Genomic DNA, 115,917 nt, shown 5'->3' on the forward strand with positions numbered 1-115,917 from the left:
GAGCCCCAGAATGCCCAGAGAGCTCATGCTGGCAGGACGGGCTGTGTGCTGGCTGTGAAGCCTCTCTGCTGCCTCCGAGCTCCGTGCCCGAGCCATGCCCGCGGCCGCTCCGGCTCCGGGCACCGCAGCCCGGGCACGGCAGATGGCATCCGGCAGAGATGCCTTTGCCAGGAGACTTCACGTTCCCCTAAATAACAAATTCCTTCGCTCCGGGGGTGGCAGGGATGGCGGTGGGCGAGAGCATGGGGTTTGTGCTTTCTTCGTGCTGCTGGTGCTTATAGGGGGAAAAAGCTTCTGTTTTTTCTTTCTGTCCTTGTGAGGATGACGGGAGGGATGTGGAAATGGAGCTGCTGCTGAGTTTGGATTGAGACGTCCAAGCGCTGGCTGGCAGTGGGTGTCTGAAAGGACACTTCCAGCACAGGGCACTTCCAGACGGGAGCCTGTCACTGTGCAAGCAGCTCACCAGGAGAGGCACTAACTAAGAATTACGGTCCTATTTCAGCGTAAATCAAATTATATCTCTCACCACCCTGACGAAGGGGGTTTTTCCTCCTCCGCAGCCCCCCCGGGGGATAAATGCCACTTTGATCCCGTGCATGACAGGAGCCAGTCAGTCCCAGGGTCAGAGCCCGAATGCGGATGCCCAGCAGCTCTCAGCCTTAAAGCCACGAGGGGTTGTTGCTATGGGAATGGAGAGGGGGCTTGCAGGCAGCATCTGGAGCCTGTGTCTTTCCCTGTCCGAGGCAGCTGGATTCGGAGGGAAGCAAAATTAAAAGGAGGTGGCAGAGACAGAGGCACAGCAAAATGCATGCATGTTAGAGGAGGGACCTTCCCAGAATGAGAGTACAGTGGGATCCAGAAGAGCGGGGACACCAAACTGTCAGGCAGCGGTGGGTAGGATAAGACCTGATTTTCTGCTCTGATTGACACTGGAAACAAGTCCGGTGAGAGCCCAGCTGTAGCAAGATGGGATCTGCCTCCTCCACTTACCGGCCCAAATGTATTTATTTGGACATTGATGGAAGAATTCAAAAGGTACTTTTGCTGTTTTTCACCAAGTGGCGTCTCCGGACGCGGCGGCGGCTGCGGGCGGCGTTTGCTGCACGGCCGATCCCAGACGGGCTCCGCATCCCTTTTCCAGGGGAAGGGGGGGGGGGATCCTGCGTGCCTTCTGCTCGGTACACGGATGTTTATTTAAAGGGGAAGGGGAGGCTGGCAGGGGGGAGGGCTGGGCGCTGCCAACGCTAAGCGGCTGCCAGCTCTCCCTGCCGGCGTGGGGATGCTCGGTTTCGCAGCCGCCTTGGCTCCCGCTCCCGGAGCAGCGTCGCGCCGTGTTTACAAAGTTTAGCCCGGGGCGAGCTTTCCCCTCCCAGGGCAGTGGGAGCAGGGATATACAGCGTGCCGAGCTCCTGGGACACTGCCTGCCCGAGGGTTCTGGCCGAGCTGGAGGTCAGGCAGGTGCCCCGCTCTTTGTGCGATGCCGGGGGGCTGCGGGGCCGCCTCTGCCGAAGTTGCCGGTAAATGCCGATAATTAAAACTTTCGCTGCCGCCCGCCTGCCTTGTTTGGTTAAGCACGGTTCACAGCGCAGGGAGGACTGCGGGAGAAACGTGTCCCGGCTAAAAGGGAGAGCTCGCACGCTGTCGAGCTGACAGCCCACTGCTTTTGAACAGAAACAATGCCGACGCCTTGCTGCAAGCCTTTTTTTTTTACCCCTTCTCTTTGTCAGCGGTTCTTTGGCCGCAAACCAAGCGCCTTTTCTGTTACACAGAACTGCTGCAAGGCTCCAGAGCAAGTAAAGTCTGATTTGCAGAATTCCCATCACTCTCGTCTTCCTGCTGTAAATTTTCGGCTCGCCCAATCTCGCCTTTTGTTTTTAATTTTTTGTGAAGAAACAGCAACGATGCCCTGTCCCTTGCCTCCCCTGTGCCGTGCGAGTGAATGGAGAGCTGGTACTCACAGTCCCATCCCACCACACACGCCTCCAGCCCCCTCCACCACCGCCCTGGAGACCCACGGCCACCGCTCAAAGTCGTGTCCTCAGGAACGAGACCTTGGAGAATCCAGATCTGGGCCGGATTCCCCAGAGAAAGCTGCTCCTCTTGATCCATCTTAGGCGTAGCTTAGTCGTGATGGTGGTCCCTGTGCTGCTGTGAGATGGTCCCTGCCGGCTCTGCTGAGCTGAGGGCTCCGATTCTCTTTTTTCCAGGGTTTAATAAATTGGTTGCCTGGTGGCCCCCCGAAGCACGGATTGAATGGAGCCTCCTGGTACCTGTACAGTTCAGTACAAAAAAATGTTTTGGCATTTCGAAAGGGTGGTGAGTGTTTCCATAGATGTCGGTAAAGCAGTGTTTATTATCTATGCTGGATTTGGAAAAAAAAAAAACACAAAAACAACAGCATTTCTCCAACCAGCCTCTGGAGAGTACTTTTAACACTAAAGGCACGGGAGAGGCACAGTCACATGAGCAAGCGAATGCAAACTCAGGCGGCACTAAGGGGGTTTTATCTCAGGGAAATGTTAACTGTTTCTTTTGTCAGATGTAAAATCCCGCCCGTGTAATGTTTGGAAGGATTCCTGAAGTAAAAATGCCGTGTAAATGGGGTTCACCCAGCGGTAAGCAGGGCATAGCTCAGCTTCTCCTGCCTTCTCAGGAACATCATTAGAAAGAAGCAGAAAGGGAGGGGGGGAAGCAGCAGCAGCCCTTAATCTTCCAAGGAATGCAGCAGCCGAGGCTTCTGAAGGGAACTCATTAAATCAATGCCAAGCTTCTTGTCAACCAATAACGAGGAACCAGCTTCATTGTAGCAGCACTTGTTGAGTTTGAAAGGGCTCAGCTCCAACGCCGATGGCCCTGCTGGGCACCGTGAGCATCCTACCCCAGCACCGCTTGTGGTTGCAGCTGTTCAGAGGCGATTTTTGTGTTTCCACGGCCTCATCCTGAATTTCCAGCGGTGCTGCCGCAGAGTGTGCTGTTGGCTTTGGGAGGAGCTGTTTCACCTCGGTGCCGGGGTAAAGGAAGGGACAAACCCGGCCCAGGGAGCCTTCCCCGGGACCCTGCGCCCCGCAGATGAGTGCTGCAAAGCGCTCTGCAGCAGGAGAGTGGAGGGAAACTAAGTGGGTTTGTGCGCTGCCAGGTCCAGAGGGGCACAGCAGGGAGGGCAGAGGGACCTGGTGGTTACGAAAGAAGAGCTGGCTGGCTTTGAAATCCTTCCCAGGAGTTATTAAAATAAAGGAGGCATCATCAGCCGGCTTGAAAACAGGAGCACGCCGGTGCCAGCGCGTCCCAGAGGAAGGGCTGAAGTCCATATCTGTCTCTCACAATATCCTTCTGGAGAAAATGTCCAGCCCAAAATGTCCAGCCCACAGCTGGATAACTGTGTGGAGTGGTGGGTGAGCGGCTGGCTCACTGGTCAGGCACAAAGGGTTGTAGTGAAGGGGGTGACATCAGGCTGGTGTCCGGTCACTGGTGGGGCTCTGGAGGGCTCCTGTGCTTTTAAACACCCTCATCAACAACCTGGACACATAACGCTAATGAATACTAAATCAGTTTGCTGATCACATTAAATTGGGAGGAGCTGTTGGCTCCCTCAAGGCCAGGGAGGCCCTGCAGAGAGACCTTGACAAGTTTGAGGGCTGGGCAATCACCAGCTGGATGAAGTTCAACAAGGGAAAGTGAAGGATTCTGCACCTGGGATGGGGTAACCCTGGCTGTGTGCATCGACTGGAGAGTGAGCTGCTGAAGACCAGCACCCAGGAAAGGGACCTGGGATAGGTTGATAGGTCCTGGTTGATAGAAATTTGAATATGAATCAGCAGTGCCTGGGCAGCCAGGAGGGACATTGCAGGCCCAGGGCCATTGCAGTCCCAGGGCCATCAGGCCCAGCATCTCCCGCCAGGCAAGGGAAGGGATTGTCCTGCTCTGCTCCGGGCAGGGGCAGCCTCACCTCGAGTGCTGGGGACAGTTTTGGGCACCACAATATAGAAAAAGTCATTGAACTATTAGAGAGTGTCCCAAGGAGGGCCATGAGGAGGGCCAAGGCCTTGAGGGGAAGCTGTGGGAGGAGCAGCTGAGGTCACTTGGTCTGATCAGGCTGGAGCAGAGGGGACTGAGCTAAAGTGACCTTCCAGAGGCACAGAATTGTCTTCACCTAAGCTGACCACAGTGTTGGGCTCTCCTCCAGCGGGCAGAGTTGGCTGAACACCTCTCCAAGCTGGGGCAGCTTTAGGAGGGACCTGAGGTGGCCCAGCCCAGAGGACTCCACCCGTGGGACCCCAAGCTGGCAGGGGTATGGTCATGCAGGGCTGTGGGAAGGGGAAGCTCAAATGCTGTGGGATGACAGCCACACTCCAGATCCAGGACTCTGCACAAAACAGCTTCAAAGAGGTCACTTGTTCTTGGAGCTGAGGGAAAAATGAAATTCCAGTGTAACCCTTTTCCTATCCAGCACCCACTGGGGTCAAGGGATGCACACCTGGGGGAAACAAGGGATGCACACCTGGGGGAAACAAGGGATGCACACCTGGGGGCAACAAGTGCTGCTTGGTTTATTTATTTGTAAAAGATCTCCTCAGCCATCAGTCCATCACCCACTTGCTTGGACACACACCTCCCTCTGCAATTCTCAGGAGCACCTGGGGCTGAGCACACAGGGAATCACCTCCGTGTGCCAGCCCTGCCACAGCTTGCTCTGCTGCCAGGCACGGGAGAGGACATCAGGGCAAGGGGAAGCCATGGCTGTGTTCCATGTAGGATAAGGTGATCACAATAAACCACCGTGGACTGGGATTTCTCTTAGTTCCTGGAGTGCCACTAGATGGGGTCAAGCACCCAAACCCCCAATATCGATGGAGAAGTGCCAGATTTAAGCCAGATCTGGAGTCTTATTTTCCTTCATACTGTTATTAACCCTTTGGCTGCGTTTTGAAGAAAAATTCCTATTGAGTCTGTTTTGAATTAAAAATCCACCAGAAAAAAAAAAAAACAACAAACCCAACCCAAAATTTTCCCCAGCTCATGCCCAATCTTTTTTTTTTTTCCATGGAGAAACTACTGGGAACATTTTCTTTTGACCTTTGAGATTTAAATGGTAGCAGAGCAGAACCAGCCAGTGGCCTTATTCCCAGCAGAATGGCTTCCTGGCTCTCCTTTTTAAATGTCACAGGCTAGTGGCTTTGCTTGCAGAGTTTTAAGGAGTTCCTCTGAGAAAAATGCTTGTTTCAAGAGGATTTCTGTTTCCAGTGTCTTAATCAACATCATATTTGTAACAAGTACGGAAAATCAGAGAGTTACAGAGCCTGAAGTAACTGGAAGAAAAGAAGAGGACTGTTGCCTTTGTCAAGGATTCTATGAAATCACTCAATGGTATTTTCCTCAGAACGCAAGTAAAGAATTTTGGAGTCATTTGCTGGTTTATTGAGTCATTCTGGATGTTAAGCAGAAACTTTGCCTTTTTTTTTTTCTTTCTTTTTTTTCCCCCTCAAAGAAATGCACTGAGTTCAAGCTTTCTGGGTGTCTACCGACCTGACCTGTGTTGCAGGACACTGAGCCATCCACAGCCATTGTTCCTCTTGGCCTGAGGTCCCCAAAGAAGAGGACAAGGCTCAGACTGAGCTTTGGTGCCGTGGTTGTTGCATTGGAACATCAGCGCGCAGGAATCGCTTCTGTCACGTGAGCTTTCCCTTTCAATTACAGCAGCAGCATCTGTGGTATGAATGCCTAGATTCTAGCAAAGCCAACAGATTTTTCCAAGGCTCACCAGGCTATTTTTAACCTGCGAAACTGGATTCAGATGAGAAACAAAACACGGCAGAAAAAATAATGGCGTGATGATCCCTTCGAGGCGATGAAGCATTTTTTGCATCCCCATGACTCTTTCAACACAGCAAGGCAAGCCCGTGGACCTCATGCTGTGTCTGTTTGGACTCGGGATTTAGGGGAACACCCTGCCAGCTGCCAAACACCAAAGGGGTGCACAGGACGGGTGCTCATGGCAGTCAGGGCATGGGCACCTCTGGGGGCTGCTCTGTGCCACATCCTGCTTTAGCACGGTGAGCCATAGGAATGTTTTTGTGGGATCAAGGCCATTTTCTTAATGCTGGCAGAGCTCTGTGGGTGTGGGAGGGAAAAGGTGGAACAGCCTGAGTCTGGCCAGGTCTTGCCTAACCTTGGCTTTCTCGCTGTAGCTGGCCCTGGTGGACTCGAACTTTACTTGCTGTAAAGCAGCATGAAATGAGCAGCAGGTTCCTTGAACTCTGTCACATTGCAGCACATAAACATTTTAAGGAGTAAAAATGGCTTCAACCCATGCTTTTAAAAACATGATAGATAATGTCACACATGGGCCTCTCTCTCCCCTACTCCACCTTCTCCTTCTTCCCCAGTGGGGGCTCCTCATAGCATTTAGGGGAACAAACCATACTCCCAGCACAGCCCTGTAATTCCAGCACAGCTCCAAAATTCTTCCACAGCCATCACCCAGCAAGGCTTGTTTACTGCTGTTTATCTTTGTGAAGTCACACTCAATATATTGTATTTATTGCAGTTTATGTTCACACTAGTCCAGACAAAGTGTAAGTTTGACACTCTCAGTCTAACACTTTTCTCATAGGTAACTCTGGTGTTACCTGCGGGTTCAGACTAGCCAAATATAGCTTATTCTCCTCATAAACCACTCTTCTGGCTCCTCACAAACAAGACAAAATCATTCTGTTTCTAGAATTGATGCTTTAAGTTTAAACTTTCATGTTTTCCAGATTCTGTACTGCATTAGTATAGAACTCTGAATTTCATATGAAGTGTCAGCAAGTTCTTCTCACAGCTCAGTCAGACAAAACAATCCTTTTCCAGCCCCAGAACCAAGGACACCGTTGCAGCTTCAGCCCCAGAAAGTGCAAACAGCAGAGAATTGAGGGGAGCAATCTGGGAGGGTGGGACTGCATAACCTGCAGCTGTAATTGGACAATTAACCCCAACATGGAAATGGACCAAAACTTACAAAAGTGTGAAAATGTGTGACCCATCATCCATCTTGGGTGTAGCCCTGGCCAGGCTCCTGTACTGCCCAAGGTGTATCCTTTGAAGGCCTTTTAATAAATCCCTGCTTTATTCCTTTAACACTGTCCAGCCTCTGTTCCAGGCAGCCTCTCAAGGCATCAGAACCTTCCTCATGAACTTGCTTATATAGATTCAAGTCAGCCTTTTGCTGGTCTCTCCTCAAACCTGCTTTTCCTCATTCCATTAATTAACATTTTCCTTCTAACAGACCTCTATTACCAAGCCAGTTCCAATGTCAGACTTTAATTGCGTGAGCAGCTTGGAAACAAGCACTTTCACTCGCAACTACTGAGAACATTTGGTGCTGAAGCATCCCTATTATCCAGTTTACAAAACATTTCAAGCCTCATGCATTCGTGTGCTGCAGGGTTAATTGCACTTAGTACTCCATTAGCAGCAAATCTGTGCCCTTCTTGTGTTAAGAAAAGCCAGAATATAGATATTGGTGTTGTTTGTTAAAGGTTGAAATACTGTTATGAAATGTTTTTATTTCTGCTGCAGAAGGTAGGAAACTTTCAGCCTGGCCCCTCACGATCAGCCTTGCTGGTTCCTGGTTGTGCTCTGCCATTAATAATTAGTACTGACAGGTGCAATATTTGCAATATGTCCCTTAGTACAGTCAGTAGGTTGCACAAGTCTCTCTTGAATGTAATTTCCCTTTTTCTATGAGCCCTGATGACTCTAAAAACGACTGAGATCCTTCTTTGCTCATAGTGGAAGAGCCAGCCTCTGTCAAGCTGCCCCTCTTGGTGACAATCTGCAAGACTGTCCTGGGCTCGCACACCTATGAGTGCATCACAGACATTTTTCTTTCCTAAAAAGAGGAAAATCTCTTTTCCCACAGCTCTCTTTTCAGGGGTGTTACAGGGATGAGAATTGTGACTTACCACATGCCACATGCCTCGGGGTCCTGGTATGTCAGCTCTGTCTGGCAGCTCCTGTTCCTTAATTTAGGGCAACGTATAGGGAAAGAATGGGATTGACCCCAGTTAACCACAGGCATCCCAACTTGAGGGATGGCTGCTCCAGGAGAGTCCTGCAGCTTCCCCTGGAGTCACTGGGGGGCGGGTGGCATCTCCAGGGGATGATTCATCCCATCCTAGAGGGGGTTTTGGAGACGTGTGGGCTGATTTGGAGATTGTCCTCCTTTTCTGCTGGCAGCAGAGGGCACCTGGCAGAGAGGCACTCGAGAGATGCTGAGCCTGTGCTTGGTTAAAATTACATCAGATAAACCCCACACGGACATTTCGTGTTGAAATGAACATTCTCAAGCCACGTCCCTGCCCAAAACTGTGTGAATCAGCAGGATTACAGAGCTGTGGCTTTTGGGATAAAGTATCTGCCACACTTCTCATCCTCTGTCAGAGTCAGTGTTTGAAGAGCTCGGGGGAGTTTCCATTTTTGCTCAGGCCCTCAGCTGAGGGCTCTCGTGTTCTCTCCCCCACACATGGACATGCACACATGCTCTGGCTTTCTGTTCTTCTCTTAGAGAAGCTCCCACCGTACCAAACAGATGGCAAATCTGGCAGCCTATTTTTAATGCTCCTAACATTCAAAGCTCAGATAAATGAATGGTTTTCTGAATATCAGCTGTTAATTAGTGCCAGAAATAAAAAAGGAGACGGGGAGTTTGGGTATAGTTGGGCTGATGCTATGTTTGTATCTGAGTTTAAAGAATGAGAAAGATGGAATGTTTTTAAATGTGGGATTTTAGGTAAAGCTTCTTTTGGATACTGGGGACTATGACAGAGAGGACATTTGTGTATATTTTTTGAGGAAGACCAATTTGCTTATGGGTCGAGAAATATGAATTCCTTCCAGTGATTTCTACAGAGTCCTACAATTACCTAAAACTTCTGGATGATTCTTCATTTTGTTATGGACAACAAACACCTCTGGAAAGACAGGGAAAATCCCAGTGAAAAATTTCATATGAATCTTCTGCCTTAATAGTTCAGAAATCCTCCATGAAAACTGCTCTTGCAGAAACAGCAGCAGTTTTCACAGTCCATGCAAGATACATAACTGAGTTTTACTAGACTCTTTTCTGACACAGTATCCCCCATTCTCATTAGTGAAAGGCTGTAATTCAGATTGTTTAAAGCCTGCAATTTCAGCCCTGACTCTGAACATTGCTCACTGAGCTGAATGAAAGACATGACCAAGTGCGAAAATATTGAAGACAGCAGGTTGAAACCAGAAGAAATGAAGTAGAACTAGAAAATGAGGGTACATTGGCTTCAAAAATATTTTTACATTATTTATTTAGGAATTTTGTCCGGGTAAAATAAAACTAATCAAACAGAAATTAAATTCTTGGAAGAACACCCAATTACGGACAGCAGATCAGAACATGATAATGTTCTGGACAGAGTTTGCTGTTTACAGAGAGGATTAGCTGTTCTGAGGATCAAATATAGAACAGAAATTGGATTTGTAAGCTGTGTTTTTACCTATCCTATCTGAAAGCAAAATATAATGTGATTAGTTGTAAACTGGTAGGCTGCAGAGTCTGTGCACAATGGTCCTTTAGTAAAATCTCCATCACAGCCCTTAATCTGAGCTCCTCTCCAAGTGGGGAAGCCAGCCCAGAGCACCAGGGCTCTTAATCCCTGCTCTTCCCAAGAGGGGTTTTAAAATCCTTGTCCTACACCAGAGGTGGATACTGTGGATTAAGAGACAATAGCTCCTTTTTTTTTTCAGAAGAAAATGTTAAAAAAAAAGCAGAACTGTTTCCAGGAAAGAAACCAGTCTCACAGAATTGAGGGCTGGGCCAGGACCCAGGCATCCCCATTGAACTGTGCTGTCCTACTTTGCAGTCCCTGCATGCCTCATCAAAATGTTATTTCCACTCCAAAAAGCCTCAGTCATTATTCATTCTGCTTTTCCCCCAGTTGCATCACGTTGCTTTCCAAGGCACACAGAGCATTGCCTACTTAAATGGAATGGCTGCTGCTTGATCTTGATGGAAACTCCTTGGCACAAACAACTTAAACATTCAGGGAAGGCTGCTTTTCCTGTCATTTTATTTTCTACACGTGGTAGAATCACAGAATTGGGTTGGAAGGGACCCTTAAGGGTCTAGTTCAATGTCCTGCAATGAGCAGGGACATTTTCAAATTGATCAGGTTCCTCAGAGACCCATCCAATCTGGCTTTGAATGTTCCCAGGGATGGGATATCCACCATCTCAGAGGTTTTGATAACAACAGTAAGGACACAAATATGAAATCATGTTAACTCTCAGAAGGGGGAAAAAAACCTGTTTGCAGATGCTGCATGACTTTCCAGGAATACAGCCTTTTCCTCCTGGCACAAATCCAAGGGAAATGCAGTTAGCAGGGTTTATATATGGCTGATTTTCTTCTTGGCAATTAGCCATCAATCTGCACGCTGAAGCAGAGGCCTCTGTTTCCCTTCCCCACGTGGTTTGTCACTGCTGTGACTCTGCTCAGACCTGATTTCAGTTTTGCCTTTGCTTTCAGCAGCTGAGTGTCTTGTGTGTTGACTTGCAGGAGACTTTCATGCTACCAGGCAATATCAGAGTGCCTGTATCCTCTTTTTCTTCATCCCTGAAGGTTAATCCCTAGATTTTTTGGGCTGACTTGCATGATTATGCACTTTTAAAATGTGTACTATGAGGAAACCTGGAATTTCATTACAGGGAACCCTATACATGCATGATCTTAGCCCTCTACCAGAGCTGGAGGAGCTGCTGTGGTCTCCCAACTCTGGCCTCTGTTAAGCAAGGTCTCCATCTTCTCCTAAGCAAGGATATCTTCCAGCAGCAGGCATTAATGCAGGGAATGAGGTCCTGTGACACATCTCAGCAGTGGCTTGTCACCCACAGGGACCTAAGCAAGATGTGGGTCAGAGACAGCTGAGACAGGTCTGAAGGGAGGTGAAATTTGTGGATCAGACCCCCAGACAGTGCCAGAAATGTATCATCATGGAGACTCAGGCTGAGCAGCAAAGGTTTGGGGACACCTGCCCGAGCAGGGACATCTCCACAGGGCTGGGTGAGGTGTTCTGTCCCCCAGTGCCAGGACTGCCTGTCCTCAAAGCTGCAGGTCACGGGAGAACCCACGTGCCCCACATGCGTGCCACCAAAGTGTGGCCACCAGCCAAGTGTCCCCAATTGCCTTCCTGCTGCTGATGTCCCCCCAGGGATAATGGACTCCAGGCACACAGGATTCCTGTTCTGTGCTGGAGCCATCAATAGCACCCAGGGCTGTCCTCCCATCCTCTAAAGCACATTCCAGTTGTGTTCCATCAGCTGGCATCGACTCTGCTGGGAGCACGAACCTGGGGACAAGAACAGGAGCAATTGCACATGGCTGCAGAACATCTGAGGCTGGCTGCTGTGCTTTAGAGCAGAAGGGAGATGCTCAGAACAGCTCAGAAGGCTGCAAAAAAAAAGGAAATTTTAATAGCATGTGCTTTTTGATGAAAAAAAACCCAACCAGCTGAGGACAAGCATCCTGAGATGAGTACGAAACTGCAGTGGGTGATTCACAAATCCAGTTTTAGCAAACTTAAGTAAAAATGCCAAGTATGGAAAACTGAAAAGCATGTATGGAGATGGCTCATGATCTAGTATCACAGCCTTTGTTTCGCTTCCCACTCTTTCACTATTGCATGGAGTAAAAGGAAACATTAAAATTCATCCTCAGTGTGCTGAAAGCTCCTACTGCTTTCTGTGAGTCAGGCCAACTTTCTTACCTTTAATATTCCCTAATAATTTTTTTTATCTTTTCCTCTCTTGTCTGTCCTGGTCAATAATAATTGATTTCCAGAATAAGAAACCTCAATACCTGAAATAGCACTCCTGGCACATCACAAGCCTTTGGCCTCTGTTCAGCCACAATTAACATCATCTGCCCAGTTACTGCATGTACCAGTTGTACTCCAATATTCTGCCAGTCAATTTCAGCAGCTATCACTCTGTCAGGATGCTGGGTTCTGCTAGGAGCAGGATTTCAGCCCTATCTGAACTCCACTGGCTCTGTTTTATTGCTTTGATTGCTTCTGTGCTTTAATGACCAAGGGTCAATCTTGACTTTCAAAACACACCCATTTCCCCAGCAGCAGTTACTCCCTGCCTCAGCAATCAAGAGCCTGCAGGTTTTGTGAAGATACTGCCTGGAGTAATTTCATCTGGGGCAGAACACAGGGAAGGTGGGTGTGAGTGCAGGTGTGGGTCACACCCATCTCTAGAAGTGACCACAATTGTCCTCTTTTGTGCCACAAAACCCCTGATGCTTTGCTCAGGAGTAAGAAGGCTCCTCACCACCAGTGAAAACTGGAGGCTGGAGCTTTGCTGAAGTGTCTGTGCACCACCAGGGCAAGCCAGGCCTTGCTGTGCAGTCCAGACTGTCCTGGTACTTCAGGCTGGCATGCCCTGAGCTCTGAGCAGGCTTTAGCAGCAGAGCACACCCTGGGGTCTCCCAAAACTTCCCCATTTCCAGTGGCAGAGCTCTGGTTGGCACCATGTGACACCTCCAGGTGAGGGACTTCCCCTGCAGTCTGAAAGGCACCTTGGAGGCGCAGGGGAACCGTGTCACACCAGTGCTGTGACAATTTAGGAATTAAAACACCTGAAAGTCAAGGCTGACAAAGTGAAGCTGCAGGCTTAATTACATTCTGGCACCTACACCTTTCAGAGGAGGCTTTAATTAGATGATGACTTGTTATTTTTCCATCATGGTCCTCACCTCACTGAACACACAGGGCCTGCTCAATCCGGGAGGGTGGCTGCAGCCCCCCGTATCCTCCCGGCTGTCATCCCAGGTGGCACATTCCTTATTTCCTGGGTCACCAGCCACCAGGCTGACCTGTGGACATGCACACCCCTCATGCCTGTGGTGGGTGGCAATAGAAAATGTGCCTGAGATTGTGGGGTGGTTGTGAGGGGTGGAAAATCACATTTCGAACACTCACAAGGAGAGGAGAACTTTGACCTTCATGTCCCTGTTCATCTGCAAAATGCAGGTTTCTTGTTCCTCCTGAGTTTTGCCATTAGATCAATCTCCACGAGCGCCTTTGAGCTGCTGCATCCTGAGCCCAGAGGCTCTGTGGCTCTTTCCTGTGGGATGTGAGAGGAGAGGGCTGCAGTGCTGGGCAGGGAAGCTGCCCCTCTCCACACACCTGCTCCCCCCTGCCAGCCCCTGCAGCCATCCCATCAACACCAGCAGCCTCTGGACAAACCATCCCCACTGGACAAACCATCCCCGCTGGACAAACCATCCCCACTGGACAAGCCATCCCCACTGGATAGACCATCCTCACTGGACAAATCATCCCCACTGGATAAACCATCCCCACTGGACAAACCATCCTCACGGGATAAACCATCCCCACTGGATAAACCATCCCCACTGGACAAACCATCCTCACTGGATAAACCATCCCCACTGGACAAACCATCCTCACTGGATAAACCATCCCCACTGGACAAACCATCCTCACTGGATAAACCATCCCCGCTGCATAAACCATCCCCACTGCTTGTTGCTGTTCCTGGCTTTAAGAAGGAGGGTCTGGCTGCAATGAGGCACTCCATTTCTGTGGCAGTTCTAAAGCCTCCACCACAGTCACTCAAAGGAACTCAGAGTTGCTCTGAGGAAAAGTGCACAACACTGGCAGAAGCATTCAAGCCCCGTCCTTCATTTCAAGTCTACACTTTCTTTTTATTCCACCCACACTTGTTTTGGTTTTTTTTTCACTGACAGCAGAGATCCTTTTCAATGGCTGTTTTCCCCAATAAGTGCACTAGGAACAAGACTTTGATTTAGAGCACTGGAAGATTCAATAGTGCAACATGCACCCAACAGAGGAGATACGGGTTTGGATTGGAAACAACCTCAGGGACCTCAGTCAACAGGACAGACATCTTATAAATACATATTTATTGAAATGGGACACTCCTCATGCAGACTGCTGCTGTTGAACTCTTGAGTGTGTTTCTTTCAGAGGCAGTGTGCTGTCTCTTCATTCAACAAGACATCAAATTTGGACTCCTGGGTTCTGTTTCTGGCCTGCCACTCACCCATGATAAGACACAGGGCAAGTAATTTAACGTAAACAAGCTTCAGATTGCAGAGTTTAAGTATTGCACAGGGGCGTAGTGAGCCTGATGGGAAGTGCTATAATGGTATCATTAAAGTGTTTTCTGACTGCAGAAGAAGCTGGGAGGACCATGACCTACAAGTCCTGATGGACACAGGAGTCTTGGGGAAAATTGTGGCTGGGATTGTGTCACTGAAGGCACAGGAGTAGCAGGAATGGAAAAATGGGATCGAGGGGTGTGCTGCTCAGTCTTCTCTGCACTGGGGCTGCCTGGGGTGTGTGGAAGGATGGGTGGGGGGGTGAAGAGGTGTTTGCGGAGATGGGAACGTAACAGTGGCAAATTTTCGTAAAAAATGTTTTGTAATTCCAGGTCTGGCTTCTCACCTAACAACAAGAACATCTGACAGTCAGTAGGAGTTCTGGCACAAGCTCTGCTCACTTTCAACCTAGTATAAGCTGATATAGTCCAAAAAGCAGTGCCCTTTTATACCATCCCATAACCTGCTCAAATCTGGGCAGTTTCCTTCCTAAATCCAGGCCTCGTACACTCTTTAATTTACAGTTGTTATCATCCCACAGCAGCACTGCATTTTGAGGAACCCCCCGCTCTCAGCTCACACACGTTATTGCTCCACTTCTGAACAGCACTTTGGTCTCCCGAGCTTGCTTGCTTTGTCAACAAAGACACAGGTATTGCACAGGAGTGGAGAAATATTCCAGCTCACAAATCAAATCAGATAATTGAAATCACAGACTGTGCCGTAAAATTAGCCCAGTGCATGCCTGAACAGGATTCATATCTCTGTGGGAACTAACCATCCTTTCTCTTTTTCTTCATTTTTTCCCCTCTGCTGCTGTTTCCTTTGGAAGGTGATCTTCAGTAAATACTGCAATTCCAAAGATATTATGGACCTTTTCTGCATTGCAACAGGGCTACCGAGGTAGGTCTGTCATTTGTGACATTCATTTCACTTTTGTTTCTTTCCTTTGGGAGCAATTTAAAGACAGGGCCCAAATGATTTATTTAGCTGCTATTCAGGCTTGTCTCTGGTTGCAGTCTGCTGGAAGAAGAAACTGGGGCAATCAAGAGCTGGAAAATGTGGAGGCAGGGAACTGAGCCACCTCGGTGTTGGCTGCACATGAGGAACAGAGTGGAACAGAGTAGAACAGAGGAGAAATAATCTAAAATAAAAGCAAGTGAAGAAGCCCAGCCCTGAGTGCACACAGGTTGGGCACACCTGCCACTTGTATCTCAGTGCTACATTTTTGCCCATATTGAGTGAAATGCAGACACATGTTTAGAACCTGTTTTTTAAGGAAAAGATTTGGGCTAACAAGAAGTACTGCCACCAGGTAATAAGCTTTCTCTTTAGGTGTTTTAAAATCTAAACCCAGGTATGGGATAGTCAAACACAAAGCACCCCAGCTGAACCATTTTATAGAGCATAAATATCTCCAAATCCATTGCCCAGGCCATGCATTTCCTAATTTATGTTGTCTTGCAAAGTCCTTGCATCCCTCCTGCTCTAATTTTCCATTTGGGGAAAATCCAGACAGGATTTGTTCCCTTCAACCTCAAGAGCAGTGTCCAGCTGAAACCTCAGTGCTAAAAGGGGTCCAGGGTCACGGGAGGGTGTGTGGGAAAGGCTGGGATGTGGTGTACGGTGTAACATCCATCCATCCATCCATCATCCATCCATCCATCCATCATCCATCCATCATCCATCCATCCATCCATCCATCCATCCATCCATCCATCATCCATCCATCCATTCATCCATCATCCATCCATCCACCCATCCATCCATCCATCCATCATCCATCCATCCATCCATCCATCATCCATCCATCCATCCATCCATCCATCCATCATCCATCCATCCATTCATCCATCATCCATCCATCCACCCATCCATCCATCCATCCATCATTCATCCATCCATCCATCCATTCATCCATCCATCCATCCATCCATCCATCCATCCATCCATCCTCCATCCATCATCCATCCGTCCATCATCCATCCATCATCCATCCATCATCCATCATCCATCATCCATCCATCATCCATCTATCCATCCATCATCCATCATCCATCCATCATCCATCATCCATCCATCCATCCATCCATCCATCCATCTGTCCGTCCATCATCCATCCATCCATCCATCCATCCATCCATCCATCCATCCATCATCCATCCATCCATCCATCCGTCCATCATCCATCCATCATCCATCCATCCACCCATCCATCCATCATACATCTATCCATCCATCATCCATCATCCATCCATCCATCCATCATCCATCATCCACCCATCCATCCATCCATCCATCCATCCATCCATCCATCCATCATCCATCCATCCATCCATCCATCCATCATCCATCCATCCATCCATCCATCCATCCATCCATCCATCCATCCATCATCCATCCATCATCCATCCATCCATCACCTCTGCAGCACCTCCAGGCAGTGGAGCAGGGGAGGGAAGCCCCTCAATCATCTCCAGATCCCTCAATCCCCTCTGGAAGGGGGATATCTGCTGTCTGCATAAGGCCCTGGAGCAGCACGGGCTGCTCCAACAAGGCAAAGTTGTTATCTCAGGGCACACAACTTTACAGTACAGGAAAAGTGCAGGAGGAAAATAAGGCAGCCTTTTAATCGTGGTTTTACTGCATGACTCCAGCTCTGGGGATGGAAAGATAAAGTTGAATTTGCATAAGCTGCTGGACAGAATTAAAGCCCTTTGCTGTTTGTTCTATTTCCTCCCATTTGACATTAGAGAGGTTAACTACTCTCATTTTCCTGTGAGGTCAAAGACTTCCACTCCATCACCCAGGAAACTTTGTTCAGCAGTTTTAATCATTCACAGCCAGGGTGTTCACTGCATATTTGGCATTTTATTTTCGTCAGAAGATTTTCAAAGGAAAATTGCATTTCAACCAGGATCCTGGAGCCAAAGTAAACCTCCAAGGTTTACATCTGAGCCTATGAGATCACCCTTAGCATGGTAATTAAAAAAGAAAAAGACCCCATATTCAGCAAGACACTTGGTTTGTTTTGTTGTTTTTTTTTTTTTTGTTTTGGTAAATGAGTAACTAAATAATTTCAAGACATTCATAGCACCAAAAGTCATTTGTATGGTATGAGTCAATAGGTAGCTGCTGAGTCAATGTGTCACAAAATACAGCTTTTTACCAGAAATTATTATTCAATGAGTCAAAAGAATAAATGAATTAGCAGGGAGCAAGGTCTGCTCTGAGATCAAAAATTATCACACTTCACATTTTACATGGGTGAAGCATCGAGTCTACCCTGCTCTGGGCTTTGACTCTTTCTGCTCTGAGGTAACAGAGGTGCCAGGCCAGGAGCAAGGAGAAAAGATGCATCTGCAGGAGGGAAGATGGCTCTGCATCACATGCAGCAGCACAGAATCCCAGCTGGCATTTCTAGGTCAAATAACCCTCTTTGGAACTTGCTTTTCAGGAACACGACCATCTCCCTCCTGACAGCAGACAACTGCATGGTGTCCATTGATCCCACGATGCCTGCAAACACAGAGAGGTGAGCCCTGCTGCCACCTGCTCCTCCAGAACAGGCTCAGCCCCAAGGCGAGGGAGGGGGTTGCCTGCAGAAGGTTTTTGTGTGCACTGGGAGGTGAGCAGAGGGAGAGGGATGGCAGGAAGAAATCTGTCCTGGCCTGTAGCACATGTGCTGGTAGGGAAAATTTTTACTTGTTAAAGCAGGAGTAATTGTCTTAGGGAAAAAAAATACTGCTTTTAGGTGTTTAGTGTAGAACATCTGTTCCCATCCCTCCCTGCTTGCTGTTCAAGCTCTGTTGTTCCCCCACTCCTGATTGCTCTGCTAGGGCACAACCAGCAGATTACTGGAAAATCAAACCCAAAAGCCTGTGATGGGTGATGAGTTTAGGTCTCTTCATTGCTGGCTTTGGCCCATATTTCATGATGACTTTTCAATGCTATTGCCTTTATTGATACTGTGTGGTGCAGCCCCAGCAGCTGGGAGGGAGCTCCTGCACAGGACAGTGCACAAACACAGAGCAAAAAGAGGTTGTGGCTGCCCCGTGCCTGGAAGTGTCCAAGGCCAGGCTGGACAGGGCTCTGAGCAGCCTGGCATGCTGGAAGGTGTCCCTGCCCATGGCAAAGGGCTGAACTGGATGATTTTTAAAGTCCCTTCCAACCCAAACCATGCTAGTGTTCTGTTTCTAAATCAGAGAATCCAATAATTCTGTTTCTAAATTCTCTGTAAATCCGAGGGTTGTGTGTTCAGAAAAAGTGCCCATTGCTTACTCAAACTCACAGGTTTTAAGAGAGCTTGGAATATCTTCAGATACTTCTTTGTACTTCTCAGGGAGCACAGATGTGCAATACAAACTGCATTTTGAGTGTTGCTAACATCAACCCTCTGTGGCTCTTCCAGGTCTCCATACAAAGTGATACCAGTTATGACTGAGCAGCTCTCAGGTAAAATGACCCTTTTGAGCTGAATCTACTAAAGCTGAATGAAGTAAAGCTGAATTTGCAAACATTTGGATGTGGAAATTATGCGGCCATGAGGCAAAAACCTTAAGATGTGGGTGTCATGGTTGTAGCTGCAGCAGAATAAGAAGTGTTTGATCACAGTGTTCTGCAGGAAAGCTTAAAAAATGTGCCTGAATTTCAATGAATTTGAGGATCAGGTGAATGGCTGAGCCCAGGGAACTCTCCCAGTGCCTTGCTCTGGTCTGACTCAGCACTCCTGATGCCCTGGGGAAAGCCTTGCATGGAGCAGTGGGGGTTTTTCAGGCAAGAAAAATGAAAGCGTGTCCTGCAGTGTTTTGTTAAACCTGCCCATTTCTCTGCTGGAAAGCTGAGCACAACATTTGAGCCTCGTGTTATTTCCACATGGCTGAGGATAGAACTTAATTTCTGTTGTGGGCATGGTAGCTCTAAGTGTGATAAATATTTAAATTCACCTGACAAGATTAAAGAGGGCCTGGGTGAAAGAACACATCTGGAGCACGTCCCCCAGCCACAGGCAGGGCTGGAGTGCCACTCCTCCCACTTCTCCTTGCTGTCAGTATCATGCTCTCAGACACTGGAGCAGAACTTTGGCTTGGGGCAATTCCTGTGAGCATCTGGCTGGTGGTTTCTGTCATCTGTGCAGCTGCAGAGTCTCCTGCCGCTTACATCAGGGCAGCCTGGACGCTCTGGAGCCACAAGGAGAGGCTGGCAGGGCTGCAGCAGGAGAGGAGACATCAGCTGGGGACACTCCTTGGAGCAGTCAAGTGGGAAGATAGGAGAGATGAACGGCAAGAGGTTGTGATTGTCCTGGAAACACAGAACAGGAGTGAGACAGAAAGCCTGGGGCTGGAAAAAGTGGTGTGCAGGAGTGGGTGAGATTGCTGGGATAGGAGAGATGGTGTTTTGGTGGTCCCACCTCATCTTCTGGCTCAGGGTCCTGAATTCTGGATGGAGACAGAGTGTCTGACAGCACTGTGTCTTCTAAAGGGGAGGCACAGGGAACTGAGGCTGTTCTCTGAGGCATCTGTCTTGGCAGAAACATCTGGAAAGGAGGATGAGCGAGGCCAGAGAGGCAACAGCAGGGAGATTGTGCAGGGAGCAAAGGTGAGCAGAGAGCAAAGAGAGCACAGAGGGTAGGGAACAGGGAAGAAGCTACTCACAGAGAGATTTGTGACAAGCCATAAACAAATCCCATGTCAGTGATTGCCAGAAGGAGGTAGTCACAGCCAGGGGACACGTGTGACTGCAAAGGGGAAGAAGCTGTCTGCCAGACTGTTTCCTTGTTGTGACAAACCCTGCTGCAGCAGCAGCATCACTCTCCTGGTCTGGGAGTACACAGTTTGCATTATCACAGGAGAAAAGGTGGGGTGGAGCACGTGGCTCTGTGTCCCTGCTGCTGTGAGTAACCTGTCTCCAACTGCCATGGGGCCAGCATGGCTCCAGCAGGGAACACCACAGAGTTATACCAGCTGGGAAACTGACTGAGGGGCTTTCTAGAAAATATACTCATTTTTGAATGTGGTTTTCTTTTTACTTCCCTAACATGAAGCTAGCAGTATATTTTTATAGGACCGTGGATGACTTTTCACACTCTCCCAAGGCCCTCATTTTTCATCCCCAGCTGACAGTACATGGCTCTGCTTTGTGCTGAGCACAGCTCACTGTGTCAGCAAGATCTCTCTTCACTCCATGCATTTCATAAAACAAGGATTTCCAAAGATCTGAGCTGAAAAGGGCAAGAAAAATTCTGGCCATAGACTGTCAAAACATAAGACAGAGTCTGCTATGGAAAGAGGAAGAAAGTTGAGCTGAGTGTGATGGAACTAATGTTCCTTGGTATCTTTTTCTCTTTCACAAGGCTTGTCATTAATCTTAAGCATTCCTGACATTTTGCTGACAGTAGGAAGAATAAACAGAGTGGGAAATTGTTCCTTTTCATTAAAAGAAAAAAAAAATCCCAGCTCTGTTCTGTTCTTCACTTCTCACACAACTCTGCCTGCATCATTCTGCTTCCCAGAGCAGCTCATCCAAACAGGTGCCAAAAAGGGGGTCACCCCAATTTTCACAGTGGTGGGAGGTAATGCACCTCTTTCAGCAGTCTCCCAGGCAGCTGCAGGAGAATGACACAGGGAACAGAGGTGGGACTGGGAAGTATAATCCTTAGGGAGGAAAAACATCAGCAGTGGCTTCTATCCAGCAGAGGAGATATCCACTGGAGTCCTGCGAAGAAACAGTTCTTCATTTCCTGGCCATAGTCATGGGAGAGGGTTGGAAATAAAAACATTATTATTCCAGAGAGTGTTGGATGCAGCAGCCATGGATGTGTCAAGGGTCAGCTGTCTGCAAGTGTTAGGATTAGGGTGAGGGTGAGGGTTGGAGTCAGAATCAGGATCAGGATTAGGGTCAGGGTCAGGGTTAGGGTCAGGGTCAGAGTTAGGGTTAGGGTTAGAGGAGGCCCAAGCTGGCTGGCTCAGAGCCTGTGAAGCTGCTGGATCACACTCTGTCCCTCCTCCTATGGCCCTGGAGCAGAAGATACATGGCTATCCATGCAGAGCATCAAAACCCCTGTGGCAAACCCTTTTCTCTGTGGTATTTTAATTTCCAAACCCATTGAATGAGCATCCTCTCCCTCCCACCAGCAGAAGAGCTCTGGTCTGTGTCCTCCTGGTGAAACAGGCTCACAACTCACAAATTGATGGCTGTGTTGTTGCTCTAATTAGCAGGGTTCAGGCACTTATAGATTTGACAGGGGTGACAATTAAATGAACAAGCCCTATTAGCAGCACCCTCTTGAGAGATAAAATTGAAGTCTGTTGCGTTTCTGATAGTGCAGAGAAAGGACCTGTTGTGGAGTCAAAAGTGAGCCTGACCCTCTGTGATCCTGACAGGGCAGGAAAACATTCACAGGGGCTTTCCTACTGCTCCAAAGTTCGGGCAGCAAAGGCCAGCAGTGGCTGCACTGGGATGGTTTTCCCCCTGGATGATTCAATACCTGAGATCTTGTGTGGTTTGGTATTGGTGAAACAACAGAAGCTTGTCACTGGGTCTAAATCTTCTTATTCTGGCATCTCTCCCGTCTCCTGTTCATGCTCTCAGCTCTGGCAAGACTGAGGAGGCAGAGACTGGGAGAGAAAAATCCTCCTCCCACTGCTGCTCCTTACGTGCATCCCACATGGATGCGTGCATTGGGATGTGGCCAGCTCCTTCGGGAGTGCTCACCTGATGGGGAATTTGCATGCAACAGCCCAAATTAACCTGAGCTGTGAATTACATGGATCTGGGGCTCCATATGACAGATTCATGGATGTGGGCTTGGGCTTGAAATCCACCCCTTCCCGAGGCTTTTGTCCACCTGGCCGCTTGTGGGGTTTTTTTAATTACTCTTTTAATTATTCTGACTGCCCTGATCCAAGCAAACCACAGAAAGTGAAATGCAGACAGAAGCCTGAGCCAGAGGCAGAAACATTTGTGAGAAACAGGACGGCCTGATGCTGGCAGGGAAAGGGAGATGCCCGTGCCCTCCCAGCCTTGCTTGGCCAAAGCAGAAAAGCCAGGGGGAAGCCAAGCCACCCCCCCAACCCCAGGGACTCCGTGCCCACAGCCTGTTGAGGCTGGCAGGGTGGCAAAGGGAGCCACGAGAGTGGGAGGATGGAGGTGGCTCCCTGGCCGTGATCCCAGAGGGTGAGAGGGTAGAGGAAGAGGTACTGCTGGGCAGGGTGGCGCGAGGCACGGGGTGCCTGCCAGTGGGTAATAAACCATCTGTGCCAGGGCAGCTCGCTTGAGCTGCTCAGCGTGCCCCTGGTGCCAGGCTGGCAGGGAAGGTGTGCTCTCCCTGCCAGCCTCCCACCCGGCCGCGGCGGGAGCCGCAGGAAAAAAACCCTGCTGCCGTTTCCCCCCACACCTGCTTTCTTCCCAAAACCTGCTGGAGACGAGGCAGAACAGCTCCTTTCTCCACGGTGTCCTGGCCAAGCTCCCTGCCGAGCTTGGCACAGGCCATAGGGCAAAGAGCAGGAGTGCCTGTGCCCGCAGCCAGCAGGGCACTGAGCCCTGGGGAGCCTGGGGAAGCCTGAGCTGGCCTGGCCCAGGCCAGCATTAACCATTGCAGCATCTTCTGGGGGGTTCTAGTTGTCACTTGGCAGCTGCAAAACACCCAGAGGGTCGTGCAAAAAAAGCTGACTCGCCGAACACCTGCATTTGTAAATATTGCTCTTCTGCAGTGAGGGTGGGAGGTGAGGGGTTTTTGGGGGATGCTGCAACAGGACCCTCAGCGCAGCACCCAGGGCTGCTGCCAGTGCTGCTTGCAGCAGGATTTCCTTTTCAGAGAGGGAATCGCAGCAAAACAAAGGAAGCAATCCAAGGTAAAAGGTATCTGTGTGAACCTGGAGCTTCAGCCCTGCCCAGAGGTATTAAAAAAAAGAAGGCAGAGGGTAATGAAGGGAGCAAAAGCACACTTAGCCCTCCTGTTTTACAAAGGATGGCACAAACAAGACTGAATTATGCCAGAGCAGTGTCTCATTTTCTTCAGAACACGGGGTTACCAGAGGTCTTCCCCTCGGGAAGGAACAGGGCAGAGAAATGGATCTTTGTCTCTTTAAGATGAGGCGAGCTGCCACTCTTAGTCATATATCTTTACTGCACCCTAGGGTTATAAAAACATACATCTTCATTTTGAAAGTCTTTTATTACATCCATAAACATCAGATTGCAGCTGACTGTTCCCTGGATGGGAATTTCTTAGTGCTCCGAGTGAGTTTTGACAGGGGGAGGGAGTGAAAGTAAGATTGTTGGGTTTTTTTTGTTGTTTTTTTTTTTTTTTTTTTTTACTGGAACAGTGTTTATAGGGAACTTGTCAGTCTCTGGCATGCTCCAGCCACTGTCAGAGGGCTGAGCAGCATCGAAGGGAGAGGACATAGGTTTCTCTGCTTTCTCTGCTTGTTTTCCCCCTATTTTTGGACTCTGTGCCATCCCAGGTGCTGCCCACGGTAAGTTTTCCTCCTCTCTCTTAAATAGGACGCGGCGTTTGCTTTGTTTCAGCGCTTGGGTTTTGTGAGAAAACTGGAAAATGGGTCTCCGTGAGAAGAACCAATCTCTGTTTTCTCTGCTAGCCACTCCGCTGGGAGCTGGGGGGTTGAAAAAGGGAAATAAAAGAGGGAATTAGATCTGAGACTTTCAGAGCACAGAGTGCTTGCTCCAGTTTTGAGGCACAGGGGGTAACAGGCAAATTGTTTTGACCGGTGATGGGAATGCTCTTGACGAGTATTGCTGACATCTCTTACACCCGAATCGCAAATCCTTTCAACAGGTACAAGAGCTATTATTTAGAAATAAATGGCAAATGCTGGGCTGTATTTCTGTCTGATGTGTTTTGCCTGGGTGATTGCGCTTGCGAGGTGTTGTGTTCCCTCGGGGAAGGACAAGAAGTGGCTGCAGAAATGCCGTCGGGTGTTTCTGTGTGGGGTATAAATAGGTGCTCTGTAATCTGCGGCGTGTTTATGAGTGCTTCCTTTCCTTGGGCATGCCCCCAGTGCAGGAATCCCTGCAGCACTTTGGGGCAGTTTGCATTAGCTGCTGGGGGAAAGAGGGAACAATCCCAAAACAGCATCTCGGGGCTCAGCAAAGGTGATTTGTGCTTCCCCTTTCTGTGTGGACATGTTAAATGAAGGGAAAACATTGCTGTCATTCTTCTTCCTTCCTAAAGTGTGCTGTCCCTTGAAATCTAGGATCCTGCTTTGAGGGATTGTTTGCTTTTCCTTGTGCTGGGAATTGCAGTCCTGTGATTATCTTGGGAAGGGGCTGGGGCTTCATCAGCCTGACTTTCCTGAGCCAGCAGAAGATTCTGAGAGCCCACGAGGGCTCCCAGTGTGGCCACTGCTGCAGGAACTCAGGGAACAATGGGATCCTGACAGGATCCCTGTGGCAGCTCCGTCCAAGCTGCGTTCTCAGGGAAAAAGGGGCTGGGAAACTTGTACCCTGCTGTGTCCATCCCACAAACCAGGAAGGGCAGACCTCATTCTGCAGGGACAGCACTTTGACATCTCGTGTTTGCCTAGAGTTTATGCAAGGCAGCACAATCCTTAGGCATTTGCACCAGAAAAAAAAAAAAAAAATCAGTCTCCAGGATAAAACTGAAAGGCAGGCTGGGTTTTATTCTGTGTTCATGAGCTGTGGTGGTGTTCGTGGGCACTCTGCCGCAGAGTGCTGGTGGTGTAGAGACACTGAGTGTGATCAGGAACTTTCAAAAGCCAGGTGGGATTCTGGGTGTCTCACCCAGGGTCTGTGAAAGGGTCTCCTCTCCAGAAAGTGCTGCCTTAAAACAAGGCACCTCTCACAGACCCAGCCTCCCAAAAATAAAACTTCTGAGAAACCCTGGCTGTAATCTGCATGGAGAGGAAGGCAGGTGAGACAAGGAGTCATTCCCAAACCCTGTCACTCTTCAAAGGACCAAAACAATTTTTTGGCCTCACCATCAGAACTGGAAGCCTGGGGACACCACTTTGCAGAAGGGCTGAGGGCAGCTTCTTTCCTTTCTTTTTTTTCTATCATGTCTTCCTTCTGTTTTTTTCTCAGAGAAAGAAGAATTGTTCCAGAATTTATTGGGACAGATTGCTGAGCAGTTCTCGAGGTAAGAAACTGAACATCATTATTAATTTAAAATGCTATTTCTTTTATCAGCCTGAAGTGAAATTTTCACAGGAGGCAGAGGGGCATTTAAGACATCTTTCAAATCCCACTCTGCCTGCCAAATTTAGGTCTGGGACACATTATTTCCTGCTGACAGCAATACAGTAGCTCAAACCAAAAGCAATTTCAGTGATTATCTTTGATCTAAAAAGGAGATCAAGTAGTAAGTGCTCCTTCCCTCTTAGGAAGCAAAAGAAATGCTTCTTCTTTGAGCAGTCAAATCATCAGATTTGTTTCATTTTCCCCTTTATCACCCAAAAATGTCTCTCCTCAGAGAGGATTTCTCAACATCTGTGTAGCTGCTTATTTAATCCCAGCTGGTTTCAATAAGACAGATCAGTCCCAGCACAGCCCAGCGAGTCAGCAGCGTAACTGGGCAGGAGGGGAGGAGGTTTCGGAGTGTGCAGACACCAAGACGCTGCTCTTGGACAATTATGAATTACCAATTGAACAATTAGCAATTTAACTTTGCTTCCCTGGGGGGGGGGGGGGGGGGGGGGGGGGTACAGTAGCAAGTCACTGCTGAGAGAGGGGCATGTGAAGTGTTGTAGAGCCACAGGACATCCCCAGGGCCATAAAAAAAAATCCTGTTAATTTTTCTGAAAATTAAACCTGGGAGTATTTTCTGCCCCAGTGTTAGCTTTTCCATGGAAAATTTGCTTTTCCTTATGACAAGCGTGGGCTGGGCAGACCAATCATAGAGACACAAACATGGACATTGCTAGCAGAAGTCCTTAGCACCTCGGGTAGGTAGAGCATTAAATGTATAACATTAATACATGAGGGTTTTCTTTCCAGGGTTTTTAAAATCAATGAACTGAAAACGGAAGTAGCTAATCACTTGGCAATGCTGGAGAAAAAGGTTGAATGTGAGTGTCCCTTTATTCCTATCCCAGTGGGAACTGGTGCCTTGTGACCTCGGACCTGTCCTGCTCCTCCACTTTCTCTAATCCCTTGTAATTTGGCCAACTTTGAGCCCCAATGGCCACAGGTCAGCCCGTGGTGATGGTGGGGATGGTGGGAGCCTGTGGTGGCACTGGTGTGGGGACCAGGGTGGGCTGGCTGGTGCTGCCAGCATCCAGAGCTCCTCCTGTCCTCCCTCTGAGGGGCTGCTGAGCCCTCCACTGAGCTTTGGGGCTGGGGCCACCTCCTGCTGTTCCCATGCCCCTGTGGCAGAGGGTCTCCACCACCCCTCTCCCCATCTCCACCTCCCAGCCCCTGGCCAGCCCTCCCATGTCCCCCATGGCCCAGGTGTCTGTCACCTCCTGCACCCAGCAGTGACCTCCCCATCCTTCTGCACCCCCTGATCCTCTAACTCTGGGGAACCTGATCTGTTTGATCCATAATTCCAGGGGGTAACACCCTCCTTCTGCTGTCAGTCCCATCCCCCACAGAATTCCAGAATCACTGGGTTGGAAGAGACCTCCAAGATCATTGAGTCCAACCCAGCCCCAGCACCTCAACTCAACCCTGGCACCCAGTGCCACATCCAGGCTTTGTTAAACACACCCAGGGATGGGGACTCCACCACCTCCCTGGGCAGCCATTCCAGAACTTTATCTCTCTTCCTGGGAAAAGCTTTTTCCTGCTATCCAGCCTGTATTTCCCTTGGTGCAGCTCAAGGCTGTGCCCTGTGGTTGTGTCAGTGCTGCCTGGAGAAAGAGCCCAGCCCCAGCTGAGCACAGGCACCTTTCAGGAGCTGTGAGAGTGATGAGGGCAGCCCTGAGTCTCCTTTTCTCCAGGCTGAGCACCCCCAGATCCCTCAGCCATTTCTTGCATCATAACATGACCATATTGTTACAGTGCAACAGCCAAATTCAATTCACCCGGTCCATGAGCTCCTTTCCTGGTGTTTTGGGTTGTTTTGTTCCCCCTCGTGCAGTTTCTGAGTTGTTTCAGTACATTAGGCAGAGCTCAGGTCCCAGAGAGGCAGGGAAAGGGCATGAGTAAGGTGCTGCCATCCAATTTTGACTTCAAACCCCCTGTCCTTGAGGATGCTCCTTGAGGATGCTCAGCGTTGAAGTCAGGAGCAGGGAGAGCCTTTCCCAGCACTACAGCTGCAGAAAGAACTTTCCCACTAGAGCTGGCTGGGAAAAAAAAAAAAAAGAGTTTCTGGTTCCTGAAAGTTCCCCTGACCAGAAGCTACCTTGACCCTGCAGCTGCTCAGGGAGACTGATCCCTTTGTCAGCAGAGAGAGGAAGAAATGTCCTTATTTGAAGAGCAGCTGCAGGGAAGCCTCTCCCTGGGGCCACCCCAGCCTCAGGCTCCTGGTGCTGAGGGATGTCCATGGAGGGGCCAACCTGCAGCTTGCCTAGCCCCCAGAAAGGAACCCAGGTATGAATTCCTCCCTGCCTGTTTGGCTGCTGCTTCTCCCGAGCCTCTGCTGGTTTATTCTTTGACCCAAAAAAAAAAGAAAAAAAAAGAGGAAAGAAAAATAAGCTCAGTCACTCTGCGTTTTCAGTGAAACTTCTGCCCAGCTCCATTCCTCAGGGCTAAATGCCATGGATTAGAGCAAATGAGGTAAGCTGAGGGTCTTTGTATCCCCTTGGCAGCCCAAGAAAGCAACAATCCCAGGCAGCTAGGGGCTGCTTTTGGCCTCTGGTGAGCCCCTGGGACCCCTGGCACACACTCTGCCTCTCAACACTGGCAGCTCAAGGCACAGGAGGGAGATAACCAAAGCATTCATGCCATTCCTAGCAGGAAAAATCTGAGCACCTGCCCACTCCAGCACTTTATTTAGTGCTGGTTTAGGGAAGGCAGCATGCCCAGAGCTGCTGGGCCGTGCAGGTGGACTGAGTTCACTCAGTTCTCTCCCTGAGTGGGTCCCACTGCTGATGGAACCAGCGGCTGATGGAGCAATCTGTGGGAAGGAGCTCCCTGGGCTGCCTGTCTGCTCCAAGTCAGACTTCCAGAGTTTGCAACAGAGCCCAGTCTGCAGCATTCTGAAATAATTCCCTGGGCTGTCGTGTTTAAGAAGCAAAACCGTGGGAGAGAGGGAGTGTCCAACCTCCCTGCTTGAGCTGGGCTCCCCGAGGTTGCTCTGAGAGCAATGTTTCACTGCTGGATTCAGCCCAAGGATTTCTTTAGACAGCACAGGGTCTTTGCAGAAGGTATTTCTCGCTGCAGAATAATGTAATGGGCCCTTAATCAGTGCACATGACATGGCCATTTATCATTTGCAAGCCAAATGTGGAGAGAATTGTGCTTTTATTTTGCCTTTTCTCCTGCCTCCTTCGAAGATCCCTTTTCCACCACTTCCACATGTGCTCTCCAGGATTCCTTCCCCAGAGGGGACGTGTGTGTGTGGGGATAAGTGCTCATGACAGCACTACATCTGCACCTCACATGAAATGTTCTCAGCTTCCTTCCCATTCCTGCCTCGAGACCTCACCAGAGATGTGTTTTCAGGCAGCCAAATCTTATAGCTGATTTTTAAATCCCAGCTAAAGCTTGTCACTTCCCCTTGGAAAATGAGCCCTTGCAGAGCAAGCGCTGGGAATACTTTGTCCCGTGGCTTGACTTACTCTGCACACAAGAATAAGGAAGCTGGCAAAAAAAAAACCCTTTGCAATTTGTAAGCACTTCACATCTACCTTAAGAAAATAATTATGTAAATTCTCTGCTCCCCCAGAGAGATTTGGGATGAAAACCGAAGAGATGCAACACAAAAAAAAAAAATGCTCAGGGCTGCCATTTTACACCAGAACTCCTCTTCTCCCTGCAGTTGCCTGCCCCACTTCCCTGTCACTGATAACTCTGCTTGGCTCCCACTGCTTCAAACAGGCACTGGCCACCAATTGGACATCTTGGCAAATGGAATTTCTCCCAGGTGAATGCACCAGCGTGGTACAGAGCAGCACAGGGCCTGCAGGTCAGCTACAGCTGACCATCAGCAGCTGAGCAAAGCACCCCAAAAAGTGCAGGCAGGTATCCAGAACAAAGATATCCAATGAGCAGGACAGCAGCTTGCCTGCATCGTCACACTGTGATCACCCAAAGAAATTGCCTGTAGCAATGACAGACGAACAAATATAAATGTCTAGGTGGGATTTTTAAGAGAGCATCCCTGTTAACAAACATAAACTAACCCCCTTTCCCTTTCCTCTCCTTATATGTGGAATTCTGGGCTTAGTTCAGACACAGCTCTTTCCCTTTTCCCAGTTCCAGCTGCAGTCTTGGTTGTTGCTCTCATAAAGGTAAACAAAACTGAGGTCTCTGCTTATCTCCAGAGCTGTGCCCTTCAAGGCAGGGCTTTATCACTTGCTCTCCAGATAAGTATGATCCAGACTGTGATTTTCTAAGAAAGTTGCTGAATACTGATTTTCCGACGGCACGTTCCCCAAACCATGGCTCATCCGTGCAAACAACGGGTCCAGTAAACAAATGAGCTGTGAAATGATGGCATGTGAATGACATGCGGTAATAAAAGGTGCTGTGTCCTTGATCACACTGGCAGTTCAACGAGGGGGAAAGAAAAGGGAGAATTATTATCACACTCTTGCTGCGTTGGGCTCTCTCAGCTATGGGGAATAAAGTGCCCCGCTGCATAAAAAGGCAATCAAACTTTTTTGCCTCGTGGCTCTCACAATTACACGCAGGAGGGAAATATTGGATTTTCTGTGCTGCATGTAGAAATAACCTTCGATTACAGAATTGATTTGCAAAAAGAAGTGACAGGATTTCAATAATTAAAAAAAAAGAAAAAAAAAGAAAAAAAATCTATAGTTAGAGCTGAATTTTCAACATTTTCCTCTCCCTCCTGCATTCTCACTTTGGTTTTTCTGTATCCAGCAATGCCTCTCAGAGCTCCTTAATGCTCTGCATGAACTTCTGAATTAAAACCTTTTATCTTAATGGGAATTCTAATCCTACTGGGACGTGTTTGCGCAGCCCTGCTTATCATCCCATCACGGGAGTGGGGCTTTTTCCTGCTCAGGATTTCCTCTGATTCCTGCTCTGCAAGCCGAGGAGTGAAGGCACCAGAAGAGCTGCCTGCTGCTGTGCAGAAGCTGAGATGTTATAGCCATTGAGTGAATCAAAGCCCTGTGGCTGTTATCTGCATTGGCAGCAGAGAATTCCTGTGGGTTTCCAAGATCTCCTCTGGCTTTGGCAGCACCTGCACGTGGGAGAGCCCGGGCAGCCTGTGGGAGCTGCTGCCTCGCTGGATAACCCCACTGGCAGAGCTCCCTGAAATTTTGCACCATTGTGAAACCAGACCCTGCGACTTTTCACCATGGTAACGCCCCTGTTGTTTCCCTTTGTTGACAGTGGAAGGCCTGAAAGTGGTGGAGATTGAGAAATGCAAGCGTGACATTAAAAAGATGAGGGAGGAAATGGCAGCAAGAAGCAGCAGGTAAGTTATGCTTGGCACCCAACCACAGAAGTGTCTGCTTTCAAACCCTAATGCAACATTTCCACAGAATTATCTCCTGGGCTTAGAAGTAAAAGAGCAAGGAAACCAATAACCACCAAGGACAGTGGCTTTAATTTACCGTTTGAAGATTTATAGCCATTCACAAGTTAAATTAGCTTGGGCCATGGGAATAGAGAAAAAGGTCTTGGGAGTTATTTGTCACCATATAGAATGGGAATTCTTCATCCAGATTTACTGGCAGAGAGAGAATGGGAAAAGAACTTCTGCACATTGCAGCTTTGGTTGGGAACCAGTTAGCACTCGAATCAGCTCCAATATATTCTGGGAAATTACCAAATAAATATGTAGCAGCTCCTCTAATTATGATCTCATGCTATTGTAAATCACCCGTTTCAAATTCAATGAGAAATTGGGAATTTACATTCTAATGCAAGGGCTCATTGTGATGGTGGAGCTGGGTTTGGCTGTAATTAAAACAGCAGCAGAAAAAAATTGCATTTCCTACGGTGCGTGGTCTCAGCTGGAAAATGGCCCCTGTGTCACTGAAGTGCCCCAGTAGGACAAACAAATCACTCTGAGATTGGGAATACTCCTGGGAAGGATGCTGGAGAGGAATACACCATGCTGCTCAAAATGTGGGTGAGGGGGATTTTTCTCAGCAAATGTAACTATGCTGTCTTGGCAGTCTCGGGGTCAAGCTGTCTGACCCTTAATCAAAACTGTTTCCTACCGAGGGCAGTGGGAAATGTGCTAAAAGATTCAGGCTTTATAATCACTCGTTTTTATAAATGTTGCCATGCAGATATGTCAGGAGGCACAATGATAATTCATTCCCATGAAGTCCAAGGCCAAATTCAGCTGTCATATTAGCATACGTGCAGAATAACATTATTAACCTCAGATGCGTGCCTCAGATTTATCCCAGCAGGGTGGAATGCAGTCTGCCCTGTGACTTGCATCATTTCTTTTTGGGGTGTGTGGAGAAATCTCATTAGAAAAATCCAAGCCCAGGTTGGCAGCAAATGCAGGAGCATGTGTGCTGATTTGTGCTGGGTGTGATGTGAGAAACGTGTGTGCCCATGTGTCTTTGCTTCAGCTGTGGTAGGGAGCTGGCAGAGCTGAACAGTGATGCCCAGTGATGATGATGAGCAGTGATGCACAGGTGGACAGGGAATTAGATCCAAAAAAAGAAGTTATGGCAAGTTCAGGTTCGCTCAGTCACCACCACACCACATCAGGATGTACCAGACTGTCCCAGCAGCCATGACTAATTCCCATCCCAGATCCTGTCACCTTCCAATCTATATTTTGTGGTCTAAACAACAAGCTGTTAACAAGAAAAGCTGGAATGGGGGGTATTCCATCTGCTCAGTGCAGCCAGCTCCAGCTGGGGTGCCACCTTCACCGAGGGCTGGTGGTGACATGTGACAGGCTCCAAGCAGCACGGGGTGTGAGGCTGGAAAGCTGTGCTAAAGATGGGAGTGGGCTCAGCAGGGCACAGACACCACCCTGGCTTGCTCTGAGCTCACACTCACAGCTGCTCTCACTGGAGCTCTGCTCAGGCTCGTTCTGCTCAGCATCACCTCGGAGCTGTGTCCACACGGCTCTGTCACAGCTCCTCTTGGCTACCCTAAGCTGCCTCTCCCTCCTCCCAGCTGCTCAAAGGCTCCTCCTGCTCATGCAGAATTCTGCACCCTGTGGGTGTGGGAGCCAAAGCAGCAGCTAGATGTGGGTACAAGTCTGAGGAGATGATGCTCCTTGGTGGCTCCCATCAGGAGCTGCTGAGGAATGAACTGAGGTTCCTTATTCCCAAGCCACCAGAGCCCCCGAGCAGCCAGGTCACCAGCCTGTGGTCACCCCAGCTTAGGGATGCTTGACCCCAGGGTGGCTGAGCAAACCGTCTCCCGCTGGCACGAGATGTGTGAGGGAACAGAGGCATCTCAGGGAAGTGGAAATGCTATTTACTCTCATTTAGACCTGTCATCCTTGTGCAGTGTCATTTGCTAGATAATGCATTGTGGTTACAATTAGGGATCCCATCTGAATTTAATTAATGTACATAAATATTTGTGAGTGCCTGTATCCCTTCAATAAGATCACAGTGTACACAGCTGTATGGGTGTTTACCTTTTCTTGTATTTGCTGTTACATTACCAAATGAGAGAGTAAGGCTGGGCTGCCAGGTTTCTAAAAGCACAGTGAATTGTGCATCTCTCTGTTCAGAAGAGCAAAGCAGCTCCATTTACATCCTCCTCAAATTGCCTTTTTTTTTTTGCTTGTCTGCTTTTTGCACTCACCGCTGGCAGATGCTAATAGCATTATGGTGTCATTTAAAATCATGATCATTTGCAGATACAGTTTTGCATTTGTGAAGCTCCGATGCCTCCTGGCTCTGGTGTGTTCCCCAGTGTGCTGGGATGAAGGCTTCAATATCCTACTACAGCTGGGAATTAGAGATAGCTGGCTGACCCTCAGCTAACCCTGGCAGTCAGCTCCAATTAGGGCAAGGGATGCCCCAATCTCACTATTTTTATCCTACTAATACCTCACACAGTGGAGTTTTGGGGAAACGGCTTTAGAAACAATTAAGACAGCTTTTCATCAAGTGAGAATCTCCTTAAACAGGGCAGGAAAAGGCAGCTGGCTGAAGTCAGCTGACCACCATGAGCTGTAAAATGACATAACTTCCACAGGATTCTGACACTGCCACCAGAAATGACAGCAGACATCAATGTTAAGAGGAGAAAAGAGACCTGGACTAATTCCCAACAGAGAAGAGAATCACTCAAAAGAGATACAATGCAAAATGTAATAATCAGAAATGCACAAACCGAGTTAATGGAATGCTTTGCTTGGCTTCTTTTGAGAGGTTTATTTTTGCTTCCTTTGGCAGGGGGCTTGAAAACTGAGAGAGGATAATCCAAATGTTAGGACTCCAGGGATAAATCCCTGGAAGTGCTCAAGGCCAGATTGGATGGGGCCCTGAGCAACCTGACCTAGCGAGCAGCATCCCTGCCCACGGCAGGGCGGGTGGAGCTGGATGATTTTTAAGGTCCCTTCCAACCCAAACCATTCCATGACTCTATAAATGCAAAATGCAAGAAGATCAGCCCCACACAAGAATTAATAAAGTCTGTGTGGACAACTAGCTGGGGAAAGCCCTGCAAGGCCATCGAGTCCAAGCTGTGCCTGATCCCCACCTTGTCCCCAGCCCAGAGCACTGAGTGCCACATCCAGGCCTTCCTTGGACACTTCCAGGGATGGGCACTCCCAAGCCTCCCTGGACAGACCCTTCCAATGCCTGACCATCCTTTCAGTGAAGGAATTCTCCAGCCTGTCCCTCCCCTGGCACAGTTTGAGGTCATTTGGGAGAAGAGCCCAATCCTCATCTGGCTGCAACCTCATCAGGGAATTGCAGAGGGACGAGGCCCCTCCTGGGCTTCTGCTCAGATGGGAAGGCATCAGCTTGGCTTTTCCATATGCAGAGGAAAGAAGAGTAGATAACTGGCAGTGTTAATAATCAAGCAAGTGCTAATTACCTGTAATTGCTGGCAGTGGCTCCCTTTCTCCAGGATCAGGGAGCCAAGCAGAGATGTCTGCCAAGTCCGTGCCTCTCTGCTGTTGTCCCGCGTGAGGGGCAGCAGCCAAGGAGGTCACACCATCAAAGTGGAAGTTCTCGTGGGCTGCAGCAAGGCTCAGTGGGTGCCCTCAGCAGCGAATCAGCACAGGGGTGCCCACAGCCAGCGTGGTCCCTGGCAGCCCTGGAGAAGGATGCCTGCCATGGACAGCAAGCTGCTCACTGGAAGTTTAAGGAGAAGTGGTTGGGTATCCATGGACGCATGCCTGAACCCAGATGCTTCTCTCTTGAATGCAAATTGAGAAAGGGCAACAGGGGTGTTGCACAAGGGGAGAAAATCCTGAGGAGGATCACACTTTCAAAGCATTTTGAGCAACACTGCATTAGAAAGGGAGAGGCTGTGGAGTGGGATGGATCTCTGAGATCTCTGAGGGGTGGCCACTGGGAGACCAGAGCACCTCTGGCACTTTTTGAGTCACTGTGCTTGTGTTCCCTCAATGTTAAGAGATGAATATTTCATTTCAGGACTAACTGTCCCTGCAAGTACAGCTTCTTGGATGAAAACAAGAGGCCAGCTCCCCGGAGGGATGTACCATCCTACCCAAAGGTACCACCCAGTCCTTGCTCTTCCCATATTCCTGCTGCAGGGCTGCCATCCTGACAAGTGCTGCTTTACAATGTGTGACTCCTTAGCCATTAATTCCCTGTTATTCTAAATCCAAGGTCTGATCCAAAATGCCAATGGAAAAAGCCATCAGTTGCCCGTGGTGACTTAAAGTTTAATTCTCAGTAGTCTTTAATACTTGAAAGCTCGTTAGTGTTTGAAATGTTAATGAACATTGTGCATTCATCAACATTTAACACTCTTTTGTCTAGTTATATTTGTTTATTCTCCACGCTCATAGCAACAATCAAAAACACCCTGTAATGCTGTGTTCTGATTGAAAATAGTGCTGCTGCCTGTTTTCTCCTAATAGATTATTTTTTAATTTAAATAGTAATTTATGGGGATGCTTCACCTAGGGAAACAAAGAGAAAATGCGACATTGGATTCTCTCCGAAATGATTCATTGTCCCTGTGAAACTGAGTTAGTGTATTTGCTAGAGAAAACAGTAATGCTGGAAGAAAAATGTCTCCTGGGCAAGCACAACTGCAAATCCACAGTGATGAATGAGGCTGAAACCATGAAGAGCACAGGGTCTTGAATCCCAGAACCAGCAGTCTTTGCCCACAAGAATTACTAAAAGCTGCCTGGTTATGCGTGCCTGGTGCCCAGCTCAGACCTTGGCAAAACACCAGCTCACCTATTTGCAAATCATGGTTTAACCATGAGCATCTCCTCACACACACCAAAGCTGGCTCAGCCACCCTGAGTCCTCACAGTCCTGTGTGATGCAGATCTGTGACATGGACGTGGCTCTGTGCACATTTGTCTTCAGAGCCCAGCAGAGCAATAAATTCTGCTTTTGTTCTGCTCTGCCTCACTAAAGTGACCTCCACGGAAGCAGAGACTCTGGGACTTCTATTTCTTTTAGTTAACTGTTGCTCCTGACACTAACACATGATTTCACAGAACACATCAGTTCTAAGCCAGTTTTTTCCCTTGATAAGTATATTTGTCAGATTAAACTTTGATGGACTGCTGCATTAGGATCTTGAATTAAGAATAAAGGCTACAAAGAGTTGCACTGACCCACTGCAGAGTAAACTTTTGTATTTCTGCGTTATTCCCAGACCTAAACTCATGGGAGTTTGGGGTTTTGAAGATTTGCAAAATTTGTTACCAGTTGTCAGGGGCTGGATTTGTCCAATGCCAGTGAGGCTGAAGGAAGATGTCATTGCAACTCCAAATCTGTACTGCTAATTTGCAGTTTTCTTGCAGAAAGTCACGCTAAATGCGCATTGTGTGTGCAAATGCAAAACTCCTTGCCTTTTAAAGAAGAAAAATTAATCTTCTGTGTTGTTCCTCCTTGGATTAAATATCAATTTGATGGCTCAGAAATTGTCATTCACCGGCTCAGGAGAGTAAACCCAAACTAGAGACAGCCATGGTAAATGGGCCAATTGAAGCCACAAGGGTTTTGAGTCCCAAAACCACTGATGAATAGGATCCTGAAAAGATGAATCTGCAGAGTCCTGATATCCCCATGTCTTTTAACCCTGCACATTCCTTTTCTTTTCATTTTCTATACGACCATAACTGGTGAATGAGCTTGATTTTGTTTTAGGCTTTGAGCGTAATGATAAAAAATCACTTGAATCTTGCAGGCTGACAACCGATTTGAAACTGTGGGCACTCTTGAAAAAACACTTGAAATGAGAGCATAAATCATCTGAAAATAAACACATCATCCCCACCAGTTAATTTAGCACTGTAAGCAGAGACACTTCACACCACCCCTCCCTAACTGGCAGCTTCGAGTGCCTGATGCTCTGCAGGCAGCAGAACCAGTGCAGGGATGGGTCTGTGCTCTGTGCCCTTGGTTTTCTGTGCTGGATTTAGCCATGACCCTCACCTTAACACCTCCACTCTCCCTTTTCTCCCAAGTTCTGCTCCACAAGGATCTGCCCCAATGAGCAGCTGCCAGCTGGCAGGAGGGGTGAGGAGGGTTGGGTGGCCAGAGGGAAGATCATTTGCTCTCTCCTCGGGAAGTATGGCTAAATCCCTCATGAATGGAGCCCTGGGAGCCCCAAGGACATGCCAACAGCATTCCCATGGCAGGCACACCCTTGTTTACCCTCGTGCCTTTCTGTCTGCAGTACATGCTGTCCCAGGAGACCATCGAGGCTCTGCGGAAACCAACTTTTGACGTCTGGCTGTGGGAGCCCAACGAGGTGAGGATGCCAGGTTGGCAGGGTTGGCACTTTCTGAGAGCCAGTAGGGCCAAAAGAGCCCTTTGAGACATCCTGCAGGGTTTTTCCCCCTTTTCTGCCCCTTACTCTCTGTATTTTTTTCATTTCCATACCACACCAGAAATGCTGTGCTTCTCCCTAGCAGATGCCAGGTAGATTATGCAGCTTATCATATCCTGGCTCCTCTTTATTTGCTCTTTAATCTCTTCCTAGTAAAGTTCCTCAACTGGTGCACTGTCATTACTGCCACATGAGTTCTCCCATACCATTTTATCTGAACAAATCAATCCCCAGTGAAGTGTGTGCTTGAGCACATCATCAATAACTCCACTCAAATCAATAAAGCAGCAGGCAGAGGTGCAGTCATTGATTCACACCCCTTCAGCTGAGGGTTTTTTTCTGCAGCTTGTTCTGAAGAGGTTGCAAGGCTGCATTCACAGCCAATTAGTATCTCCTTGCTGCTTAATTTTCTTCCTTTTTTTTACTGCTATTAGTGTTATTGATGGTTCATCACTTGTGCTGCAGAAGGTTCTGCAAGGTCCATGTGTAAACCTCCAGAAGAGGGAAGGAGAAGGATGTTAAGAGTGGACAGCTTATAATATAATGTTAAAACCAGATTTAGCAAGTAGTAGCAAATCTCACTCAATGAAAGCATAATGGAGGACAGGACTAAACCAGGGGATTAGTGCTGTTTTTTACCCAGGGGAAGGCTTGGGTAGCTCTGGCAGCACCCCTAGCAGCAATCACCCAAATTATTCTGCACACAGAGTGATTTTGGCTCAGCATGACAAGGAGAAACGCCCCATTCCCTTCAGGATATCTCCTGTCTGGAAGAACAGCAGAAGGGCTCTCTGGTGGCTTTAGGTCCATCTCCCATTCACTCAGAGCTTCCCTTGTGTGGTCAGAGCTGCTCTGCAGCCACTGCTCCCTCTCTGTACCGTGGCCATAAATGCCTGTGAGCTCTTTGCAGCAAGAGGGAGCCTGACAGGTGCACCATAACACCGCCGGATTATTGCTGTTCTGACTATCAAGAAAGAATGAGGAGAGACAAAACCCATTCTCCATGGTTTCCTGGGGGCTGGGGGACAGTGCTTTAGCACAGCAATTCACTCAGAGGGCTAGGGAACAGGAGGGTGTGGAGATTTAACTTGCCCTGCAAGGAGGAGTCTGCTCAGAAATGAGATTCCCCACAAGCTGTGGTGAGTTGAGCACCATATGGGTTCATCTCTCCCTCTCTGTGTTTACAGAGGACATTTCAATTCTGTCAGTGCTTGTTTAGCAGTGAGTGTTTGCCCACGTGCTCCGAGTGGGACGGGCAGGTCACAAACCTCGCTCAGCTGTGAGCAAATGACTCGTGTGCCCTGCTGCATCTCAGGCAACACAGCTTTGCAGCAAGCCTGGTCCTCCTTCTCAAATGCCCTCTCACTTTTCAAGCCTTACAAGAGTCCCATATTCAAGCTTTTGCTGCTGACCAAGAAAGCCAAACATGAAAACCGAGACTCCCCTGCGTTCAGGGGCAGGAGTTTTGGGACTGAGAGTCGCCTCCTCACTCACCCAAAGCTCTCTTGGCAACAGCTGCATTTCTAAGGGCAATTCAGCACTTCTGGATAAAGTTTCTTGTCTTGGGAAGTCTTTTATGGAGCCATTGCAAAACAGATATTCTACCAGGACAAGGGGATTTTCAGCAAAATGCTGTCCGTGTGATCTGAGCAGCATTCAGCTCATGGCATTGTCCCTCAGGCCTTGCAGGAAAATTTCTTCCTGTTTGGATTACTCAAAATCAGCCCTGTTGTTATTCCATGACTTATATTTATATTTCCCTGGATAAATATCAAGTTTCATTAGATTAAATCATTTTTTTTCTGGTGAGTTTCTAAGAGCCTAAATAACAGAAAACTGACTAGAAATGCCCCCAGGGCTGTATTTGTGACATTATACCCCTCATGTTGAAACCCCTGGTTTGCCTTGCAGTCTAAAAACTGCATTTTTTAACACAACGGCCACATTCCATCCCCTGCAGTATGGGCCTTCAGAAATGGGAATGCATGTACACGTAAACTCCTGAACTCCAGGAAACCTGTTCATTTCTGACTGCTGGAAGCTGTTAAGCACCCAAACACTTGAGATTATCAATATCTTTTCTTTTCAATTCTTTGAGAGTATCAATCTCTTGAGATTATCAATATCTTTTGTTTTCAATTCTTTCAGATTATCAATATCTAGAGATTATCAATATTTTTTGTTTTCAATTCTTTGAGATCATCAATATCTTTTGTTTTCAATTCTTTGAGATTATCAATCTCTTGAGATTATCAATATTTTTTGTTTTCAATCCTTTGAGATCATCAATATATTTTATTTTCAATTCTTTGAGATTATCAATATCTTTTGTTTTCAATTCTTTCAGATTATCAATATCTAGAGATTATCAATATCTTTTATTTTCAATTCTTTGAGATCATCAATATCTTTTGTTTTCAATTCTTTGAGATTACCAATATTTTGAGATTATCAATATCTTTTGTTTCCAATTCTTTGAGATTATCAATTTTTTGAGATTATCAATATCTTTTGTTTTCAATTCTTTCAGATTATCAATATTTTGAGATTATCAATATCTTTTGTTTTCAGTTCTTTCAAGCCCAGATGATTAAACGTGAGGGGTGGTGCTAAATTACCTGAGTCCCCCTTGCTGCTGCAGAGCAGATGTTGTCTCAAAAGAGCTGCCTGTGCTTGCATTTCAGCTATAGGGATTCATAGTTACAGTCCCCATGAGGGGATAATCACAAAACTGCTGCACTTTTGTAGGGTTATAATGGGAAATCTTTTAAACAAGAAATATGAGGTAAGATAGTGGAGTTAGGAGCTCACCAGAAGTCATAAAGAAAGAAGGTATTGACAAATGTCTGAAATAAATGTTTCTTCAGGGATCTCTTCTTTTCTGCTGTCGTTTTCTATTCAGCTGAGCCTGATCCATTTCTGTCCAGCCGGGGAGAAGCTCCCTCTGGTTTCACTGAGCAATAGGACACATCCCAGCTGAACTAGAAAAATGGCAATGCTTTATTTTTGTGAGCAGGAATTTCTGTGATACACACAAATCTCAATCACTGAAGAGTGCTGGTGCGATACTCAAAGCCCTGCACAAAGCCTGTGAAGTCAACAGCAGCTTTCAGCTTCAAAAAGCTTTCAGCCCCTCTCCGTCTCCCCTCTTGCACCGTCTTTAATCATGCAGTCTTTGAACATCTTTCTTTCATCTGAAGAGGGGCTCTGCAATTATTTGATGCTTGCGAGAGGGAAATTCACTTCCCGGGGTGTCCTCAAGGGATATTTACAGAGCCAACAATAACCTGCCTGTTCCTGCTGCAGATGCTGAGCTGTTTGGAGCACATGTACCACGACCTTGGGCTGGTCAAAGACTTCAACATCAATCCTATCACCTTGAAGAGGTGGTTGGTGAGTATGTCAAGTTACTGGTGTTTGCAGTTTTTCACATTCAGGAATCAACAAGCAAGGCTTTCAGTCATGGAATTAACATGACTGGCATGAGTAATCCCAATGAAAGCAGTCAGTCTATACAAATTCTCAAAATTTAAGTACTTCGGAAAATGTTTGCATTCTCGTGGTCACAAATGACTCTTTTTTACCTGTTTTGTATTCATTTGCTGAGGTTTCTATCGCTGGAAGCAGTTCATTTCTGCTGAATGCTCTTGATACCTGCTGTAAATGGAGGCAAGACAAGTGCCTTCAGATATAGCTAGAAAGTGCAGTAATCATCCAAAGTACCAAATCACAGGGAGCAGAGGAAAGAGCAAGTCAGGAAGGAAAAGGAATTGCTGAGAAGGTAACTTTCTTTGCTTCGGTCTTTGATGTGAGAATGTTGCAGAGATGCAAAATGTGAGAAAGATGAGATCATACCAAAAGTGAGATGGCTGAGGGAGAAACACTGGAATATTTAAAAAGCAATGAGCTTTCAGGTCCAAGGGAGAGCAAAAGAAAGTGTTTGCTAAAAAGCTGAAGAATATATTGGCTTTCTTAGAAAAAACCCATCGTGTTCCTAGAGAACTGTAGACCAGTAAATATTTTAACCATTGTTTAAAAAGCATCCAAGGATAGCCTGAGGAATTATAACGAGTGAAAAGTTACCTCTGTGTCTCACAAATGGATTGAGACAATAATTAGAAACATCATGGTGTGAATTCATCAAACACATGTTTCATAGGATTCCTGTACTAAAGATTTACACCTCATTAATCTCTTCTAATTCCCTGAGGAGCTTGCAGAGAGTAGAGGGCACTGTTTTAGATGGATGTAGACTCCTGAAAAATTTCACAAAATCAGGAGGTAGCTGGAAAAGACAAAGAAAAGACGGGGTCTGGGTGTTACAGCACAGCAGTGGCAGGAGGCACATGGGGCTGTCACTGCTGGGTGTCCTGCTGCAGGAGGGACACAACAAGGCTGAGCAGAGCCTGGAATAAGGGATAAAATGTCGCCACAGAAGCTAGGAGGCTCATCTGAAATTTATTTCCAGTGCTGGTGAAGCTTTTTTAGAAAAATAATATGACTGCATTAAAGGAGACACCAAAAATTACCAAAAGCTGGTAAATCTCTCTCTGAAGAAGGCAAATGAAAAGCTGGGTGGTGTTGACCTTATAAAGCAGCTGAAGACAAGGGGTGGGATGAAACCCAACACAAACAAGGGTAACACAGAGTGGATAAACCAGAAGATCTCCTCCTCCTCCTGTTTCACAGCCCAAAAACATGGGAAGCAAGGTGATATGTCAACACACACCAACAGCCCGCCCACACACTGCTGCAGGCAGCTTCCCCTAGCTCGTGTCTCCAAGCATATTGTCACTACTAACATTTAAGACATCCTCACTCTGAGCAACAAAAGGGGATTTTGTTGTGTATTTTCTACAAAGGTAAGGCAGGGTGAGGTCTCCCATCTTCTTGAAGAAAGGAAAATGACTTTTAAAAGCCTCAAGGGCTCTGCTCCAAGGTGGCACAGTATGGGCATCACTTTGAACTCAAGTGGGAGAGAAAAAGCCACCTCATGCTTCTCCCACATCCACTGGCTACAGAAGTCTTCCAGAAAGAGGAGGAAAGAGTGATTAATGCAACCCAGTCACTCCATCCCTCCTGAGTCAGGAGTCCCCTGGGATGCTCTGGGCTCCAGTGCTGGATGTGTACGTTGCATCCGTGCAGTTTTGGGCAGTGCCGTGTGTAGGCTGTGAGATACCACCTGTGAGCCTGGCTGACAACCATATCATGCCGTTCCTGTCATTTTAAAGTAATGAAATGTGTTTCTAAAATCCTTGCTGCAGAGTAAATCTGTGCAGCTTTTGCAAGGAAGCCCACAAATACTGAATAAGCATTGAAACACCACACTTCTCTTGACCTCACCCAGAGCTTTGAGGTCTCCTAGAAGTCAGGTGATGGGTTGAAGTGTTTGGTCCTGATGGGGTGTGAGGACTCCTGAAGTCAACGCCTGATTTAGCTGGAGGAGGGGACAGGAATTCTGTCCATGTCATTAATTCAGGCTCAGTAGCTGAAGCATGAGGGCTCTGTGGGCTCCAGGCTTTGGAGGAGGACTCAGAAGAGGGGTCTAGCCATGCTGCTAACTCTTGGCTGCTTTGTGAGGGACAGGAAACCAGAGCAGCATTGGAATAATGACTGTGGCACGTGTCAACCCAGCTGTGCCAGCCTCCCTCTGCCAGCCTGGCTGGCACTGGCCAGGACACAGGGACAGACAGGCTTTATCCTACCTGTGGAACGAGGGCAACCAAGGCAGCATCTGTAGAAAGTTAAACCCCACAACTGTGGTTCCTGTGAGCCCGTGACAGCTCAATCTCTCCCAGGCTGGCAGGCATAGGAAACCCACCCAGGTGTGCTCCAGCCTGGTGTGCATTCACGTCTTCTCCGTGCCGAGCAACACGTCCCAAAGTGCCACCTCTGAGCAATGGCAAGTGAAATGACAGCCACGTTTCAGCCCTCAAGGTATCAGAGCTGCAGTTTGTATCCAGCAGGAGAAGGGGCCAGGGGTGGGCTCTGAGCCCTTACAGTCCCCATTTAAGCCACTGCAAGGTTTGAAATAGAAATTCAGGATGAGAGTAGAGTGTCCTCTCCTGAGGGTGAGATGCAGCTGTGCTGGGATGTTTGCCCATTGCTGGCTGGTGTCAGAGGGGATTTTCTGTGAGCTTTACCTGAGGGTGAGATGCAGCTGTGCTGGGATGTTTGCCCATTGCTGGCTGGTGTCAGAAGGGATTTTCTGTGAGCTTTACCTCCTGGTGAATTCTTGGAAGACACAAATGAGAAAACCACCTTCACTCTCCTGTGAAAATTTAAAAAGTTTAATAAAGGACAATAGGAGACAAAGACCACAGAGCAAAGGTTATTATGGCCGGGTGCATCTTGGCATTCAGCCAGGAGCACACTGTTATTTTTGGGGATACCCCTTAAATACCTTTTCCCTTACATCAGCCCTTTGCATATTCATAGACCTTTATGCATAGTAAACTTTTCCCCCAAACTAGTTTACATGTTCCAAGAATTGTTTAGCACATCTCCTCCTTGGGATCCACCTTTTTTGAGCGTGCACATTCCTTGGCTGTGGTTTTAGTCCTTTTTTACCACCTCCAGTTTTGGGCCTTGGTCCACACTGTCGTCAGAGGGTGAGTGCTGATGGTTGGCAGATCTGTAGAGGTGTCCTCATCCTGTGTTCATTGGGTGTTATCCCATCCCAGCAGGCATTTTAACACAAGCACACCTATATCAGCTATTTCACTGCTATGTCTAAGCTTCATTAACAACAGAAATAAAAACTATATCTTTGGAACGAAGTTACTTTAGCATCACACATATAGAATCCATTTTAATGTTTGCAAAAAGCCAACATTACAATATGTATTATAACATAAATCTCACCCAGGAAGGCAGAAAGTGTCAGAGGCCCTGTGCTGTCACTCTGACCTAGCAGAGAATAATCCTGGGCCCCACAGTATAGGAATGTGCCCCTTGTTGACACAGTGACAAAACTATCCTTTGTCTCCTCAAGCAGGAAAAGAGCCTAGAAGTTCATTTCCTCAATTAGGTGAAAAGACACCTCATAAGCCTGGGGGACTTCACCTCAAACTTAAGGATAGCTAACTGGACAAGAGCCAAAAATTCCAGCCTGAGCAATTCACTAGAAAAAGAAGAGAGCAAAGAAACTGTTTGCTTTTGTGGGGTGTTTTACCAGGAGCAAGAACTTCTTGCACCTGGCTTGGTTTTTCTCTGTGAAGAGTTTTGTTATTTTGCCTTTTATTAAAACCTTTTTGTTTCCAACACTACCACAGAAGCCATCCTGCTGATTTTATGCCTTCTGAGGTAGCTGAGCTATCTTGGGTGTGAAATAGACCTCCAAGAGCTTATGAAACCTGACTCTAGGAGACCCCTATTTCACAATAGGACTCCTTGAAGGATTTCCAGTGCTTGGTAAACAGCTCTGCTACTTCTGACAGCTCCATTCCCTCTCTCTGCAGCTGTGTATCCACGACAATTACAGGAACAACCCCTTCCACAATTTCCGGCACTGCTTCTGCGTCACCCAGATGATGTACAGCATGATCTCGCTCTGCAGCCTCCAGGTACCACCCCCTCCATGGCAACCACTCCATTCCCACCCTGAAACCCATTCCCACCCCAGCCACTTCTGCAAAACGGGCCACCAGCCTGCTGGCGAGGGGTGGCCTTTGGGGAGGCTGCACTTGCTCAGTCCCCAGGGGTGGGAAATGGATTTGTAGGGAATTCTCAGGGCCTGACAGAAGGCTCACACAGTGTGCAAACACAGGGACAAGAAATGCTGACTGAGAAATGCCCTGGAATAGGACAGACATTGTTGGGAGAGAAATGGAGCTAGAAACAAGTTTCAAAGGATGGCCTCACAAAGGATGGCCTCTGGATACCTTAGAGAAATAGAACCATGAAAGGTGCATTGTATTAAGACCCACAAAGAGTGATTTTAGATGATTGGCTTTAAGGCATCTACAGTGTTAATTATGGTATTAATTGCAGCGTTATTTGAAGTATAGCATGGCAAAAACTAATAGGCCAAGGAACACTTATAGTGTATTGTAATTAAGAAATAGCTGAATTCTGATTGTGATGGTGTGAATTATAACATCAGTATTGTCTCACCCTTCATATGAAACTGAAAATAGAATAAAAGCTTTTTGAACAACTCTCAGTTACCCCATGTCTAGATCAGCAAAAAACTTAATCTGACACCCAGGCACACAAGGAGAGGTGTTGCATTTCCACCTCAGCCATTCCATTCCTGACTCCCAGCACCTGCACAGCTTTCTGAGGCTGCTGGGGAGGTAACTTCACCCCCTGGATGTCCACAGTTTGTACTCTGATGGAGTGTAACATTTAGGAATGATAGACAAACCTCTACTGACTTATGGTCTGTGGGTTTGTTCTTTGTTTGGGACACAAAATGTTCCCACAAGAGGTTTCCCCGAAATTTGTGTTTTTAACTGTGCTTGTCCTGTAGCCTGGCATGTGCAGGACGTACATTTCACCTTTATTTTGTCCAAAACTATAGGCATCAATTAATTTCACTGTCTGGATAACCCGCACTCATATATTCATTTCATTTCTATACAAAACTGCTTTTTTTCACTTTAAAAAAACCCCTTTTTTCTCTGTAGTTACACATATAAGTTACTGGCCAGAATGCAGTGGCAACAGAGACATCTTCCAGCCCTCCCTTTTCCTAATCAGGGTGCTCAAATGACTTCTAAGAGACTGTACTAATGTCTCAGTGCTTTTATATCATCTCTGCAGTAATAGCAAGTTTCAAGGAAATTGCCTCCTCTGAGCTGCTCTTATTTCATGCAACAAAGGCAAACCTGAGTCATTTTTACTGGAAGGGAAGGCAGATTTCTCTCTCTTGACTGAAGTAAATTCATCTAAGGAAAAATGCTTCATTTTGCTCAGATTTGCATTTCTCTAAAAAGTAAATATGTCTGGTTTCTTTATTTCTTTTGATTTACAGGGATAAGGGAAGTAGGAATCATAATACTGCATTCATGTTTTGTATTTTGCAGGAGAAATTTTCCCAAATTGACATTTTGATTCTCATGACTGCAGCAGTGTGCCACGACTTGGACCATCCAGGCTATAACAATACGTGAGTCTGTTCTCCTGCCTTCTCTTCCCCCAAAATCTCTTGGGAAGGTGACACTGGTTGGCATTTTTTGGTAGATCAGGTTTTCTTTCTCACAGCCTGACCTTTTCCCAAGGCCCTGCTGGTCACTCACGTGGGCCAAAGCAGAGCTCAGGTCTGGGTTGGGGTTTGCCAGCTGTCCTTGGTTCTGTAAGGAAAATGGTTTTTTTTTTCACATTTCTATTGGAACACTTTCCCCCCTAACTCCTGAAAAAACAAGGTGAAATACTTTACAGCTGGTAACAGAGCTGTAAATTATTATAATGAAATAATTGCACTAAAATTCAAAGGGGGATTTAGCTTACACTTTATTTCATAATTATAAATCATGAAGTGTTTATTTTCATGGGAGCAAATTATTGCTGTTGACCCACAGACACTTTTGTGTGCGTGTGAAAGAGAGAGAATCTGATTTATTTCTAACCACTTATTAAATAAGGGCAGAACCCAGTTCTGACTGGGATCAGTGAGAATCTCTGCATCTGCCATTAGTAGGGGTTGAATTAAACAGTTCAGTTCTGGTTTTGTTCTACGTCAAAACAAAAAAAAAACCAGTTTAGACTTTTTTTAGAGGTACAAAAATGTCAAAACAGTTTTTGATTTGTTCAAAATCAAAAAAAAACCCCAACAAAACCAGTTCCTTCTGGTTTTGTTCTACATCATTTTAAACTAGAAATGTGGCAAAATTTAAAGAAGTAATAAAATCCCTTTTGGGTGAATATTCACCCACAGAGGGGATTCAATGCCTGAGATTATATTAAATATCTATTTTCTGTGGAAATCTGATTTAATACCAACAACCAAAAAAAAACCCCAAAGCTGCAGCTAATTGAATAAGCATTGAAAAGGATGCAAGCAGGAGGAAGCAGCGTGGTTTGGAGCAGCTGGGGGGTTTCTGAGGAGGTTTTTCCTCACGGCTTTCCCTGCCCCCAGCTACCAGATCAACGCGCGGACGGAGCTGGCCGTGCGCTACAACGACATCTCGCCGCTGGAGAACCACCACTGCGCCGTGGCCTTCCAGATCATCTCCCAGCCTGAATTCAACATCTTCTCCAACGTGGACCAGGACCAGTTCAAGCAGATAAGACAGGTGGGAATGCTGCTCCTGCACACGCCGTTCCCGAGGTTATAAACGCGCACGGAATTCCCTGCTCCACCACGGGAGGGATTCGTCCTCTCTGGAGGGTTAGGGCTGAAAAAGCCCCTCACACTGGGAGGATCCAAGGGGGATTCTTGGAAAATTTCCACAGCAGCACCCCCTGGAATGCGTTGCTGAGGAATAATGAATACATCCTGACTATTAAAGCCTATGACATTTTGGGGGTAGATGTTTAGATTGTTGGAGGAGCCAATTAGCTCTGCCTGGAGAAGGATTAAGCTCTCAGGGCAGAAGTTTGTGCTTTATGGGAACTCTGTAATAATTTTAAGAGGGGCTTCAAAAGGGGAAAAGATTTGCAGCAGCAGAGCACTTGTACTGTTGGAAGAGGCCATGGCGCACTGGGAGTCATCACAGTTATCTCTGAGGCACTGAACAATGTTACAATTCCCATCAGGGCTCTAAGGGCCAAAATTCAGCCTTAATTTCCACATTACACCTTCCTTACACACCGAATGAAGAAGCAGTATAAGGGCTGGTTGGAGTTCCAGATTCTGCCAGTGTGTGGGAAACTGGCATGGGCCCAAAATGGACTGTTCTGTATGAAAACTTACAACTTTAAATTAACCACATGTTTTCCCATCATAAACTCTTCACAGAAGGAGGATACAGAGCTCCTTGTCTGCATCCAAGTGTTTCAAAGCCCTTAATCCAAAGAGGATGGGCACAGCTGGCATCTACATCATGATTTTTGTCTCAGGGCCTCTAAGAGTCAGCAGCAAAACCCACAGTGCCTTCCAAGGAGAGGAAAGTGGATCTTGGCAGCCAGAGTGTGGCTTGTAACATCCTGTTGTACAGTTTGCTTTTCTACAATTAGTCAATGAGAAAGCAAAAACCTCAGTGTCTCTGGAACATCACATAAAACCATGATCCTCATGTACCACAAACTCTTTGTAACCCTCTTCCCATTTCCTTGGCCGTTCCAAGTCAGAAACTTCCCCTTGCAGCATGAGCAATTCAGTGCATCTGAGGCATTTTGTGTGCAAGACAGACCCTACTTGGCTTTGCAGACCTTGTAAGGAATGCCAAGTTAATATGTGAACATGTTTTCTTTGCTAGGGGATAATTACATTAATCCTGGCTACAGACATGGCGAGACATGCAGAAATACTGGACTCTTTCAAGGAAAAAATGGAAAACTTTGATTACACAAATGAAGAACACATGACCTGTGTAAGGAGGTTTTGTGGATTGTTATTTTTCTGTGCGTGGAGTGAAAGCTTGTAGATTAACTTTTGTTTGTTGAAAAACTGAGATTCAATATATATTACCAGCAAATAATCCATCCTAAACCAAAAATAATTACAATTTGGAAGTGCTCTATATTAAATAGATTTTTCCAGCTTTAGAAATCCTGGAATCCCATCCAGGGAAAATAAAAGATTTTACTCTATTAGGCCACAAATTCTTACCATCCTTTACTGTGGGGCAAAAAAAATTCCATAAGAGTAAAACCTGTGGTCTCCTCTATTCCCCAGTGCAGTTGTGTTTGATTTCCAGGGAAATCTTTTCCCAGCTGCCTCTGAGTGCCCCACAAAAACCTTAATGGTCACTTGTGACTGAATCTCTTCCTGCAGCAGATAAGTGCACATCCCACTGTGACACATCCCAGAGGGGGAAACCAAGGCAGAGAAGGGATAAGTGATTTACACAGAGCAGCTGACAGAGGGAAAAAGGATCCAGATCATTTAAGACCTCTGGTTAAATCTTGAAATTGTCCTTTCTGGTTGAAAGCATTGCCCCCCAGTGCATTGCAAGGACAAGGGTTGTGGAAAGGGGGAAAAGGGCTGGCTTTAGGAGTGCAGCATTGAAGTGTTATCCTCTTTCAGCTGAAGATGGTACTGATAAAATGCTGTGACATCTCCAACGAAGTCCGCCCCATGGAGGTAGCGGAGCCCTGGGTAGATTGCTTGCTGGAGGAGTATTTTATGCAGGTAAGAGAGAGGGAGAGATGCAATTCCACAATTTCACAATTTTCTGCTATTTCCAAATGCCACAGGTGTTTCACTGTCTGACAGCCCAGTCTGGTTCTAGCTCTGAACTACCTGGTTTAGTGGAAGTTTCCCTGCCCATGGCAGGAGGTTGGAACTGGATGATCTTTGAGGTCCTTTCCAACCCAAACCATTCTGTGATTCCATGGAAAATTCTATTACAGAAAGCCAGAGAAGGATGCCAGCAAAAGAACCTGCTCAGTAAGCAAGTGATTTTCTCTTTTAATCATTAGTAAAGAATGAGATATAATTTCTGTCTCACTCTGGAGAACGATGAGGAAATCACAGAACTATTCCTTCTCTTTCAGAGCAGCAAGAGCCATTACCAGCTTTTTGAATGCTCTGAAATATTTTACCTCACGAGTCCAGTGGGTTTGCAAAGGGAGTCAGCCGCCCTGCAAGCCTGGAGGGGCACACTTTGATGCTGGTGCTGAGCAGAAATAACTGAACAGAATTCTCTTTATTCACATGCTGCTCTCCACGAAGCAGAGACATTGGCCTGAGGGCAGCACATCACTGTTCTGTGCTGTCTTCAGACACCTCTGTGATCTGTATCTGAGGGCTGCTCATCTGCTTGGTGCATCACTTTCCTCGCAGCCTGCTAGACAGGATTAATATTTGTTATCTCTGGGTTTGTTCCAGAGCGACCGAGAAAAATCCGAGGGGCTCCCGGTGGCGCCGTTCATGGACCGCGACAAAGTGACCAAACCCACGGCACAGATCGGCTTCCTCAAGTTTGTCCTCATCCCCATGTTCGAAACAGTGACCAAGGTAAAGTCACCCAGGGCCAGAAACCAGAGAGGGGGAGAGCAGAGCTGCAGTGTTTGCCCCCTAAGGTGTTTGGTTACCCAGGGAAATGGGGATGTACCTTCCACATCCCGTTTTCAGCACGGGCAGATAAATAATGCAGCAAGTTGAGGAATGCAAAAGGAAATGCTGATAGTCTTTCTCTTCTTCCCACCTAGCTGTTCCCAGAAGTGGAGGAGGTGATGCTCCAGCCTCTGTGGGAATCCAGGGACCACTATGAGGGGTTAAAACAGATAGATGATGCTATGAAAGAGGTAAACTCCAGTTATCACCTTGATGCAGCAAACGCTATAATTGAATAAGCCAAACATTATAATTAAGCAGCAGCGTAATCCTGAAACAGTGGGAATGCTTGTGGCATAATCATTATCCTGAGAAACACATTCATTACACCTGCCTGGAGAGAGGTGTGTGCCACAGGCAGTAAAAACAAGTCCTTGCAGAGTCCACCAGGAGCCACACAAGTATGGGCACGGGACAGGAGCTGCTTGCAAGGCACAGAACCCAGGGATAACCCCTGAAGGGAGCCCAGCTCTCCCTGGAGGGATCTGCCCTCCCTTAGGAAGGAGTTTGCCCGGGTTACACTGCAGCAAAATGCTCTGGGGTTGGGCAGTTCAAGGCTCTGCAGCACCAGTGCATGAGTTTATTTTCTGGGAAGGAACTTCCAGTCACCTGTGTGTCATCAAGGATGTGCTTGGCACTTTATGAGGAATCGCTCTGTCATGGAAAGCACCCGAGAGGATTAAACACACAATCAGTGAAGCCCTTTAATTGCCCACTGGGGACTTTAATGTACAGAGCATCTCTCATTTTGTAAGGCTCAGGGGAGGTGGGAATTCCAAGTGACCCCATTTGCTGTCTCAGCAAGTCTGCATTGCCTCAGGAGCCTGGCTGGGCAGAGAGCAGTGCCCAGGGCAGCAGTCAGAGTGCTGCTCCAGCTCCCTGCAGCCTGTGACAATGGCCCTGCACTCCTTTCTTGCACACCTCTTCCAGTGCCTCTTTTCCTTGCCGAGATCCACGACAAAACCTGCCCAAATGGCACCACAGAGCAGGGAGTTTCTGACATGAAAAAATTCACCATGTAGGCAGGGTGCTATCAGCCACTCCATCATTAAAATAAGTTGGGAAGTGCCCTGGAGCACCAGTTGTGCTGATATTGTTTGATATGTGAGTAATGAAGGTTCCTCCACTTGATCATCCATGAGTGGAACAGTAGCTTTGCTGTAGCTCCCATCTCCTCCCAAGTGCTTTGGAGAAAAAGCCCCTCAGCACTTCAAGGACCGAGGCTTGTTGATCAAAGAGCACAGGCTCTGAGGGCACTGAATTTTAAAGGAGAACAAAACCTTTCAGGCATTTTTCCATTTAGACAGGAGCATTTGTCAAACGAGGGCAAAAGAACTCAAATACGACTGCCAGACTTTCTGAGTTTTATTCATCTTTCAAGTTGAGCTGAGATTTTACTTCTGGTTACAGAAGCTGTCAGAACTGCATTTTTATACAAACTGATGGAGCTTTAATTACAGTGTATTGGCACAAGAGACCTGAAAAAATAGGAGCTGCTTGAATTCAGAAATATTCTGAAACAAGAGAACTTAATTAATAATCTGAGAGCCTAGTACAATAGCTGATGAGAAAGACTGAGTTCTGTTTGCCCAGGACATTCATCCAGAGCTGTTGGGATGAAACAATGCCTGTGATATTCCAAGCTGCTGCCTGTTATTTCCTAGGGAATGTTGCACATGACTTGTGGAGAGCTGAGCATGGGACTCACAGCAGCACTGTGAGTGTGAGTCAGGGGGGATTAATCCTGCTCTGCTCCTCATTCCAGCTGCAGAAACAGAAAAGTGAAGGTTTGAGTGTGAGTCAGGGGGGATTAATCCTGCTCTGCTCTTCATTCCAGCTGCAGAAACAGAAAAGTGAAGGTTTGACCACCGGCACTACTGAAAAGTGAGAGGAAACAGCCTTTGAACAAATAAACCACGAGCCTTGAGGCTACTCTGGTTTGAGAAATGCTGTATTAGCCAAGCAGAGGTGGTGGCTACATCAAAACCCAAGTGGGAACCATGCAGGGAGAGATGGATCCACAGCCTGCAGCCTCCTCGCAGAGGTGCTGCTGCCGTCGGACACCGCGGGCTCCCCAGACTCTGGCATTCCCTCCACAGCCTCCTGGCAGGATTCCCCAGGCTCCAGCATTCCCTCCACAGCCTCCCGGCAGGATTCCCCAGGCTCCTGAATTCTCACCACAGCCTCCTGGCAGGATTCCCCAGGCTCCAGCATTCCCACCACAGCCTCCCGGCAGGATTCTCCCCACGGACGCCGCTCAGGCTGCAGCACAGCTCCAACCTTCAGCAGATCTGCCTTTCTGGTGACCCAGGTGTAGAGACAAATCAGAGTTTAGCTAAGGAGCCTTTTGTGGGGAGATGATTCCCTGGCACCAGGGGTTGTTTGAGTCGAGATACTCTCTATATGTGTACAGCAGTATGCTAATTACAGCATAGCTCACCAGATGCTTATACACTGACAAGGGTCCAGGCATACATTTTTGTTTGCCTGGTAGGCCCTGATGACACATTTCTCCTCATTATTCTCTGAATTTTATAGTGTTCACAGTACATTCAGAAGCCCAGCATAGTGGATGCAATTTTCTTTTCTTTTTTTTTTTTTTTCTACACCAGAAGAAATCAGAAGGAACCTTAGTGAGTTTGCAGGGTCACTTTGTGGCCTGGTACAGCTGGACACCATGGGATCCTTCAGCATGAGCAAAGAAGGGAGCACAAAGCTGAAAAACCACAGTGCAAACATGTTTTTATCCTTGTTGATGCAAAAAAAAACCCAAAAAGAGACACCTTCAAAGATGTACAGGTTTTTTTTTTTTTTAACTTTTAAACCGATCTGCTAAATAATATATTCTTCTACAGAAATGGGTGTTACTGTTTCATTCTGGGTATGTGTTCACATGAGAACAGTCCACGTTCCTAAAGACCAATAATGAATACAAGGGAAGGGGCTTGGAGAGGGGAGGGATGGTTTTCCTTGCAGGAGAAGCCTTGGAATCATTCCTGTGGTACATCATGGAGAGCTTCGATTCCATGGACGGTTTAGTGATGGTTGGGAGCCAAACTCTGCCCAGGTGTTGCAGCAGCGAGGACAGACAGTGCTGGGATTGATTCCTGTGCACCGCCTCACCAAAAGGAATGAATCCCCCACGAGAATCAAGCCACAGCCATGCTGCTCTCCTGGTTTCTCCCAGCTGGGAAAGGTTGTCCTTGCTGAGGGTTTGAGGCCCTACCATGGTGTGGCTGCTGGGAGCAGGGATTCCCTGCACCCAATGCTGGCATCTCCCAGCCTGGCAGTCACAGGCGTGGACATTGCTCAGGTTCCCCTTGGCCCCCAGCTCTGCAAAGCCCAAAGCTGCAGCTGGTTTGTCAGGGGGATGAGCAGAAAGGGGACAATCTTTCCTCCCCATGGCCCAGGAAACACTTCAGGCAGCTCAGCCTCTCTGGCAGGTCTCAGGTACCAGCCCTGAACAGCAAATCCTGCCTCCTGTTCTGGAAATTCGGATTCGTTCTGTTGTTTCTGCACATTAATCCTGAGTTTAACTCTCGTTTTTCCCCCAGGTGCCATTTTCTGTGTTTGGTCACTTTCATTAGCACACAAGCTGTGTTATTTCAGTTACTCTCCAATCTCTCAGGGAGATCCAAATTACCCCCAAATTTCCATCCCTCTACTGTGTTCCTACCTGGAAGTTTCCAGAGACCCAGGACAGACTCACAGCTGGCTCTGTCTGCTGGTGCCTCCTCCTTTAAACAGCTTTTTGTGTGTGGTTTTGGGCTTCCTGCTGCAACCTGGAAAGGGCTCTGATCCCTGGATTTGAACAGATCCCAAGGGAAATGGAAAGATCCAAGCCCAGGGTCAGCTCCAACCCACGCAGACATCTTCATGAATGGATGAACTACACCCTAGTTTTGATTAACCTCAAACTTCTCATGCTTGAAGGTCGAATCTGAATTGTGTGGTTTGTGCCCTTTTCCTTTCCTCAATCTTATAATTCAAAGTGCTTTCCCAGATTGTTCCTCTGGGGAATTCTTCAGCACTTTTGCACAAGTAAATGGAATTTACCATCTCCGTTCAGGCGCATTTCCGTCCCAAATCAGCTCCCGGGGCAGATGAGCTGTGCAGGAGCCACGAACAATTGCTCAGGCCTTGCCAGCTCCTGCACTGAGCTGCTCACCCCCAGATGAGAAAACCTGCTGGACAAACCTCACTGCCCCCTCCTCCCTCTGAAACTTCCTAAGAGTTAGATCCTTATAGGAAGTTTTGTTTCAGCTGGAAGGGTTTTCTCTGACCACAAACCCAAATCCAGGAATTATTTACCCACGTGCTTAGCTCCTACCAGCCCAGCCATGGACCCTGGCACGAAGGAGCTTCTTGCACAGTGCAGGCTCCTTGGCTTTCTCTGACTGAAGGATTTTTGGGATTTGATGGCTTGTTTTGGCCTGCAACATTTTTAGGAGCAACCAAAAAAAAAAAACAACCTGTTTACTGGAGAGAGATGAACAAAAGACGTTGATGAAATCCTGCTGAATATTTTGGAGCTGTATCAGAAACGTGGAAAATGGGAATGCAACCCATCCTCAGGGCTGCAGTAGTGACTGTGAGGGTTATTGAAAGAACAGGCAACACCCAGGCTGCTTTCACAGGCAGCTGTAAAATAAAACAAAACCCAAAACATGCAATCACAACCAGCTGATGGTATAAATGGGAACACCACAGTATTTTTTTTTTAATCTCATTTGTCTTTGTGATATTAGATTTCTATGAGACAGTCCTCCCAAGATATGTTTAACCAAGGGAAATGCAAGGCATTCTCTCATAATTCTAGTTTCTTATGCTTTTCCCACAATATTTAACATTGTGATTCATATGCTAATTAAAGGATTTGAGAATCTCAGGCAATCAGCCCATTAAAATGTCACACATTTTCAAGGTGACATTTTAAAACCAGACTTAGCATGAAAATGAAGTTTTTGGAGGCAGGGAGACAGATGTCTGAGTGTGATTTAATCTTTTCTCCCCGATTCCAATGACTAAGAATGAGTATTGTGTCTCAGTGTTGTTTCTGTTTACAGGAGGTGTCTTACAGAGAATTTTCTGACCTATTCCAGCTTTCAGCATCATGACAGTGCCAGGTGCACCCCAGCCTTGCACTGCTGTCCTACACTTGTGATCAAAGCTGAACATGAAGTGGGTTATAACAATTCCACACCATTTAGCCTGGGAAACTCATGATGAGCTCTGGGATTTTACTTCTTTTTTCTTTTTTTTTTTTAAGCTGTGAGATCCCACAGCCCATTACTCTGTGTTTTAATAATCAGATCAAACTGAGGCTGCATGTCTTGGGAGGAGAACGGCTTTTTTAAAATGTGAGTACCCCCCCAGCAGCCAATTTACAAGGGAAGTTTAGTGCCTGTTAATACAGGAATCATGGAATGCCACAGGAGTATCTGCACATGGAAATTGTTCATCTCAGAGCTGCCTCCGAGCAGCAATAACAACAGCATCTGCCCCATGTGGGAGTTCGAGCCTGTCAGGAGAAGCACTGTCATGCATTGTTCAATTTTCCCATTTTAAACGGCAGGTTTTTGCTGCAAACTTCTCTCTAAAAACGTCTGAAGAGCAAGTTTACCTTCGTGCATGGTCCGTGGGATTAAGAGCCACGCTCTGCTTTTATTCTCCTGCCATACTGTAAATATTTCTGTGAGAGAGCAAACAGAGGGGGCAGATCATCTACCCCACTATCACAAAATCTCCCCTTTTTGCCTTTTCCCATCTCCTTGGCTTACCTGTGGCTATGAAACAAAGGATCAAACCTGTCAGGGATGAGGAGCACTCAACCCCCAGCCCACAGGAAGAGTTTTTAGGAAAGCAGCCTCATGCAGGGCCATCCAGCTGCTGCTCTGACTCCCAGCTCAAAGAAATCACTGTCCAAAAAGTGGTTCTGGGTCCCCCCTTCTGCATGCCCCCCCTTCTTCCACAGAGCACCCTTGTCAGTAGGATTGTTGGTACCAGAAAAACACAGCAAGAGCTCTCTGAGGTGTGTTTAAAATGGGAGAGCTTGGATGATCCTTTTCTAGGCAGGATGGGAGAGCAGCAGGTGATGTCTCCTTTCTCTCAGCTCTCCAGGGCAGTGCCTAGGCAGAAATGTTGTTTGGACTCCGAAGAAATGGGACATTGGAGGTCTGTGTGTGAATGATGTGATGGCACAAAAACCCAGGAAGTCATAATAATAAATTTAATAATCTGTCACTGGCTTCAAATCCCTTCTAGGCTGAGTCAGCAAGCCAGGGCTTCCCTCTCCTTTCCAACAGGGAGAGCCACATTTGTGAAGCACCTTGTGGTTTTTTGGATGCAAAAACCAACAGTTCCCATTATCAGAAAATAAAAAACTTCTGGCCAAACCCACTTTTTGGATGTCCTCATAAAGGAAGGAGCTGTAACCAACAGGTCAGACACGGTGGTGTAGCAAATCTGGCTCTTGGCTCGTGAGAAGTCAAACTCACACACACAAAAAAAGCTTTCTGGCTGTTTTGGCAGGTAGTCAGGAATCACAGGTGTACTCAGGCACGAGCACACACATAAAGCAGCTATCTGTAGACAATTTTGTAACACCACTCTTGGCTCTGTTGCAAGACAAACTTAGAACACAGGAGGGTTTGGAAAGTGCAACCTGGTGTTGTCACAGCCAATGTTTGCTATAAAGTCTCTGAGGAAAAATCTGTTTTCCAAACTGTGTGGAAGCACAGTTACAGCCTGGCTGGCAGACCCAGCAGATCCTCTGCCCTAAAGCTCCAAACTGACAGAGACTTGGAGCAGCTCTGTCATTTTATACAAAAAAAACCCCCAAAAAGCCTGTTCTCAGTCCACTGATGGTGTTCCGGGCTCAGGACAGCTGGGACACACTCCAGGCTGGAAAATGGCATGAGAAAATCAACACAAAACCACATAAATCCTCCTCAAATTTGTGTGCCCAAGCCATGCCTTCTGGAATGCCCAGCTAGCAGCTGCCCTGGGTAAGCCCTGGAAGCCAATTTGTCCCTCAGTGCTGCTGCTGCCACTTCAGGGCTGGCCAAAATTACAGCTTGGTATTCAGGGCATTGACAAAACACACCTTAAGCACCAACAGGCTTGGGGCACTAACCACTTCTCTAGCAGGGTGGAAAGATTTCCCTTTTAATGAGCAAATTCCCCACCAAAAAAACCCCAAAAGCCCAAAAACCAGTACCAACTTGAAAGCTCGAAATGTCATTTTCTTTACTGAGCAAGCCACAGCTAAATGAGATGAGCATTCAGAGCAGTGCTTATGTGTTTGAGTTATTATTTCCCTTAAAAAAAAAAATCATTTCAGGCAGACTTATAATAAAAACCAAACCCCTAACATGCTTGTTAGAAGTGTTTTCCACCACTTTTCCTTGCCAGGCTTTGAAACAGCCATGGAAACTCGTGGTTGGGGCTGGGATCCCTGCTGCCCTTGGGCCCTGTGGAGTGTGCTGGGCAGCCAAGGCATGGATAAGGCACAGGGAGCTGTGCAGGCAGCAGGGTAAGCACCCACCCAACCCTGCTCACGCTGGGAATTTGGTATTTCCCCAGCGGCAGCTGCCCTCCCACCACTCCCCAGTGCTGCCCAACTGGACCCGCTGGTGCCTCCAGGACTGGCTGCAGGGAGGTGATTTCTTATAGTGGATTATTACTGAAGAAACATGTTCCCAAAGGTTATGGGGTCACAGGCCTAAACCACCATGTCTTCCTTAACGTTCACAGGGGCAGCGTGTGTGTCATAAAGGACAATTTCATTTCTTCATTCCTTTTCTTCTTCATTCTTCTCCCCCTCACCCAAGACTTTGCTGCTCCTCTTGCCTGCTGTGTGTGTTGCCAAGGGCAGATCTCCAGGGCAGTGACTCTTCCCAGCTCTCCTTTGCCTACAGAGGACACATCACCCATTTTAGGGTTGTTGAGCCAAGGCTGCATCATCCAGAGCCAGGGAGATCCTGGCTTGTAGTGGACAAAAAAGTACAGGAACCTCCCCTTTGTTTACAGTCTTTCATTTTACCCTCCCAGCTGTGTCATTTCTCCACCCTGTGTGGTGATTTACTCCTTGACCTGTGCTTCAGGCTGCCTTTTCCACCCATGCAGGAAGCATCAGGTGCTGCCTGATGGCTGCAGCTTCATAGAACTCTGAGCTAGGACGGATCATCCAGCTTCATCCACTGGCAACTGCATGCAAAAGGCACAAAAAAGGGCATTTCTAAGCCTACATTTTTATTTATGTATTTATCTAACTGTTTCTACTGAGGAGAAAATTGTGAGCACTCAGCAGCTCCCACAGCTTTGAACTGCACTGAATTACAGACATTCACATGGCTTCGAGTAGGTGTTCTACAAATCCAGGCATCCTTTGCATGAAAATACCTAAAATTAAATTGAAAAGCTTACAAGCTGATTAATAGTAAAAGCTTGCACCCATTAGTATGGTACAGCTCCTTCTTTCAAACATGAACCACGCAGGCTAACTCAGAGTGTTTGCTGCTTTCAATGCTGAGATGAAGTCCTTCATTTCCAGTGCAACAACCTTGTGACACCTCTGAGTTTATCTCCAGGACAAAGGTCCTTTCTCATCCCAGTCGTTAACATTTAACTAGGGAGACAATAATCACCCTGAAAGACACATTGTGCATGGAGAGGGGTTCCATGGCGTGACTCGCAGGAGGAACTCCGAGTTTGCAGAGTGAGAATGGTGTTTGCAGACTGTAAACGTGAATCACAACTTTTATCCACATTGACATTCTTTCAAAAAAGAACTGAGTCCTGTGCTTTGCTTCATGGATGGATTTATTACTCCAAACCGTGGGGTCAAAATCAAAGCCTGTTGGCCAGATGGGGTTTGCCTGAGGTTTTTAAATTTTAGTTTTGAGCCCTGTCTTTTTCAGAGCTCAGCAAAAAGTTCATTTCAGCACCCTGAGTCATCTCAAAATGTGCTCTCTGAATGTGCATCTACCCAGGGCAGTCTTCCTGAAGCTGCAGGCTGGTGACTCCAAGAGCTGCCTGGAAAATGAGCTCGAGTGTAAAGACACCAGGGCAGATGGAAGTGCCTGGATCAGCTCTGGGTGTGACACATGCTGCCCTTGCTGTCCTGTCCCAGCTGCTGCCTGCGACACAGCCACAGATGCCCTGTGCTGTGGGGCTCCCCCTTCCTTCCTCCCTTGCCCAGAGGAGAGGAGGAATCACTGCAGGCATTAAGGAGCATCTGCAGCCAAATCCTTTTGCCATTGCCCTCGGTGCACAGCAGGAGAATCTTCATCTGCAGGACAGGGAGCTCATGCTCCCATCTGCACTCCCAGCAAGGCCAGTCCCTTTAAGGAGTGACTGCACAAGGGGAAGTGGCTTCAGACCAGAAGAGAGTAGGGTTAGATTAGAAATTAGGGAGAAATTCATCCCTGGCAGGGTGGGCAGGCCCTGGCACAGGGTGCCCACAGCAGCTGGGGCTGCCCCTGGATCCCTGGCAGTGCCCAAGGCCAGGGTGGACACTGGAGCTTGGAGCAGCCTGGCACAGTGGAAGGTGTCCCTGCCCATGGCAGAGGAGTGGAACAAGATGATCTTGAAGGTCCCCTCCAACCCAAACCATTCTGGGATTGTGTTTTAGGCTCAGGAGGGGCACTGGGGTCCCTCCTGCTGCAGGGGCTCCATGCAAGGTGCAGCCCCCAGGGCAGCAGAGGCAGAGCTGAGCCAGAGGGACACAGGACACTAACACCCCTCAGCTGGACCTGTGTGTAAAGGACAAAACTGAGGGCTGGGCTGGCTTTAGCCAGGAGCAAAGGGCCAGGCACTGCTGCCAAGCACCAGAACAAGGTCACCTGGACACCAGTTAAATGTCTCCATGCTGCTGGTGTGTCTCTCAAGTTGCAGCACTGCCTTTAACAAAGTTGGTTTGGCAGCTCCATTTGCACCATGATTTGCAGACCAGGCTCATTAGACAAAATTCCAGCTAGAGATTCATGGATGCAGGAGGCCTAACAGGTGGATTCCTGCCACGTGATGGCTGCAGGCAGGACACCAGGCACGGTTTTACCTCCTCCTGCCCAAACACAGGTTCATCAGCTGGCATCAGCCACGTCCCACACTGCCCAAAGCTGAAACCTTTTATCTTCTCCACTATCTCATTCTTTCAGCATTATAGTAATAGCTACTCCAGTCCATTAAGAGCCTCTTTTTAGCCCACCTAAATGTATTCTCATGTAAGGAAAAGCAGCATAATAACAAGGACATGTATAAGAGCCTGACATTTCTTTTCATGCTGGTACATACTGTTCACAAAGTCCCAGAAGAATATTAATGTCTGTCTTTACACAGGTGAAGGGGACTAATCATTTGAAAAGACTCCCCATCTTTGAGGGCTGTTTCATTATCCCTTCACAAAACACACTGAAATCCTTCACATGACACCCACATCAGTCTCCCCACTCCCAGCTGCACAACCACTGTTCTAAAGAACTGCCAAGGGAGGATCAAAGAAGAAAATTACACAAAATTTTTAGATTGTTGGTTTTTTTTTTTATCCTCGAGGAGTTAGCGGGGTGGAGAGGATAATAACCACTTTTCTCAGTGATTACATGGTGCTGGCAGTAAATTTTGCAACTATCAAAAGCTACTGATCACTTCCAACACCTCTGCCAGGAATGTGAATCCATAAGAAATGTACATCAGCCACCCAGCCCCGAGTGGTTCCAGAGGCAGAGCCACTAGAAAGGCAAAAAAGCCCCTAAAACCACAAGAGCTGAAATGGAGCCACAGCTTACCCTCTCCACACTGAGCCTACCATGAAGCTTTTCCAGTATTTCCTTCCTCCACATCAAGCAGAGATCTCCCAGTTGGCAATTTTGCAATAGTCACAGACGCTGCTGAGGGTCTCTGATGGGAATCATCCCAAATGGGTTTTGTCGTAATACGACACGAAAAGACGACACGGACACTGCTGCTCTCCAGGTGAACAAAAAAGAGGGACCTTTATTTTCTGACTCCAGCATTTATAGTTTTCCAAAAGTGACAGTGGATTGGAGGGTGACAGTGCCACCTCTCCAATGACACTGGACAGACCAAGAGTCCATCAATTCTCTCCTCCTCCACGAAAGAATGCAAAACATAAGTTGTTTACAGAACTGTGTGTGAGAAAGTTTGTTACAAGAACGCAAACATCAGAGGGCTTAGCAAAGTCTTAGAAAAACAGGGTGACAGGTTTGGCTCAAGCTGCAACTTTGACCTCAAAGCTGAGGCTAAATCTCTCCAATCCAAACTCTGCTTCTTCAGTTTGGCTCTAACAGCACCTCCAGAGTGCTTCTCCACGCGGGTCCATCAAACTGTCACATTGCACTGGGACCTTCTCAGTTTAAAATTCATCCACCTTTCTCCAGGGACAGCCAGGTCCCAGCTGGAGACAGACATCTGCCAGGAGAAGATGGGAATGGCTGTCTCCTTTTCCTAGGAGAAGTCAGAGCAGATGCCATTCATTTTCTTTCCATTTCTAATCCTGCACGTTACTTCCTCTGCAAGAAGGCCTCGTACCATGAGAGCCCCAAACTGCAGGGCAGTCTGCAGGTGGGAAGTGAAGCACAGTTCCTGCCTCGAGGAGCTGACCACATCACCCAAAAAGGGACATTAGTGAATTCCAGTGGTGCACTGCATGCCCCGGGGCAGGTCAGCAGCTGATGGTAGCGCTGGTGCTGAATGTTCTGCAGGGACAGCAAACTCCTCCTCCCACCTCAGTCCTGCAGGTGAACCTCAGGAAAGTCACCAGCATGCAGAACCTAATCAGTAAAACACTAATTACATTCCTCCAAAAAGAAGCTGCCAGTGCAAAGCTATTTGCACTTATTTTTTGCTTTGTTTGTTTTTTTTTTTTGGCTGAAGTTTCTTGCTTGGCTCGTGGCAGGAGCAGTGATGGCCACAGCTTGTTTCTCCTGTTGTAGTTCAGGAATGATTTGCTGATTGCACAACTCCTACCCATGGCAGGGTGTGCAGGGACTGATGCAGCTCCTCTACAGACAGACAGAATCCTGCTTGGAAACTCTACAGCTCACTTCCCAGAGGCTGAAACCTCAGCTCCAGGAAGACTTTCCCTTCCTGCCCTGGATCCCTGTGTTCCCTTGAGCATTCAGCTCCTCTGATGAATTTAAACCAGCATAATTTAGATATGGTTTCCTCATGAATTAGTCATTTTATTGGAAGTGGATGAGCTGAGTTGGGAACACCGTGCTCAGCCCAGCTGAGTGCAAAGAGCCCATTGAACTCACGGGCACAAAGCAAAGAACACTGGGGTGAGACCAGGCAGCCTCTGCCATCCCAGGAAAGGCTTTTCCTTTACATGGGGTGTACTTTACTCTCCACACATGATTTCTCTGGAAATCAGTGCCCAGTGCTGCCTGGGGAGCAGGGCAGAATGTCACCACAGGTCACTGTCACTTTACCCTCTCCTGGGTGAGTAAGGGCTGGGTAATTTAGTGCCCCCCACAGGGGTGGTGCAGCCCTGTCTGCTCCAAGAGGAGCTGGCTTTCCTCTGTCAAGGCTAAGAATGAGCAGTTGATGCTCACTAGGGCTAAATTCCCCTTTTTTTGGAGGTTTAGAAGGACTGAGGCAGGCAGAGGAGAGGGGGCTGGGTGTGTGGGATGTGCTGCAGGTGGTCAGGAGCTCTCCCTGTGGGCAGTGGCTGGGCAGGGTCTGGCAGCCGAGTGCTGCAAACCAGGTGTTCCCCCAGCTCTGGAGCAAAGCCTGAGGGCAGCTTGGCTTCTCTGGCATCTGCTCCTGCAAATGTCCTCCATGGCTTGGAGCTGGCCAGGGTGGGATCAGCTCCCAGTGACACCACCTGTCCTCCTGCCTCCTGCCCAGGGAGAAAACACCACAGAATCACAGAACAGTTTGAGCTGGACAGGATCTTAAAACTCATTTTAAAAATCCCTGCCATGGACAGGGACACCTTCATGTTGCTCAGAGCCCCATCCAACCTGGCTTTGAACACTTCCAGGGTTGGGGCAACCATAGCTTCTCTGGGCACCCTGTGCCAGGGCCTCACCACCTCACAGTGCCCCACAGGACAGAATTCCTTCCTAAAACCTAATCTAACCTCTCCCTCTTTCACTTTAAACCCATTATCTATTGCCCTATCACTATATTCCCTTTTAAAAAGTCCTGTAAGAACATGGCTGCAGGGAGCTAGGGACCCAGCCACACTTCCCCCTCTGTGTGTCCTCAGGCACAGGCAGCCCCCATCCTGCCAGCTCTCCTGTCCCCTGGCTTTGTCCTTGCCAGGCTCCCTCCACAGAGCTGCTGTTTCCAGGGGAAGCTGATCAGTGGGCTCTGGGGAGGGAGCTCTCTCACTGCTCCCCGGGGCAGCAGACAGGACTGGATGTCCAAGTGGTGAAACGCCTTCTCATCCCTGATATCTCCCAGTCAGGAACAAAGGCAGCCACTCTTGCAGAGCTCTTTGCTTACAGGTGGTGCCATTTCCTGACCCTTTCTTCATCTCTTGCCACTTTGATGTGATCTGTGTTTAGAAAAGAATCCCAATTGGTTTGGGTTGGAAGGGACCTTAAAGATCCTCTCTTCCCAACCCCCTGCCACGAGCAGGGACACCTTCCACTATCCCAGGTAGCTCCAAGCCCTATCCAGACTGGCTTTGAACACTTCCAGAGTTGAAGCATCCATAACTTGTCTGGGCAACCTTTTCCAGTGCCTCAGCACCCTCACAGGGGGGAATTTCCTCTCTCTGTCTCTATCTCCATGCACACAGGGCTCATGGACCTGCTTGTGCCTGCAGAAAAAAGAGGTGGCATCTCTCAGGGAGTGATGAGGGATGAGTGTGGGAAAGAGGAGGCAGCTGCAGCTCTTGGAGAGCCCCGTCAGGAGAGCAGCTTCTCTGTTCCTCAGCACTGAACCATTTGGTGCAGCCATGCCAGTGACACCTGACAGAGGGGAAAGCCTCCACTTGTCACTTGTGTCAGTGTGACACAAGGTGTCAGAAGCCAGGCTGAGGCACGGTGCCAGAGCACAGGTGTTGTGGAAACCTGGAAACCCAGGGCACCAGGAATATTTCTCTGTCTGCTCTGGGGTGCCCTGACCCCCAGGGGAGCACTGACTCTGACCCTCATTCATGGAGAAAGTTTCCTAAACTTCAGGGTAGACTGGAATCCACAAAAGTGTGAAATAGGTTATAGAGGGTAGTGCAGGTGTATCACCTGGTGAGAAATTGAGGTTTTGGGATTTTTAGTATGTTGTGGATGGCAGCAAGATGGAGGGCACAGGGTGTGGTCCTGGGTTTCTTCTTCATGCTTCTTCTTCCTCCCTCTTCATGGGTTTGGGTGGCATTTTGTAATTGGGTGGCAAAATCCACATTGTGGGCTTTTAGGGATCAGTTATTGGGTTAAAAGGGAAAATAATCCAGGTGTCAGTTCTTAATTGGGCAATTTAGCTTTAAAAGACCTTGCAAGAAGAGATTGTTGGCCATTTTTGTGGTGCTTTTCCAGTGCATTGAGCCTGGTGTGGACAGCGTGCAAAACTTTAGCTAAGATAATAATAAACAAGAACCTGAAGACCAAAAATATCCAGTGCATCTCTCTTTCCTGACACAAAACCACTCCAGGAGGGTCTCCCAGGATGGGGGAGCCCCCTGGGAGGGCCCAGCCTGAGACCCAGAAGTCGAGGAATGGGTAACAGGTACCCCGGCAAGGTGGGATGCAGTGAGGGGAGCTGGGCAGAGAGGACACAGCAAAGCAGAGGGGAGAGCTGGGTGAAGGGTTCAGATGGCTCACACACCCCTCAGCAGGCAGTGCAGCCTCCTCTCCACACCCAGCCAGCGAAGAGAGCAGCTCCTGCTGCGCCTTGTCTCCCCAAAAAGGGGTGCAGCACAAACCCCAGCCACAGAGAGCATCCCTCAGCCTCTGTGGGACAATCCAGATGTCAGGGCAGGGTGGCACAGGGCAGGCAAGGAGTGAGACAGGGCATTGCCTCTGTGGTGCCAGAAAAGCCACAGGGCAAGAAGTGTCCTGAGAACCTAAGAACCCCAGCAGCCGTGTGTGCAGCCACATTTCTCTTCACAGAGAAAAGCAAGGCATGACTTCCCAGGAATATTTCTGAGATTCGCATTCTCTGAACCTCAGAGAAAGGACAAACAATTCTTATCTCATATGCTGTGCCTGTGTTTGTGCCAAAGCAGAATGCAACATGGAGATTGTTTACCCAGAGTGCTGGTGTTTTGTTTCAGGGCCAAGTGTGAGTGTGTGTGTCAGGACTGTTGGGTGACAGCCACGAGATTCTGGGCAGGGCAGTGCTTGGCAGATTCAGTTTGGATGTAATGTACTATAGGGTAATATAATATAGAATAATACAGTATAATAAAGTAATTAATTAGCCTTCTGATAAGATGGAGTCCTCCTCATCATTCCTCCTTCGTTGAGGGCGAAAATATCCACTATGGCTATGATTAATTCACACATGGATTTATTTCCCTTCTGCTACCTCCACAACACTGCTGGGTTTCCCAGCAAGCCCAACAAAATCTGACAGAGTGAAAAGAACCTCTTGCTTTTTGATTTACTCGACTTGTTGCCAGTGCCTCCTGAATATACCCACTGCTTATTTACAGGGAATGAAAATGCAGCAGCAGCTTTTCCGTGCCTGACACATCCAAATGGAGCTGCTACACCTGAGTGCTCTGCGTGTTCAGGGGTCTCTGCAGCTGCAAAGGTGAAACAGGAGGATTTCCCTCTTTTTATTTTTTTCTTTTTATTGTAGGATGTACCTGTGCTGAAACAAGACAGGCTGAAACTTCCTCCTGGCTGCACCATGGAGAGGAGAGAAGAGACAGAGCTTGATTTGATATGACTACTTCTGACCAAAAATTTGAAATTTTATTTAGGTGGCTTTGCACTGAGCAGAGGGATCACTGGGGCCTTTTGTTCTAATTTGCCATGGTTCTTTTTTTTTTTTTTTTTGTCACTTTGGGGTTTTGAAGATCTTTTTTGGCTTTTAATGAAGGCGGTGGCAAGAGGGGGAAAAGGCTTAAAATTCAATTTTATGATGTAATGGCCAACGTCCCTGTGCCTCTGTATTAAAACAAGCAGGTAAAAGCTGCTCTTCTCCCTAAAGAAACTCTTAAGGATTCCAGGGAAGCTGAGAAGCACCAGCTGATTTATATTGCTCTTAGTAGAAGTTGCATGACAGAGAACAGTTCTGCCTTGTTTACAAAACAGAATTTCCCAGTAAAGCATTCCAGAAGTGCACTACATGCAAATCTTAGAGACAGTGACTAAATACTACAATCATTATTTCCTTGAAGGTAAGAAGCTTTCGCTTTCAAATTGCTGGTTTATTTCCTGAATACTGTTGGCTTTAGAGGCAGTGATGAGTTATTATTTCAGGTAAAACTAAATGCACATAGATAATAATATGAATTCTTCCACAGGCCAGGAAACAGGGAAGAAAATTCAGAGTAATATTGCTTTTAATTTGATATAGCTGGTGTGTCACATTCTGCCCTTCCTGAGCTTTGAAATATTAGAAAGCAAAGGAAGCACTGCTACTTGAAATAGTGCTGTGATAAAGGGGAAATGTCAATGGAAACATCTAAGACATCCAGCACTGCAAAAAACTAACCAGAATTTATATGGGAGGCTGCCATCTTGACAAGATGCTGATGAGAAAATACAGTAACACAGCTCTTATTTAAAAGCACAAAACGCTGGTGGGTTGCAGCACAGCTGTAAAGGCAGCGAATCAAGCTGCAAGCCTGAAAACCTGCACAGATGGAAAGCCAGAAATGGATGCTTTAATTGTGTTTTCACGTTGAATATTGTGTTTCATAACTGCCTCCCTCCTGTAGTCACTTCAGAAAGGATTAACAGCACAGCTACTTGTTTATACTGTGTTTTCTTTAACACAAGGCATGGAGAACTCCAAAGTGCCAACCTGTGCTGCTCCCTGGATATTTCACAGGGCTGAGGTTGTCTCTTCCTCCCACAGAGGGTGAGGAAGTGAGGGCCACGGGCAGTATGCAGTGTAATTCCTTTCCCAAGTACAAATGAAGCTTAAGCCAAAGGGTGATACAACAGCAAGAGAGAACCCATGGTGAGGATCTCCCTGTTTTGTGTTAGAAGGAAGTTTGGGTCCATGAATAGTTGGGGGCTTTTTTTGTTTGGTGGGGGCTTTCTTACATATATATATATATTTAATACATATATCCATATGTATCCATATGTTTTTATCCATATATCCATATAGATATGCATATTTATGTATATTTAAATATATTTATATTATACATATTTATTTTTATATATGTACGTGTATATATGTATCTATTTCTAGCTGTATGTATATATATACATATATACATGTATTATATATTTTTAATAGATATACACACACACATATATTTATATATATACTATATTCATATATTTATATATATACTTTATACACACATATATTTTATATATACATATATATTTATAGATACAGGTATATAAAATATAAAAAATATTTATATATTTATATATTTATATATTTATATATAAATATATAAATATATAAATATATAAATATATAAATATATAAATATGAGTAGGTCTGGCAGTCCAAAATCAGCATTTCCATGCCAGATAAGACTATTAAATTCTTCTTATCCCTGTGGCAACATGCAGGAATACTACATCCTGCCTGCAGGTGTAAATGTGATAAATCTCAGACAGGTGAGTAACTGTACAAAGCTTTCCATGGAGAGCTGGAGCCTGGCTGTTGACAGGAGCAGGGGAGGCTCCTTGGCTGAGTTCAATTTGCCTCTACCTGTATTTGCTTCATGCTGATTCTCTGGAGTTACTGCCTCCACCCAGCTGTAAAGAGCTGTTTGAATTCAATGTTGAGTGAAGCAATCAACAGCACCCAACTCCCATTTCCATTGCACTGACTCTAATAAATCTTCCAGAAGCTGTTCACAGTCAGGGCTGCTAGAGCTGCTTAGGAAACGAGGGGCAGCCACTCCTCTGGATGTTCAGGTCATGCCCATGGGCACATCTACCTGTGCAAACACACCCATTACCTCCATCAATACAACAGGAGAGGGGGAAAAGAGAATATTGAAAGAAGTATTGGGTGCAGTAGTGGGGGATAACCTCTGCAAATACATTTAAAATCAACATATAATTGTCTTTCCAGCCTCTGCACCCACAGCTATTGACAAATCACATTGTGCTTTCCCTCACCACGCTCCAAGTCACCCTGGCCTGTTTTCACACCAGGACTGATGGCAGCAGGGACGAGCAGTAAGAGCTAAACCTACAGGGTGTTTCCTCCTCAGATCAAAGCACTCCACACAAAATAGTTCAGCAAAGAAAGCTGAAGCAGATTTTGGAGTGCACTGAAATTGGCAGCAACTTTTTATTAGCCTGGAGATAAAGCAACTGCATTGCATTGGGGTTTTTCTTTTTAAAGAAAGGAACAGCTTTGTTTACAGGCATTTGTGTTTATAGAACAAGCTTGTTTCCAAAGTTTTCTTAAAAATGTTAGGACTGTTCCAAAGCATAGTTCTGGGCTGCATTTGATTAGGGTTTCTTCCTGCTATGACAGATAAAAGGTCACTCTGCTCAACTATGTGCTGCTGAAGGGGGTTTTGGTGAAATCCCAGCAACAGGAGTAGAAAGGGTATGTTTTGGTTTGAAATACTGAGGAAAAGAAACACCTTTTCCCCTACCTGCATTTTAAAAAGCTCCTTGGATTGTCAGTGCTCTGGAGAGAGGCAGGGGAGTTGCACAATCACCACAAAAACCTCTCCAGTGCAGCGTGGGGTGAACTTCTGTGGCCTACAAATATTCTTGGAATGGTTTGAGGGTTTCCAGTCCTGCTATAAAACTACACCCTCACTGACCCACTCCCTTCTGCCAGGCACACAGACAGGCCTTGGTTCAAGTTCAGAAAATAAACACAAGCAAGTGACTTCAGGTTTAACCACTAGAAATAAACAGTTCAAATACCAGGGAGAGGAGTGTTGTCTCCCTCTCTGCAGCAGTGGTATCCACTCCCTTTTAATGATTTGTGTGTGTCTTCCAGCTAGACAAGGCAGATTGGAAAACATCTAAAAGAAGGATTTAGACCTTCCAGCAAAGCTTCCTTTCTCTGATCACTTTGCACAGAGCCCTTCAAAGCACTGCCCAGGCACACGTGGTCTCACAACTGAAGCTCAGGAGCTGCTGTGTGCAGAAAAGGAAACATGAAATGGAATAGGAAAGGAGAACTTGCAGGAAGAACAAAAAGGCTCGAGCCATCTGCCAGATATCACATCTCATGTCACTCCCACACACCACAATCTGTCACGAGTTCAAGTGTTGGAAGAAAATTTGGGTTTCTTCCAGCAGAGCAGCAGGGTGAGGATCACAGGAGTGCCTGCAGCCAGTGGAGATCACTGTCAAGGTCTATCCTGTGCTGAGGACAAATTTCCCTCAGGAATAGGAATTGCCATGGCAGCCTCTGATCCTTTAGAAGTTTAACAGTATTGACATACAGGATCTGAACCACTGAAGGCAGTTACCTGTGTCCTCCTCAGATTTTTCCTCCAGTGAGAAAATGGATTGGAAGTGACCCAATACAGGCTCCTGCTGCAGATTCAAATTGGTTAAGAAATGTTGAAGTTTGCATGGTGTCTGCAAGCTTCATCGTGGGACCACTTCTTTTTCACAGCTAGCAAAAGATCTAATCAGAACCTTTTCCTCCTGTCCTGCCAGGTTCACAGGCAGTGTGAATACAAGCCTGTTTCTGGTGGTATTTTACAGAATCTGCACACCAGCAAACTCTATTCCTAAATAAAAGCTACACTCTGAGGCTGAGCTTCCTCAAGTGCTTCCCCAAGTGCTTTCCCTAGAGCCTCTCTTCAATTAAATGAACACAAGAACCACCAAGTTTTAAAAGCCAAGCCACCACTCCTACCCAATATCAAAGCACTTCAGATGGCAGCTTCTCACCCCTTCCTGAGACCCAAAAAAAATCCTCATCACCAGTGCTGTACCACTGCACTGGCTGTTCAGGTACAGCCCAGCAGGTTTTCACCCCACAGCTTCCTTCAGAAGACTGTAATTACAGAGTTTTACATCCCAGCATGGCATTTGGGTGAACTACAGAGAAATTTGCCTGCCTGTTGCTGAGCTCTATTACTGACATCAGCATCTCCCATGGGAGAAAGGGAGAAGCTGTCAGCAAACCAAGCAGCTGGGCATCACATCTGCATTTGAATGCAAAAATTCTACGTGTCCAGACACTCCAGAGAGAACCACTCACAGTGCACAGGTTAATTCTGAGTACTTTTAATGGACTGTACAGATTTCCACACCTGGTTTTGTGAAGGACATTATATTCCACGTGAACATGATACCATCTGGCAGAAGAACACATCTTCTGCCCCCCTGATGAAGCAACAAGTGGCCCCATAAGGCTCTCACTGATAACTTCTCAAGAAGATGTATCTCTTGGATGATTAAAATGGAAACGTTCTTGATGAAAAAAGCAGGATGCACTCCAAATTTTGTTCCCAGACCTCTGGAATGATTTTCACAGACACCAGTAGGATCATATTGCAATGGAAGGAGCTTCCAATAATACAACGTTGACTGACACGTTTTACTTTTGCTTTGCAGCATACAAAATTAACTTTTGCACTTCTTCCTACAGAGATATTCCGCAAGTAGGAAGTAATGGATTAGAAGCTAGGCAAAATCCCAACCATATGAACTCAAGTTAAAGGATAAAAACAGAGAAGGCAAAGTCTCAGCTAAAACCTCTCATACCCAGCAAGAATTTTTTCTACACTCCCTTTCCCATACCCAAGCACGCTAAGTTAGTTACATTACCTAACAGACTTCAAAAAAAAAAGTTAAAAAAAACCCCAAAACAACCCAAGCCAAAAGTAATAAAAATAAAGCTGCATCCACTTTAATCAGCATGTTTCCACTTGAAAAAGAAAGCCTGAACACAGTAGGCAAAAAGAACATCCTGTTTCAAGGAGAAAACCATCTCCAATATTCATACAACATGCATCAGAGATTCACAGGACTGAGCCACTAACACTGTATTCTGCTAGAAGGTTTAGGTATGTTGTAAATGCATTACTTGCTGCAAACAGGATATTGCCGTATCAGCCTGCCTGAAAACCTGAATAAAATTTTAAACCAGTCCTTTTACATAGTTCACTTTTCGTATAAAAACAGTCCACAGTTGGATCACTTCCTTTCCTCAAGGCAAAGGTCACAAAGCTCCCAGCAGTCATAGTGATGGCTCTTCAGTCTTCATCTTTTTTTTCGCCTGTCCACTGGAACCATGCTGCAGGTCCTGCTTTTTCTTCTTCTGCTGTAACCTTTCCTCCTTCCTCTGCAGGTACTCATCCATGTTATCAAAGGAGGCCTTGTACAGGTGGCTGTAGTAGCTCCCTGCACCAACAAAACCTGGAGTTGGGCAAAGGAAGAGCACAGGTGTTAATCCCCTCAGCAGTCTCACCGATGACTTCCTGGACTGTAATTTTAGATGGTGGCATTCCAATACATTTACTGTGGTCCTATCCACTGTATCAATACCTTCCAATACCTCAAGGGGCTTCAGGAGAGCTGGAGAAGGATTTTCACAAAGGCAAGTAGTGGCAGGAGAAGGAGGAATGGCCTTAAGCTGAAGGTGGGCAGATTTAGATTAAATATTGGGAAGAAATTCTTGACTGTGAGGGTGGTGAGGCCCTGGCACAGGGTGCCGAGAGAAGCTGTGGCTATCCCTGGATCCCTGTAAGTGTCCAAGGCCAGGCTGGACAGGGCTGGGAGCAACCTGGGATAGTGGAAGGTGTCCCTGCCCATGGCATGGGGATGGAATGAGATCATCTTTAATGCCCTTCCAACCCAAACCACTCTGTGATTTAATATCAACATTTACACTGTGTAAGCCTGATTTGCCTTGGCAAGCATTCACCAGCCAGGCACAGCCTCCACTTTTAGGCTAAAAAATTCACACAGAGTCAAGCAGCTCACAGTGAAGCAAAGAGAGGCCACAGCTCTCCTCACACACTGGACACTTGCAAACTTCAGGGCTTCTGTTTTTCAGCTGCTGAAGTTGTTCCCTAAGACCCAAGCACTACAAAGGGAGTTGCCACCTAAGTGTGCTTATCTAGCTTTTCTCCTAGAGTATTAACTTCCCAGAAGGACAAAGGAGCAGACTTCAAATGGTCATGATCTACAGCACATAGATTCCCAAGCATTTGTTCCCAAGTTACACCTTCTGTGAATTCAGTGTAATATTCCTCACAGCATCCCCAAGACTGTAGGTTCAGATGAGTTTAGCAGGGAACTAACTGCTAACCAAAAAATGCCTCCTCAGATTGTTTCTGTAGAGAACACAGAATGAGACCAGCTGGCTGGGTCCACATTTCTATAAAATTGTTGGAAAGGCACTTGACAAAAGCAGTTATCTCCAGTTCTCATCTTCTCCCACTTACCAAGATTCACAATCTTTAAAGGACAAATAAAGAGAAATCCAGCACCTGCTAAGGTCTGGTCCTGAAGCTAAGTGTGCTACTCCACAGAAACCCACATACAGCATCCCCCTGTTTCCCAGCAGACCAACAAAGCAAGTTTTGAGGTACTCAGCAATGCTCAAGCTTTCACTTCCAGGGGTGTTGCACTCATACAGGCTTTACTGGCCTTTGGCTCTGGGAGAAATTGCAGGCTGCCAGTTTGCATTGCCACGCTGCTCCCCACTTGATCAGCCTGCACTAAATCCTTTTCTGGCATCAGTTACAGCACAGTGCCAAACTCTTTAATGTGTACAAGGGCTTCAATCTGAGAGTGGGTTTAGGTTCAATATTAGGAAGAAATTCTCCCCTGTGAGGGTGGTGAGGCACTTTGAGCAGGTTGCTCACAGAAGATATGGATGCCTCATCCCTGAAGTGTTGAAGGCCAGGCTGGATAAGGCTCTGACCAACCTGGACTACAGGAGGGTGTCCCTGCCCACAGCAGGGAGTTGAATAGGGTTGTCTTTAAGGTTCCTTTCAACCCAAACCATCCTAGGATTCTGTGATACTTCCAGATTGACCACTGCACCTTAAATCCTACAGAAACCCCAGGCAGGTGAGAAAAGTTTATGAAAAGGTCAATGTGCAGGGATTGGGACTGAATACAAACAATGTAATGATCACTTGTTTCAGAAGACATAACTCCCTTCAAAGCACTAATTATGCACTGGAATAAGTGCTCATCAAGTGAGCCTCCCCTTACTAATTAACACTAATGAACCCTGTCATGTGAGCCATGCTCCTCTCCCAGCTGCAGATGAGCTGGTGACTGAATTTTCACATGCTAATTATGCTCAGAACCTCTCCCCCTGCCTGCTCTCTCTACTCCTCTGTGCTCATTTCCACTCAGCCCTCATCCTCCTAATTATCTGCCTGGCTGTAACTATCAAGTCTGCAACATCTCCATGCAAACATCTCCCTTCCAAAGGAACACCTGACTTACAAAGACTGCACCACCTTAATTACAATTTAATGACCAACTTAATGACAGCTACATGCTAAGCCATCCAGTACCAGATATTAAGGAGACTTTACACCAGACTGAACATTCCTGCAGCTCTTCCATCTTTACACATGGCCACCATGAACAGACCATAAGAATGATGGGAACTGTACCACGTTTTTTAAGGAAGATTCCAGTCTCCCAGCAAAGTGCAGGACAGAAATTTTTATGAATGAAGTTTCAATACATAATTGAGATTTTAGCACATGCCACAGCCCTTCTCTACCCTGCAGCCACAACCACTGCTAGTGCTTCAGCTGGTTGTTTTTTATAATACAAAAAAATCCTGTTTCCAGGATTTTTTTCCTGAATGAGGAAACCAGGCATTATTTTTCTGACAGAGACTGGGAGTGGGGAAGGAAGCAACAATAAAATGAGCCAGCCAGACACTAAGCAATGTCATCTGTTGTCCCATCCAGGGTCACACCTTCCAGTCACATCAGGCTCCACATCCTGCCCTGCCAAGGTGGACCCAACAGCCCATCTTTACAGCAGAGCTGTTCCATCCTGACTGTCTCCACCGTACCTGTGATAAAGTCTCACACCCAGGCAGGAGACAAGACAACAAACACCAGTGTTTGCTACCACAGCAGTAAGACAGACTCCAGCAGCTCTGCCAGAGGCTGTTTGGATGCATCCCTGTGATAAGGTGTCTCTGGAAAAGTTATAAGGCTGCAATTCAGCTCTAAATACCTCCATGGTTCTGTGATAACAGAGGCCTCAACACAATTCATTATCTGCACTGGCTTCCACACCAGACAGAGTGATGAAACTGAGAAAAGACTGAGTGACTTCAAGAGCCAGCTGAACTGACCTGAACTCCAATCTTGTTCTAAATCTTATGCTTCAGCTGTAAAAACTGCATTCCCTAAACCTTTAGGCCAATTTTCTCACCTTCAAACACTGTCCAGTTGTCTTGAATGTATTTTGACATCTTCTGTAATCCCTTGTCATCAGTTACAGCCTGGGAAAAGAAGGCAGGCTGCATGTTATTTTGGGATTCATAGACAATTTCGTGTTCCACAGCATGCTGAAAAATTCAACAGCTCTCAGAAGCATGTAGTGAAACAGAGCAAGTGTAAAACTTCCATGATCTCTTCCAGGCTCCTTTTTTCTAGGACTGTTATTGAAACCTGGCCTGAGATCTCAAGTTCTGCTAGGAAAGCTTTGCCATTTGAACAAAGAAATTGATTCCCACTTACTAATCTGTGAGGAAAAGAAATATCCCAGGGAATACGTTAGGGTCAAAGAACACACTCAGAAGTTTCATTAAAACCTCTTCACAACCAGACCATAATGAGCTGGGGACTTACAAGGATAACAAATGAGTTTCCAGTTTCTTAATAGGCAATAAAAGAGAACTTGATAGCACATTCCCCAAATATGATTCCCTGCTCTCATTGCAAATAAAAGTAATTCCCTTACTGCTCCCAGGATGCCTTGTCCTGGAAAGGATCCCTCAGAGGCAGGCACAAGGAAAGCTGTGTGGGAAGAATTCCTGAGCAAATCCAAAGGGATTTTGTTGGTTTGTGGGTTGCTGTTTTTTTGGGTTTTTTTAAAATCATCAAGTGTAGGCCACAGAAAGCTCAGGCAACGGTTTAAAGTAGTGAGTGCTGACAAGCACTCTGATCCTGCTGTGCCAGATGTCAGCTTTAGCTGAGAACAGACACACTGGTGTTTATAACAAGCTCCTGACACCTTTGCAACACACACAGGTGAGAAGAAGAATGAGATGTGTACTTATGGCTTTTTCTCCATCTCAAGACAGAGAGAAAGGCGCCTTTTTAGCTTTCATGGAACAGCAAACTCCCCTTCTGTTGTGGCCTCAAGACATGATCAAACACCCAGGATTTTCGGCATTAAAGGAGTACCTTCCACTGTCCATCACATGCTCTGTACATCACAAGAGGAGCTTCCTTGTCTTCCTGCAAAATCCACAGGTCTCCCCTTTCCTCAAATGCAATGTCCCAGCCTTTGTGTTTCAGAGAGATTTGCTGTTTGTAAAGCAGCTGCTGGGCAGTGGCATCGAGCTGAAAGATGTAGACTGTGGGAATACTTTTGAGAGGAAAAACTTAATTACCATTATTACCAAATCCACCTACAGCCATCACTTGTACAGCAAACTACAGACACCCACTCCAATCCCAAACAGAGCCAAAGCCAAGTGGTTAGAACGAGCACTTCAAATGCTGTTTGCTTACATGATCTGAGTCAGAAGCTGTAAATACCCAAAGTGTCAAACAGCTTTTCAAGTGTTATGTGAAAGAAAAAGCAGCCAGTGCTGCCTCCTCTTTAAAAGAAAGGGTAGTAAAGGGAATTTCATAAGGATTACTGAGGACTTTTATGAGGAGTGTTGCACTGTGACACACTGGCCTACAGGGCTGCACTTGAAGGTAAATATACAGCTGAGCACTTGCCAAAATAAAACATCCCCCAGCTCTTGTACATCCCATCCTTGTGTTTCCTCCACTGAGGGAAAGGCATCACAAACTCTGAATCATTTGTTTGAATCATGTTTGAATCACAAAAATTAACTGAGCCAGGTAACCCTTGCACTCCCATCATCACTCAGAGCAAGTCCAGGACACAAAGGCTCCCTGAGAGGCCACAGGGACATCTGGAGATCCGCAGTACCAAGAACTCCAGGCTCAGGGAAAGCCAGGACAGCTAGCAGGGAAAGCTGCTCATGCCTTTGCAGTAGCTGTGATGATTTCAGGCATTATTCCATGTGTTCTTACCTGTCACACAGGATGGCAACATAACCACCTTGACAGCAGTAGGTTATTCTTGATACGGTGTATTTCTAGTAGGAATAGAAAAAAATCCTTATTAGTTGAGACCATTTATGGGCAGAAAATTCACATTCCCTTTCACTATGAGCCTTTAAAATTTAGCAGATGTCTTAATTTACAGCAAGTTAAGCAACTTAATTACCTTCTAACTGCAGTCAAGGTTATTTTTGTACCAGTGTTTGCTGTTTTATAAAGTTTTCCACACTTGTCCCTTCCACGCTGTCCCGAGATCAAATGTAAAGGTTTGAGTGAACTACTCTTAGCAGACAAACCAACAGATGAAGGAAAATACACCACCTCCAAACATTCTCTCCTGCAATGCTAATGGCAAAAACATTGACATTAAGCCTGCTCAGGCAGAATATCACTCCAGCAGCTGAGACATTACAAACACAAGCTATTAGCTGCTGTTCTGTTTGTTAAAAAACGAAGATAGTGATGCATAGCTAATATCCCCAATATCCCTGCTGTGCTGCCTCTGTTCCAACCTGAGTCTGGGTGAAGCCATCCTGCTCCACAGAAAATGTGTTCTGAGCAACAAGGAAGGCCTGCCTGAGGCCATTTTCCTCATTAAAAAAAAAATCCCAACAAAACCAACACAACAACAAAAAAAAAAACCCACATCACATTCCTAATTTAGAAGTCATACAGTTTTATCTGGGAGAGAAGCAGCACCTTTGCTGCACAAACCACTCTGCCTGAAATATAAAACAACTGATTTGAGGCTCCTGGAGTGGGAAGAACTCGGGAGGAGCAGGGAAACTGCAAAATGATGTCCCTGGGGTGCTTTTTCAAAAGTATCTATTATAGAATGTGAACAGCAAAACTGCAACAGCAAAAGGCTGGTTCTCGAGTGTATTTTATAAGCAGTGACAACACCAACTGCTGATGACTAAAACCTTCCAAGTAGAGAGAGTTATTTCCTTTAGGGCAGGGAAAATACATCTTTTTGACACTCTGCTGGCAGAATTCTGATGTATCCTCAAATGTTCATTTTTTTAACCTCCACCTTCTTCCCTGACATGACACTGGTGACTGGACAGAGCCTCTGGTTCACTAAGTTAGGGTAAATTTGGGAGTTCCCACAGGATTTTACCCTTACAGTACCAGCTGATGTATAGGCATTGTCATGGTGCTTCTTTCACAGTTTTGCAATCCATGTAGGAAAGCAAAACAAGCTGTACAGCTTCCAAAAATTCAAGTCAGCAAGTTTAACACCAGAAGCTAACCATTTTGTCAACAGCACATGATGCAACCACTAAGAGATAAACCAACTGTGGGAAAGAAAATTAGTTCATGGTATAACAGAACTGAAAACAATTTTTTTTTCCTCCAGCATATAAGAAAAATTGTGTGATACAATTTCATAGGGGGAAGCAAGAACAGCATGCACACCTTCCACTCATCTCAACTACCTGTTTGGGACAGAAGAGCACTTAATAAAAAATAATATCAAAAGGACTGATATGGTTCAGAGCTCCTGGGAACAGATGGGACTGATCTCCTGCTACTCTGCAGAAATATGAAGTTATTAGTCCATATTTAGCACTGGGACCCAGGACCCCTGTTTCACACAGACATAAAAGATGGTTGCAAGTACCAGGTAGGATGAGTGGGCTGAACCAGAAAGGTTCTGTGTAGCTAATGTGGCTAAATGCTGTTTCTGCAGGATGGAGCCACTTACACCACAGCTTTGGAGTAGAATTGACAGCTCCTATTTACTGTAAGCCATGAGTGGGTTCTTCAGACACTTAAAGGAACAAGCCAAAATAGATATAGATATATATATATATATATATATATATATATATGTATATAAAAGCTGAAACCTGTGCTATTTATTTCTAATAACAAAGCTCTGCCTCTCTGCCTGTTGCCTGACAAACATGCAGGGAAGTGCCCACCTACACAGCCAAGAGCTTTGTTAGAGAGACAAAGGGCTCTGTGAACTTAAATTAGGCAGCAGCTCTCTCCCAGCTCCACTGGAGGAGGGAGGAGGAGGCTGTTTTGATTTAAACCAAGTTTTATTCACAGCTGGAAAGAGACAGGAAAATGCATCTTCTTTCCAAGTTCTTTCCATGTGTGGGTAAGTTAAAAAATCAGCAAAATGAATGCAAGACCCACAGCAGTATCATGGTCAAGGACAGGGCTATGAAATCAGTTAAGGAAGGGCTGCAAGAACATTCTGTGACAAACAGATGTTCTCTTGATACTCTCTGAACTCAAGACAGTATTTATATGACTTTGTTATCAGCCTGCCAACACCTTAAAATTAACTTTTGATATCATTTGTGAGAAGAGGTGACCCTATAAAAAATTAATGTACTGGTGCATTGGGGTAGAGTTGTGCAATTCATGTTCTGGACTTTAAACAAGCTTCTGCTGTCAAGAGGATTGGATGAGGTGAAAGCTCTGAAGCAGGAAAATATTTATATAGCACTATGGAATTAAGAGAATTACTCCCATTCTAGCGGGAAAATGAACTGAGGATCTGTAAGCCATCAGCTGAAACCAATGCTACACTGCTCAAAACACTCCTACATTCCCCAAACAGACACATATTCATCATCTGCCAAGCAAAATAAGCCCACATTTTTGTGCTCACATGACCCACCATGACTGATGATTCCATCCTCATTGAGCTTCAAGCTGTGTTTAAAGCTCCAGTGCATTCACACTGGCTATCAATGGTAAAAAGGAAATGTAACAATAAAAAAAATTAAAATAAAAAAAAAAAGAAAAAGCCATCTGATAACCCCATCTGATCCCTGGCTGCAGAGTCCTTTGCAGACACTGTGCTTGTTACAAGCTGCAAAGTGCTGGCTCAAGAGACTGTGTCCTTAAATTCAGACCATGAATGTCACTCTGGGTTGTGGAGATACCCTGTGACATACCTGGAGGCACAGCACTGTCACCTCTGGCATTTCTAGCACTATGAGGCCAGCAGAACACAAGTTTTTTCACTGTAGAACACCCGTGAGAGTGAGCAGTGTCCAGGATTTGGCAGAGACAAGTCACGGGCCACCATGTGGCTTCCAACAGCACCACCACACGTGGCAGTGGATGGAAGAACTGCAAAGCACTGCAGGAATAATGTTTATTACTTAATTACTGTGCTCTATTTATTAACCCACAGTTTATGGGCTTTCCCTTTCTGTCTTTGCTTACTCACACTGGGGTAAAGAAGCTAAATACAGACTCCTCAAGCAAAGGGCACCTCCAATTTCTCCTGAGGCTACATCAGCATGAAGAATATCTTAGGGAAGGCATTTTATGGAAGAGAGACAAGGCAAGTATTACTAAACCACATTTAAAAACATTCTAAGAGAGTTGGAGAGGTTTTCTTAGATCAGTTCCTATCTGCAGCAACAAGTTTTTTGACATTTATTATTTTATCCAATGTTACATTCAAGGTTTATTATATAGTTCAATATTATTTTTTTATTATTTTGTTTGGGATCAGTGGAATTAGGGTTCAGTGTCAGATCAAGCACTGCTAATTTACTCACAAGCCATCTTTATAATGCTAAGCCAATCTAAAGAACAAATAGCATTTTTAATATTAATCACAGATTTCCCCACTTCAGTTAGTTGCTTATTTGTCCTCAGTGATCCTATAAATCTAGAAAGCAAACTGTTTCAAAATAAACCCATTATTCCTTCTAAAACAAATGCTCAAATCCTGCTGCACCCAGAGTATCAGTGGATACCAGTCAGATGGGCTTGTCACCCAATCTTGTACCTTTCTCACTTGTCAAAAACCCTCAAGAACAGCTTTTTTAGAAGATTTCAAGCACTGGCATCAAGCTGAAATGAGGCAGAGACCTTGTGAATGTGTGTGAGAGGTGTGTGGCTCAGGTGTGTTTTCAAGAAGACTCCCAAGTCCAAGGAGCAGGTTAGATTGTCCATATGGATATCACCCTGAATCTCTGCTAACAGGAACCCAAGAGCCCAACCCTTGGCCAAACCCAAGATTTCCAGTATGTAAATGGAATAGCTGTGATCAAAGTGGCTCCCCAGCTGCTGGGAGGTGAAGCACAACACACTTCCAGCCCCAAAACCACAGCACAAAGGAGGGAAGGCAGAATTTTCAATTCAATTTCTGCCTGGATATGGATTCCACAATGGCTTTGCCTCACCTGACAACTGGGAGGCAGCTGTGGTCTGCAGGGAAAGAAGTGTTTTTAGAGAGTCCCATGAAAAATCACACACAGCAGGATGGGTGGTGAGGTGAACTCAAATAACCCAGCAGATTCCATAATCTGTAATTCTGATAAGTAATTCTGATGCCAGCAGATGAGTAGGTGGTTTAATTCCATGCATGCAGCAGGGAGAAGGACAATGCTATTTCACTGCTAATTGGTCTCATGCCACATTAAATGACAAGAAAAAAAAAACAAAATTACATTTCAAGCACTACCAAAACAACTGCTCACATCAGGTGAGCATCTCAAATCACAGCAGCACCCCAAACTTTTGTGTGTGAGACTGCTGATGTACAGGCTGGAAGCTCAGGAGAGCTCCTGGGGTGCTCAGTTTTTGTCCAGGACTCACACATTTAAATTTTGGACACTGTCCAGCTGCGAGAGACCCTAAAATAACAAGCCCAGCGTTTTGACTCCACAGGGCACTACTGCAGGTCACTGGTTAAAAATATTACAAAGCTTCCTTTTGCTCGGGAAAATTGCAACTTTAACACTTGACATTCTAAGCATTTTAAAAAATGGGTAAATGCTTAGATCTTCCCAGTGTCACAGGATGTTTTCTGCTTAGGAAACTACAACACCTATGGTTTTGGAGAAAAAATTTCAAGTGAAGGTTTTGTCCACCATGCAGAACTTGAATTAGAAGCAGCTTCTTTTGGTCACCGCTTGTTACAGTTCAGAAATTCACACAAAACACAGGAATGGATTTCAGGGACTGTCTTCCCAAAATCCCAGATTGTTGTAAAAGCTTTTGTAAGTTCTAAACCCAGTGACAGAAGGGAAAATAGAACCAACACGTTTGGCAGTGCCAAGGATCAGGAGCACAGCAAAAGCACCGGCACACATGGACATACCTGGTCTGGTTTGGTTGCCTGAGGCCCACAGATGGTACTCAGCTGACAGCAGTGCACTTCTTCTCCACTTTTATACTCCCAAAGTCTCAGAGTGGAGTCCTGGACAGACGGAAGTGGACACAAGTCTGTTACTAGCAGCACTCAGGCAAAGAGAGGCCACTCCCGGCCTTCAGCTAAACCCTGTTTGCCTGAAGAGCTCCCCACAGAAGCTGCTAAATAGTCACTTAGTTAAGACCTCAAATTGCAGATAAAGCATTTTAATTAACATAATTTCCCCCTGCATTCTAAATTATTCAATCATGCTAATTTTAATTCTCCTTTTGAAGTGGAAATTGGGTAGCTGGAGGAGGGCATTTCAAGCCTGTCTCAAACAGCACAGTCATGCATGTGCTCAGCATTTTAATGACAATTCTTCCAGGCTGCCCTCCTCTGCCCCATGCTCTTGTTATCAACCAAAGTCTCATTTGATTTAGCAACCTCCTGAAGAGAGACTAAACACCTCTCTGGAAAAATAAAGCAAGAGCATTTGCTAAGAGTGAAATACAGCCATGTGCAGCACTAGCACTAGAGCTGCTTCAATAATTAAGAGGGACAAGAGCCTTAGGGAAGCAAGAACAGCAGCTGAAACCAAATGCCAGGAGTTACTGTGATCTTTACATCTTCACAGGGAACATTTTTCGTTTCCTGTGCAGTTTTGGTAGTCAGAGGAACAAAGAATATTGTTTCCCTTCTTTTAGGCCAGCTCCATCTCTGTACAGATGTGGCATGGCAGAAGGATGCCATCAGTTCAGGAAAATATGTGGGGAGGGAAGGGAGGGAACATTCATTCCTACAGTTCTCACCCAAGAAGACAATGTCTGAGCTCCAGAGCAAGAGTTAATGGTAATTTCACCATCCCAAAGATGCCTTTTACTATAAGCACAGTAAAAGGTTCTTGTGTGATCCAGCAACAGAATGGCTGAACACTGAACAGAACCAAGAAAAAGGGGGCAGGAAGAGGAGGGAGCAAATCATGAGAGATTATTTCAAGTATCCCAATGAATTTGGACAAAACACAAGTATAAATAATAATTTTAAAACCCAAACATACAAAAAACCAACACTTTTTGGAAGAAATTGCAATACATACCCCAGAAGCTGACAACAGCAGGTCAGGACAGTTGGGTATTACAAGTATTTTGCTTACAAACCTAAAGGAAAAGCAGTCAAAAGTTGAACTCTCTTGCTTGACACCCTGGTATTTAAACACACACAGTAAGAGAATACAGCAGTTTTAAAGAGAACATTACAATAAACAAACAGATTTTCCACATCAAGATAATTAGGAGGAAGAAGAAAATGTCACCAGTACTTAGTAAACATGCACTACACAAACTACTGACTTTCTACTTCATAAAGAACTACATTTCCCCATTTGCACTCAAGGAATTCTACTGATTTCCTCCCAGCTGAGAACATTGTCATGTGGATCAAAAAATGCCAGTGGAGACAGATTTATTCAGGTAGCACATTCCCCTTTCTCAGTTCATGATGCACATTAAAAACATGACTCAACAGATCATTTAAAACACAGCAGTGATGGCTCAGCCTCCAGAGTGCCACATCTCTCCAGACACAGCTGGGAGATGATTTAAAAGCAATCTTTAGAGAATTTTAATGTGGCAGTTTACCAGTGCCTGCATTCAGCCAGAAGTTCTGTTTTCCAGAAGTTGGTGATCCTGCTTTGTCTTTGGTGAGCAGTGATGACCTGAACTTCTGGGGATCATTATTATCTCAGACTCACCAGTCTCAAACACAGTGAGCTGAGCAGAACATGACCTGAATGGGACAGCCTTGCCTTTGAAAACAGGAATAGCTTTAAAGCCACAGAGTGAAGAAAAAGAAGGAAGAGATTTGGTCACTGTCACACAAACTTCCAGGACAAAGCAGGCACAACAGATCCAGAAAGAATCACCATGAACCCCACTGAGAGAAGAAAATCCAGGACTGTGAAATGAGACAATTAATGGTTTATGTAACCCTGTTTTATTAATTTCTAATTTAAATATCAGATTTTTGAATACACTTCAATTAATTTACACTGCTTTTCACTCTGCAACCACTAATGAACACCTTGGACACTTCCAGGGGCGGGGCATCCACAACCTCCCTGGGCAACCTGTGCCAATGCCTCACCACCCTTACAGTAAAGAATTTTTTCCTAATATCTAATCTAATCCTACTCTCTGTCAACTCAAAGCCATTCCCCCTTGTCCTGTTATAGACTCTCTCCATCTTCCCTGAGTGTATTTCATAGTGCAGTCTCCAGCACGCTGCAGTCTGGTGTCCAGGCAGGCATGTTCCATCCACCCTGGTGACACAGACAGGTTTTTTTTGTGTTACCACAGAACCTAACAAGTCTGAGTTGTGCATTGAGATGACACATATTTAATTAGCATATGTTCAAACCTCAAAATACAGTTCCTAGGGACTTCCCTGCCTAAAACTAAGAGAGGCTTCATCCTGAGCTTACCATTTCTGGAGCCTCTTGTGACCAGCATGTGGAGGGAGATGATTCTGCTGCTCTGCTGAGGCCCCAGAGGAGGTTGTGTCCAGCTCTGGAGCCCTGGCTACAAGAAGGACAGGGACCTATTGGACCAGGTCCAGAGGAGGCCACAAAACCAAGCAGAGGGCAGGAGCACCTCTGCTGTGAGGAAAGGCTGAGAGAATTGGGGGTTGCTCAGCCTGGAGAAGGCTCAGGGCCGACCTTACTGCAGCCTTCCTAAAGGGTCTTTTAAAGTGAAGGAGACAGACTTTTTTAGAAGGAACCTGTTGCAATAGGAGGAGGAATAACAGGTTTAAACTCATTGTAGACTCAGACTAGACATAAGGAAGAAATTTTTTACAATGAGGCTGGTGAAACACAGGCTGTCCATAGAGGTGGTAGAGCCCAATCCCTGGAAACATTCAAGGCCAGCTGGGACAGGGCTCTGAGCAACCTGATCTTGCTGAATATGTCCCTGCTCATGGCAGGAGGTTGGATTGGGTGACTTTTAAAGGTCTCTTTCCACCCAGGCCATTCCATGATTCTGCCACAGACCAAGCTGTTGTTTAATGTGATTTGAGGAGAAGATTTCACCCACTGAGAGTGGATGAAGGTGGCTGTGCAGGGAACAGCTGCAAAGAGGAGCTCTGGCACACAAGGCACTCACTCTCTGTGTCCCATGCAGTAGGACACGATACTGTAGGGAGCCTTTGTCAAGCTGACTCTGATCTTCTCATCTCTGTCTGCAGTCACGATGTACCGGTCATCAGCACTCAGGGCCTGTTGGCAGAGGGAGAGCTTTAGTGCCCAGCAGTTCAAGGCTTGAAATTCTCCTTAACTAAGGAAAAAAATTATCTCCTCACCCCAAAAGGCAGGTACAAACACAAAGCCACTTTTTTCCACCAACAATGGAAGCGTAAATCTTTGTGACAGTAATGTTCTCACTCACTAAGACAAGCAACACTGACTTCCAGATCCCATGAAAGACACCGAGCCCCAACAGTAGAGCTGCAAGACCCCTTCCATCATCACATCAAAGAGCTCAGCTGACACAGCAGAGTGGATGAACTCCCATAGATCATCTGTCACCAAGACTTCTGTGACTGTAACATGAAGACTTTTTCAACACTCAAAAGTTTTTTTCCTTACCCAACTCTGCCAACACAAACTCAGTAGGAAGAAATCTGGACTACATTTCATTTATATAATTAAAAAAAAAAGAAAAGCAAACCACAAATCTGGGACAAGAGCAACAATGAGACCCAAGCACAAGCAGGAATGCAGGTTTGTAAATACACACACTTACCACATCCAACAGCAGAGAGACATGACCCAGCTCAAGTTTCCCATCTGCTTTAGGTTCTGTTATTGAGTAAGAATAGACATCACCAGACTTATCTGCAACAAAAATCTTATCCTCTGCTGCTGTGATAACCAGGGATGTGCATCTCCTGTTCACAAACCTGAAAGACAAACAGCACAGCTTGAACAGCTCTGGATGGCAGCTTCAGCAGGTCTGAAGTTAAACAAGACCAAGAGGCTGGGCAAAAAGTTCTCAGATGCAACATTACTGAAATGGCAGTGATGAGAGTAACATTATGGGGCTGAAATGGCACTTTTGAGCCTGGTAAATGAGTGACTTATGCAATAGCAAACACCTGGGGTGGGGAGAGGAACAGGAGGCCATTAAAAGCTGCATGACTGCATTTTACTTCGGTATTTTCTCAACTGAGCACCTCACCCAGGCAGCATGCCAGGATTCTAATGAAGGCTGGTAGACTTCCTTGCACTCTACATCATAAAAACATGAGTTAAACATGTAGAAAAGACAAGGTAGGATTTGTTCTATTAGGAGTCCCTCGCAGCAACACTTTTAAAAACTGTGTAGGAACTACTCCAGTTACCACTCTGTACTGCAAAGGGAAGCCCTTGATGGAGAGCCTTGGAACTCTTTTCTCCTCATATCCCAAGTCACAGAGCCACAGGCTCCGTGTTCCTTGTCCAGACAAAGCTCTGAACTTCAACTCTGAGCTTCCCTCATCATCTGCCACCATCCCATAGTTCCAGCTGCCAGTGTAGCAGGTAACAGCTTTCTTACACCTACACAGATAAACATAAGGAGCACAGATGCCAGAAAACACATCCTGTATGACAGCACAGGACTGTGGGCACCAAGGATCGCAGAAATGGATATTTATATTCACCCACTCTGAAATTCAGTGGCCATGTGGAGGCAAGAGGACAGTACACTATGCTTCAGGTAGGAAGAGAGAAATTCCCGGACTTTGTAGTGGCTGTTTAAAGGAACACCACAACAACAGGATCACAGGCAACATAGTTCCAAAAAAGGTTACTCTGCCAACCCAAAGTCTCGTTCCAAGTTCCCTCTAGCACCTGTGATCTTGAGCACAAAGATTCAAAAATTCCCCTTTGTCTGACACAAGCTGACTACAAAGGCCAGCACGGTGTGAGAGCTTGCTACAAAACACCAATACAAGTCACATAGCTCAAACTTTGGCATTATTATCCATGCAGAAAGCCTTCTGCCTGTATTCCCATTTTTCCAATATCAGGTAATGACATTCCAAAAAAATCTGTGGTCCTAGTTAAACTTTCAGCAGAAACTAAAACACCAAACCATTATCCAGAGGCATGTTACACAAAGCAGGGCAGCAGGAAAGGCAGGACAGAATGAACAGAATTGGGCATTTCTGGTTTTATCACAGAACATCCTGAGCTGAAAGGGACCCACAAGAATCATTGACTCCAACTCCTGGCCCCGTAAAGGACACCCCAACAATACCACCACGTGCCTGAGAGCACTGTCCAAACCCTTCTTGAGCTGTGTAAGCCTTGGAGCTGTGACCACTTTCCTGGAGAGCTGTTCCAGTGCTCAACCACTCTGGGTGAAAAACCTTTTCCTAATATCCAACCTAAATGTCCCCTGGCACAGCCTCATGCCATGACCACTTCCTCACTACAACACTGTTCAACCCCAAGGATCCATCCTGTATCCTACACACAGAGCCAAGCCACAGAGACTTGAATTTTTTTGCATCTAGGGTCTCACATTTGTCAGAGACCAACAGAAGCAGAGATGTCACATGCTCAGGTACTTTCTCAGGAAGCCCTTCAGGATCCTGGTTTCTCTACAGAGAATTGTCACAAGCAGCAGCAGAAAACTTGGAACTGGAGGACCTCTGGTGGACACCGAACAGGCTGTTTCCTCAAGAGGAATGTACTGAAGAAAAGCAGCTGCAGCATCTCTAAAGATGTGCTTTTTGAAAAGATGACAGCTTTTTTGAAAGTTCACAAATTCCCCAAAACTCCTCAAAATCAGCAAGAACAGAGAATGCACTCATTGAACTGCTCGGCATCAGTCCTACAGGTGCAACCTCAGTGTACCAAGAGTGGGCAGAGTTTTAGTTCTTGAAGATAAAAAACACTGGGTTTGGGATAAGGAAAGACATCATCCTTCCTTGGACAGTGACATTAAACATCTGCACTCCCATTCTTGGTGAGGGGAAGCCCACACATCAATTCTTGACAAATACTCTGAATTCCCAAAAACATTAAATTTGTTTGAGTGAAAGAATTAAAAAAAAAAAAAAAAAAGGAAGCTAAGTAATAACAAATATCAACATCCCAAATACTCCCATTTTAGAACCTAAATCCATCAGCCATAACTCCATAACAGCATGCAGCTCCAGTTCCTTACCTGACACTAACACATTCCCAGGAAGGCTTCGTACGGAACAGAATCAGGCGCTTGCTGTCGTCTGTCAAGGCAAAATAACCTCCTGATGGGGAGAAGGCAAAAGCCAGGATGTCATCACTTCCTTTATCTGTCCCTTTTCCATCCTGCCTAGTAGAGAGAAGGGGACCAACAGTTCACAACCTGACAGCTACTAAATTCCCTGAGGAGGTTGTTCCCAAAGCACCAGGAGCACGAGGAACGAAGTAAAACTTTAAACACTTTTATTTCCGCTTAAAATGTTGAGCCAACATGGACATGAATGCAAAGAAACAAGCCAAGACAAAGGAAAATGACAGGTCTGAGCCTGCATCAAAGCCCGTTTAGAAAACAAAAGTTTGGGCTGGCACATCTTGATATGAATTATGAGGAAAACACTACAATGTTTCTTGTTTGGCTACAAGTAAAATAATGTCCAAGAAAAATACTTTTTTGTGTGTGTGTGTGTTTTGAATTCTCACGACTTAAAGAACAGAACAGGAGGAGAACATATGTAAGTGCTTTGTGGGTTTTTTTGGTCTTAGATGTCTAACAAAAAATGCAGGACTTTTCCACAAATGTCTTGACAGATGAGAGACAGAATTGATGATTTTGATTTTGCCACTGCTGGTTTTTTTTTCAGAAAAAAAAGAGAAAAAAGGTGCACAGTGGAATGAAACTCTGGATGAAACAGAAACAAAAAACAGCTCCATAGATATCCATCAGGGTTAGCAAAACCAACCCTTCACCTGCTCAAGGAGTTTCCTGTGGCTTCCTTCTAGTGCCTTCACAGCCACACAAGCTCAGAGATGCACCCTCCAGAAAAGAGCAGATTTTCTCACCCTTTCTCTCCTAAGGGCTGCTTCTCTGCACTGCTGCAGTCGTACACGAAGAGACTCTCATCACTGCAAGGGAAAAACAAACCTAAAATTACTGGAACTGGAACAACCAGGAGCTTAACTATGAGAGTGGAAACTCTTTTACAAAACTCTCTAATTTTAGTTATTGGGCACTGCCCCCCATTTTGAGAACCACCTCTGCCAAGGTGGGCTCCCAGAGTGCTACAGATGTGGCAGAAGCTTAAAACGTTGGACTGTGTGCACGTGTCAAAAAGGAAATCCTCCCCTGCTGGTGAAGTATTTTGCATCAACTTTATTTCTGTCAGACTCTGCCCATCTGTCAGTAGCATTTACCCAGTCACAGAATCACAGGATGGGTCAGATTGGAAGGGACCACGGTGGGTCAGCTGGTCCAACCTCCCTAATCCAGCAGGATCATCCCAGAGCACACAGCACAGCACTGTGTCCAGACAGTTCTGCGATACCTCTAGAGAGCGAGACTGCACAGCCTCTCTGCACAATCTGAGCCAGCGTTTGGTCAGTTAACAATAAAAAAGTTCTTCCTCACGTTCAGGTGGAACTTTCCAGGCATCAGTTTCTGCCCTTGCCTCTTGTCCCATTGCTGGGCACCACGGAGCAGAGCCTGGCCCATCCTCTGACACCTCCCTTCAGACACCACACAGAACCTCAGAGTCATTCAGGCTGGAAGGGACCTCTGGAGATCACCCAGTCCAACCCCCTGCTCGGGCAAGGTCACCTGGAACAGCGGCACAGGGATGTGTCCAGATGGCTCTGGAATGTCACCAGAAAGGGAGACTCCACACCTTCCCTGGCCAGTTGTTCCAGAGCTCTGCCACCTCCACGGAAAGAAATTCTTCCTAGTGTTGAGGTGGAACTTCTTGTGTTTTATTTTATGGCCACTGCTCCACACCCAGTCACTGGGCAACAGATGGAAAGAGTCTGGCAGCATCCTTTTGGTACCCACCTTGGAGATATTTACGTGCACCTTCCTTATGGACATAAAATAGACCATTTATTACATATGCATATATGTGTGTATATACATAAAATAATATTGTATACATTCTAGGCATTTATAGTTTTACGTATAATGCGTGTTTTATGTATAATAATATAGTCTTATGTATAATAATGTGATTTTATGCATAATAATGTAGTTTTACATATAATATGATTTCTGTAAGTTATGTACACATATACACTGTTATATATATAACATATATGCATATATATGTGTGTCTACATATATATATATATATATATATATATAAAATACATACACACACATATATATAGGGTGTGTGTATATCTATATATTCTCTATGCTGTAGTTTAACTGGGGGAGCAAACCGTGACAGAAAACCGCCATGGCCAGAAAGTTTAAAAGTGCTGTTTCTGTACCAGAAAACGCTGACGAGGAGCTCGGAAAGGCACGAACCGCAGCAGGGCCAGCGGCTCCTGCACTGCCCCAGCGCATCCCCTCAGCCCACACGGGCCCCCGCGAGCCCCCTCAGCGGGCACCGGGCGGCCTGCCCCGCTCGGACCCGCCCCGGCCCCCTTCCCCCCGCAGTACCCCGGCCCCGCACTGACCCGCCGTGCCCGGGCCGCGCCGCCAGCAGCCGCCCCCCGCCGCTCGCCACGGCCGCGGCCCCGCGCAGCGCCAGCGCCGGCCGGGCCCCGGGGCTGCGCCCGCCGCCATCGCCACCCGCCATGCGCCCGCGCCGCCACGTGCGCGCTGCGTCACCGCGCCCCCGCCGTGACGTCACCCCGCGCCGGCCACGCCCACCGGGAGGCCGCGGGGACGCCGCGAGGGCTCCGGGCAAGATGGCGGCGGCCGCGGCGCTGAGGGGTGGCGGGAGGGCGGTGAGCCGCGAGGTAACGGGGCTCCGCCGGGAGGTTTCCTGCACCCTCACCCTCTCGGCTGTCGGGATTTCCTCCCGCTCTGTTAACTCGTGTTGTGTTGTGCCGCGCAGGTGTTGCAGCTGGAGGCGCGGGGGCTTTGCACGAAGCCGGTGGGCACCGGGACAGCGCCGCCGCCGCCAAAGAGTAAGAGGGTGGTTTGGCTGTGAGAGGTATCGGGGTGTCAGTAAAAGGAAAGGGTGAGGAGAGCTGGGGAAGGGTCACGCCTCAGAAGAGGCGCTGCATAAGCTGGGAGAAACAAGGACTGAAAGGTCACCGCCATGTAAACGAGGGTGTCTGATAAAATGTACCGTGTAGTAATAAAAGCAAAAGCAAAGGTCTGGCTGTGTGGAATATATTTATAGGCCATATATATACACACATATATACGTATATATTTTTATATTTATGAGTTTGTCACTTCTTTCCTGTTTACCTTCACCTTAATAATATTCAAGGCCAGGCTGGATAGGGTAGTGTCAGACTGTTCAGTGTGTACGAGGGCGAATGGCTTCAAACTGAAAGAAATTAGAGTTAGGTCAGATATCAGGAAAAAATTCTTTACTGAACAGGCCCTTGCACAGGTTGCCTAGAGAAGCTGTGGATGCCCCATCCCTGGAAGTGTTTTTAATGAGGTGTAAAATATAGCTTTTAATTTTAGATGTTCGCCCTTGTCCTTTGAATTGTTTGTGTTATCAGGTTTAAAAAACAGAAGGACTTAGAGAAGGACTTGCAAAATCCAAATATCCCGAATAGCAGCTCCAGGCAGTGCTGTAAGAAGCTGCCACGGCCCTGTGTGCTAATTTGGTTATGATGCTTCTTGCCCCATAGATCTGCAAGCCTGAACCTCGGTTTGGATGCTGCCCTGCATCCTACATTGAGGAGTGTTCGAACCCCTTTTATCCCTGACCAAAGTCAAAACAAATCTCAGAGGCTGACGTCTTGTTTGTGTAAACGGAGGCTCAGTGGTTCAGTGAGGTTTCCTGTCCCAAATTAGAGATCCAGGTGCTGAAACAGGAAAGCTCCATGGGACCATATGTCGGAGTGATCAGACTTGTTGACTGCTGTTGAAAAGATCGCTGAAAGAGCAGTCGAAGGCAGACTTCTGCCACCTTCTTAAATGCCAAAGCAAATCAAAGCCTGGCTGTTCCATTAAGAAAGCCTTCACTGCATAGATTGATTGAACAGCAAATTGCTTTTTATTATGATTTATTTTTTTTGCATTAAGTGTATTTGAGACGCGCTTTAGTATCCGTCTCTGGATTCGCTGTCCTGCGGCTCTGATTTGAGTCAGGAGCCCCCTTAGGCCAGCTGCTTCCCCTGCAAACACTGAGGTTAGTGAAGATGTTTAGGATGCAGCTGCCTTTGCCAGGTTCTGGCTGGAACAGGATGTGCAAATTTCCCTTGCTTTGGTAAAATGGTCGTGTTTGCACACAGAGTCAGTGATGGGAAATAGACCTGTAATTTCTGCTGTCACCTCTGTGAGTGTGATCAGCCTTTAAATACGTGCTGGCGGTGCTGCTGGTGTTCCAGGCATCGGGGGGAACACATCTGGGAATGGTGTTTCTGTGACTGATTTGGGGGTGTGGTTCTTTTTGGCACAGTGATGCTGGTGCAAAGTTTGAAATACCCTAATTCAAGTCAATCAGTTGTGTTGGATGTTTCAGCTTTTTAATCATAAAATCTATCTTTTTCACTTAGCCAAACTTAACTGTTTAAAGCCTTATCCCAGTAACTAATGGTCAAGTTGAACTTTCCCTCCCTTCTTGGTTTCTTAGGATGTTTTAACATTAATACTTCTTGAGGTTTTGCTCAGCTTTCCCTGCCTGTCCTCCCTTTGGCCATCCCTGTGTTAGTTTAACCTCTTCTGTGCCTCTCTGAGGAGCTCTTCCATCCTGAGTGACGCTTCCTCCCGTGTTAGTTTCTCCAGGCTGCTGTCTGGCTGGCTCAGTCTGTGCAGGGAGTCAGACCTCTTCCAAAGGTGGCTGCCCATCCTCCTGCCTCCCCCTGCCCTTCCTTGCCATCCTGCACCTTCCATCTGGCAGAGAGAAGTATGTGCTTCAAATTACTCAAAATATTACCTGTAAACTCGCTACCTTCTTTGATTGTGTTGTCTTGTGATAAATCTTTGCATTTCTTTCTTAAATACTTTGCTTTTATTTTCGTGTGCTTGTCTCTTCTGTGGTGTTTTCATTTAGACATTGCCAAAGACTTGCTTCTGATCAGAACTAATGGTAATACCTCCTAGAACCATACAAGGTGTTATCATACAATACCAGTGAGTGGAAAGCTGTATTTAGTTTATGGGCATATGAAATAGATCTGGATTTCCAAAAGCTGCAGGAAATTCTACATAATGGGCTGGAAATCTGTTGACTTTTGCTGCTGGTTGGAAGTGGTGCGGCTCGTCATGGAGTTGGCTTTGCTATGGCAAATTTCAGCCACGGTGAATCTTCTTAGTGTGCTCCCAGCCCTCCTTGACCTCCTGTTTTCTGTAACCACAACAGTATTTGCTGTTGCTCAGCCTCTTGAGGATGATAATAAGCATCCAAGGGATATTACGTATTCCCTGAATTGCTGCCTTCTCCTTCAAGCGTTGGTTCCTTGTCTGGAGAGTTTAGCTTAATGCAGGTATCCATGAGGGAGAAGAAACAGAGACAAACATGAAGCATCAGGAGATCTTCTGAGACCTCTTTAACAAAGAGCTCTCAAAGCAGAAATAGGAACTGAAGCCTGGAGGAGATGAGGTCTTGGGAAATTGGTGTTGTGGGGGCAGCTCTCGTGGGCAGTGAACAAGTAACACTTTCATGGGTGGCCTCAGGTATCTCTTACTCTGCTGCTTTTCCTTTTGGGAGTCATCTCCTCTCTGCTCCCAGGAGAACTCTTGCAAGCAGCTGTGGCTGTGTCTCTTTCCTGTGTCTCTGCTTCGCTGGCTCGTTCACAGAGCAGCGTTGTCTCTGCAGCATTGCTTGAGGAGCTTGGCTGACAAGCCATCCTAATGCTCTCCTGAGATAGGGAAGTGTCTGCAGACCTTTCCCAGTGCAGCAGAGTTGAAGCACAGGGAAAAACAGCTCTTGGAGGGGTCTGGCAAAGTGAGGAACAGAAAGCTTTATCTCTTGAGTTTTGGCATCGCAGCAGCAAAAACTGTTACGTGCTGGTAGAACTCCAGTTCCTTTAACTAAAAAAGCCTAAAAACTTTCTGCTTTGCAATGCCTGTATTTAGCATTACAATTACTTTCAGTTTATTTTTGTAGCAGATTATCTCTGAAAGTTAAAACTGTGTGACTAAGATCAGTGATAGTGATGTCAGATACAATGATGATAATCCTCTTTATGCCGTTTCCTAGATGTAGCGGCACCACAGGGAAGCACCAAGCTGCTTGCCACGAAGGCACCAGTTGAATTTCGTAAAATGTTGTCTTCTAGCTCTCTCCTGCTGTCTGCAGACAAAGGTGAGAGCATTTCTAGTCCCACCCTCAAGGAAGCTGCAAAACCTGCTGAAGACACGAGGATGCCCGTGCCAAGAAAAACTGAGGTTGCATTTCCTCAGCGAGGAGTTGCTTCCTCCCGTGAGGAGGAAAACCTCACCACACCTGCAGCAGGAAGAGGCCTGAGGAAAGAGTTAGCTGAGGAACAGACTTCATCTTCATCCAGCTCAGATTCTAGCTCAGATTCTGAGGATGAGAATGTTGATGATTCAAAAGTTGCCATTAAAACTAAAGTTGAGTTTCCCAGACGAGATCCCATCTTTTATGAGAATATAGCAGTAAAGGCATCAATGCTGGCAAAAGAGAAATTGTCCCAGAAATCCCTCAAAGAACATGGAATTAAGAAGCTGCCACGCAAACCAGAAATTGACGTGTCTCTTGTAAAGGAGGTCAAATTTTCTAAAACATCCGTCGGCCAGGCAACATCAAAATCCAAAGCGAGAGACCCCAAAGTAAAATCCCCTCCAAAAGATCAGAAGCTGGGCTTAGAACCGCATGTGGTGAAAAGTCTGGACCTCACCGATGTCACTGCTAAGTCTGATCATGTGGAGGAAAAGTCCATGGGACCCCAGGTAGCAGCTCTTCAGCTGAAAGCCTCAGCAGTGACTCAGGAAGACAAAAAGCAAGATCTGCTATCCAGAGGAGAGAAGGAAAAGATGAAGAAGGCACCGGAGTCGGAAGCAAAAGAAGTAACTACTCCTAAAGTGGAAGAGATTTCTGGAAGCACAACGTTGGTGATGGGCACCACAGCCAAGGAGGAGAGCACTCAGGAAGCAGGAGTCCAGGCTGGAGAAAGCAGCACAACAGAGGGTACAGCTTTAAATTGTTTGAACTGTATTGATTCATCTGGGCTAGGGTTTGACTTTTTAAAGGGTTTCTACATCTCCTCTGGTCTTTCTACTGAAGCTGGCAGAGTGGCAATGACTTTCTGGAAGATAAAATGCTCACTGCTAATTGTTATAAGCTGTCAGTAATACACAGTCTCCAGCTATGCTGGGAAAGGAAGCAGTTTAATTTCTCTGTTTTTATAGTTTCATAAAACAGTTACTTGTAAAATGGAAACAAGATTGTTTCCATTGTGAGCAAAATCATGGGTTTTAGATGACAGCACTTGTTTTCATTCTTCTCTTTTCTTGGAAGGATTTGGTAGCTGCCATTCTCATGAGCCAAATTTGGTGCCATCTCATTGTTGCTTAAACCCTGCCATCTTTCTGGTTTTGTTTTGGGTTTTTTTAGGTTTTGTTTTGATGGGGGTTTTTTTCAAGCTGTCAGTGTTTCAGATTTCAGGAGACTTCGAGAAATCACAGTGTAATGCCAGAAACAGGCATTGCTGATTCTGAGACTGGAAGGTTGCAAGCAACTCGTGTGGAAGTAGTGAGTCAGTTTTGTAGAGAGCTGGGGAGGAGACAGTGGTGTGTTTTCAGGAAAGACCATCACGTAATCATCTCCTCAGCTGTGCTTCCCTGTCTGACCGACCCTTCTTATTCACTGCCATCCTGTTAATTGATGGTCCTGCTGATCTCATTTTGTGTATCTCAGTAGCAGATGTCTCTTTGTCCTGATCTGTTGAGATTCTGCTTTTCTTCTTAGGCAATATAAATCTGCCATTCTTGAGACCCCTCTTCTCACTGCTACTTTGAATTAAAGAATTTGCCTGCTTGGAAGCAAAAGCAGCATTAATTGTAAGGTTGCTTGAGTATCATTCTTCAGGAAAGGCCCTGGGGGCCAAGGGAACAGCAAATTGAACGGGAGCCAGACACGTGCCCTTGCAGCAAAGGCCACCAAGGGTGACCTGGGAGGAGCAGGCTGAGGGAGCTGCAGCCCCTCCCCTGCTGAGGTGCACTGGGGGTGCAGTGTTCACTTTGGGGCTCCCCAGTGCGAGGGAGATGGGGGGCTGAGGTGCACTGGGGGTGCAGTGTTCACTTTGGGGCTCCCCAGTGCGAGGGACATGGGGGCTGAGGTGCACTGGGGGGGCAGTGTTCACTTTGGGGCTCCCCAGTGCGAGGGAGATGGGGGGCTGAGGTGCACTGGGGGGGCAGTGTTCACTTTGGGGCTCCCCAGTGCGAGGGAGATGGGGGGCTGCTGGACAGAGACTGGCAAAGTGCCACTGAAATGATGGAGGGACTGGAGTATCTCTCCTGTGAAGAAAGGCTGAGAGAGCTGGGACTGTCCAGCCCAGAAAAGAGAGGGTTTAGACAGAACATCATCAGTGTGTGGGAATAATAGAAGGAGAATGCAAAGAAGACAGAGGTGAGGCTTTTCAGTGGTGCACACTGATGGGACAAGAAGCAGTGGGGACAAACTGAAACACAGGGTTTTGCCTGAACATTTTTACTGTCAGTGATAGACCATTACACAGGTTGCACAGAGAGGTGGTGGGGTCTCCAGCCTAACTTGGAGACACTCAGAAGCTGTGTCCTGGGGGCCCTGGGCCTCCCTTAGCTGACCCTGCCTGAGCATTTGGGGTTGGACCAGCTGACCTACAGAGGTGTCTTCCAACCTCAGCCATTCTGTGCCTGACCAGGTTAAGGGACAAAATAATTGCATTTGTATGTCAGCTTCCAGGAGATGGTGCTGAGTAAAATACCTGCCTTCTGTTTGAGGGGTTAGTTGGCTCATCATTTCATCTGTTTCCTTACCACCTTCTTTAATGGCAGCTCAGATGACTGAAGTGCTGGACTCAATCTTGGAGGTCTTCTCTAACCTAAATAATTCTGCAGTTCAAAAAACAAAATGCAGCACTGTTGGCAAAGGATATTTTGATTTCCTTGTTCCTTCTTGCAGTCAGCAGCATAAGCTTTCTTTTAAAAATAACAAAAATTTGGGAAGGGCTCTTTGTTTTTATCTACAGATGATGCTTTTCTCACCATTCATCCACAGTGGACTTCTAGATGCTCAAACATTTTTCTTTCCTCGTGTCTCCAGATGTATCCTTGTTGTCTCTTCCTTCTTTGAGAACAGCCACTGCTTTTCCTTGTTCAGCATTCCCAGCTGACTGTACCACCTGTAACTCCTACTCCAGTCCTGCCCCTGTGTCCTTATGTCTGCAAACTCTGCAGCAGCCACACAAAAGACGTAAAAAGAATTTTTCTCAATGCAAACCTGGATGTTCAGGTGATGTCATCCCTTTGTAGAGCAGTCAGCAAAAACTGCTGCCTTGAACTGCTGAGTGAGGAGCAAAGTTGTAGCTGGGAGCTCAGAAACAGGCCTGTGATTCATTTCAGAAGAGCGTCCCAGCAAGTGCCTGCTCTTTGAGAGACAAAGCAGAGATGAAGTGTGGGGAGGATGAGCTCAGGAATAAATTTTTCCTTCGAGAAGCCAAGTGCAGTGTATTTAAGCAGGAAGAATGAGGCTCCATCTGCTTCCCTTCCTGCACATCTGTCTCTGAATTTGGAACAACTGGCTCTTGCAGGTTGAGCTACTCTTGCCTCCCCTTGCCTGTTCCTGGGGCTCTCTCTGGATCTCATCTCCTGTGAGCTGTGTCAGGAGACCTGAGCAGCAGGCACAGGGATATTTCCTGTCATGTTTTGCTGAAACCATGGCTTAGCACCTTGAATTTTATAAGCAAGCCTTGCTAAATGCTGTGGATATTTCTTTTAATCCGATAGCTTCACACTGCAGTAATTATGTCATAGGGGAAATCCTGGTGTTGGAGTTCTTGTGTTTTTATTGTAGGTGGACCTGTTAAAATAAGGGCTTAATGCAATCTAACCTGAACCACCATATACAAATTTATACAACAAAGCTTTTCACTACACTGGGTGTCTTCTTCTGTTGTTAAAACTCCGGGTATACAAGAATAAATTAATACTGGGAGTAAAGTTTTATTTCTTGCAATTTGCTTGGTTGTAAAATAAGCCTGTGTAAGAACCTTTTATGTAAATGAGACTGCCTAGATTTGCATAATATTCTAAAATCATAAGAATTAATGTTGGCTTTAACAGGAAGTAAAGGAGTTCTAAATAACTTTATTGGGTTATTTCTTTTTGAAGGAGAGCTAATACAAAGGTTAGAAGAGTATATTTACAAAACAAGAAATTTACATCAAAGGCCCCTTGATAGATTACTGTTTGGTATAACCACATTTGAAATTAAATCATGGAGATCTTGCTAATTCCATCGCTTCTCCCCATGGCAAAAATTCAATCTGTAAAGCAGCTCCAAGAGCTGTATCTTGTAGTCTGACAGGATGATACATCATTTGTACTGCTCCTTTGCCCCCCCTGGTTTGCTAAGAATGTCACCCACTGTTCTGGCTGGAATGAAAACCAAGGCAAATATGGGAAAGCCAGGAAATGCAGACATATGTCTTCCAGAGAGAAATGGAATGTTCTGCCCTGTCCACCCCCAGCATTAGGTGGTGGTTTGGGTCTAAAACCTGTATGAGATGCCTTGTGCTGATCCCTGTTCCCCACTCCATGTGCTGCTTTAGGGCCAGACGAGGCACCAGCTGCACTTAGTAAACTTCTCCTTTCGTTCAAGTCGCTGACTTTTTTTTTCTTTCAAATGTTGTCTGGATGAGGGATCTGACAATTGATGAAGGCTGACTCAGTGCTTAAAAACATTGTCCTCTGGTGTGGCATCCTCATAGTCACCAGTTGCTGTTTGTTTTCACAGAGCCAGCTCAGCCTGCTTCAGAGAAGTTTGATAATTCCACCTACAAGAACCTGCAGCACCACGACTATCACACGTTCACCTTCCACGATTATGTTGCTATCCTTGCCAAGTACAGGCAGCCTCAGCCATCCTCTGGAAGACCATCACCACGGCACTGAGAGAGCCACGCTTAGAGCAAACACCCAGGCAGGATGGTGAATTGTTCTATTTAGCACTGTTGCTTCATCTGTATAATTGAAATCAGATAATAAATAATAAAGGCATAATAACTTGGGCTTTTGAACAGTTCTTCCTGGCTGCTGGAGTCCCTCACTCTTGACTTTCATGAGTGAACTGCAAATGAATCATCACTGAATAAAAGTGTCTTTTCTACCTCTCCATATATATTATTTGGTGATAGTGTAAAAAAATAATTTTGACTTTTCAGTGTCTCCCAGCTTTGGATGCTGACCATTCTTACAGGACCATGTCAAAGAATCCCACGGGATTCAACTCCTGTGGAGTATGTGCCATGTTTCATTTGTGTCACTGTACTGCAGTGGGCTGTGCTCCTTGCACACAAATGTGTTCCCAGCTCTGAAGAGGTAATGTTTACTCTGGATTTGGGAGTTCAAATCACTGGCTGGGAGCAGCACAAGAAGTGTTTGTCTCCTGTGGCAAGAGTGAATGTTTTGTGTTAGTGGAGGAATGCAAGTTTATGTAATGTGATTGAAACATCTCAAAACCTCAGCTCTTGTAAAGGGAGAACAGAACATACAACTTTATTTAATCATCTGTTGGGGGCTCCAGCAGTAATTGAAATAATTTTAAATGTAAGAGAATCTCAGTGGGCAGTTCCTGATAGACTTTTACTGTGTTGATTAAACTTTGAGGAAAAAGCCTACTTCTATGGATAGAAACACTTGAACGATTATTTTTTAATGTGATGAAAATACCATAAGGGTGAAAACAGCTCATTACTAATTGTTGGGAGCATGTTTAATTTCCCACTTCTTTTTTTTTTCCCCCACACTAAAAGTTAAAATTGCTGTCCAGCCTCAGTCTTGCTCTGCAGAAAATGTGAGCCATGAGGCACTTCTCAATACACGTTATCAGCAGTTACAGTTGGTCTCAGTAAATTCTGTATTTCCATCCTATTAGTAACAGTCTTCTGCCTTCTGGGAAAATCGCCTTGATGGCCGCCAGCTGTTGTGGGTTTAGTTCCATTTTGGCTTCTTGTTCATTTTGGGCTTTTTTGGAGTTAATTGGCCTTTAAGCAGCTCTTGCAATAACTCCAGCATTTTCCATCACCTGTCTGTATTCTTTCAAGCAACAGACCAGGCAAGATCAAAGGGAAAACAGAGTCAGCTTTAGGAGTCTATCTGGATATTGGATGTGAATCCCTGGGTGCAATTAGTAGAGCAGATATTTTATACTGTAACTTGGCAAAAATGTGGTAAGAAGGATCAAGAGGCCTACATCAATTTGCTGTGTAGAATTTTAAGTCAGAAACCCCTGGCAAGCAATTTTATTGTCCTGTAAAAAAATCAAGAGCATGTTAGTGACTCCAGCTGAAATTTAGAAATCTGTTAATGTATAAATCCACGTGCTGAGGAATAAAGAGCAGAAAGTCACTTGGAGACACCAATGGTCCCGTGTACTCTGTACTTGTAAGAGGGACAGAAAATTGCTGCTAGCTTTAAAAACATGCAAGAACTGGGGTCTTCCTTTGTGAAGGGCCCACAGGAGGCCCCAGTAATGCTGCTGTGATTTGTTATTACCTGAGGCTCCACGGGGTAACCTGAGCCCCAGAGCTCAGAGCTGCGCTGGTGCTGAACTGTGCTCTGAGCTGCTCTGGGATTGCAGGAGGAGGCTGCAAACTGTCAGACTCTACACAGTAAAAGTGAAATGTGTGTTTGCTCAGCCTGCCCACAGTAGCTGTCACTGGTGGCTGTTGGGAGTCAGACTTGCTCACCTCGTGCCCTTTTTATTTCTCGGGAGGGTTGGTGTTCTAAACAGGGACTGGATCAGCCCAGGAGGAGTGGGTTAGGCAGAAATGGATCTTGCTTTCAGTCAACTCCCACCCTCTGCTCAGGCTACATTTCTAACTAAGGAGATTCTGATCTGATTTTGGGACGGCCATTTTGCTACCCTTGTTTCAAGATCACAGCAAAAATTAATGGTGGATGCCTTTTCTATCCACGTAACCCTGCCTTGGTGTCTTCTGGTGATCTTTTTGCACCTCTAAAATGAAGCTGGAGGTCAAATAACCTCAGAACTCTTGTGGTGCATGTCTTCGGTTTGCCCTGCTCAGTGAACCAGTCTGCTCTGGGAAGGCACATTATGCAAAGAAGGCACCAAGAATTTTTTTTCCCACTGTTTTGTTTTCCTGGATTTCAATGAAAAAGGCTTCATGTTTCTGTCCTAGGCTATTATCAGATGTTGCTGTGCTTGAGTCATATGCTAACATTTCAATTTCAAGCAGGATGTGACACAATATGCTCAAATTCTGTAACATTAGTAACTTTGTCTTGCTGTGCTAGGCACTTGTCAGATAAGTCAGGGATCTTGTCTGGAAGAATGTATAATCCAGGATACTAACATGATTCCTGGAAAATCTCAAATGTGAAAGAAATTAAGTTTCAGCTTAGTTACTGTGAAAACCAGCTGTTCAAGCCCAGCACAGACTTCAGAAGTGGGGTTTTCAATGTAAATTGCATTACTGGGAGAGTACAAGAAAATCTGGAAAGTGGAATTCACTTTCCCCTCACTGAAAAGATGAAGCAACCACTTTCCTTGTCAAAGGGGATGGTTTTTAAACTTTGTCTTTTTTTTTTTTTTAAGTGCATTTTTGCACAAAATTGCTTTTCATAATTTTCTCAGATATTTCAAAGTATCTTGGAACCCATCAGGTTTTGGACAGCCATTGGAAGCCCTTAATCCAAGGTCCAGAAGTGCTACTGCAAGCACAGCCTGTGGTATTACGGCTTTAGGCATTCCAAGTTCAAGACTTTTCTGCTCCTTCTGGGGCTTCCTGTGTCCTCCAGTCATGGTGAGAACTGAAATCTATAAGGATCTCTTCAAGTTTTCCTTCAAATTGGGAAATGAGATTTTTCACTGAGTGCACTGACAGATCTTCCACGGAACATCCCCAGTGTTCAACAACCAGAACTGAGCTCTGAAAACCTGCCCCAGTCTTTTCTCTCACCACAAGAGATGCCATTGCTTGTCTGTTCCAAACACTTGGAATTCCTGGTGGGTCCAGTGAGTGGCTGATGTGCAGTGAGCGAGCAGAAAACACACTCCCAGTATCCTGTGTAGCATCATAACATCAGAATTGTGCAGACTGAGCTGGGAAGTCCTGGGATGATCAGTCCTCTGCTCTGCAGCAGCTGCAATTAGATCAGCTTGTCCTGGACCTTGTCCAGCTGAGTTCTGAATACACTCAAGGATGGAGATCCTGCAGGCTCTCCAGTCACCTTCTCCAGCATTTGGACACTCTTGTGATTTAAAAGACAAACAAAAAGCCTTTACCTGTTGTCTAATTGGAAATTTTTTTTTGTCTCCTGATGCTGATCCTTACTCCACATTTCTGACAAGCCTGGCTTTGTCCTTTCTGCACCCTCCAAGGAGGTGATTAAAGGCAGGAACCCCCCTTATTGTCCCCTTCAGACCAGGTTACTTCTGTAACACCTGAGTGGTTGACTCCATAACCAGAGATCCTCTCAACTCTGAGTAAAATTAATTAAACTCTTAGGATTTTAAACAAAATATCCCACCAAGTTTCCAGATCATCTTTCTCCTCTCAAGTGGCTCTTTTTAGTGGAATTTTAAATACTTTTTTTCTATGATTCTATGATTTCAATGCTTAGATATTATCCTCAGTGTTCAGTTCAGGATCACTCCTAATACAATCTACAAATATTTCTGAGCTCCCCTTATTAAATTTTTGCCTACACACATTCAATTACACTTGGAAATTCACACCCACCTCTGGAAGTCTTGGATATGTGGCAGTTTTGGGGTAGAATGTATCAATGCATGGTTAGAGACATAAGTTTAAGTACATGTATTTATAATGAAATATCCCAAAAACTTTGGCTCAGTATGTGGAGTCAGTGGGTCAACTCTCAAAATTTGTTTTGGTCTCTCCTGGCCTCTTTACAAACTTTTAACTGCAAAATAGATTGACAGGAACACATTTCTGTAAATCCATAGCATCTCGGAATACAGCCTATATGCATTTTAATTTCTAACACTCACAGAATCCATGCCGCATGTCTTTGTTAAAATCAACACCTAAAATTCTTAATGGGCTTGTTTTTGTTACTCCAGCCTGAAACGTGGTTCAAATGGCAGTGCCCTTTCCCAAACAGACACTTCCTAAAGCAGTAATATAAAAAATGAGCTAATGTAGATTATTTATGCTTGCCTTTTTGTTACTGTCGGTTGTTATTTTGCTTTTTTTTTCTGTTTCTGTCTCACAGCTGTCCATGATAATGAGGTGCTCCTGCTATTCCATGTGGCCATGGGGGTACCACTGGTTTCTAAAACATGTGACAGCATCTCTCTGGCAAGGGAGAGGGAACGCGCGAGCCATGACACACCTCGTGCTACACAAATGCTCATGTCATGCCTCAAAGAAGGGAGCAAGAGTTACTCACTCTTCCCTGGAGGCTTGGAAAGGGGGACTTGAGAGCACCACCCCTCCATGCTTCCACTGCTCATTTCCAGGTGCTCCCTTTCCAAAAGGCATCTCCCATGCTTTTTTTATTTAGCCTAAAATCATGCCAGACAAGGTCATTCTGAACTGTGTGATGTTTCCCAAACTCTCCTGGGGTATTCCTAAAAGTGAGCTCACTTTTTTTTCCTAAAAGTGAGCCTAAAAGTGAGTCCTCAAACTCTCCCAGTTTGAGGACTGGGAGAAACATGAGGGGAGCTGGAAAGAAACTCAGACTATAGAAGGAAAATGCAGGAACTGAGAGCAAGGATGGTCCTTATGACTCAGGTGTTGGACTGGATCATTTGTGAGACCTCTGGCTGCCTGGCAAGTTGCACAATTCCTTAGGTTCTCATCCTTACTTTATAGATGAGGAGTTAGTGGTCCCAGCTTTCTCTTTGTACATCACATCTATTTAGCGAGCAACCCAGAATAAAAACGAGTGAAACATGGGAAACATTTTTTCCCTTACAACTTCTGTCTTGGGGGCACGCATTGTTTAAGAGCTCTGAGCTAGCTGAGGTTCTCCCAGGAGATGCAGTGCTTATTAACAGCGTGACAAAAATACACTTCAGATAGGCTGGGCAGAAATGCCAGAGATTTTGAAACTGCATTCAGGCAATGGCAAGGCCGTTGAGATACAAAAAAAGCTTTACAACTGTTCCAAATACTTGCTAGTGGAAGACTGTTAACAGACAGGAAAAAATGGGGAGGTGTCCAAAACCAGCAATCCACCCTGGTGAGAAATCCAGCTGCTGGGAAGTGGAATGGTGCTGGAATTCATACCAGGTTGTTGTCTCTGGACACCAGTCAATGGACTCCATCTTTTATATCACCCTCCCGTTAGCCATAAGAAATCGGTGTTTTTCAACTCCTTTTCTCTTGGCTGCTGGATGTGGAGAAGGAGCTTTTTCTCTCAAGTCCTTGCTGAAGAACCATTTCAAACCCGGTAAATATTGGAGTTCAGAGAAGGAACTTCACCACTCTGCCCCACTCCTGCCTCTTGAAGGTCACCATTGGACTGAGAAAAATCGACCAGTCTACCCTTCCTGCAGCTGCTCAGCTCCTGCTGTTTGGGTTTTGCTGCTGGGCCCAGAGCTGCTTCTCTTCAGTCTTCCTCCCCTCTGAATAACTTCAGTATTTATCTCTAGAATCAATGGCTGCTTTCTTCTTGGAAAACCAGCATCCTTAAAGATCTCCAAAAGGACACCCCATTCCTCCCCCCTCTGCTTCCATCGCTGCAAATTTGAGATGACTATAAAAAAAGAGAACCAGAGAAAGAAATAATTGGGGCTTCTTTTCCTTGGTGTTGGCTGCACTTTTACGATTGTGTTTTTTGAGATTTTCCACGTAGCCTCAAGGAATGGGGAAGCTGTTTATTCGGACCTCAGGATTCCAGGTAACAGCTACAAGATTCCAGCTGCTGCTCGGGCCTCAGGCTCCGTGATCCTCACCGATTTATGTGCGCTGATGTTTGGAGATTTGGCAGCACTTCAAGCGAGCGGGTGAAAACAACGTGTTTATTCTAAGCTTTGCTCTTGCCCTTTGACTTGACAGCGGCTGTGCAAGTGGCCTGGCTGCTCCAGCCCCACTCCTCCAGAGCATGGGAAAAGCAGGAGCAGCAGCAGGGAGACAGCTGGCTGGCTGCTGACTTAGAAAGGCATCATTGCGTCACGTCACGCTGGGTAAGTTATCTCTGCCATCAGAAGGGCCAGGATTTTCCCTCTTTTTTTTTTTTTTTCCTTTTTTAAAAAATTTTGTGGGAGGTAGGTGCTCCGCAAATTGATGGCGGGGATTTGGTCATGTTGAGTAAAGTGTCCCATCTGTCAGAGGTAAAGTGGGTTTTCATCCTTGAAATGTAATGCTTTTCTGACCCTTAAAAAAAACCAAAAAACTTTGCTGGACTCCCTTTGAATCCACTTTAAATGAATGGTTTGTAAACTTATTAGGATTTTAGGATATTAGGGCCTTTCTCATATTTAATGTGTGGATTGTCTGAATGGAAACATTAAAGCCAACACAAGCAATAAAGATGGATTGCCAGTAAAATAAACAGTTTGGCCTCTGACTGCACAGAGGAAGCAGATCAAGTCAAGAAAACATTTCCTAAAAGTCACTTTTCTAACTGTAAGGCAATCCTAATGGCTGATTCTTACTTAAACCTACACTGTTCTCCAGTTTGTTAATCCAGACATTTAACTTGGTGCGAAAGTGGAAGTTAATTGACATTCTGCTTCCAAAGCAGTCCTGGTGTTATGATAGGCACCAAACTGCCACGTGAAATACAGAGTAGAAATGAATGGGAAGTAGTAGGGATGAATTTCTGAGAATCCAAAGAGTTTGCAAATGATACAAATGAACAAACACGAAATCATATTGATGTGCATATGGATTGCTAGAAAAAATTCTGGCTCTGGATGAACCTCATGGAGAATTTATGGTAACTTCTGCCACGCCAGACTTTCACCTTGTCTCTTTAAAACTCTTATGGTGAAACTCAGGGAGAGGTATGTCTTGCCCAGTTTGCATTTAGTGTTGTAAAGTGTACGTATGGGGAGGACTCAGAGGTAGGGAATCACATCTGGGGCTCCACTCCTGAAGTCACCCAGCCGGTGAGTGTATTTTACACCTCTTTATGTGGAGCGGGCTCAGCAGGTTGCATGAGGAATGCAATGTCCTGGAGGGCTGACTTCATAATTTGTGGCTGTGGATATATTTCCTTCATGAAACCACATTTATGTTTCTTTATTGTCGTTATTATTTTAAAGGATTTTAACTACTCACAACTCCAGTTTCTTTTTCCATAAGCCTTGCTCCTCTGTCGTTGGTATTCTGATTTTTTAGATTTCAAATGGCTTGGCTGCAGTGTTGAGGATCAGGTTGCTGGCTGGAGACATCTGGATGGGTCTGAGATCTGTGCATATCATAATCAGATCTCTTCACTGTACATGTTGAGTCCATGTTCTCATTCTTCCTCTGCCTTTCTCATTGTTTTGTGTCCTCTCCGTTTGTATGCGGTCTCATGCAATTATATAAAAATGGTTTCCTTATGCATGCTATGAGTTTTTATAGCTTTGCATTCACTTTCTTTCTTTCTTTCCATCATTTCATGGTTAAATAGGTAGAAAAGTTAGGTAATATGTACACAGGGACTGCTCCACCAGACTGGAGCTCTGAGTATCTCTGTTACCATGTGCTGCAGCCAAAGAAGTTTACAGCATGCAGAGGGAAAAGGTTATTGTTAGTGTAACTGAATAAGTATTAGGGTTAATATATAATGTATAGGTCTATGTAATGGATAGTTTTTATTCATCATAAAATGTTCAAATGACTTGCAGATGTCTGACTGCTGCAGCTGTTGCAGACCTTGTAATGGCATTAGGCTCTGACTCAGAGAGCAGCTCCTTTGCCAAGAGATTCTGGCAGTGGCTGCAGCTGTGATATTCCCATTGAAAAAAGGACTGTCAGCAGTGGAGGTGGTGATACAAAACGGAACAGGAGGATGAGAAAGGGGCAAGGCTGCCTCTAGGTATGACAGGAAAATGGAGGCTCTGAAAGTTTCCATTTTTTCCATGTTTAACTGCCTCAGTAGTGTCCTGCCACTGCACTGACCAGGGAAGCAGCTGGAATTTATAGTCACCACAGATTCTGGCTGCATGCAGCTTGTGTTACACTAACTGGGGGGAAAAAACCACAAAACAACAAACCTTTGATAATGTAAAACTTTGTTCCTAAGTTTTCAAAAAGAAAGAATGTCCCTAAAAGCAGACAGGATTGAATCTCACTGTGCAAAGGCCTGTGCAAAGGCAGTCTGTTGCACAAACTGCTTGCTGCCTGTGGAGACTGTGGAGTCAGGGAATATCTTCCTTGGCAGCCAAAGGAATGCCAGCATCCTGAAAAAGCACTGAGGAAAAAAAAATCTGCTAAGTGTCTCGTGATTGTTTCCCTGTATCTGTAAAGAAAATAATGAAGACTGACATGCAAAGTAGGCACACGTTTTATATGTGGGATGTTGTACTGAGACAAACACGCTGGGTTTGAAACAGCTTTTTGATTCCTGTGTGACTGGAACAGCAAAAACATGACCATTTTTAGAAGAGAATTGGAGAAGGCAGTGCAAAACAAAAGCACAATTTTGACTGGGTTTGGGGATAGTTGTCAGAACGTAGAATTGAGGGAAGCAAACCCTGGAGGCAGCTGAACGGTAAATCCCTGAAATGGGGAGGGGGCAGAGCAAGAGTCACCTCTCAATGAAGGGTGGATTTCATTGCTGCCTTTTTTGTTAACTTAAACTACTTCTGGAGAGCAGGGTTTAGTCATGAAATGGCCTGCAGTGCTGGCCCTGCTCTATGAACCTGCAAAGCCAGAAGCAGTATTGTTTCTGGCACCTTTTGAAGGGTCTCTGCTGATTCCAGTGTAGCCTCTCTGCCCATGATCAATGCTGTATTTGTGACAGTAAAGCTATCAAAATAGGCTGAGTGACTTAATTGTGGCTTTCCAATACCTGAAGGGACCCTACAAGAGAGCTGGAGAGGGACTTCTCACAAGGGTCTGGAGTGACAGGACAAGGGATGGCTTCACACTGACAGAGGGTAGGTTTGGACTGGATATTGGGAAGAAATTCTCCCGTGAGGGTGCTGAGGCCCTGGCACAGAGAAGCTGTGGCTACCCCATCTCTGGAAGTGTTCAAGACCAGATTCAGTGGAGTTCTGAGCAACCTGGTCTAGTGGAAGGTGTCCCTGTCCATGGCAGGAGAGTGAAACAAGAGGGCCTTTGAGGTCCCTTCCAACCCACACCATTCTGGGATTCTTTATTTCTTTGAAAATATACAGATTATGAGAAAAGAGATGCAGTCTACATGAACTTCACTTACTAGATTTAAAAAAGAAAGATCCTACCGATGTGATTTACTCCTTACATGAGTGAAAGGGAATGAGTTGCTAAGAGCTCTCCTCTCCAGGGCTGCATTGGCTGTTGCCTGGAGCTGTGAGCTGGGACCCCAAGAACCCCACCATGTCCCTGAGGGCATTGTAAAGGCTTCTTGAGCTCTGTCAGGCTTGGGGCTGTGACCACTGCCCAGAAGAGCCTGTTCCAATGCCCAACCACTCTCTGGGTGAAAAGCTTTTTCCTGATATCCAACCTAAACATCCCCCTGCAGAGCATTGTTCCATTGTTTTCCGTGCTGGTCAATGAATAAATGTTGTGTGTGGTGAGGAAGAATCCCAGTGCTGGATGGGCACAGCCCCTGTCCCAGGAGGCCCTACAGCCATGCTATGGGCTGTGGGGTCTGTGGGTTTCATGCACTCCTTCTGTGGGAGGAGGCTTAAGTCTCTCTGCACCTGCTCTGGGAAATAAACAGGATGCTGCAAATCGAAAAGGGCTGAAAAGTCACTGCCCAGTTTGGTGGTCCACGAGGGAGCTGGGTCTGTGGCTGCAGGCATTGCAGAGCTTTGGGAGAATGCCATGCACAAAGCATCTCTGCGCTGCCCATCCCCAGCCCAGGGCTGAACGGGCCAGTCTTCCTCAGAGGAAGAAGCAGAGCTTGGCAGGGATACAAGCCTGGATCCCAGAAGCAGCACTGCCTGGCTGGCAGAGCATTCAGCCTCAAGCCCATTTGCCTCCCAGCCCACCAGCTAACCCAGGCACAGCCTGAGGTTGGTTTTTCTTCTGCTGCTTCCAGTTCCAAAGCTGGTTCATGCAGAGCCACTATGGGGATCTCTGTACCTTACTGCTCAGCAAGGTGTTGACACAGCTTTCTTTCCTAGAATGTTTTTCTTATCAGTAAATCTCAGAAAAACTGCCTAGAAAGTCTCTTGTATCTCCTCTTTCTTGTGAGGAAAGGCTGACATGGGTAACCTGACTCCGGGAGAGACTTATTGGCAGACGAAAGGACATTGTAGAATTGCAAAAAGTGGGAATAAAGGAATTAATGGAGGAGAAGTCTGCCAGTGGCCATTGAATATGATGGTCTGATTGCAACTTCTGATTCAGAAAGGTGCAAGCTGTGCCAGGGGAGGTTCAGGTTGGACATCAGGAAGAGTTTCTTCATGGAAATGGCTGCCAAGCATTGCAAGGGGCTGCCCAGGGAGGTGTTGGAGTCCCCATCCCTGAAGGTGTTCAAGAAACATCTGGATGTGGCGCTCAGTGCTTTGGCTGACAAGAGGGAGATCCATAAAGGTGGAACTAGATGATCTTGGAGGTCTTTTCCAACCTAAATGCATGCGTTGTCCTTGTAGCCAGATGACAGCAGCCCCTTGTGTTGAGGAAGAGTCTGAAAGCATTAACGGGAATGCTGCCCCAAGCATAACCCATCAGCTGATCCAGAACCTGGTCCAGAGGCTTGGCTGCTCCAAAGCTCTGGGCTTCAGCCAGATGTGGTGGTAGGAACACGGGTCAGCTCTGGGATGCCAGTGTGGATGTGGGCCTGGAGGAGATGGTGCAAGCGCTGCCGTGTGGACCATCAGAGATGGGCTTGGCTACCTTCACCCCAGGGGAGGGGGTGTGTGGTAGTTTCCACAAATCCCACCTTGGCAGAGAGGAGAAGGGGAATGTTTGTGGAAGGCTTCTGCCCTTGGCATTTCCTATTTGCTTTCAGCTCTGTGCAGACGTCTGTGTGGGGCTCAGCTTTGCCTCTGCTTTGTGCTAGGAGCTCAGGTGCCTGGCTAGACAGCTGCATTAGGCAGCAAAGCACCTAATCCTCACTGAAGGCCACCTAATCCTCTCAGCTTAATGGCCTTCTGCTCCTTCAGATAGTCCCTTCTTTATTCCTTCCCTATATGCTCAGCAATTGGATTCTTTCTTCTTCCATCTCCAAAAGAGCCGGCTCTGCTGGCTGGCCATTTTCATTCCTGGCTACCAACACCTCTCAGTCCTTCAGAGCTCCAAAATGCAGAAACCCATAAAAGCAGCTGGAAGTAAATGAGTAATGGAGAGGGAAGTCACGTCTCAATGGACTGAAGAAAGTGTTCTTCTGTAGAGCAGTGTTTGAGAACCTTTCATTAGTGCTTCCTGGTCATTTTTTCTGCATTGCACTTTGCTGAATCCAAATCCTACTCAAGCCGGTGGGAATTGTTCCATCAACTTCTGCGAGAGCTGGATCTAACCCCTGGTCTGAAAAGTAAAACTAGTCTCACTGGTTTTCTTTTATTTCAGTTGGTTTCACTTTCTGCTTCTCAACTCCCAGAATAACATGAATGTCTTCATAGTCCTCCATGGTGACATTCATACAAAATATTCTCTTTTTTATGTTTTTCGGAAAATAAAATGTCTATCGGTAATTCCACCTCTGTCCTTCTGACTCTGTTTTTCAACCCTGTTTTTTGGCCCCTTCCACCCTCCTGACCTTCTACACAGAGGTAAATAATTTTTTTTTACATATAATTTTTAATGTTTTTTTTAATTTACATAGAATATTTACACATTTTGGAAGAAACTTTGAACAGTAAAATACCTTCAGCTTTTGGCATAGTTAAAAACAGACAGTTTGCCCTCAGAAAATAACCTGTTTGTAGTATCTCAAGTGGAAAAAAGATATGCTGGGTTGTGAAAGATGTTTGTTCCATCACCATGAAACTCCTTGCACAGCTCCCAGGGCAAGACATGGCACCCAGGGAGGTGACAGTGGATTTCTACATCACAGCTCAATCTTCAGCTTTTAAGTGGAAGCTGTGCTTTTATTCCTAAAATAGCCATTTGTTCCAATTGACATCTTTCTGGTAGCAGAAAGGGAGCATTGAGTGGAGTATGGTGCTACAGAGCCCAGAGGAGGGAACATTATCTTACAGAGCTCTGGGGGGTTGTCCTCCAGATCGCCCAAAATTCTTTCCATGTAACGTGTTAAAATATTGGTAATGCAGTGACTCAACCATATAAACAGATGGAGTGAGTAGTGTGCAGCCAGTGATTCAGCTAATGTACAGCTCTGGAAAATTCAAATTTGATTTAACATGAGGAGAAATATTGAATAAGACAGTTCTAATTTTTCCTTTTGTTTAAGGATGCTGTAAGTAGGTTGGTTTTTCTACTGAACAGAGTAGAAAAACACAAGCTCGTAACAGCTGATTCAAAGGATGGCATCCCTGGTCCCTGCACAGAAACTCCTTGCAGCAGTGCTGCACTGCAGTGCCAGCTCTTGGTCTGAGCCCAAGTCCTGCTGTGGGACACGAGCTCCTAATTTCTCCAGGGGGAGTGTTCCCAGCCGAGTTACACAGATCTCCATGATCTAGTTCAAGCAATAGCGTTTATTTAGACGGAGTTAACTCATTAATTTCGGCTTTAAGATCTTAAAAGCTGTATCCACCATTAAGTAAATCACACGTTTTTTCCAGGCTCCTCCTTATACCCACGTAAAGTTGTGGCTGCAGATGTGAATGTGCTGTGCCTGCAAACAGGGCACACCAAGGCTGCTCTTGGGAATGCTCTCCAACCAGCCAGAAGACATGTAAGCTGTTGACATGTCTTACTACATCCTTTTTATTCCATTGGAATGACGAAAGGAGAAACTGGTTTTCTGCAGAGGCCTCCCATTGTCAGGAGATCAACGCTTAAAAACTCAACTGGTTTTTATGGAAATCTGAGGGAAACCCTGTTCTCTTTAGAGTATTCCAGTCTTTTCACTGCAATTACAGGCTTTATTCCACACGTTATGAGTACAGATTCCTGCCACCTGCATAGAAGCCCATCCTTCCCCTCTATGTAAATGTTGCCTTTGAAAGCTTAATTATGAAAGAGTTGCCACGTACACAGTCAAGAGGCACGAGAAGTGATCTGAACAGGTTAAATGCAGGTGAATGTGATGTTTTGCACACAGTTGTAATATTCACAACTTGGTAATTGCTGAAGGATTCAGAGTAAACTTAATTCCTCTAGCACTTGTATGTAGGATAGGGTTTTGCCCTCCCGCAAGACACTGACACATTCCTCCTGTGCCTAAATAGATACAGAAAATGTATTTAAGAGAAGAGATCTGGGAAAGTGCTTGTCTCATTTGATGAGGCAGGACCTCAATAGTTCAGTGTGTGCAATTATTTGTGCCAGCTGAGAGGAGTGCTCTTATATATTGGGGGCTGTTCTGAGTAGTCAAGTAAGGTCCTGACCCCACAAACCTCTCTGGGCATGCTTCAAATAATGAGCTATACTTAATAATATCATTTAATATGTACAATGGGAAGAAGGTAACAGAAGTTAGAGAACCTGAGTGTTATTCGCTTGAATATTGTCAAACCCCATTTTTATGTATTTGTAATTTGCTATTACAGAGTATTAAAGTGACATTTCATTCACCCTGGCATGTGGCTTTTCCTTTTTTAGAAAGAAAAGCAGCCCTCTCACTACTGCACTGAAGTTAGTGCGCCCATACCAATGGGAGCTCCAAGCACAAGACCTCATCAGCTGTGTAATAATCCTTGTAAGATTTGTACTATGGAGAATTTCCTCAGGAGTACTGTCTTCCATCCCATGGATTGGATCCTTGCTCTTTTGCAGAAATGACAAGGGACAACACTGTTTGTTTGGACAATCAGAAACAGAATGAAAAGGCACCTGTACTTTCTCTTTCTGTTTCGTTTTGTTGGGATTTTTTTGTTGTTTGCCTTTGGATCACTCATCTCAGTTACTTCTTCATTCTTTTCCCCCTGCTGCTCCTGTTTTCCAAGTTATCAGCTTCTCTCAAGGGTCCTGTAATTTTTAGAGCTTTTCTTAAATCTTCATCTCTTGGAGCCCTTTCAGCTGTGATATTTTAAAAATTAAGCTTAACCTTTAAAAATTAAGCCTGCAGAAGCTGTATCAAAGATGACTGAAGACAAATTGAAAAGCAGGGACCTCTTGACAGTGAGTGGGATCAGAGCTTTCAGTGAGCTGGAAGTCCCAAGTTTGATCAGGAATGACTTTTAGGTTATTTTCTTGTGGGAATGAGGTTTATGTGGTCATGTCATGTAGGCAGAGGTATATCTGAGGGTGTATCCATGTTATTTAATAATGTTTGAATCTACTGGCTTACTCCAGGCAGGATTAAGGCTGACAGAGTAATTTAGTTCTGTGACTTTCATGACAATAAGTTGTGCAGCAGGGCGGATGTATCATATTCTCCCCAAATCATGGAAAATCTGCAGCGGGAACTTTTGGGCAACAGCATGCTCTGGCTAAAGAGAAATCTTAAATAAATCACAACTTTGGAAGAGATTTCAGTTAAAACTTGCACTTTACAACCTAAAGTTAACAAACCACGAGGCACATTCTGATAACAAGCTTTAATTTCGAGGGAGTTAAAACATCTACTGAAATCACAAAAAGAGTTAAGAGGCTGAGGAGAGTAATGGATGGAGTAACTTTAACTACAAAGGCAACCAAAATATGAGATTACTGGGGTGAGGGGGAAACAGCAGATGAGGAATTTCTACACCTGTTGTGCATGAGGGGGGAGCTCAGGAATAGAAAGTGGCAGCCAGGAAGGGAAGGAAAAGCAAAGAGAAGCAGGAGGAGAAAAGAAAATTCAACTTGGGAAAGGCATCAAGAAAGGCTTTGAAGATCACTGGGAGGAGAGATTAAACAGAAACTAAATTAGTTTTAATTTAATCTGTTCGCTCTCAGAAGAAATCAGTGAACTCCCATCCAAAGAAGTGCAGGCGAGGCAGAAGGAGAACAAAGGGGTTGCAGGGAGAATCAAATTTGAAGAAGAGGCAGGTCTGGACAAGGGAAGCAGTTAATTTTAAGTACTGTTTAGTGAATGTGTCACTAATGAATGTGTCAGGGATAATGAGAGCTGAAACTTGTGGTAGAAGCAGCCAACCTGGCCACAGGAACTGCATGAGAGGTGCTGTTACACAGCACAGGAGCAGAAACAGAGATTCTCCTGTGAATGAGACAAACTGAGTTGGTTGGGTTTTGTTTTTTTTTTTTTTTTTTTTTTTTTTCCCCTAATCTTGTTTAAATAAATCATTCCCATTGACACTGAGCCATGATTTACCCATCTGAGCACCCTGGATTAGCACAGCTCAGTTCCACCCTCTCTTCTTGGTGTAGAAGTTCCCTCTCTGCTCAACAAGCCCGATGTCCACGTGGCTCTGACAGTGCAGGGGAAAACGGCAATGGAAAAGGAACTCCTGAGAAGGCTCCAGGCAGTCTGGCAAGGGGATGGAGCAACTGTTTAGTCAGTGGACAAATGGTGGCAGTGTGGACAGGGTGACAAGATTCCTGAAGCAACTGTGTTGGCTGAGCAGGGTCTTGACACAGCAGTGACGCGCAGAGGACTGAGGGCAGACCTGGCTTGCAGGAACATTTAAGTAGCTGCCAAAGTATTAGCCAGATCTTTAAAAAGTGGCCTGGCCCAGGAAAGTGTTATGTAGAACCAAAAAAAACCAAGCAGACTCGCTACTGTTAAATCAGGGAGAGAGACATGGACCATGAAAAAATGTAGGGTATTCCCAGTTTAATGGGAATAGGATAATCAAGTAGATTGCCACTGGTGGCTTTGCAGAGGGACCTGAAAGTAAAACGGCTTTGTGTTTCAACTGAGCTTCCTAAAATGAGATTTGCTTTTTATGTGTCACTTTCTTCCTCCCCTTGCTTGCTCTCAAAGCCAGCGAGGTGATGTGGGGATGATCTTTCAGAAGCCTTGAGAATGAGGAACAAGGTGGAGACAATAAATCCATCACCTGTCACATGCATGACTCAAAAACATTCCAGCCCTTTTGCACAGCACTTTTTAAATATCCCAACAGCAAAATGGCCAAGCCATAGGGCACCTGCCTGAAAGCACATTCCTGACACTTTCCTGTCCCTTATATAGGAATGGTTTGGGAAAAGGGGGAATATTTACCAGTGGTAACTCATGGGGGAAGAAGATGTGACAGCACTGGTTCCTCCCAAGCGGAGTTTCAGTACAAAAAAAGCCTCGTGTGCTCAGCATCTTTATTTCAGGGCATGGCAGGACCCGAGCAGCGCCTGATCCGTGGGCAGGATCCTGAGGGGCAGCGCAGCTCCGCCCTCACTCCGACCCCGCAGTTTGGGGAGAACGGGGGGCGCAGCTTTGGGGCTGGAAGGGTCGCAAGGCTCAGCCGGGCAGTTTCACCCCACGCCGCCAGAGGAGAAGCTCCTGGGACAGCCCGTGAGGAGCCTCGAACGCGGCTCCCGCGCTCGGGGCTCCCCGGGCCGACCCCCGACCGCCCCGGGCGGCTCCCGGGGGCACCCCACAAGGCGCGGGGGCTCGCAGCTCCAACAGCCGAGGCAAGGGACTCCCCCGAGGCCGGGGAGCAGCGCCCTGACGCGATCCCAGGGCGAGCATCAAGCGCTGCCGAGGGAACGCGGCACGAAC

General features: G+C 46.2%; 3 protein-coding genes and 1 long non-coding RNA gene across 15 annotated transcripts; 2 read left to right on the plus strand and 2 right to left on the minus strand.

Moving 5' to 3' along the window:
- Positions 1-966: 966 nt before the first annotated feature.
- On the plus strand, positions 967-53,224 carry PDE9A (phosphodiesterase 9A). 8 transcript variants are annotated; one of them, XM_038147076.1, is made up of 18 exons: positions 967-1,035; positions 14,994-15,064; positions 17,619-17,696; positions 18,573-18,616; positions 25,223-25,277; positions 26,135-26,205; positions 30,605-30,689; positions 34,813-34,894; positions 37,049-37,123; positions 40,508-40,594; positions 44,662-44,766; positions 46,231-46,313; positions 47,283-47,439; positions 48,565-48,678; positions 49,335-49,439; positions 50,139-50,267; positions 50,462-50,557; positions 52,204-53,224. In XM_038147076.1, the coding sequence occupies exons 1-18, from the start codon at positions 967-969 to the stop codon at positions 52,252-52,254; spliced, it is 1,557 nt and encodes a 518-aa protein (XP_038003004.1). In that variant the 3' UTR covers positions 52,255-53,224. The 8 variants fall into 8 exon arrangements, with proteins under 8 accessions (XP_038003004.1, XP_038003014.1, XP_038003056.1 ...); XM_038147086.1 differs by lacking the exons at positions 967-1,035; positions 14,994-15,064 and adding an exon at positions 17,457-17,479 and having other exon boundaries at positions 52,204-52,254; XM_038147107.1 differs by lacking the exons at positions 967-1,035; positions 14,994-15,064; positions 17,619-17,696; positions 18,573-18,616 and adding an exon at positions 23,320-23,637 and having other exon boundaries at positions 52,204-52,254.
- On the minus strand, positions 52,945-61,327 carry LOC119705111. 4 transcript variants are annotated; one of them, XR_005258145.1, is made up of 4 exons: positions 61,154-61,327; positions 54,839-55,007; positions 54,043-54,167; positions 52,945-53,082 (listed from the first exon to the last, which is right to left on the minus strand). It is a non-coding gene; the product is annotated as an uncharacterized LOC119705111 (long non-coding RNA). The 4 variants fall into 4 exon arrangements; XR_005258146.1 differs by lacking the exon at positions 61,154-61,327 and adding an exon at positions 55,990-56,784; XR_005258144.1 differs by lacking the exon at positions 61,154-61,327 and having other exon boundaries at positions 54,839-55,968.
- A 9,350-nt stretch (positions 61,328-70,677) lies between these two features.
- WDR4 (WD repeat domain 4) lies at positions 70,678-90,618 on the minus strand. The gene is made up of 11 exons (XM_038150454.1): positions 90,495-90,618; positions 88,887-88,949; positions 88,030-88,176; positions 85,618-85,774; positions 84,979-85,091; positions 82,917-82,977; positions 81,788-81,886; positions 76,675-76,739; positions 75,808-75,991; positions 74,831-74,900; positions 70,678-71,827 (listed from the first exon to the last, which is right to left on the minus strand). The coding sequence occupies exons 1-11, from the start codon at positions 90,614-90,616 to the stop codon at positions 71,649-71,651; spliced, it is 1,260 nt and encodes a 419-aa protein (XP_038006382.1). The 5' UTR covers positions 90,617-90,618; the 3' UTR covers positions 70,678-71,648.
- A 38-nt stretch (positions 90,619-90,656) lies between these two features.
- NDUFV3 (NADH:ubiquinone oxidoreductase subunit V3) lies at positions 90,657-99,196 on the plus strand. Of its 2 annotated transcripts, XM_038151331.1 has the most exons (5): positions 90,731-90,779; positions 90,878-90,950; positions 92,725-92,854; positions 94,151-95,101; positions 98,909-99,196. In XM_038151331.1, the coding sequence occupies exons 4-5, from the start codon at positions 94,216-94,218 to the stop codon at positions 99,064-99,066; spliced, it is 1,044 nt and encodes a 347-aa protein (XP_038007259.1). In that variant the 5' UTR covers positions 90,731-90,779; positions 90,878-90,950; positions 92,725-92,854; positions 94,151-94,215; the 3' UTR covers positions 99,067-99,196. The 2 variants fall into 2 exon arrangements, with proteins under 2 accessions (XP_038007251.1, XP_038007259.1); XM_038151323.1 differs by lacking the exon at positions 92,725-92,854 and having other exon boundaries at positions 90,657-90,779.
- Positions 99,197-115,917: the final 16,721 nt, after the last annotated feature.

The sequence above is a fragment of the Motacilla alba genome, chromosome 1 (assembly GCF_015832195.1).
Source record: "Motacilla alba alba isolate MOTALB_02 chromosome 1, Motacilla_alba_V1.0_pri, whole genome shotgun sequence".
In the NCBI taxonomy this organism is placed as follows: Eukaryota; Metazoa; Chordata; class Aves; order Passeriformes; family Motacillidae; genus Motacilla; species Motacilla alba.

Bases quoted from the DNA above. Each gene is read 5' to 3' on its own strand.
- NDUFV3 (XM_038151323.1), top strand. From the start codon at position 90,729: ATGGCGGCGGCCGCGGCGCTGAGGGGTGGCGGGAGGGCGGTGAGCCGC. The intron at 90,780-90,877 runs GTAACGGGGCTC...TGTGCCGCGCAG, and splicing joins GGAGGGCGGTGAGCCGCGAG to GTGTTGCAGCTGGAGGCGCG. The intron at 90,951-94,150 runs GTAAGAGGGTGG...GCCGTTTCCTAG, and splicing joins AGCGCCGCCGCCGCCAAAGA to ATGTAGCGGCACCACAGGGA.
- PDE9A (XM_038147076.1), top strand. From the start codon at position 967: ATGGGATCTGCCTCCTCCACTTACCGGCCCAAATGTATTTATTTGGAC. The intron at 1,036-14,993 runs GTACTTTTGCTG...TTCCTTTGGAAG, and splicing joins TTGATGGAAGAATTCAAAAG to GTGATCTTCAGTAAATACTG. The intron at 34,895-37,048 runs GTACCACCCAGT...TTCTGTCTGCAG, and splicing joins ATGTACCATCCTACCCAAAG to TACATGCTGTCCCAGGAGAC.
- WDR4 (XM_038150454.1), bottom strand. From the start codon at position 90,616: ATGGCGGGTGGCGATGGCGGCGGGCGCAGCCCCGGGGCCCGGCCGGCG. The intron at 82,978-84,978 runs GTGAGTGCCTTG...CTTTTCCTTTAG, and splicing joins TACTGCATGGGACACAGAGA to GTTTGTAAGCAAAATACTTG. The intron at 76,740-81,787 runs GTATGTCCATGT...TATTCCTACTAG, and splicing joins AGGCAACCAAACCAGACCAG to AAATACACCGTATCAAGAAT.